General features: G+C 37.6%; 3 protein-coding genes across 3 annotated transcripts; 2 read left to right on the forward strand and 1 right to left on the reverse strand.

Moving 5' to 3' along the window:
• Positions 1–56,393: 56,393 nt before the first annotated feature.
• LOC125794052 (interferon-induced very large GTPase 1-like) lies at positions 56,394–93,980 on the forward strand. Its single transcript, XM_049473457.1, has 2 exons — positions 56,394–57,289; positions 90,072–93,980. Exons 1-2 carry the CDS (start codon positions 56,584–56,586, stop codon positions 93,947–93,949), a joined length of 4,584 nt encoding a protein of 1,527 aa, XP_049329414.1. The 5' UTR covers positions 56,394–56,583; the 3' UTR covers positions 93,950–93,980.
• Positions 93,981–99,515: 5,535 nt separating this feature from the next.
• Positions 99,516–117,573, forward strand: LOC111190409 (uncharacterized). Its single transcript, XM_049473489.1, has 4 exons — positions 99,516–99,726; positions 115,803–115,997; positions 116,117–116,196; positions 116,291–117,573. The coding sequence occupies exons 1-4, from the start codon at positions 99,721–99,723 to the stop codon at positions 116,688–116,690; spliced, it is 681 nt and encodes a 226-aa protein (XP_049329446.1). The 5' UTR covers positions 99,516–99,720; the 3' UTR covers positions 116,691–117,573.
• Positions 117,574–117,987: 414 nt separating this feature from the next.
• Positions 117,988–121,343, reverse strand: LOC125794043 (uncharacterized). Its single transcript, XM_049473446.1, has 4 exons — positions 121,271–121,343; positions 120,404–120,815; positions 119,982–120,111; positions 117,988–118,905 (listed from the first exon to the last, which is right to left on the reverse strand). The coding sequence occupies exons 1-4, from the start codon at positions 121,341–121,343 to the stop codon at positions 118,168–118,170; spliced, it is 1,353 nt and encodes a 450-aa protein (XP_049329403.1). The 3' UTR covers positions 117,988–118,167.
• Between the last annotated feature and the right edge of the window lie 553 nt (positions 121,344–121,896).

Below are 121,896 nucleotides of genomic sequence, written 5' to 3' on the forward strand. Positions count from 1 at the left end.
CCAGCATTTAAAAGATAAAGATTCTTCAGCTCAGACATCTTCAAGCAAGAGGTGTCAACTGCCTTTTGGTCAGGCTTCAGACTTAGTTAGATTAACAATGGTACTTTTAACACGATGCTCAAGGTGAAGAGCGGAGGTGTGCAAAGGCAATTAGGGTACCCCATGGAATAGCCTTACACATCTGTCATCTTATGAGAAAGAATGGCTTCAACACAATAGGATGAGGAATTACAAGAGAGCACCAGCTCTTTAAAGAATAACGTACTAGTAACTCTTTAGAATTCTGGAAAGCTTCTTCTTGTTCTTGGCTCCATGTCAATTTGACATTCGTCTCCAGGTGGTGAAGAGGGACTAGTAAGGTTGCTCAGCTTAGTACTAAACTTCCTTCTGTAAGAATGAACACTTGATTCTTTTTAGTCTCAGCCCTGCTTAGTAGAGCACTTCCTGAAGGTTGTTTAAATGTTCATCCTCATTTTTTCCTGTCAGCAATATATCATCCAGGTAAACTGACACGTTCGGCAAGCCTTGAAGCTTGCCCCCCCAACCCCAACTCCCCCCCCCAACCACAATCCCCCCCCCCATCATACTCTGGAAAATCGTTGGCCCTGAGGCACACTAAACGGAAGTTGGTGTATGTGAACATAACTTTTATGTGTATTCACCATCAGATATTTCTTTGATTCATCATGCACTACAATCTGTTGGGAAGCATTACTTAAATTAAACATGGAAAACTGTTTTCCTCCATCCAAAGTGGTAAAAAGATCTTCTACCCTACATACTGAGTTCTGTTCAAGGGTTGAGACAGCATTTACTGGGAGCTTATAGTCTCCACAGATTCTTACTGAGCCATCTGGCTTTAAATTTAAATTCTGAATATTTGACCGGGATATGATGTCATCCTTTAAGTTCACCTAGATGTTTGTTTAGCCTTAACATTGATAATTGGGGAGCAGAATATTTATATTGCAGTAAGTTCCATTGCTCAGGTTCCATAAAAAATATATATAAACATTTAACCATTATTCTGGAATGGCTGTAAGTGAGAGCTTTTCCATAAAAGAGAAAAAATGCTGCCATAATCTTTCAAATTTTGAAAGAAACCCATTCAGACTGCATCAAATTTGTTCCAGCGTGCTGTATTGAAGGACAGGACTTGAAGGACAAGTGCTTCTATATGCTTAGTGGCACTGAAAAATGGATAACGGATGCAGAAAAAAGCAGGTGGTCATAATGTTATGCTTGATCAGTGTACAATGATATACAGTACAGTATGATAAAAAAGCCAAAAATCTGTAGGGGATTGCTAATGACTGAGCCTGAACGCAAGCCCGAACTCCAGCCCGAATCCCAGCCTTAACCCGAGCCTGAACCTGAAACTGAACCCGAGCATGAACGCGAGCCCAAACTCCAGCCCGAACCCCAGCCTTAACTCAAGCCTGAACCTGAGCATGAACGCAAGCCTGAACTCCAGCCCAAACCCGAGCCTGAACGCGAGCCCGAACCTGAAACTGAACCCGAGCCTCAACGCAAGCCCAAACTCCAGCCCGAACGCGAGCCTGAACGCGAGCCCGAACTCCAGCCTGAATCGAAACTGAACCCGAGCCTCAACGCAAGCCCAAACTCCAGCCCGAACCCGAGCCTGAACGCGAGCCCGAACTCCAGCCTTAACTCAAGCCTGAACCAGAAACTGAACCCGAGCATGAATGCAAGCCCGAACTCCAGCCCGAACCCGAAACTGAACCCGAGCCTCAACGCAAGCCCAAACTCCAGCCCGAACGCGAGCCCAAACTCCAGCCCAAACCCGAAACTGAACCCGAGCCTCAACGCAAGCCCGAAATCCAACCCGAACCCGAGCCTGAACGCGAGCCCGAACTCCAGCCCGAACCCGAAACTGAACCCGAGCCTCAACGCAAGCCCAAACTCCAGCCCGAACCCAAGCCTGAACGCGAGCCCAAACTCCAGCCCAAACCCGAAACTGAACCCGAGCCTCAACGCAAGCCCGAAATCCAACCCGAACCCGAGCCTGAACGCGAGCCCGAACTCCAGCCCGAACCCAAGCCTGAACGCGAGCCCGAACTCCAGCCTGAACCCGAAACTGAACGCGAGCCCGAACCCAAGCCTGAACGCGAGCCCGAACTCCAGCCCGAACCCGAAACTGAACCCGAGCCTCAACGCAAGCCCGAACTCCAGCCCGAACCCGAGCCTGAACGCGAGCCCGAACTCCAGCCCGAACCCAATCCTGAACGCGAGCCCGAACTCCCGAATTGGAAAATAACCAACTAATCTAAGCTAAAATGCTAAAAGAAATTACATCTAAGGAATTCCAAAATATAAAATTGAAAGCAGTATTAAAACTAAAAACTAATATCACTAAACTAAATATCCACAAGTAAACTGCGTCTGGGCGACTAAACCAAACAAACAAAGAAAGAAAAAAAAAAAGAATTGAACAAAAACAACAGCCAAAAGTGGTACTAAAGTGGTACTAATCTCAAAGCAGCAGTTTAAAAGCCAGAATATGCAGCAAAGACGACCAGCGCTATGGGAGCACCACCTATAGAAAAGAAGGAGCAGCAGCAGCGTGACGGTTCTAGTGAAATTATTAAAATGTACATAACACCACAGAGCATGTGTACCACATAAAATCAGTCCATGGAAGCTATTCCCACATTTCAGAGTTTCCTCAGTATTCATATGCCAAAAACAAAAACACCAGTCCAAGTTGAGTCAGAAGCCTTTTGGACACGAGTCCTAGTCAAGTCTGAAGTCTCTGTGTGTGTGACTTAAGTGCGAGTCCCTATCTCTGCTGTAAAGACCAAGCTGTATGACCAGCATGACCATAAAGACCCAGCTGGTCGACCAGCATGACCATAAAGACCAAGCTGGTCGACCAGCATGACCATAAAGACCCAGCTGGTCGACCAGCATGACCATAAAGACCAAGCTGGTCGACCAGCATGACCATAAAGACCAAGCTGGTCGACCAGCATGACCATAAAGACCCAGCTGGTTGACCAGCATGACCATAAAGACCAAGCTGGTTGACTAGCATGACCATAAAGACCCAGCTGGTCGACCAGCATGACCATAAAGACCCAGCTGGTTGACTAGCATGACCATAAAGACCAAGCTGGTTGACTAGCATGACCATAAAGACCCAGCTGGTCAACCAGCATGACCATAAAGACCCAGCTGGTCGACCAGCATGACCATAAAGACCAAGCTGGTTGACTAGCATGACCATAAAGACCCAGCTGGTCGACCAGCATGACCATAAAGACCCAGCTGGTTGACTAGCATGACCATAAAGACCCAGCTGGTCGACCAGCATGACCATAAAGACCCAGCTGGTTGACTAGCATGACCATAAAGACCCAGCTGTTTGACTAGCATGACCATAATGACCATGCTAGATGAGTGGTGTGACTAAACTAGTTGAAAAGCACTGATCAATTGAGCTATAGTGTTCAGCAGGTTTTATGTGGTGTCTTGCTGCACTCTGGTGGTCATTTGGTAAAACAACTCTAGTTCTTAAATTGAAATTGAATACAAACCACATTAATCCTGCTGAGAGCCTAGCAGTGAGGCATAAAAAGGCCACATATAAATAGCCCACATATAGTGAATAAGTTTTGACCTGATTAACATTCAGCCTGTCAAAAGCTTGCTGGAAAGCGATTGGCTAATAGTGACCACAAAAATGTACATATCAAATTTTCCTTTGATATACCATTAGTACATGGGCAATAGATGATAATTGCCATGTCTGAGCTTGATAGCTGTATGGTTCGAGAGAAACAGCTATCTAGCATGTGGTGTATGTCTACATACTGACAGGGTATCTGAGAATCATGTTATAATCAAAAGACTGAAGCGGTATTAATGTCAGGTTAAGCATTCAAAAGTTATAAGTGTTAGAAGAAATTTTGCTGCATGGTTTGCATATGGCGGCCATGTTGTTTACAAATAATTATTGAGGAGTAAGCTATGCTGAGCTGTTTGACATCAAACATGTCATGTTTGGTCAACGAGCCAAGTTCTTGCAATATATCTAAGTGGGTGGAGCATGAACAAGAATGACCAAGATGTTCAAGCCGCAAGACCGGCAAGATCAAATGAGCTATAGAGTTCAGCAGGGCTTTAATTTAAAATTAATAACCTATAGTTGTTTCACCAAATGACCATTAGAATGCAGCAAGAGACCACATAAAACCTGCTGAGAATCTATCAGTCTATCAGTGAAGCAAACATATGTCTATCAGTAGATATCCAATGATTGCAGAGGTAAGAAAAGTCCTATTTGTCTCAGAATTGGTAATCAAGATCAGGTGTCTGTCTATATATGTTTGAAGGTTTGTGTGTTGATAGGATCAAAGGTTCTTGTCTTCTGTCCATTTAGGTTTAAAAAAAGCGTTAATATAGGCTTCAGGCCTGCAATATCACTATAGCTTTTGGGCCATATTAGAGATCATAGAATCATAGAGATCATAGAGAATCATATTATCAGGCTATATATGTACCTAATTTGGGTGTTAATATGGTCAAAGGTTCGGGTCTTCTGTCCATTTAGGTTTGAAAATAGCGATAAATGGTTTAAATGCACAATAGTTAATTTGTCACTGTTGAGCCTCCTGAAGGCCGATCTGGCTCAAACTTTTTAGTCAGGGTCAGGTTCTCAGTATTTATATGTGTGCAAATTTTGAAAAAATGTTCAAAAAATTTGAACAAAGGTTCTTGACTTTTAGCCATGTAATTCATAAAAACCTACCTGATCTGACCAATGTACTGATGCCACAAATTTTCAAAAAGTCAACTTTTTAAATATAATTATTTACCTACAGGGTCTTCAGATTAAAACAAGACCAAAATTCCTAGAACAAGTTCATAAACTGTGATTTTTAAACAACAGGCCACTGAAGAAAAATAAAGCATTTTTGGTAAAGACATGTAATTGCAACGTTGTTAAGGTTACAGCAGTGCATAAAATAAAAAAATTACATGTCCAGAAGACATGTACTGTGAGATATTCTTGAATTTTAGCTGTTTTTTTTGATTATTAGGAACAAATAAGTATTATTTCGAATTACACCGAAAACACTGAAGTTCACCAAAACGTACCTGACAGGAGTCAAAGCCCAATCACTACCCCACTCTTTACACACAGATTGCCAAGTGTAAAACATACTCCTTAAGATTCAGATCACAAAGTGTCAAGCTAAATTTTTTAAAACCAATTTCAACTGTTTTTCTTTTATTATTATTAGGAACAAACAAGAATTATTTTGAAACACATTACATTGAAAACAAAACCAATCAATGCAAGTCCAATCACTACCTCACTGCCTCACTCTACATACAGTGCTTTCTTGGTGTAAAACATGCTACTTTAAAGGTTCTGTCAGCACTGCCTTATGCTGGTTCATCCACAGCACCAGAGCCCCTCATAAAGTGACACTACATCTATTTTATACATATAAATAAATAATGCAAGAAGGCGTCTGTGTTTTTCATTGTACAAAGCACTTATGGAAACATTATTACCATATGCAGTTATGCAGTATATACATTTCTTAGGAAAAGCTCATTTAATTAAAAGCTACAATTTAAAACACTTAATTAAAACTCTTAATTTTTTGGCTCCTACATTCACTACATCTAAGAAATAACTGAAAGTTCTGATTGTATGGCTGACAGGAGGCAGCAGGTTTAACTAGCAAATCCTGTCCCAGCTCATGGGACCTGAGAGAGCAATGCAAAGGATTTTCTTCCTGATGCCACTGAAGAAATTTAATCTGCCACAGAGCCTCGTGATCCAATTCTACACAGGGATTATTAACTAAAAAGTGCTGCATAAATACATTTAATTTGATCATGTCCATGTGGTTTGGATTGTCCATCTCACAAGAACAAGCTAAACTCCTGCACAAAGCAGAACCATAGAAAAGGACAAGAGTGTGTTCTCTGCCAACACTTCATGACATTCACAACTGTCATGTAGCATGTTGGAAACATCTCTATTCAATCTGGCATCAACCAACCACTTCCCTCTGGTAAAAGACTCAGGGCTATCAAAGCCGTGCTCAAGAACTGCCATTTCATAAAATTCAGTAACATTATTAACAAAATTGTAATTAAAATAGCTGTTCAAATATTGTATTTTAGGTACTCTGCCTTATACTCAGTTAGCTTTTCTAAAACTCACTTTTAGCCAAACTCTAAACACAGTTCCCTACATTACATGCAGTAATACAAACACCCACACTGCCCTGCAAACACCAAAACTCACATACCAGTTACTAGGGGTGTGATGAGATCCCATGGCTCGCGAGATTAAAACGTGACGATATTTCTCATCAAGCTTAAACCTGTCTTGCAGAAAAATAAAACAGTTTAATGTGGTCTTTTTAAGAGGGATCTGGCAACCCAGTAGCGATAGCAGTGGGTGCGGTAGCTGAGCAGTGAGAACAGCTTTTAGCATAAAAGGAAAATTCGGGCATTTGCATAGAAGATGCTTCTGCTACTTTTAAGTTGTATATCTGGCTGCATTTTGGCTCCAGTGGAAACAATATACGGTAACAGAGTGACCAACAAGACACAAACCATATATAAATACTGTAAGTAAATCCTACACGTGACTGTTTCATAGGCAGGTGTACTAATCCCTTAGCTCTGTACTGTATTTAAAAAAATGTTCTGTCTCTGTTTGCACTTCAAAACATAGGCTTAATATGACTGGTCATGGTTATGCATAGTTAAATTACAAAAAACACAAACCATAGTCTTAATATGACTGGTTGTGGTTTGCACTTATTGTTTGCACTATATAGGACCTAGAAAAGTTTTATTTAATTTTTTTATTCTTATTCTTATTTCTATTTCTTATAGAATCAATGTGTGAGAGAAACCAGTCTGTTAAGTTTGCGTAATATGATTGTGTCAAAAAAAACTCTAGTTTTCAAGCCATTTTTTATTTTTGATGTTTTCTTAAAAAAATATATATTTTAAAATCTCATCTCTTCTCGTTCTCGTGAACCCAGTATCGTGTCTCTTCTCGTCTCGTGATATTAGTGTCTCGTCACACCCCTACCAGTTACCAAACCTAGCAGTACCAGGTGAACACAAGTCAGGATAATCTTTACAAATCTTTAGAAACAGAGAGGAAGGGTGAGGAAAAGAAAACAATTAGAAAAAGAAAGATGATGAGGTAAGGAAAAGAACAAACAACCAACATGGATGAGATCTGGGACCTTTTCTTCAGTTTTCAGGATGTTGTGCAGAGTACCAGTCTATTCTGAGCTGCTAGACTGCAGCAAACATCTGACATTGTGAAACAACTGCACTATGAATATGTACAGATATGCTGGGCTATGCTGGGCTGTAATCCACTGGACTGTACTGAGCACAGTACTGAGTACTGTACTGTGCTGTCTATTTCATACTGTCCTACAATTCTGTACTGATTTTTACAGAGTGAGGGAGGTTAAGATATAGCTGCTGTGGAACACAACTTCCTAAAGCACTAACCCTCCTAAATAAGTGCAGGAAATATCATGCCACCGTCAGTATCCCTGTTCAGTACAAGTAGCAACATCACAGTGTATGCAGCTATTATACCACTCTTGATCCCTACAATACTGACCACATCATCACCAGGGGGCAAGACCATGGCTGTCTTGGTTTGTTGTCATCTAGGACAGCGTAGATTGTGTTAACTGTGCTTTACCTACTGCCATACACTCCATCCTGCTGAGATATTTTTTTTATCACATGGTGAAAAGTCTATTATCCCCAACCCCACCAACATGTACCCCTTCTCTTATTTGAGTTAGTAATTTCCAAAACTGTGCTACATTATATAATATAGTTTGTGGTGTAGTAATAGCTGCTAATCTAATTATCTCATCATTTATTAGATTGGTGTTTGGCAAAAATATAATTCTGGCACGAGTTTACAGAGCTTTGGGTGAAGTATTCACTTAGTCCAGAAGGGTAAAACAATCAGCATGGTGTGTGGTTTGGGCTGCTGTGTGTTCCGTTTGGACAAAAGATGAGATAATTCCAGAAATTGGAATTTGGCGAAATTTTAATATGTTATACTTGCCATTGATAGCATGTAAAATTGTGTTGTCAATGAGTCTTCTATTTGAAAACTTGTCAACACTGTTTGTGTTGAGTGATTATACTGCACGCCTACATGTTTGCACATTTAACATTAAATGATTGGCATTCTCATTCTTATTCAGGTTGATGGTTGTTGTTTGCAAATCAGTTTTATCCTTTTTTATCACTGGCCCACTGTTTTTAGTCATAAATTAAGCAGTAAGCATAACAGATATTGCTACATAAACTTGTACTTGGTTTACTAGACTGTATTGTTGTATGTAGCCACACAATAAAATCAGGGAGCTCTTTGGACCTGGTCCAAAGTCCTAAGAAAATAACATTTCTATTATTCTAAATTTCTGTTGACATTTCTAAATGTGCGCAGAGCTATAAATCATGTAGTCAAGAAAGAAACCATTATATTTTACTCATTTTTACTTTCATTGTTCACAGTCTACAGTCTATGGACAGACAAAATAAGAGCTATGATTTTTTCACAATTCAGGCTTTAATCTACGAAAGCCAATTCTTGCCACTTAAAAAAAAAAAAATATATATATATATATATATATTTCATGAAAACCTGTTGTCGATAGAAGGCGGAGTCACTAACCCCAATATATCTTTGCTTTGGTAAGACAGGTTCACTGTTCTGCCCAGTACTGCTGCTACAGTCACACATTTAGATCAGGTGGTGGTAGGAGTGCAGATGTGTTTCTCTGCTCGAAGATGGGGAACTTTCTATGGGGAAAAAAAGAGGAAAAGATGGACTGGAGTGATTCTAAACAGACGTCTGTCTACCCAAGGGTAATGTACTGTATAACCTTTATATATTTTATTATAAACACATACAGACGATCTGACTGAAGTGATCCAGGTTAAACTGAACAAGATTACTTAAGATTCATTCTAATGAAACACTAGTTAATACAGAATATAATAAACACTACTTATTATAAAAGTTTTTAAATATCAACTTAAATGCTTGCTTAAGTTGTATTTTTTTGTAATATTTGTCATTTTGGCTGCTGCAAACAAAAAGTCTTTTCTGAGAGCAGACTTTGGGAGAAACTGAGCTGCAGTAAAGTTGGTTTCACTTCAATATATATGAAAATAAGATTGGACCGGAGCTCTACTTGTGTTTATCTTAACTTGAAGGTTGGATAGATGGCAGCTGGAACTCTGGCTTATTGTATCTTCATAACTAGGTGGTTAGTTTGGGTGTCACATTTACGCGTTAATTTGAATAAATTAATCACATTTTAAAAAAATATTGCTGATTAATCACCCAGATTATGTATTTCAGTCCATAGGTTGTACTGGACAAATGGACATAGACATAATATACTTAGACATCTCATTACAGGGTGGAGCGTAATCCAGCTTTACCAACATACTGGTTGGGTCTACTACCACCAGAGCTTTTAGAGGATTTAGCATTAAAGTTTAGTGGTATTTAATATTTCAGCATTAAAGCAGGTATTTGTAATGTGTGACATTGTCCCCTCTCATTACGTCTCATAATCTCTGCTGTTTGTAACAAACCAAATCGTGTACATTTTGGGTAAAATTTGTTTGTGATTTTATAGTATATAGTTGTATTTCTCAATACAAATAAATGCACTCGGGGCTCATGGAAGACCCATCCATTATGGCGACCGCACTGAACTTCAGCCCGTTGGTCTTTGAGGCATCTATGTATATTATGTCTTCTGTGTTGGACCACAAATCTGTCATAACTATGGTTACATTCACATTACCTTGCTAAAGTGACTCAAATCTGTTTTTGCTTAATGTGCCGCAGATTACATTTTTTTCATGGCTATATGAACGTGCCAAATCAGATTTTTTCAAATCAGATTTAAGTCTCTTTCAAATGTGGTCCTAAATCGGATTCATATCCGATCCATGGACATGCGACATGAATGTGAACAGTCAAATAGGAAATGATGCGTTTTTTCTTTTAAGCATGTGCTACGTGCTTCTCTTTAGTACCCACACATCTCTTGGAGCAACTGTGCAGCTATAGCTACAAAAACAAGCCGCCTGGCCTTTTTACCTCCTCGACCTGAGCATGAACTTCAGATGAGCTGTTTGATTCCAGTTCCACGGCATAAACCTGCAATAGTATATAGCTGCAACCCCAGAGACTGCAGGTTCAGGACCACAGTTCTAGGACCCTATGTTTTCGCGATGACTTACTCATCCTAATACTTTAAGAGCTTTAGCTGTTGGTTTGGACATGTTTTAGACCTTTTGTTGCATATTTCTAAGTAAAGTTGAAGCCAAGAAAACAATGCGTGCGCGCTCCCGAGAGGGGGCGACTGAGGAAAATTTTGTTTTATATTTGAAATCCGTGAGAGATTTGGAATTCTGGACTTTCTCGCCCTTAATCAAAACATAGATTTATCAATGTAATTGTGGTTTCTTGCTCTAATGATGGAACACAACAAACTACCACCACAGTTTTTTCCTGAAGATTGTATGTACTTGTATTGTATTACATCATATTTAACAAAAAATCAGCCACCAGACGGCAAAAAAACATTATGTTCTATAAACATATATTTCTTACATATTACAAGGCTTATTTTTTTAGTCAGTTAATTTATTTTATAATACGTTTTATAGTTAAATAAATGCATTGAACTAATAAATTATCATTAGATGTAATATTTTTAAACCAAATTTGTGTTAGTCAGTTTCTTTATTTAATAATACATTTTACAGTCAAATAATAATAAAACACAATTGTAAATTATTTTTTGCGTTTTCTATTTATTTAGTTTTATTTATTTGGATAGAGTGCTCGCTTGACCATCTAAGAATCATCTTGGTGCCAGGAATCTTTTAGGAAATCCACTCCTGGCTAGTATTTTAATTAGGGATGCACCGATGCCACTTTTTCCTTACTGATACTGATTCCGATACCAGCTTTTCTGGTATCTGCCGATACCAAGTACAGATACGATAGCATCTATCTTATCCTGAATAAGATATAATAACCTTATTTGCTGCTCCGCAGTTTCCACCTTTTTTGAAATATTTGTTAAGATGATTGGCTGCAGTAGATAATGATTGACAAGGAGCTCCTGTTGTCGACTTAAAATTATTCAATTGAACATGTAATGCAGATTTCTCTGCTCTCTCAGAGTCTGCGGTTACAGACCCCTCCCAACCTCTCTCTCAGCATAACGCGTCACCTGATTGACCGACAGATTTCATTCACATGCAGGTTATGATGCAATAATCTTAGGCAGATGTTTTTAATATGGCTTTAAAACAAATATAATATATATATATATATATATATATATATATATATATATAAATAGATATATTGGCTTAAATTTCATCAAGCACTCTTTGGAACTAAAATAAAGCAAAAATACAAAAATTATGATTAATATTTTGAATTAAAATATCATATTTCGCCCCTAAATATTTATTTTCTGAAAGGAAATACAGCTAAGTATTCTACATAAATGAAAAGCAGAGATTTTAAGCTTTAAAATCGCATATTGGGTGTCTTCATTATAATTATTTATAAACACAGCCAGGGCGCATTAAGAGGTATTAAGACTCAGGCTCAGGCAAGTAGGTAGCTGGCTCATGTATTCAGATCTGAATCGTGTAAACTGATATAGTAGTTGTAATGTTACTCACCAGGAGATGGTGGACAGCAGTAATCCTGCTCCATAGCGTTAGCGTTCTGCTCGGTTAGCGTTCGCTCGGTTAGCAGGTTTGGTTGTTTACCGTTTGCAGTTTGAGTAAAAAGGCACGCTGCTGCAGTAGCTCTTGCTATGCTGCTTCATTTTGTCTGTTCTACCCGCGCTGTTTACCCTGCTATTTTTTACTCCCGCATTCAAAACCCGTAAATGGTATCTTCCGATCGCCCGATACGGTCGGTGCAACCCTAATTTTAATTTAATCTCATCAGCACCTTTTAATTTTAAAATGTACCCCTTTAATGCTGTATTGTAAACTGTAAGTAATAGTAAAAGTAAAAAAAAATTGTTTTGTTATTGTTGGCAACATTCACATTTAAATAATTATTTTAAATAACACTTTGCATTCTGGAAAGTTTTTGTCATATTTTAATACAATTCTTTGATTTAGTAGTGTTTTTCTTTTAAACCAAGAGATGTTTAACTCTTTAAATACATACCTACATTTTATGTAAGTAATTGGGGTAACATTAATTTATTTGTTTACTGTATGTATTATTGTATGTTTCACAAGGCACATATAATACTTCAAAAATAGCAAACAATTTTGTTTGATCAAAAGGTACATTTCAGTAGCAGGCCCCAGCTTGCAGATGTACTACCCAAACTATTCACTGGTGGTCTGTGAAAGCATCCTTAGATTTGGGCCTCTCACCCCATCACGTTCCACCAATCACAGACCAGCAGCGTTTTTCCTATCTAGTAATATTTTCTGTCTAACTGACCTTTCAAAATATTTTATTTAAAAAAGTACTATTTGTCACATATAGCTTTGTAAAAAATTAAGAGACCACTTCAAAATGATCATCTCAGATTTTGCTATTTATAGGTATATGTTTGAGTAAAATGAATCTTGTTGTTTTAGTCTGTGAACTACTGACAACATTGTTCCTAAATTCCAAATAAAAATATTGTCATTTTGAGCATTTATTTGCAGACCTTTCAGACCTCAAATAATGCAAAAACTTTTTTTATTATTAATTTAAAAACAACAACATTCAAGTTTTAAGAGTTCAGAAATCAATATTTGCTGCAATAACCCTGATTTCTTTGCAATGTCCTCATGAGGAAGCTGGATGGACACAACCCATCAAAGACTTGTGGAGGAGAGTATGCCAAGAAAATTTCAAGCCATGAAAGCTGTGATTAAAAATCAGGCTTATTCCACTATATATTAATTTCTGAACTCTTAAAACTTTAATATTGTGGTTTCTAAATAGATACTAACTTGTTTTCTTTGCATTATTTGAGGTCTAGAAGCACTGCATCTTTTTTTTGTTATTTTGACCATTTCTCATTTTGTGCATTTAAATGCCCTAAATTAGAATATTTTTATTTGGATATTTGGGAAAATGTTGTCAGTAGTTCACAGAATAAAACAACAATGTTCATTTTACTCAAACATAAACCTATTATTAGTAAAAGTTGATAATGTTTCTCGGCCGTGAGAAGAGAGAGTGCCGCTGGGGCGGGCAGTCTGGCTCGGCTCGCGGCGTTGATAACGCTTCTCGGCCACAGGAAGAGAGAGAGCGCCGATGGGACGGTGCAGTCTGGGCTCGACTCGCGCCGTCAATAACGTTTCTCGACCGCGGGGCCGCTCGAGTCTGACGTTAAGTGAAGTTTAAAGGTTAACTTTACATAGCACTCAGTGCTATATCTTTTACTAAAGCGAAATATTTGCATGTATAAATTTTCATGAGTAAAACTTGTCTTTCTTCAGAGACCACTAATTCAGTGATCTAAACCAGGGCTCACATGGCATTTATTCATACTAGAGACCACAACTAGACTTTTAAAATTAATGAAAAAACGATGGAATAATACCTTTTGAAAAAAATATTTTTGAAAGGTCAGTTAGACAGAAAATATTACTAGATGGGAAAAACGCTGCTGGTCTGTGATTGGTGGAATGTGATGGGGTGAGAGGCCCAAATCTAAGGATAAATGCTTTCCAAGACCACCAGTGAAAAGAAAGCTTGACAAAGCTCACCAACGAGACGAGACGATCTTCTGGGGCTGTTTGCCCTGCGTCAGCGCTGTGAAACGAGCCGACCTCGGGGCTGTTTGCCTGGTGTCATCGCTGTGAAACGAGCCGACCTCGGGGCTGTTTGCCTGGCGTCAGCGCTGTGAAACGAGCCGACCTCGGGGCTGTTTGCCTGGTGTCATCGCTGTGAAACGAGCCGACCTCGGGGCTGTTTGCCTGGCGTCAGCGCTGTGAAACGAGCCGACCTCGGGGCTGTTTGCCTGGCGTCAGCGCTGTGAAACGAGCCGACCTCGGGGCTGTTTGCCTGGTGTCATCGCTGTGAAACGAGCCGACCTCGGGGCTGTTTGCCTGGCGTCAGCGCTGTGAAACGAGCCGACCTCGGGGCTGTTTGCCTGGCGTCAGCGCTGTGAAACGAGCCGACCTCGGGACTGTTTGCCTGGCGTCAGCACTGTGTAACAAGCCGATCTCCGGGGCTGTTTGCCTGGCGTCAGCTCTGTGAAACGAGCCGATCTCCGGGGCTGTTTGCCTGGCGTCAGCTCTGTGAAACGAGCCGATCTCCGGGGCTGTTTGCCCGGCGTCAGCGCTGTGAAACTAGCCGATCTCCGGGGCTGTTGGACCGGTGTCAGCGCTGTGAAACGAGCCGATCTCCGGGGCTGTTTGACCAGTGTCAGCGCTGTGAAACGAGCCGATCTCCGGGGCTGTTTGCCCGGCGTCAGCACTGTGAAACGAGCCGACCTCGGGGCTGTTTGCCTGGCGTCAGCACTGTGTAACAAGCCGATCTCCGGGGCTGTTTGACCGGTGTCAGCACTGTGAAACGAGCCGATCTCCGGGGCTGTTTGACCGGTGTCAGCGCTGTGAAACGAGCCGATCTCTGGGGCTGTTTGACCGGTGTCAGCGCTGTGAAACGAGCCGATCTCCGGGGCTGTTTGACCGGTGTCAGCGCTGTGAAACGAGCCGATCTCCGGGGCTGTTTGACCGGTGTCAGCGCTGTGAAACGAGCCGATCTCCGGGGCTGTTTGCCCGGCGTCAGCACTGTGTAACAAGCCGTGGTGTATGAACCCTGATTATTGCATTTTGCCATACAAAAGAATCCATTTGATCAGGGCCCCCGGAAAAAACATTGCTTAGGGCCCCAGAACTTCCAAATCCGCCCCTGAATACATACAATCTTCAGTAAAAAACTGTGGTTGTAGTTTATTGTGTTCCCTGATTAGAGCAAGAAACCACAATTACAGTGATGAATCTCTGTCCGATAGGGCGAGGAAGTTCGAAATTCCGAATCTCTTATGAATGTAAAACATAAAAATAAATTTACCCCAGCGGGCGCCGAAGACGATAAGAGATTGTGTATTCATTCAAAGCACTAAGAAGTTTTTTGTTGTTAGGTATAAAGACTTGACACCCAATAAAAAAGAACAGGTAAGGTAAAACTTATTGATTTTTCAAATTTAGCACATTTAGACATTTTCTCCTTGCATGTAGTACATTTTCTTGACCAATAATTTGTTCCTGCATCAAAATCATAAGACATACAGACATACAATAACTTATATAGAGACAGTATACAGAGACACACCTGATGACCATACCACATACCACAGCTTTTATTATATACTTGTTTATTATTATATATTATAAATGTTTAGTTTTTAGTGCATTAAATTGTTATTATAACATAGGAAAAACGGATATAGAATCACTTGTAGTCTATAGAGACACATCTGACACTACTACTGCTACAATTTATAATTTAGAAATATGCCTCAGTTTATTTCTAATTATGTTTTTAAGGTATTAAATTGCTACTGGCTATGCACATGCATGCTTAAAATGTGGTAAACAAAATGCCCATCCATTAACTTTTAGCAAGTTTATAAACTCAATGAGTTTGACCTCATTTCATTTTTTTTTACTGGGTGTCAAGTCTTTATATCTAACAACAAAAGTTCCTTAGTGCTGTGGATGTTTTAATCTGGATATGTACTTATAAGACCAGGCATGCGCAGAAGGGGGTTAAGGCGGAGGCCCCTAGAGCAGCTGCCTGTTTGGCCCTTACTGCCCAATATGCACTTTTTTTGTATGTGAATGTGTGAAAGTCATACCTGACAAGTCTCCAGTTTTAGTATCTGTCTGCGTCCAGCAAGACTCCAAGAAACGTCCACTACTAAGAAAGCCAATCTGACTTATTTTCATGCTGCCACCTAGTGTGTCTGCAGTAGATTGCATTATAAATGTGCCTTTCTGATTTTTTCTTGCATAAAATATATTTTTTAACCAGTATACAATAGCTTATGCTGTACTATAGTTTACACTACTAGTATTTTTAGTATTACTTAACATTAATGTGCTGCATGCCTACCATATTTAGGTTCTACAGTATTAAACTCATTCTGATGGCCATTAACCAATACTTTAATATATGCCCTGTTGCAAAATAAATAGATTATATGACTTTATTTTTATTTGTTGTTTTATTTACCTCTGGTGACACACATTTGTTTCAACACACTTTCCCCAGTAACCGAAAATTTATAAATTCCATTAAATACAAAAAGTAATTTTCAAGTTAATAAACTATACATTTTTATCAGCTGGGACAAAACAAAACAAAAGTTCTCATTTTATTGGATGTTGTATATTAACAAGAAAATGAAAATCCTGATCTAAAGAAATGATAATTAAAGTTAGGTTGTACAAAAAAAAACCCACAAAAAATATATAATTATTATATTTAATTATATAAAATGATGCAACTTTAAGTTGACAACCAAAAGTTGACCAACACAAACTGTGCAGCAACAGATTCAGAGCTTGTCTCTGACTTTACTTTATCTTCAGGGTGGAGCAGCTGTAGGTAGGAGTGTCTAATAGAGTGGACACAGTGTCTAAAATTATTCTGTATATTATACAACAATAAACTATTATAGAACTATAAAGTGTCCTGTGTCCTCATTGGGGCTGAAAATGGATAGAAAGAAGCAGTTGGTCATAATGTTATTCTTGATAAGTGTATAACTTCTGAGACCTGGCATATTCATTTGTGTCCTCTGCAGTGGACATTATGTTTCTGCATCTCACATTTTACTTGTTTGAGTTACACTAATAATTCCTGCTGTATCTTAAAGAGGACATCCTGAGCTTTCCAGTGAGACCACATGTTTGGGGGGTGGGGTACTGATAAATTCTACTTCCTGTTTCTACATAATGGCTTTATAACAACAAGCACATTTTATGGAAGGAGAAAGGATGAGTAAAATATTATTTATTTATTGCATTTCTACTATGAAATTCATGTATTTTATTTATTCTGAGGTTGTTAGGAATTATTTAATGAAGTTTGAGAGCAGTTTAATTACTTTTGGGATTGAATAATAGCCATTTTATAAATGTCCTCTACAGTGGACACCAGGATTGTCACGTCTGGTGCTGTTAGCTCCTCTGTCCCTTCCACACCAAGCTCTAACGGAGGTTCTCAGGTCAACAACTACACTACCCAGAATGCACCACCCGCTGACATCACGCACTAACCTGATCACGTGACACCTCACCTGCTTCCTCCAGAAAGTCCCGAATACTGATTACTGGCACTATAAAAGAGCACTCCACACAAACACCCACGCCGCGTATTGTAGGTTCTCCTCTTTACAAAGCGTTCTTTATCTCTTGTCTTCAGTTTATCTTGTGTATGACCTTGCTTTTGTTTTCTCGACGCCGATTATTGCCTTTGCCTCTGATATTGGATTGCTTGTGTATTACCTGGACTGTGTTTTCACTACTGCCTCTTGGATTACCTCTGATATTGGATCTCTCGTGTATGAACTCTGGACTGTCTCTTGTTTATGGTATGGTTTTGTCTTCATTGCTCTGTTTACTGGTGATTACCCATTTTTCTGTATCGACTACGTTTACATCTGTTTATTTTATAATAAACATATTATTTTTATCAGTATCTGCACGTGTCTGCAATTCTGTGCTTAACATGACAGAATACACGGCCGTACAAGATCAGATAGCGGATACTGAGGCTATTAAATCTGGTTTAGCCAACCAGGGGAGGCTACTCGGTCAGCACCAGCAAGAGCTCGCTGGTGTGACCCAAGCTGTTTCAGAGCTAGCCCGCCAGCAAACCACGCAGCAGCTACAACTTACTGAGCTGCTAGCTCACCTCAGAGGCCTAACTGAGCCTAGCCCTAGCCCTTTAGCTAACACCAGTATGCCCAACGTTAAATCCTCTGTGCCTGGTTTTTCCGTGTCTAAACCGGAGATTTTTGATGGGAATCCGGAAAAATGCAGCGGTTTTCTTTTACAATGCTCTGTGTTTTTCAGTAATTCACCGCCTACAACCGATAATGCTAAGATCGGTTTTATTATCTCCCGGCTTTCTGGTAAGGCACTAGAGTGGGCAACAGCTGTTTGGGAGGAAGATTCTGGGGCTAGTTATACTGACTTTTTGGCTACTTTTCGCTCAGTTTTTGATCATTCGCGTTATGGACAGTCTAATGGGGAACTTTTGCCGGTGGCTTCCTACGCTTTGGAGTTCCGCACTCTCGCAGCTGGTAGTGGTTGGAATAACGCAGCTTTGATAAACGTATTCAGATGCGGACTCAACCCAGATATACAGAGGGAGTTAGCCTGCAGAGATGATTCGCTAACCTTGGACCAGCTCATCTCACTATCTATCCGGTTGGATCAACTTCTCTCGCGCCGCCCCAAGACCAGCCCTCGCGCTCAACACACTCCTGTGACTCTGCCCCGCGCCCCCACACCAGAGAATGCTGCGCTGTCTGCCCCAGAGCCCATGGACATCCAGAAAACCCGGCTAACTCCAGAGGAGCGACAGCGTCGGATCTTGCTTCGTTTATGCCTTTATTGTGGGGAGGCCGGTCATTTCAAGGCTGAGTGTGGTCTCCTGACCCGACCTGTGAAAGCTCCAGCCCTGGGAAAGCGCGCAAAACACAATTCTTCGTTCAAAATGTTTCTCATTGCCAGTAAATATTGTATTGCCTGATGGTATGCTCTCTGTCTCAGCGCTTGTAGATTCCGGGTCGGAAGGGAACTTCATCAGTCTGGACCTGGTTAAGGAGCATAACGTACCCACCCGAGAACTTCTGCGTCCCTTATCCATCCATACTGTGGACGGGAAGACGGTTCGCTCCAAACCTGTTACTCTACAGACACTACCCATCACCCTGCAAGCCAGCGCTCTTCATTTTGAGGAACTGCCACTTTTCGTGCTTCCCTGCACCGAGCATCCTGTTATCCTGGGCATGCCATGGCTGAAAAGTCTTATCATTCAGTCCACTTCTGTGGAAAGTCCTGACGTTTCTGATCCTGTTGTTATTCCCGCTGAATATTCAGAATTTTTAGAGGTGTTTAGCAAGGATAATGCTACAAAATTACCTCCTCATCGCTCTTATGATTGTGCTATCGACCTAGTGGAGGGTGCCACCCTACCCAAAGCTAGAGTCTACCCCCTCACTCTCGATGAGGAAAAGGCTATGAACGATTATGTTACCGAAGCGTTAGCTCAGGGTTTCATTCGGCCGTCAAAGTCCCCTGTCGTTTCGGGTTTTTTCTTTGTAAAGAAAAAGGACAGGGGACTGAGACCCTGTATTGATTATAGAGGTTTGAATGCCATAACTAAAAAGTTTGCTTACCCTTTGCCCCTCATTCCTTGTGCTCTCGAGCAGCTACGTAAGGCCTCTTATTTTACCAAGCTTGATCTGCGTAGTGCGTATAATTTGATCCGCATTAGGGAGGGGGACGAGTGGAAAACAGCGTTCACTACCACCAATGGCCACTACGAGTATTTGGTTATGAGCTATGGTCTCGCTAACGCCCCCGCAGTATTTCAGTCATTTATGAATGACGTATTTATGGACATGATTGGGAAACACGTCACTCTTTTTATAGATGACATTTTGATTTATTCCCCCGATCTTGAATCTCATGTTCAGCATGTTCGTTCGGTTCTTCAAAGGCTATTGGAGAACAATCTCTATGCTAAAGCCGAGAAATGCGAGTTCCACCTTCAGAGAGTCGCATTTCTGTCATCAGCTCCCAGGGAGTTCTCATGGATGACTCGAAGGTAGACGCCGTAACTAGTTGGCCAGTTCCCCAATCCATCAAAGACCTCCAACATTTCTTAGGGTTCGCAAATTTTTACAGGCGTTTCATACGAAACTTTAGCAGTATAGCTGCCCCACTTACAGCGCTCACTAAGAATGCCACCAAAATTCTTAAGTGGTCCCCTGAAGCTGACCAAGCTTTCCAGAAGCCGCCTTCGTCTCTGCCCCCATTCTCAAACATCCGAATCCTGACCTACCCTTTGTAGTTCAAGTCGATGCTTCTAATACTGGCATAGGAGCAGTTCTCTCCTAAAGCAGCGGTTCACCGCCTAAACTACATCCCATAGCCTTTTTCTCACAGAAAATGTCATCAGCGGAGCGTAATTATGGGATAGGGGATAGAGAGCTGCTGGCTGTCAAACTGGCTCTAGAGGAGTGGCGTCATTGGCTGGAAGGGGCTGCACATCCATTCACCGTTCTAACTGATCACAAGAACCTAGAATATCTCCGTAAGCTAAACGCCTAAACCCCTGTCAAGCTCGTTGGTCATTGTTTTTCTCTCGCTTCGATTTTTCTATCTCGTTTCGTCCAGGTAACCGTAATACTAAGGCTTTATCCCGTGTTTTTAGTTCTCCAGACGACACATGCCACGCTTCCGAGCCTGAACACATTCTGCCACCCACTGTTAGAGTAGCAGCTATTAGATGGGAACTTGATGATCTCATTCAGCAGAGTCTACCTAACACACAACCTCCGGAGGGCTGTCCTCCTCACAAGATTTATGTACCCGAACAATTTCGCGATCAACTCATTGGCTGGGCACATGCTGCCCTTACTTCTGATCACCCTGGTGTTACACGTACGCTACAACTAATCTCAAAAAAATAATTGGTGGGAAACCATGCGAGCTGACATTCAAGCTTTCGTAGTTTCATGTTCAGTCTGCGCACAATGCAAAACACCCAAAACCCTTCCAGCTGGTAAACTATGTCCTCTGCCTGTTCCTGAACGACCATGGTCACACATTGCCATAGATTTTGTTACAGATTTACCCGAATCTGAAGGTCACACTACTATCCTTACAGTTGTAGACAGATTTTCTAGGGGGGTTAAATTTATCCCTTTTCCTGCACTACCTAATGCTCTTCAGACAGCTCAAGCTATATACACACATTCTCAGACATTTTGGGGTCCCGGAGGACATTTTGTCAGATAGAGGTCCTCAATTTACTTCCCGGGTATGGAAATCGTTTTTTGAACACTTAGGTGCACACGTGAGTCTCACTTCTGGGTTTCACCCCACTAGCAACGGTCAATGTGAGAGAGTAAACCAGGAGTTAGGAAAGTTTTTAAGACTATACTGCTTTAAACATGCTACTGAATGGTCACAGTTTCTGATTTGGGCTGAGATTTAGCCTTGGATACCATGGTACCACCCCCCAATACCAACCCGGAGACAGGGTGTGGTTGTCGACCCGGGACTTGAGGTTTGAGAGGGCCTGTAGGAAACTGCTGCCAAAGTATATTGGCCCATTTAAGGTTTTGTCTCAGGTTAACGAGGTAACTTATAAGATTGACTTGCCTGCTCAGTACAGAGTGCATAACTCGTTCCATGTCTCTCTGCTCAAGCCTCTTGTCCCAGGTCCGCTTGCTGAGGGTATTCCTGATGACGTGCCGCCCGCGGCAGTGGAGGGGGAGGATTCGTCTACTTATGCGGTTCGAGTGGTGCTGGATTCACGCAGGCGTGGCGGTGTGCTCCAGTAGATTGGGAGGGTTACGGCCCTGAGGAGCGTTGCTGGGTTGCCGCCGGTGACGTGCTGGATCCTGCTCTACTGGCCGAATTTCATGCCCGTCACCCTGGTAAGCCTGCTCCTAGACCCCGTGGGCGTCCCAAGCGCTCACTATCTTCTTCGGCTCCGGTGCGTCGGGGTTCCCAGTCTCGCAACCCCCGCCTGTGCGGCACCTCTGAGGCTACGCCTGGTCCTCCCGCCAGTACTCCCTGCCCGTCGGGTGGACGTCGTCGTGGTCGTCCCCGTTCCGGCTCCGTTCCGACTCCCTTGGGGGGAGGTACTGTCACGTCTGGTGCTGTTAGCTCCTCTGTCCCTTCCACACCAAGCTCTAACGGAGGTTCTCAGGTCAACAACTACACTACCCAGAATGCACCACCCGCTGACATCACGCACTCACCTGATCACGTGACACCTCACCTGCTTCCTCCAGGAAGTCCCGAATACTAATTACTGGCACTATAAAAGAATATTGTAGGTTCTCCTCTTTACAAAGCGTTACTATATCTCTTGTCTCAGTTTATCTCGTGTATGACCTTGCCTTTGTTTTCTCTACGCCGATTATTGCCTTTGCCTCTGATTTTGGATTGCCTGTGTATTACCTGGACTGTGTTTTCTCTACTGCCTCTTGGATTGCCTCTGACATTGGATATCTCGTGTATGAACTCTGGACTGTCTCTCGTTTATGGTATGGTTTTGTCTACATTGCTCTGGTTTCTGGTGATTACCTATTTTCTGTATCAACCACGTCTTACATCTGTTTATTTTATAATAAACGTATTTTTTATCAGTATCTGCACGTGTCTGCAATTCTGTGCTCACCATGACAAGGATCTTCATGTCTTTCACAGCCAGTAATTTTTAATGCATTGTTTTAGGAGACAGAACAGAAGCAAAGAAGATTTTGTACAAAATAATTGAGGGAGATTAAGACTTAGATTTATCAGATGAGGAACATGATGAGGAAGAGTTTAAACCTGACGAAGAAGAGATAGGGAGTTCTGATGAGGCAGGAAGCTCATCAGATGAGAACACAAACCAGCAAGAAAGCTGTCGTTCTCTGTGGTCCAGGACTATTTATTTATTTATTTATTTAGTTCTAGGATTACTATAAGTGTTTTTATCCAGTAAAAAAGATAAATAAACCATTTATTGTTAAACTAATGCCTGCACTTGGCAACAGATAGTACAGTAAATAAAATAATTAACATCATACCATTTTGATTAGATTGGTTATGCCATTCATTATTATTACACATGAGTAAGTCACTACGAATGCAAAAGAGAATAAATAAGCTTTCAGAAAAACAGAAATTGTTTCTTTTAAATCCCTTAAATTCAACAAACTAAAATAAATACAGAATGAAAGTCCAATATATCCTGGTATTATTGTTATTGTTTAACTTGTTAAGTTTCATTGTTCCGTGGATTAAAATAATCCTGATGTCTGTGATTTCAGAAACAAACATAATTATAGTGTATGTATACATTATATATTAAAAAAAAAAAATATTGTATATTCTGCAATGTAACAAGGAACTGGAATGAAGCAAAACAATGATGATTTATTTTGTCTTTCTTGTTCGTAATCGATGACTAAAGAACTTTTTATTCTGGTGACTGTGACATGTTCACTGATTTTAACAGCAAAAACTTTGGGGCAAAATCTAAGGATTGTGAGTGATTTGTGAAATGCATTAGATGTATTTTTGGTTTAGTTTAGTTTTTGGGTTAGGTAGTTTAGCACACTTTTATTATTTTCTTTTCTTTGGCACCGTCCACAGTCCACCTTAGGCATTTTAGTTTAAAGAAACAGCTTATTAGAATTTTTGTTATACGCTTGTATTTTTGTATCTTTCATTTGCTATTTGTTTAAATGTACACTTTTGTAATTTTGGAATTACAATTTGCAATTTACAAGCAGTAAAATCCCTGGTTTCATTTTTCATCTAAATCTCTGCTTCCAGTCCCTTCATTCCATCAATTTTTATTTTTGTTTACTTCCTAATTTACCCTAGACCACAACAACTTTTAATTGGGAATGTAAAAATTGGGGGCTTGTCCGGGATAACTTAATTGATCAATTAATTCATTTTTAATTGGTTGATTAATATTGATTAATTTATTTTTATACCTATTACATCTCTTGTATTGAATATCGTGCTAAATGTGGCTGGACGTAGGGTGATTTTGTGTTTTTGTTATTTTTGGACATTTGTTGATTTTTGGTACCTTTTTCTGTACTGTCTCCAGAGCAATGTTTAAGAAAGACATTCGGAATTTAGTGACACAACATTTAATTGATGTGTGTTTGGTCTCTGTACAGCCCGTGGCAGACACTACTGGTGAGGCGTCCTCTTCTGTGGAGTTTAGCGCAGGGGTTGACAAGGGCCTCCTGCACACGGGAGTTCAGAACAACTCGGACAGGCCAGATGAACCGGTAACTCCGTCAGCAGCGGCAAAAAGTGAGGTAAGGGCTCTTCCGGTTCCTGTCCCCAGTGTTTTTTCTGTTCCCATCCCTGTCACTGTGTTTGTGACTGTCACTGTCGAGGTTCTCGTCCCTGTTCCCATGTCCGGTCCTTTCCAGTCTCCGTCTCCTGTCCAGACTCCTGTCCAGTCTCCATCTCCTGTCCAGTTCCCAGTTCAGCCTCCGTCTCCTGTCCAGAACCCCGTCCATTCTCTGTTCTGTCCAGTCCTTGTTCCCTGTCCAATCTTCCATCCAGTCTCCGAGCCCTGTCCAGTCTCTCGTCCAGTCTCTTTTCACGCCCCATGTCTCATCCCTTGTTTTCCTGGCCCCTCCCCGCTGCCAGCCAGCCCTCCCAGCTGGAGCTGCGCGTTTAGGGAGCTTGTTCTATTCTGTTTTGTTTATCTAGTTTTAATTATTAGTTTGTTTACTTTCATTGCCAACTTGTTTATGTTCCTAGCCGGGTGATTCTCACGAAGACCTTCACATTAACATAAAAAAGTTTTTCACCTCATTGCAGCATTTTTTCAAGTTGAGAAGCTAAAATAGAATGTGTATTTTACTATATTGATTTTTTTTCATATATTTTTTTTTAAATAGAATTTTATTATCATTTGAATCTGATATGATCCAGAATAATTCTCATTACCGTTACAGTAAATGACGAAGCTAGATCAACGGTTCAAAACATTTTTTGATGATTAATTTCATATTTCCACAACAAATTCCATCAACTTAACAGCACAGTCCTTGACAATTACTTTGATCTTTTTTATTTATTTATTTATAGTTAAGCAACTCTCATTACCGATACAACATTTGTAAAATATCTTTTAATTTTTTAATTAATGGAAATTATTTTAGAATATGTTTGATCAAAAACTCATGTGGACAACAGGGATATACTATAATAAAATGAAGAAAAGTTATGATAAGATGTGAAACATTTAAAAAAAATTAACATTTTAGATCCATAACGGTAATGAGAACACAATTAAACGGTAATGAGAATAAATGTAACGGTAATGAAACTTAGTTAACCCTTGTGTGGTTTTCATTTTTCATCAAACAAAACTGAAAAAATAATTTTTCTAACTCAAACTCATTGGCATTGGCTCATTTTTTGTGAAAAACATACATAAAAACACATTTTTGATAAACACACACTGTACACACATTTACATTTGTAAATTTGAAACAAAACAAATTTTCTTCTCATATCTTGAGTTTAATTCATTTTCTTTTACATTTAATTAAAAAACTAATAAAAAAGAGTAGCACTTTTTGAAAGAAATGTAACATAAGAAAGGTAAAGGGCAAATATTAACCATGTAAGCTGATTATATTGCTTGCAATTTAGGTGAAGCAAGCATGTGTAAAGCATTTTAATGTAAAATTGCTTAATTTTGCTGAATTAAATACAAGTAACAAAGTAAATGAGTAGCAAAAATATGAACACCAAACAAGGGTTAAGGAAATTGTGTAACAAACCATGGAACCAGAAAAACAAGCAAATCTCAAGAAACTCTAGCCTTGGCTGCTGCCTTCTTGCGTTCAATCTCTGTCAGTCTTCAAAAAATGAATATAATCATTAGACTAATCAAAAGAGTATAAACATCAATGACATAGTTATATATATATATATATATATATATATATATATATATATATATATATATATATATATATATATATATATATATATATATATTATTATTTTTATATATAGTAAATAGTAGACTGTTATGTACTACATAAATAGTGGAAAATCCACCTGCATGTAAGCTACTTTTTCCATCAGAAAGTAAAAAGCACACGAAAATAATTATAATTACAACCATCATTTATATATATATATATATATATATATATATATATATATATATATTTATAATTACCAAAAATGATATATATATACAGTGAGTCCAAGAAGTATTTGATCCCTTGCTGATTTTCTTTGTTTGCCCACTAATAAAGACACTATCCTTCTGCACTTTTAATGGTAGATATATTCTAACATGGAGAGACAGAATATCAAGACAAAAATCCAGAATATAATTTTAAAGAATATATTTTAATTAATTTGTATTTCAATGAGGAAAATAAGTATTTGATCCCTCTTGCCAAACACACTCAATACTTAGTGGCAAAGCCTTTGTTTGCAAGCACAGCGGTGAGACGTTTGTTGTAGTTAACCACAAGTTTAGCACACACACCAGGGGGAATTTTGGCCCACTCTTCTTTGCAGATCCTCTCTAAATCATGAAGGTTGGTGGGCTGTCGCTTGGCAACTCTGACCTTCAGCTCCCTCCATAGATTTTCGATCGGATTGAGGTCTGGCAACTGGCTGGGCCACTCCATGACCTTAATGTGATTTTTCTTGAGCCAATCCTTTGTTGCCTTTGCTGTATGTTTAGGGTCGTTATCATGTTGGAAGACCCAACCACGGCCCATTTTCAGATCCCTGGCAGAGGGGAGGAGGTTGTCCCTCAGGATTGTGCGGTACATGGCTCCATCCATCTTCCCAGTGATGCGGTGAAGTAGCCCTGTACCCTTGGCAGAGAAACACCCCCAAAACATTATGCTTCCACCTCCATGCTTGACGGTGGGCACAGTGTTCTTGGGGTCATAGGCAGCATTTTTCTTCCTCCACACATGGCGGGTGGAGTTGAGGCCAAAAAGTTCAATTTTGGTCTCGTCTGACCACAAAACCTTCTCCCAATAACTTGGTTCATCTTTCAAATGATCATTGGCATACTTGAGGCGCGCCTCCACATGTGCTCTCTTCAGCAGGGGTACCTTTCGGGCACTGCAGGATGTGAATCCATTGTTGCGCAAAGTGTTGCCAATTGTTTCCTTGCAAACTGTGGTCCCAGCTGCCTTCAGGTCATTTGCTAACTCCTGCCGAGTGGTTGCAGGACGATTTCTGACCGTTCTCAGCATCATTGCCACCCCACGAGGCGAAATTTTCTTTGGAGCACCGGGCCGAGGTCTGTTGATTGTCATGTTATACTCTTTAAACTTTCTGATAATTGCACCAATAGTTGTTACTTTCACATCCAACACCTTACTAATCTTTTTGTAGCCCATTCCAGCTTTGTGAAGGTCAACAATTCTGACTCTGAGGTCCTGTGACAGCTCTTTGGTTTTACCCATGTTGGAGACTTGAAATCTGTGTGATCTGTCTGATTCTGTGGACAGGTGTTTTTCACACAAGTGATTAGTGAGAACAGGTGGCTTCAGGTCAGGTAACAAGTTGATTGGGAGTGTCTAACTGGTCTGTAAAAGCCAGAACTGCTAATGAATACTAAGGGATCAAATACTTATTTCACTCCATGAAATACAAATCAATTAATATATATTCCTCAGATTTATTTTCTGGATTTTCTTTTTAATATTCTGTCTCTCCATGTAAGAATACATCTACTATTAAAAGTATAGAATGATCATGTCTTTATTAGTGGGCCAACGAAGAAAATCAGCAAGGGATCAAATACTTCTTGGACTCACTGTACATATATATATATATATATATATATATATATATATATATATATATATATATATATATATATATATATATATATATATATAATGAATTACCATAAATGATCAAATAAACTCTGTTAAATGACTCTTTTAGCAGTCTTACATAAGAATCTCATTACCAGCTCAATGGTTCTTATTACAGTTATGGCCCTCACAATGCATGGTAATGAGAATATTGAGTAACGGTAATGAGATGCTCTTGGCTAATTTCACAAATAACTTAAAATGCTAATATTCTAACAACCTATAACTTTGCCAGATGTCAAAGCCTTATATTGTGATAATATTCATGAAATAATTTTTTTTATATTTTTTAAAGTAATGAATATTAAACCATAACGGTAATGATAATAGACAGTGTAACTGAGGACAGTTTTAGCAATATTAACACAGATTTCTCAAAGGGAGAGAAGAGTGACCAACTGAACTTATCTCCATTTTGAAGCTTGTCTCTGAAGTGATGCATCATGGGATAGCTGATCAGTTTAAAGGCACAGTGTAATTTTTATAGGGGGTAAAATCATGAAACGGTAATGAGAAAAAAATTGTTTGGACACAGATATTTTGTTTAAAAACAAAGTACATTTTTTTGTTCAACACAAAAAATGTTTATATTATGTATAAATATAGATATTCTAAATGACTTTACCCTATTTTATTGATTCGATATGCTTAATATTTTTAATATGGTTTAACTTAAAATTAGAAAAAAGGGATACGGACACATAACGGTAATGAGAATTTCCATATATTTTTGATTTAATTTATATAAAAATAATTTTATATGATGATGAAAACAATTGATCCATAGAGTACTCCCTATTCGCTTTACACACAATATCAGAGTTTTTATGAATTAAGTATTGATTTAAAAAAAATTGTCATGGACATGTTCCCTGCAGCTTCATGAGAATCACCTAGCCCTGTTTGGTTCATGGTCTTGTTTTATTTATTCATTTGTTAGAATCCCCTTTTTGTTTATTATTATTATCTCATGTTTGTTTAGATTTTTCCTCATTTGTTTTCCTTCCTTAGCCTCCCTGTTTGTTTATCTTTATTATAAAAGGGCTGGCCTAAAACACATTTATAAATTATAAATCTGTCTAAATTTCAAAAGATTTATTTTTATGAACCAATAAGCTAAACTTTATAATTTAATTGTGTTTCAGATTGTATTATCCTTCCAGTAGAAAGAGATGAAGATGAATAGATGTAAGAAAAAAAGGACAATAAATAATAAAATAAACAGATTAAATTAAATAAAACCACTTCAAATACTCGTCCTTATTAATATTTTGTGGTGAGGGAAGTGAGGGAAATGTTCTTTAAAATAAGATTTTAGATTTTTTTTTTAAGTATTTACTTTTAGTTGTAAAATCACACTCTCAGTATGCAAATTTTGTTTAGAATATACATTTTATACATCAATAATGCACATATTCTGGCTTTTATGTTTAACATTGTCAGTAAAAATATAACAATAAGGATAATGTGATACATAATATTTATGATAAAAGGGGATTCACCTCCTGCTGGAAATCACTAAGGTAATGAAGGGATTACTGAGGTGAAATAATAAAGCAGGAACTATTGGAAAAAAAATGGTATTTATCTCTGAAAAATTTTTGCATGCATATTTTTTTTATTCATCACAATTCATGTTTTTGTAATACTAAATAAACTCTATTTATATGTATTATTTAATATTTATCTTATATTTGAGTAAAATATACTTAATTTTGAATGTTATTTACAGTCAATCCTTATTGAATACGGTTGGTTACATTAAACTTACTGTCTCCAGAGCAATGTTTAAGAAGGACATTCGGAATTTATTGACACAACATTTAATTGATTGTGGGTTTGGTCTCTGTACAGCCCGTGGCAGACCCTACTGGTGAGGCGTCCTCTTCTGTGGAGTTTAGCGCAGGGGTTGACAAGGGCCTCCTGCACACGGGAGTTCAGGACAACTCGGACAGGCCAGATGAACCGGTAACTCCGTCAGCAGCGGCAAAAAGTGAGGTAAGGGCTCTTCCGGTTCCTGTCCCCAGTGTTTTTTCTGTTCCCATCCCTGTCACTGTGTTTGTGACTGTCACTGTCGAGGTTCTCGTCCCTGTTCCCATGTCCGGTCCTTTCCAGTCTCCGTCTCCTGTCCAGACTCCTGTCCAGTCTCCATCTCCTGTCCAGTTCCCAGTTCAGCCTCCGTCTCCTGTCCAGAACCCCGTCCATTCTCTGTTCTGTCCAGTCCTTGTTCCCTGTCCAATCTTCCATCCAGTCTCCGAGCCCTGTCCAGTCTCTCGTCCAGTCTCTTTTCACGCCCCATGTCTCATCCCTTGTTTTCCTGGCCCCTCCCCGCTGCCAGCCAGCCCTCCCAGCTGGAGCTGCGCGTTTAGGGAGCTTGTTCTATTCTGTTTTGTTTATCTAGTTTTAATTATTAGTTTGTTTACTTTCATTGCCAACTTGTTTATGTTCCTAGCCGGGTGATTCTCACGAAGACCTTCACATTAACATAAAAAAGTTTTTCACCTCATTGCAGCATTTTTTCAAGTTGAGAAGCTAAAATAGAATGTGTATTTTACTATATTGATTTTTTTTCATATATTTTTTTTTAAATAGAATTTTATTATCATTTGAATCTGATATGATCCAGAATAATTCTCATTACCGTTACAGTAAATGACGAAGCTAGATCAACGGTTCAAAACATTTTTTGATGATTAATTTCATATTTCCACAACAAATTCCATCAACTTAACAGCACAGTCCTTGACAATTACTTTGATCTTTTTTATTTATTTATTTATAGTTAAGCAACTCTCATTACCGATACAACATTTGTAAAATATCTTTTAATTTTTTAATTAATGGAAATTATTTTAGAATATGTTTGATCAAAAACTCATGTGGACAACAGGGATATACTATAATAAAATGAAGAAAAGTTATGATAAGATGTGAAACATTTAAAAAAAATTAACATTTTAGATCCATAACGGTAATGAGAACACAATTAAACGGTAATGAGAATAAATGTAACGGTAATGAAACTTAGTTAACCCTTGTGTGGTTTTCATTTTTCATCAAACAAAACTGAAAAAATATTTTTTCTAACTCAAACTCATTGGCATTGGCTCATTTTTTGTGAAAAACATACATAAAAACACATTTTTGATAAACACACACTGTACACACATTTACATTTGTAAATTTGAAACAAAACAAATTTTCTTCTCATATCTTGAGTTTAATTCATTTTCTTTTACATTTTATTAAAAAACTAATAAAAAAGAGTAGCACTTTTTGAAAGAAATGTAACATAAGAAAGGTAAAGGGCAAATATTAACCATGTAAGCTGTTTATATTGCTTGCAATTTAGGTGAAGCAAGCATGTGTAAAGCATTTTAATGTAAAATTGCTTAATTTTGCTGAATTAAATACAAGTAACAAAGTAAATGAGTAGCAAAAATATGAACACCAAACAAGGGTTAAGGAAATTGTGTAACAAACCATGGAACCAGAAAAACAAGCAAATCTCAAGAAACTCTAGCCTTGGCTGCTGCCTTCTTGCGTTCAATCTCTGTCAGTCTTCAAAAAATGAATATAATCATTAGACTAATCAAAAGAGTATAAACATCAATGACATAGTTATATATATATATATATATATATATATATATATATATATATATATATATATATATATATATATATATATATATATTATTTTTATATATAGTAAATAGTAGACTGTTATGTACTACATAAATAGTGGAAAATCCACCTGCATGTAAGCTACTTTTTCCATCAGAAAGTAAAAAGCACACGAAAATAATTATAATTACAACCATCATTTATATATATATATTTATAATTACCAAAAATGATATATATATATATATATATATATATATATATATATATATATATATATATATATATATATATATATATATATAATGAATTACCATAAATGATCAAATAAACTCTGTTAAATGACTCTTTTAGCAGTCTTACATAATAATCTCATTACCAGCTCAATGGTTCTTATTACAGTTATGGCCCTCACAATGCATGGTAATGAGAATATTGAGTAACGGTAATGAGATGCTCTTGGCTAATTTCACAAATAACTTAAAATGCTAATATTCTAACAACCTATAACTTTGCCAGATGTCAAAGCCTTATATTGTGATAATATTCATGAAATAATTTTTTTTATATTTTTTAAAGTAATGAATATTAAACCATAACGGTAATGATAATAGACAGTGTAACTGAGGACAGTTTTAGCAATATTAACACAGATTTCTCAAAGGGAGAGAAGAGTGACCAACTGAACTTATCTCCATTTTGAAGCTTGTCTCTGAAGTGATGCATCATGGGATAGCTGATCAGTTTAAAGGCACAGTGTAATTTTTATAGGGGGTAAAATCATGAAACGGTAATGAGAAAAAAATTGTTTGGACACAGATATTTTGTTTAAAATCAAGTACATTTTTTTGTTTAACACAAAAAATGTTTATATTATGTATAAATATAGATATTCTAAATGACTTTACCCTATTTTATTGATTCGATATGCTTAATATTTTTAATATGGTTTAACTTAAAATTAGAAAAAAGGGATACGGACACATAACGGTAATGAGAATTTCCATATATTTTTGATTTAATTTATATAAAAATAATTTTATATGATGATGAAAACAATTGATCCATAGAGTACTCCCTATTCGCTTTACACACAATATCAGAGTTTTTATGAATTAAGTATTGATTTAAAAAAAATTGTCATGGACATGTTCCCTGCAGCTTCATGAGAATCACCTAGCCCTGTTTGGTTCATGGTCTTGTTTTATTTATTCATTTGTTAGAATCCCCCTTTTTGTTTATTATTATTATCTCATGTTTGTTTAGATTTTTCCTCATTTGTTTTCCTTCCTTAGCCTCCCTGTTTGTTTATCTTTATTATAAAAGGGCTGGCCTAAAACACATTTATAAATTATAAATCTGTCTAAATTTCAAAAGATTTATTTTTATGAACCAATAAGCTAAACTTTATAATTTAATTGTGTTTCAGATTGTATTATCCTTCCAGTAGAAAGAGATGAAGATGAATAGATGAAAAAAAGGACAATAAATGATAAAATAAACAGATTATATTAAATAAAACCACTTCAAATACTCGTCCTTATTAATATTTTGTGGTGAGGGAAGTGAGGGAAATGTTCTTTAAAATAAGATTTTAGATTTTTTTTTTAAGTATTTACTTTTAATTGTAAAATCACACTCTCAGTATCCAAATTTTGTTTAGAATATACATTTTATACATCAATAATGCACATATTCTGGCTTTTATGTTTAACATTGTCAGTAAAAATATAACAATAAGGATAATGTGATACATAATATTTATGATAAAAGGGGATTCACCTCCTGCTGGAAATCACTAAGGTAATGAAGGGATTACTGAGGTGAAATAATAAAGCAGGAACTATTGGAAAAAAAATGGTATTTATCTCTGAAATATTTTTGCATGCATATTTTTTTTATTCATCACAATTCATGTTTTTGTAATACTAAATAAGCTCTATTTATATGTATTATTTAATATTTATCTTATATTTGAGTAAAATATACTTAATTTTGAATGTTATTTGCAGTCAATCCTTATTGAATACGGTTGGTTACATTAAACTTACTGTCTCCAGAGCAATGTTTAAGAAGGACATTCGGAATTTATTGACACAACATTTAATTGATGTGGGTTTGGTCTCTGTACAGCACGTGGCAGACCCTACTGGTGAGGCGTCCTCTTCTGTGGAGTTTAGCGCAGGGGTTGACAAGGGCCTCCAGCACACGGGAGTTCAGGACAACTCGGACAGGCCAGATGAACCGGTAACTCCGTCAGCAGCGGCAAAAAGTGAGGTAAGGGCTCTTCCGGTTCCTGTCCCCAGTGTTTTTTCTGTTCCCATCCCTGTCACTGTGTTTGTGACTGTCACTGTCGAGGTTCTCGTCCCTGTTCCCATGTCCGGTCCTTTCCAGTCTCCGTCTCCTGTCCAGACTCCTGTCCAGTCTCCATCTCCTGTCCAGTTCCCAGTTCAGCCTCCGTCTCCTGTCCAGAACCCCGTCCATTCTCTGTTCTGTCCAGTCCTTGTTCCCTGTCCAATCTTCCATCCAGTCTCCGAGCCCTGTCCAGTCTCTCGTCCAGTCTCTTTTCACGCCCCATGTCTCATCCCTTGTTTTCCTGGCCCCTCCCCGCTGCCAGCCAGCCCTCCCAGCTGGAGCTGCGCGTTTAGGGAGCTTGTTCTGTTCTGTTTTGTTTATCTAGTTTTAATTATTAGTTTGTTTACTTTCATTGCCAACTTGTTTATGTTCCTAGCCGGGTGATTCTCACGAAGACCTTCACATTAACATAAAAAAGTTTTTCACCTCATTGCAGCATTTTTTCAAGTTGAGAAGCTAAAATAGAATGTGTATTTTACTATATTGATTTTTTTTCATATATTTTTTTTTAAATAGATTTTTATTATCATTTGAATCTGATATGATCCAGAATAATTCTCATTACCGTTACAGTAAATGACGAAGCTAGATCAACGGTTCAAAACATTTTTTGATGATTAATTTCATATTTCCACAACAAATTCCATCAACTTAACAGCACAGTCCTTGACAATTACTTTGATCTTTTTATTTATTTATTTATAGTTAAGCAACTCTCATTACCGATACAACATTTGTAAAATATCTTTTAATTTTTTAATTAATGGAAATTATTTTAGAATATGTTTGATCAAAAACTCATGTGGACAACAGGGATATACTATAATAAAATGAAGAAAAGTTATGATAAGATGTGAAACATTTAAAAAAAATTAACATTTTAGATCCATAACGGTAATGAGAACACAATTAAACGGTAATGAGAATAAATGTAACGGTAATGAAACTCAGTTAACCCTTGTGTGGTTTTCATTTTTCATCAAACAAAACTGAAAAAATATTTTTTCTAACTCAAACTCATTGGCATTGGCTCATTTTTTGTGAAAAACATACATAAAAACACATTTTTGATAAACACACACTGTACACACATTTACATTTGTAAATTTGAAACAAAACAAATTTTCTTCTCATATCTTGAGTTTAATTCATTTTCTTTTACATTTTATTAAAAAACTAATAAAAAAGAGTAGCACTTTTTGAAAGAAATGTAACATAAGAAAGGTAAAGGGCAAATATTAACCATGTAAGCTGTTTATATTGCTTGCAATTTAGGTGAAGCAAGCATATGTAAAGCATTTTAATGTAAAATTGCTTAATTTTGCTGAATTAAATACAAGTAACAAAGTAAACGAGTAACAAAAATATGAACACCAAACAAGGGTTAAGGAAATTGTGTAACAAACCATGGAACCAGAAAAACAAGCAAATCTCAAGAAACTCTAGCCTTGGCTGCTGCCTTCTTGCATTCAATCTCTGTCAGTCTTCAAAAAATGAATATAATCATTAGACTTATCAAAAGAGTATAAACATCAATGACATAGTTATATATATATATATATATATTATTTTTATATATAGTAAATAGTAGACTGTTATGTACTACATAAATAGTGGAAAATCCACCTGCATGTAAGCTACTTTTTCCATCAGAAAGTAAAAAGCACACGAAAATAATTATAATTACAACCATCATTTATATATATATATATATATATATTTATAATTACCAAAAATGATATATATATATATATATATATATATATATATATATATATATATATATATATATATATATATAATGAATTACCATAAATGATCAAATAAACTCTGTTAAATGACTCTTTTAGCAGTCTTACATAAGAATCTCATTACCAGCTCAATGGTTCTTATTACAATTATGGCCCTCACAATGCATGGTAATGAGAATATTGAGTAACGGTAATGAGATGCTCTTGGCTAATTTCACAAATAACTTAAAATGCTAGTATTCTAACAACCTATAACTTTGCCAGATGTCAAAGCCTTATATTGTGATAATATTCATGAAATAATTTTTTTTATATTTTTTAAAGTAATGAATATTAAACCATAACGGTAATGATAATAGACAGTGTAACTGAGGACAGTTTTAGCAATATTAACACAGATTTCTCAAAGGGAGAGAAGAGTGACCAACTGAACTTATCTCCATTTTGAAGCTTGTCTCTGAAGTGATGCATCATGGGATAGCTGATCAATTTAAAGGCACAGTGTAATTTTTATAGGGGGTAAAATCATGAAACGGTAATGAGAAAAAAATTGTTTGGACACAGATATTTTGTTTAAAATCAAGTACATTTTTTTGTTCAACACAAAAAATGTTTATATTATGTATAAATATAGATATTCTAAATGACTTTACCCTATTTTATTGATTCGATATGCTTAATATTTTTAATATGGTTTAACTTAAAATTAGAAAAAAGGGATACGGACACATAACGGTAATGAGAATTTCCATATATTTTTGATTTAATTTATATAAAAATAATTTTATATGATGATGAAAACAATTGATCCATAGAGTACTCCCTATTCGCTTTACACACAATATCAGAGTTTTTATGAATTAAGTATTGATTTTAAAAAAATTGTCATGGACATGCTCCCTGCAGCTTCATGAGAATCACCTAGCCCTGTTTGGTTCATGGTCTTGTTTTATTTATTCATTTGTTAGCCTCCCTCTTTGTTTATTATTATTATCTCATGTTTGTTTAGTTTTTTCCTCATTTGTTTTCCTTCCTTAGCCTCCCTGTTTGTTTATCTTTATTATAAAAGGGCTGGCCTAAAACACATTTATAAATTATAAATCTGTCTAAATTTCAAAAGATTTATTTTTATGAACCAATAAGCTAAACTTTATAATTTAATTGTGTTTCAGATTGTATTATCCTTCCAGTAGAAAGAGATGAAGATGAATAGATGAAAAAAAAGGACAATAAATGATAAAATAAACAGATTATATTAAATAAAACCACTTCAAATACTCGTCCTTATTAATATTTTGTGGTGAGGGAAGTGAGGGAAATGTTCTTTAAAATAAGATTTTAGATTTTTTTTTTAAGTATTTACTTTTAATTGTAAAATCACACTCTCAGTATGCAAATTTTGTTTAGAATATACATTTTATACATCAATAATGCACATATTCTGGCTTTTATGTTTAACATTGTCAGTAAAAATATAACAATAAGGATAATGTGATACATAATATTTATGATAAAAGGGGATTCACCTCCTGCTGGAAATCACTAAGGTAATGAAGGGATTACTGAGGTGAAATAATAAAGCAGGAACTATTGGAAAAAAAATGGTATTTATCTCTGAAATATTTTTGCATGCATATTTTTTTTATTCATCACAATGCATAACATGTCCAATCTTCCATCCAGTCTCCGAGCCCTGTCCAGTCTCTCGTCCAGTCTCTTTTCACGCCCCATGTCTCATCCCTTGTTTTCCTGGCCCCTCCCCGCTGCCAGCCAGCCCTCCCAGCTGGAGCTGCGCGTTTAGGGAGCTTGTTCTGTTCTGTTTTGTTTATCTAGTTTTAATTATTAGTTTGTTTACTTTCATTGCCAACTTGTTTATGTTCCTAGCCGGGTGATTCTCACGAAGACCTTCACATTAACATAAAAAAGTTTTTCACCTCATTGCAGCATTTTTTCAAGTTGAGAAGCTAAAATAGAATGTGTATTTTACTATATTGATTTTTTTTCATATATTTTTTTTTAAATAGATTTTTATTATCATTTGAATCTGATATGATCCAGAATAATTCTCATTACCGTTACAGTAAATGACGAAGCTAGATCAACGGTTCAAAACATTTTTTGATGATTAATTTCATATTTCCACAACAAATTCCATCAACTTAACAGCACAGTCCTTGACAATTACTTTGATCTTTTTATTTATTTATTTATAGTTAAGCAACTCTCATTACCGATACAACATTTGTAAAATATCTTTTAATTTTTTAATTAATGGAAATTATTTTAGAATATGTTTGATCAAAAACTCATGTGGACAACAGGGATATACTATAATAAAATGAAGAAAAGTTATGATAAGATGTGAAACATTTAAAAAAAATTAACATTTTAGATCCATAACGGTAATGAGAACACAATTAAACGGTAATGAGAATAAATGTAACGGTAATGAAACTTAGTTAACCCTTGTGTGGTTTTCATTTTTCATCAAACAAAACTGAAAAAATATTTTTTCTAACTCAAACTCATTGGCATTGGCTCATTTTTTGTGAAAAACATACATAAAAACACATTTTTGATAAACACACACTGTACACACATTTACATTTGTAAATTTGAAACAAAACAAATTTTCTTCTCATATCTTGAGTTTAATTCATTTTCTTTTACATTTTATTAAAAAACTAATAAAAAAGAGTAGCACTTTTTGAAAGAAATGTAACATAAGAAAGGTAAAGGGCAAATATTAACCATGTAAGCTGTTTATATTGCTTGCAATTTAGGTGAAGCAAGCATGTGTAAAGCATTTTAATGTAAAATTGCTTAATTTTGCTGAATTAAATACAAGTAACAAAGTAAATGAGTAGCAAAAATATGAACACCAAACAAGGGTTAAGGAAATTGTGTAACAAACCATGGAACCAGAAAAACAAGCAAATCTCAAGAAACTCTAGCCTTGGCTGCTGCCTTCTTGCATTCAATCTCTGTCAGTCTTCAAAAAATGAATATAATCATTAGACTAATCAAAAGAGTATAAACATCAATGACATAGTTATATATATATATATATATATATATATATATATATATATATATATATATATATATATATATATTTATATATATATATATATATATATATATATATATATATATATATATATATATATATATTATTTTTATATATAGTAAATAGTAGACTGTTATGTACTACATAAATAGTGGAAAATCCACCTGCATGTAAGCTACTTTTTCCATCAGAAAGTAAAAAGCACACGAAAATAATTATAATTACAACCATCATTTATATATATATATATATATATATATATATATATATATATATATATATATATATATATATATATATATATATATATATATATTTATAATTACCAAAAATGATATATATATATATATATATATATATATATATATATATATATATATATATATATATATATATATATATATAATGAATTACCATAAATGATCAAATAAACTCTGTTAAATGACTCTTTTAGCAGTCTTACATAAGAATCTCATTACCAGCTCAATGGTTCTTATTACAGTTATGGCCCTCACAATGCATGGTAATGAGAATATTGAGTAACGGTAATGAGATGCTCTTGGCTAATTTCACAAATAACTTAAAATGCTAATATTCTAACAACCTATAACTTTGCCAGATGTCAAAGCCTTATATTGTGATAATATTCATGAAATAATTTTTTTTATATTTTTTAAAGTAATGAATATTAAACCATAACGGTAATGATAATAGACAGTGTAACTGAGGACAGTTTTAGCAATATTAACACAGATTTCTCAAAGGGAGAGAAGAGTGACCAACTGAACTTATCTCCATTTTGAAGCTTGTCTCTGAAGTGATGCATCATGGGATAGCTGATCAATTTAAAGGCACAGTGTAATTTTTATAGGGGGTAAAATCATGAAACGGTAATGAGAAAAAAATTGTTTGGACACAGATATTTTGTTTAAAATCAAGTACATTTTTTTGTTCAACACAAAAAATGTTTATATTATGTATAAATATAGATATTCTAAATGACTTTACCCTATTTTATTGATTCGATATGCTTAATATTTTTAATATGGTTTAACTTAAAATTAGAAAAAAGGGATACGGACACATAACGGTAATGAGAATTTCCATATATTTTTGATTTAATTTATATAAAAATAATTTTTTATGATGATGAAAACAATTGATCCATAGAGTACTCCCTATTCGCTTTACACACAATATCAGAGTTTTTATGAATTAAGTATTGATTTAAAAAAAATGGTCATGGACATGCTCCCTGCAGCTTCATGAGAATCACCTAGCCCTGTTTGGTTCATGGTCTTGTTTTATTTATTCATTTGTTAGCCTCCCTCTTTGTTTATTATTATTATCTCATGTTTGTTTAGTTTTTTCCTCATTTGTTTTCCTTCCTTAGCCTCCCTGTTTGTTTATCTTTATTATAAAAGGGCTGGCCTAAAACACATTTATAAATTATAAATCTGTCTAAATTTCAAAAGATTTATTTTTATGAACCAATAAGCTAAACTTTATAATTTAATTGTGTTTCAGATTGTATTATCCTTCCAGTAGAAAGAGATGAAGATGAATAGATGTAAGAAAAAAAGGACAATAAATGATAAAATAAACAGATTAAATTAAATAAAACCACTTTAAATACTCGTCCTTATTAATATTTTGTGGTGAGGGAAGTGAGGGAAATGTTCTTTAAAATAAGATTTTAGATTTTTTTTTTTAAGTATTTACTTTTAATTGTAAAATCACACTCTCAGTATGCAAATTTTGTTTAGAATATACATTTTATACATCAATAATGCACATATTCTGGCTTTTATGTTTAACATTGTCAGTAAAAATATAACAATAAGGATAATGTGATACATAATATTTATGATAAAAGGGGATTCACCTCCTGCTGGAAATCACTAAGGTAATGAAGGGATTACTGAGGTGAAATAATAAAGCAGGAACTATTGGAAAAAAAATGGTATTTATCTCTGAAAAATTTTTGCATGCATATTTTTTTTATTCATCACAATTCATGTTTTTGTAATACTAAATAAGCTCTATTTATATGTATTATTTAATATTTATCTTATATTTGAGTAAAATATACTTAATTTTGAATGTTATTTACAGTCAATCCTTATTGAATACGGTTGGTTACATTAAACTTACTGTCTCCAGAGCAATGTTTAAGAAGGACATTCGGAATTTATTGACACAACATTTAATTGATTGTGGGTTTGGTCTCTGTACAGCACGTGGCAGACCCTACTGGTGAGGCGTCCTCTTCTGTGGAGTTTAGCGCAGGGGTTGACAAGGGCCTCCAGCACACGGGAGTTCAGGACAACTCGGACAGGCCAGATGAACCGGTAACTCCGTCAGCAGCGGCAAAAAGTGAGGTAAGGGCTCTTCCGGTTCCTGTCCCCAGTGTTTTTTCTGTTCCCATCCCTGTCACTGTGTTTGTGACTGTCACTGTCGAGGTTCTCGTCCCTGTTCCCATGTCCGGTCCTTTCCAGTCTCCGTCTCCTGTCCAGACTCCTGTCCAGTCTCCATCTCCTGTCCAGTTCCCAGTTCAGCCTCCGTCTCCTGTCCAGAACCCCGTCCATTCTCTGTTCTGTCCAGTCCTTGTTCCCTGTCCAATCTTCCATCCAGTCTCCGAGCCCTGTCCAGTCTCTCGTCCAGTCTCTTTTCACGCCCCATGTCTCATCCCTTGTTTTCCTGGCCCCTCCCCGCTGCCAGCCAGCCCTCCCAGCTGGAGCTGCGCGTTTAGGGAGCTTGTTCTATTCTGTTTTGTTTATCTAGTTTTAATTATTAGTTTGTTTACTTTCATTGCCAACTTGTTTATGTTCCTAGCCGGGTGATTCTCACGAAGACCTTCACATTAACATAAAAAAGTTTTTCACCTCATTGCAGCATTTTTTCAAGTTGAGAAGCTAAAATAGAATGTGTATTTTACTATATTGATTTTTTTTCATATATTTTTTTTTAAATAGAATTTTATTATCATTTGAATCTGATATGATCCAGAATAATTCTCATTACCGTTACAGTAAATGACGAAGCTAGATCAACGGTTCAAAACATTTTTTGATGATTAATTTCATATTTCCACAACAAATTCCATCAACTTAACAGCACAGTCCTTGACAATTACTTTGATCTTTTTTATTTATTTATTTATAGTTAAGCAACTCTCATTACCGATACAACATTTGTAAAATATCTTTTAATTTTTTAATTAATGGAAATTATTTTAGAATATGTTTGATCAAAAACTCATGTGGACAACAGGGATATACTATAATAAAATGAAGAAAAGTTATGATAAGATGTGAAACATTTAAAAAAAATTAACATTTTAGATCCATAACGGTAATGAGAACACAATTAAACGGTAATGAGAATAAATGTAACGGTAATGAAACTCAGTTAACCCTTGTGTGGTTTTCATTTTTCATCAAACAAAACTGAAAAAATATTTTTTCTAACTCAAACTCATTGGCATTGGCTCATTTTTTGTGAAAAACATACATAAAAACACATTTTTGATAAACACACACTGTACACACATTTACATTTGTAAATTTGAAACAAAACAAATTTTCTTCTCATATCTTGAGTTTAATTCATTTTCTTTTACATTTTATTAAAAAACTAATAAAAAAGAGTAGCACTTTTTGAAAGAAATGTAACATAAGAAAGGTAAAGGGCAAATATTAACCATGTAAGCTGTTTATATTGCTTGCAATTTAGGTGAAGCAAGCATGTGTAAAGCATTTTAATGTAAAATTGCTTAATTTTGCTGAATTAAATACAAGTAACAAAGTAAATGAGTAGCAAAAATATGAACACCAAACAAGGGTTAAGGAAATTGTGTAACAAACCATGGAACCAGAAAAACAAGCAAATCTCAAGAAACTCTAGCCTTGGCTGCTGCCTTCTTGCATTCAATCTCTGTCAGTCTTCAAAAAATGAATATAATCATTAGACTTATCAAAAGAGTATAAACATCAATGACATAGTTATATATATATATATATATATATATATATATATATATATATATATATATATATATATATATATATATAATTTTTATATATAGTAAATAGTAGACTGTTATGTACTACATAAATAGTGGAAAATCCACCTGCATGTAAGCTACTTTTTCCATCAGAAAGTAAAAAGCACACGAAAATAATTATAATTACAACCATCATTTATATATATATATATATATATTTATAATTACCAAAAATGATATATATATATATATATATATATATATATATATATATATAATGAATTACCATAAATGATCAAATAAACTCTGTTAAATGACTCTTTTAGCAGTCTTACATAAGAATCTCATTACCAGCTCAATGGTTCTTATTACAGTTATGGCCCTCACAATGCATGGTAATGAGAATATTGAGTAACGGTAATGAGATGCTCTTGGCTAATTTCACAAATAACTTAAAATGCTAATATTCTAACAACCTATAACTTTGCCAGATGTCAAAGCCTTATATTGTGATAATATTCATGAAATAATTTTTTTTATATTTTTTAAAGTAATGAATATTAAACCATAACGGTAATGATAATAGACAGTGTAACTGAGGACAGTTTTAGCAATATTAACACAGATTTCTCAAAGGGAGAGAAGAGTGACCAACTGAACTTATCTCCATTTTGAAGCTTGTCTCTGAAGTGATGCATCATGGGATAGCTGATCAATTTAAAGGCACAGTGTAATTTTTATAGGGGGTAAAATCATGAAACGGTAATGAGAAAAAAATTGTTTGGACACAGATATTTTGTTTAAAATCAAGTACATTTTTTTGTTCAACACAAAAAATGTTTATATTATGTATAAATATAGATATTCTAAATGACTTTACCCTATTTTATTGATTCGATATGCTTAATATTTTTAATATGGTTTAACTTAAAATTAGAAAAAAGGGATACGGACACATAACGGTAATGAGAATTTCCATATGTTTTTGATTTAATTTATATAAAAATAATTTTATATGATGATGAAAACAATTGATCCATAGAGTACTCCCTATTCGCTTTACACACAATATCAGAGTTTTTATGAATTAAGTATTGATTTTAAAAAAATGGTCATGGACATGTTCCCTGCAGCTACATGAGAATCACCTAGCCCTGTTTGGTTCATGGTCTTGTTTTATTTATTCATTTGTTAGCCTCCCTCTTTGTTTATTATTATTATCTCATGTTTGTTTAGTTTTTTCCTCATTTGTTTTCCTTCCTTAGCCTCCCTGTTTGTTTATCTTTATTATAAAAGGGCTGGCCTAAAACACATTTATAAATTATAAATCTGTCTAAATTTCAAAAGATTTATTTTTATGAACCAATAAGCTAAACTTTATAATTTAATTGTGTTTCAGATTGTATTATCCTTCCAGTAGAAAGAGATGAAGATGAATAGATGTAAGAAAAAAAGGACAATAAATAATAAAATAAACAGATTAAATTAAATAAAACCACTTCAAATACTCGTCCTTATTAATATTTTGTGGTGAGGGAAGTGAGGGAAATGTTCTTTAAAATAAGATTTTAGATTTTTTTTTTAAGTATTTACTTTTAATTGTAAAATCACACTCTCAGTATCCAAATTTTGTTTAGAATATACATTTTATACATCAATAATGCACATATTCTGGCTTTTATGTTTAACATTGTCAGTAAAAATATAACAATAAGGATAATGTGATACATAATATTTATGATAAAAGGGGATTCACCTCCTGCTGGAAATCACTAAGGTAATGAAGGGATTACTGAGGTGAAATAATAAAGCAGGAACTATTGGAAAAAAAATGGTATTTATCTCTGAAAAATTTTTGCATGCATATTTTTTTTATTCATCACAATTCATGTTTTTGTAATACTAAATAAGCTCTATTTATATGTATTATTTAATATTTATCTTATATTTGAGTAAAATATACTTAATTTTGAATGTTATTTACAGTCAATCCTTATTGAATACGGTTGGTTACATTAAACTTACTGTCTCCAGAGCAATGTTTAAGAAGGACATTCGGAATTTATTGACACAACATTTAATTGATTGTGGGTTTGGTCTCTGTACAGCACGTGGCAGACCCTACTGGTGAGGCGTCCTCTTCTGTGGAGTTTAGCGCAGGGGTTGACAAGGGCCTCCTGCACACGGGAGTTCAGGACAACTCGGACAGGCCAGATGAACCGGTAACTCAGTCAGCAGCGGCAAAAAGTCAGGTAAGGGCTCTTCCGGTTCCTGTCCCCAGTGTTTTTTCTGTTCCCATCCCTGTCACTGTGTTTGTGACTGTCACTGTCGAGGTTCTCGTCCCTGTTCCCATGTCCGGTCCTTTCCAGTCTCCGTCTCCTGTCCAGACTCCTGTCCAGTCTCCATCTCCTGTCCAGTTCCCAGTTCAGCCTCCGTCTCCTGTCCAGAACCCCGTCCATTCTCTGTTCTGTCCAGTCCTTGTTCCCTGTCCAATCTTCCATCCAGTCTCCGAGCCCTGTCCAGTCTCTCGTCCAGTCTCTTTTCACGCCCCATGTCTCATCCCTTGTTTTCCTGGCCCCTCCCCGCTGCCAGCCAGCCCTCCCAGCTGGAGCTGCGCGTTTAGGGAGCTTGTTCTATTCTGTTTTGTTTATCTAGTTTTAATTATTAGTTTGTTTACTTTCATTGCCAACTTGTTTATGTTCCTAGCCGGGTGATTCTCACGAAGACCTTCACATTAACATAAAAAAGTTTTTCACCTCATTGCAGCATTTTTTCAAGTTGAGAAGCTAAAATAGAATGTGTATTTTACTATATTGATTTTTTTTCATATATTTTTTTTTAAATAGAATTTTATTATCATTTGAATCTGATATGATCCAGAATAATTCTCATTACCGTTACAGTAAATGACGAAGCTAGATCAACGGTTCAAAACATTTTTTGATGATTAATTTCATATTTCCACAACAAATTCCATCAACTTAACAGCACAGTCCTTGACAATTACTTTGATCTTTTTTATTTATTTATTTATAGTTAAGCAACTCTCATTACCGATACAACATTTGTAAAATATCTTTTAATTTTTTAATTAATGGAAATTATTTTAGAATATGTTTGATCAAAAACTCATGTGGACAACAGGGATATACTATAATAAAATGAAGAAAAGTTATGATAAGATGTGAAACATTTAAAAAAAATTAACATTTTAGATCCATAACGGTAATGAGAACACAATTAAACGGTAATGAGAATAAATGTAACGGTAATGAAACTCAGTTAACCCTTGTGTGGTTTTCATTTTTCATCAAACAAAACTGAAAAAATATTTTTTCTAACTCAAACTCATTGGCATTGGCTCATTTTTTGTGAAAAACATACATAAAAACACATTTTTGATAAACACACACTGTACACACATTTACATTTGTAAATTTGAAACAAAACAAATTTTCTTCTCATATCTTGAGTTTAATTCATTTTCTTTTACATTTTATTAAAAAACTAATAAAAAAGAGTAGCACTTTTTGAAAGAAATGTAACATAAGAAAGGTAAAGGGCAAATATTAACCATGTAAGCTGTTTATATTGCTTGCAATTTAGGTGAAGCAAGCATGTGTAAAGCATTTTAATGTAAAATTGCTTAATTTTGCTGAATTAAATACAAGTAACAAAGTAAATGAGTAGCAAAAATATGAACACCAAACAAGGGTTAAGGAAATTGTGTAACAAACCATGGAACCAGAAAAACAAGCAAATCTCAAGAAACTCTAGCCTTGGCTGCTGCCTTCTTGCATTCAATCTCTGTCAGTCTTCAAAAAATGAATATAATCATTAGACTTATCAAAAGAGTATAAACATCAATGACATAGTTATATATATATATATATAATTTTTATATATAGTAAATAGTAGACTGTTATGTACTACATAAATAGTGGAAAATCCACCTGCATGTAAGCTACTTTTTCCATCAGAAAGTAAAAAGCACACGAAAATAATTATAATTACAACCATCATTTATATATATATATATATATATATATATTTATAATTACCAAAAATGATATATATATATATATATATATATATATATATATATATATATATATATATATATAATGAATTACCATAAATGATCAAATAAACTCTGTTAAATGACTCTTTTAGCAGTCTTACATAAGAATCTCATTACCAGCTCAATGGTTCTTATTACAGTTATGGCCCTCACAATGCATGGTAATGAGAATATTGAGTAACGGTAATGAGATGCTCTTGGCTAATTTCACAAATAACTTAAAATGCTAATATTCTAACAACCTATAACTTTGCCAGATGTCAAAGCCTTATATTGTGATAATATTCATGAAATATTTTTTTTTATATTTTTTAAAGTAATGAATATTAAACCATAACGGTAATGATAATAGACAGTGTAACTGAGGACAGTTTTAGCAATATTAACACAGATTTCTCAAAGGGAGAGAAGAGTGACCAACTGAACTTATCTCCATTTTGAAGCTTGTCTCTGAAGTGATGCATCATGGGATAGCTGATCAATTTAAAGGCACAGTGTAATTTTTATAGGGGGTAAAATCATGAAACGGTAATGAGAAAAAAATTGTTTGGACACAGATATTTTGTTTAAAATCAAGTACATTTTTTTGTTCAACACAAAAAATGTTTATATTATGTATAAATATAGATATTCTAAATGACTTTACCCTATTTTATTGATTCGATATGCTTAATATTTTTAATATGGTTTAACTTAAAATTAGAAAAAAGGGATACAGACACATAACGGTAATGAGAATTTCCATACATTTTTGATTTAATTTATATAAAAATAATTTTATATGATGATGAAAACAATTGATCCATAGAGTACTCCCTATTCGCTTTACACACAATATCAGAGTTTTTATGAATTAAGTATTGATTTTAAAAAAATGGTCATGGACATGTTCCCTGCAGCTACATGAGAATCACCTAGCCCTGTTTGGTTCATGGTCTTGTTTTATTTATTCATTTGTTAGCCTCCCTCTTTGTTTATTATTATTATCTCATGTTTGTTTAGTTTTTTCCTCATTTGTTTTCCTTCCTTAGCCTCCCTGTTTGTTTATCTTTATTATAAAAGGGCTGGCCTAAAACACATTTATAAATTATAAATCTGTCTAAATTTCAAAAGATTTATTTTTATGAACCAATAAGCTAAACTTTATAATTTAATTGTGTTTCAGATTGTATTATCCTTCCAGTAGAAAGAGATGAAGATGAATAGATGTAAGAAAAAAAGGACAATAAATGATAAAATAAACAGATTATATTAAATAAAACCACTTCAAATACTCGTCCTTATTAATATTTTGTGGTGAGGGAAGTGAGGGAAATGTTCTTTAAAATAAGATTTTAGATTTTTTTTTTAAGTATTTACTTTTAATTGTAAAATCACACTCTCAGTATCCAAATTTTGTTTAGAATATACATTTTATACATCAATAATGCACATATTCTGGCTTTTATGTTTAACATTGTCAGTAAAAATATAACAATAAGGATAATGTGATACATAATATTTATGATAAAAGGGGATTCACCTCCTGCTGGAAATCACTAAGGTAATGAAGGGATTACTGAGGTGAAATAATAAAGCAGGAACTATTGGAAAAAAAATGGTATTTATCTCTGAAAAATTTTTGCATGCATATTTTTTTTATTCATCACAATTCATGTTTTTGTAATACTAAATAAGCTCTATTTATATGTATTATTTAATATTTATCTTATATTTGAGTAAAATATACTTAATTTTGAATGTTATTTACAGTCAATCCTTATTGAATACGGTTGGTTACATTAAACTTACTGTCTCCAGAGCAATGTTTAAGAAGGACATTCAGAATTTATTGACACAACATTTAATTGATTGTGGGTTTGGTCTCTGTACAGCACGTGGCAGACCCTACTGGTGAGGCGTCCTCTTCTGTGGAGTTTAGCGCAGGGGTTGACAAGGGCCTCCAGCACACGGGAGTTCAGAACAACTCGGACAGGCCAGATGAACCGGTAACTCAGTCAGCAGCGGCAAAAAGTCAGGTAAGGGCTCTTCCGGTTCCTGTCCCCAGTGTTTTTTCTGTTCCCATCCCTGTCACTGTGTTTGTGACTGTCACTGTCGAGGTTCTCGTCCCTGTTCCCATGTCCGGTCCTTTCCAGTCTCCGTCTCCTGTCCAGACTCCTGTCCAGTCTCCATCTCCTGTCCAGTTCCCAGTTCAGCCTCCGTCTCCTGTCCAGAACCCCGTCCATTCTCTGTTCTGTCCAGTCCTTGTTCCCTGTCCAATCTTCCATCCAGTCTCCGAGCCCTGTCCAGTCTCTCGTCCAGTCTCTTTTCACGCCCCATGTCTCATCCCTTGTTTTCCTGGCCCCTCCCCGCTGCCAGCCAGCCCTCCCAGCTGGAGCTGCGCGTTTAGGGAGCTTGTTCTATTCTGTTTTGTTTATCTAGTTTTAATTATTAGTTTGTTTACTTTCATTGCCAACTTGTTTATGTTCCTAGCCGGGTGATTCTCACGAAGACCTTCACATTAACATAAAAAAGTTTTTCACCTCATTGCAGCATTTTTTCAAGTTGAGAAGCTAAAATAGAATGTGTATTTTACTATATTGATTTTTTTTCATATATTTTTTTTTAAATAGAATTTTATTATCATTTGAATCTGGTATGATCCAGAATAATTCTCATTACCGTTACAGTAAATGACGAAGCTAGATCAACGGTTCAAAACATTTTTTGATGATTAATTTCATATTTCCACAACAAATTCCATCAACTTAACAGCACAGTCCTTGACAATTACTTTGATCTTTTTAATTTATTTATTTATAGTTAAGCAACTCTCATTACCGATACAACATTTGTAAAATATCTTTTAATTTTTTAATTAATGGAAATTATTTTAGAATATGTTTGATCAAAAACTCATGTGGACAACAGGGATATACTATAATAAAATGAAGAAAAGTTATGATAAGATGTGAAACATTTAAAAAAAATTAACATTTTAGATCCATAACGGTAATGAGAACACAATTAAACGGTAATGAGAATAAATGTAACGGTAATGAAACTCAGTTAACCCTTGTGTGGTTTTCATTTTTCATCAAACAAAACTGAAAAAATATTTTTTCTAACTCAAACTCATTGGCATTGGCTCATTTTTTGTGAAAAACATACATAAAAACACATTTTTGATAAACACACACTGTACACACATTTACATTTGTAAATTTGAAACAAAACAAATTTTCTTCTCATATCTTGAGTTTAATTCATTTTCTTTTACATTTTATTAAAAAACTAATAAAAAAGAGTAGCACTTTTTGAAAGAAATGTAACATAAGAAAGGTAAAGGGCAAATATTAACCATGTAAGCTGTTTATATTGCTTGCAATTTAGGTGAAGCAAGCATGTGTAAAGCATTTTAATGTAAAATTGCTTAATTTTGCTGAATTAAATACAAGTAACAAAGTAAATGAGTAGCAAAAATATGAACACCAAACAAGGGTTAAGGAAATTGTGTAACAAACCATGGAACCAGAAAAACAAGCAAATCTCAAGAAACTCTAGCCTTGGCTGCTGCCTTCTTGCATTCAATCTCTGTCAGTCTTCAAAAAATGAATATAATCATTAGACTTATCAAAAGAGTATAAACATCAATGACATAGTTATATATATATATATATAATTTTTATATATAGTAAATAGTAGACTGTTATGTACTACATAAATAGTGGAAAATCCACCTGCATGTAAGCTACTTTTTCCATCAGAAAGTAAAAAGCACACGAAAATAATTATAATTACAACCATCATTTATATATATATATATATATTTATAATTACCAAAAATGATATATATATATATATATATATATATATATATATATATATATATATATATATATATATATATATAATGAATTACCATAAATGATCAAATAAACTCTGTTAAATGACTCTTTTAGCAGTCTTACATAAGAATCTCATTACCAGCTCAATGGTTCTTATTACAGTTATGGCCCTCACAATGCATGGTAATGAGAATATTGAGTAACGGTAATGAGATGCTCTTGGCTAATTTCACAAATAACTTAAAATGCTAATATTCTAACAACCTATAACTTTGCCAGATGTCAAAGCCTTATATTGTGATAATATTCATGAAATAATTTTTTTTATATTTTTTAAAGTAATGAATATTAAACCATAACGGTAATGATAATAGACAGTGTAACTGAGGACAGTTTTAGCAATATTAACACAGATTTCTCAAAGGGAGAGAAGAGTGACCAACTGAACTTATCTCCATTTTGAAGCTTGTCTCTGAAGTGATGCATCATGGGATAGCTGATCAATTTAAAGGCACAGTGTAATTTTTATAGGGGGTAAAATCATGAAACGGTAATGAGAAAAAAATTGTTTGGACACAGATATTTTGTTTAAAATCAAGTACATTTTTTTGTTCAACACAAAAAATGTTTATATTATGTATAAATATAGATATTCTAAATGACTTTACCCTATTTTATTGATTCGATATGCTTAATATTTTTAATATGGTTTAACTTAAAATTAGAAAAAAGGGATACGGACACATAACGGTAATGAGAATTTCCATATATTTTTGATTTAATTTATATAAAAATAATTTTATATGATGATGAAAACAATTGATCCATAGAGTACTCCCTATTCGCTTTACACACAATATCAGAGTTTTTATGAATTAAGTATTGATTTTAAAAAAATGGTCATGGACATGTTCCCTGCAGCTACATGAGAATCACCTAGCCCTGTTTGGTTCATGGTCTTGTTTTATTTATTCATTTGTTAGCCTCCCTCTTTGTTTATTATTATTATCTCATGTTTGTTTAGTTTTTTCCTCATTTGTTTTCCTTCCTTAGCCTCCCTGTTTGTTTATCTTTATTATAAAAGGGCTGGCCTAAAACACATTTATAAATTATAAATCTGTCTAAATTTCAAAAGATTTATTTTTATGAACCAATAAGCTAAACTTTATAATTTAATTGTGTTTCAGATTGTATTATCCTTCCAGTAGAAAGAGATGAAGATGAATAGATGTAAGAAAAAAAGGACAATAAATGATAAAATAAACAGATTATATTAAATAAAACCACTTCAAATACTCGTCCTTATTAATATTTTGTGGTGAGGGAAGTGAGGGAAATGTTCTTTAAAATAAGATTTTAGATTTTTTTTTTAAGTATTTACTTTTAATTGTAAAATCACACTCTCAGTATCCAAATTTTGTTTAGAATATACATTTTATACATCAATAATGCACATATTCTGGCTTTTATGTTTAACATTGTCAGTAAAAATATAACAATAAGGATAATGTGATACATAATATTTATGATAAAAGGGGATTCACCTCCTGCTGGAAATCACTAAGGTAATGAAGGGATTACTGAGGTGAAATAATAAAGCAGGAACTATTGGAAAAAAAATGGTATTTATCTCTGAAAAATTTTTGCATGCATATTTTTTTTATTCATCACAATTCATGTTTTTGTAATACTAAATAAGCTCTATTTATATGTATTATTTAATATTTATCTTATATTTGAGTAAAATATACTTAATTTTGAATGTTATTCACAGTCAATCCTTATTGAATACGGTTGGTTACATTAAACTTACTGTCTCCAGAGCAATGTTTAAGAAGGACATTCAGAATTTATTGACACAACATTTAATTGATTGTGGGTTTGGTCTCTGTACAGCACGTGGCAGACCCTACTGGTGAGGCGTCCTCTTCTGTGGAGTTTAGCGCAGGGGTTGACAAGGGCCTCCAGCACACGGGAGTTCAGGACAACTCGGACAGGCCAGATGAACCGGTAACTCAGTCAGCAGCGGCAAAAAGTCAGGTAAGGGCTCTTCCGGTTCCTGTCCCCAGTGTTTTTTCTGTTCCCATCCCTGTCACTGTGTTTGTGACTGTCACTGTCGAGGTTCTCGTCCCTGTTCCCATGTCCGGTCCTTTCCAGTCTCCGTCTCCTGTCCAGACTCCTGTCCAGTCTCCATCTCCTGTCCAGTTCCCAGTTCAGCCTCCGTCTCCTGTCCAGAACCCCGTCCATTCTCTGTTCTGTCCAGTCCTTGTTCCCTGTCCAATCTTCCATCCAGTCTCCGAGCCCTGTCCAGTCTCTCGTCCAGTCTCTTTTCACGCCCCATGTCTCATCCCTTGTTTTCCTGGCCCCTCCCCGCTGCCAGCCAGCCCTCCCAGCTGGAGCTGCGCGTTTAGGGAGCTTGTTCTATTCTGTTTTGTTTATCTAGTTTTAATTATTAGTTTGTTTACTTTCATTGCCAACTTGTTTATGTTCCTAGCCGGGTGATTCTCACGAAGACCTTCACATTAACATAAAAAAGTTTTTCACCTCATTGCAGCATTTTTTCAAGTTGAGAAGCTAAAATAGAATGTGTATTTTACTATATTGATTTTTTTTCATATATTTTTTTTTAAATAGAATTTTATTATCATTTGAATCTGATATGATCCAGAATAATTCTCATTACCGTTACAGTAAATGACGAAGCTAGATCAACGGTTCAAAACATTTTTTGATGATTAATTTCATATTTCCACAACAAATTCCATCAACTTAACAGCACAGTCCTTGACAATTACTTTGATCTTTTTATTTATTTATTTATAGTTAAGCAACTCTCATTACCGATACAACATTTGTAAAATATCTTTTAATTTTTTAATTAATGGAAATTATTTTAGAATATGTTTGATCAAAAACTCATGTGGACAACAGGGATATACTATAATAAAATGAAGAAAAGTTATGATAAGATGTGAAACATTTAAAAAAAATTAACATTTTAGATCCATAACGGTAATGAGAACACAATTAAACGGTAATGAGAATAAATGTAACGGTAATGAAACTCAGTTAACCCTTGTGTGGTTTTCATTTTTCATCAAACAAAACTGAAAAAATATTTTTTCTAACTCAAACTCATTGGCATTGGCTCATTTTTTGTGAAAAACATACATAAAAACACATTTTTGATAAACACACACTGTACACACATTTACATTTGTAAATTTGAAACAAAACAAATTTTCTTCTCATATCTTGAGTTTAATTCATTTTCTTTTACATTTTATTAAAAAACTAATAAAAAAGAGTAGCACTTTTTGAAAGAAATGTAACATAATAAAGGTAAAGGGCAAATATTAACCATGTAAGCTGTTTATATTGCTTGCAATTTAGGTGAAGCAAGCATGTGTAAAGCATTTTAATGTAAAATTGCTTAATTTTGCTGAATTAAATACAAGTAACAAAGTAAATGAGTAGCAAAAATATGAACACCAAACAAGGGTTAAGGAAATTGTGTAACAAACCATGGAACCAGAAAAACAAGCAAATCTCAAGAAACTCTAGCCTTGGCTGCTGCCTTCTTGCATTCAATCTCTGTCAGTCTTCAAAAAATGAATATAATCATTAGACTTATCAAAAGAGTATAAACATCAATGACATAGTTATATATATATATATATATATAATTTTTATATATAGTAAATAGTAGACTGTTATGTACTACATAAATAGTGGAAAATCCACCTGCATGTAAGCTACTTTTTCCATCAGAAAGTAAAAAGCACACGAAAATAATTATAATTACAACCATCATTTATATATATATATATATATATATATATATATATATTTATAATTACCAAAAATGATATATATATATATATATATATATATATATATATATATATATATATATATATATATACATATATATATATATATATAATGAATTACCATAAATGATCAAATAAACTCTGTTAAATGACTCTTTTAGCAGTCTTACATAAGAATCTCATTACCAGCTCAATGGTTCTTATTACAGTTATGGCCCTCACAATGCATGGTAATGAGAATATTGAGTAACGGTAATGAGATGCTCTTGGCTAATTTCACAAATAACTTAAAATGCTAATATTCTAACAACCTATAACTTTGCCAGATGTCAAAGCCTTATATTGTGATAATATTCATGAAATAATTTTTTTTATATTTTTTAAAGTAATGAATATTAAACCATAACGGTAATGATAATAGACAGTGTAACTGAGGACAGTTTTAGCAATATTAACACAGATTTCTCAAAGGGAGAGAAGAGTGACCAACTGAACTTATCTCCATTTTGAAGCTTGTCTCTGAAGTGATGCATCATGGGATAGCTGATCAATTTAAAGGCACAGTGTAATTTTTATAGGGGGTAAAATCATGAAACGGTAATGAGAAAAAAATTGTTTGGACACAGATATTTTGTTTAAAATCAAGTACATTTTTTTGTTCAACACAAAAAATTTTTATATTATGTATAAATATAGATATTCTAAATGACTTTACCCTATTTTATTGATTCGATATGCTTAATATTTTTAATATGGTTTAACTTAAAATTAGAAAAAAGGGATACGGACACATAACGGTAATGAGAATTTCCATATATTTTTGATTTAATTTATATAAAAATAATTTTATATGATGATGAAAACAATTGATCCATAGAGTACTCCCTATTCGCTTTACACACAATATCAGAGTTTTTATGAATTAAGTATTGATTTTAAAAAAATGGTCATGGACATGTTCCCTGCAGCTACATGAGAATCACCTAGCCCTGTTTGGTTCATGGTCTTGTTTTATTTATTCATTTGTTAGCCTCCCTCTTTGTTTATTATTATTATCTCATGTTTGTTTAGTTTTTTCCTCATTTGTTTTCCTTCCTTAGCCTCCCTGTTTGTTTATCTTTATTATAAAAGGGCTGGCCTAAAACACATTTATAAATTATAAATCTGTCTAAATTTCAAAAGATTTATTTTTATGAACCAATAAGCTAAACTTTATAATTTAATTGTGTTTCAGATTGTATTATCCTTCCAGTAGAAAGAGATGAAGATGAATAGATGTAAGAAAAAAAGGACAATAAATGATAAAATAAACAGATTATATTAAATAAAACCACTTCAAATACTCGTCCTTATTAATATTTTGTGGTGAGGGAAGTGAGGGAAATGTTCTTTAAAATAAGATTTTAGATTTTTTTTTTAAGTATTTACTTTTAATTGTAAAATCACACTCTCAGTATCCAAATTTTGTTTAGAATATACATTTTATACATCAATAATGCACATATTCTGGCTTTTATGTTTAACATTGTCAGTAAAAATATAACAATAAGGATAATGTGATACATAATATTTATGATAAAAGGGGATTCACCTCCTGCTGGAAATCACTAAGGTAATGAAGGGATTACTGAGGTGAAATAATAAAGCAGGAACTATTGGAAAAAAAATGGTATTTATCTCTGAAAAATTTTTGCATGCATATTTTTTTTATTCATCACAATTCATGTTTTTGTAATACTAAATAAACTCTATTTATATGTATTATTTAATATTTATCTTATATTTGAGTAAAATATACTTAATTTTGAATGTTATTCACAGTCAATCCTTATTAAATACGGTTGGTTGGGATTTTATTTATTAATAAAGGCTGATGAGTGAGGGTATTATAATGAAATTCATTTGGTAAAGCTCTGTAAACGTATTGCAGTACCGGGGCGAGCAGTGCATACTCACCCACAAAACACTATGCACTGCTTAAGTACGCGATTTTGGACGGAGCCCAAGTATAATATTTGCTTATCTGGGTTTTTATGCTGAAGTATAGAACATTCTAAGGGGTTCACAAACTTTAAAGCACCACTGTAAAGCTTGTAACTAAGTCACCAAAAGTATTTAGAAACAAGTCTCAGAAATTACATCTTAACACTTTATTTTACAGGGAGAAAACTCAGTGGTTGGAGCAGAAGAATATCCAGACAAATATGAAGCACAACAAAAAAAAGAACAATTATTAATTAAACTTAATCTTACGGGAAAGTTAAAACAAAAACTGAAAACTGCAGATGTTCTTAAAATAAGTAAACCATGCACAGAGAATGATATGGTTCAAACTTTCCTACAAAGGCTGCTGCTGATGAACTACAGAGCAAGATGTGGAGAATCTGATCAAATTATCCAAACTCAGATACTGTCAGTTACTGAGAATGATGATGAAGATTTTTATACTGCCCTTTTCAAAAGCTCTTCTGAAGAAGCAGTTCAGTCCAGTCTTGTTCACCCCATGGATGTTCAGATGGCCGTGTTCCACTGCTCAGATAATTTCCTAAAGCAGCTGATAGTGACGAAGCTTTCACAGTGTCAGTACGCTCTGCCTCTACTGGTGCCAGATCCCTTCACAGGAGAGATTGAGTTTCCACTGTGGACGTTCAGACAGATCAGGAAGAGCTGGAAAAGCACTGATAACTCAATGAAGAAAATCAGCGAAGAAAAAACTATTGCTACTCTTGATGCTCCAGTGATTTCATTTTTCAGGATTGGTGACACATCAACATCAAAGTCTCAGCTGATGAACAGACTGATCAATGAAAAACACGACACGTTCTTCCACAGGGACTGTCCAGGCAGCAGCAGAAATCGTCTACTGATGGACGGAGTGGTGGAGATTGCTTGGTACTGCCCGTCTGGGAAAAGCACTGATAATTTCACTGATTGTGTGGCATTCTGTAATCTACACGGTGATGCAGAAACTCATGAGAAACAGCTGGAGATTCTGACTGAAATGTCCTCAGTGAATGTGGTGGTTTTAGGTGATCAAGAAAAAATCAAAAGATCAACAAAGTTGCAGAATCTTTTTAAACTGTCAAAACCTATGATTTGTCTTCTGTCTGAGGAATCTTCATCTATCACTCAGTTGAAGTCTGGAAAATACAGAATTGGAATTAAAAACAGAAATCAGTCTGATGTGTCTGCAGAACTAAGAAAAACAATTGGAGAATTCATTTCTAAAACCTTCACACTTGAAAAGTTGGCAGAACTATCAGATATCAAAGTTGATGAAGAAAATGGAGAATGCAAGCAAGGCAAAAATTCAGCCAAAAGAATGACAAACTTCCTAGATAAAAAAGACATTTCCACAATGAAGGAAACACATTTACCCTGCCACGGGAGACTGTGGAAAAACTGGTGTCAGAAGAACAAGGAACTACATCGACCTCAAGGCAGCAACATAGAATCAACGAGAAGTAAACTACGAACTGAAATGGAGGAAATCCGTGCGCAGCAGAAAGCATGTGGCCTCACTGAATTCATGAAGTTATTTATAGAAAAACTGAATAAACAAAGTGCTGAAGACATGAGATATTTTCTTAAATGGATCACCATCTTTCTGGATAATCCCAACTCAGATCTGTCATCCCTCCAGAAGGATTATGATGACAAGTGGACGAATATCTTGAGTCTAAAGAAGAAGCATGATAAATCTGGACAACTAGAGAAGGAACAAACAGAACTTGAGAAGATTTCAGAAAATCTTAATGCTGCAACTTTTGGCTTAGAGCACATCTTTAGGGAGATTGGTCAGATATATGAATCACACATGTCTGTGAAGAAAAATAAAAAACAAGCAGAAGAAAAACTGAATAGATTTTGTCTACCAAAACTTGCAGCAGAACTGATTATATCAGGATATCCACTGGAGCTGATGGACGGAGATGCTGCTCATGTTCCTCTGATCTGGGTTTCTGCAGTTCTGGATGAACTTAGCAACAAACTGAGAGACCAGAGAGTCTTTGTGTTGTCAGTTCTGGGAATTCAGAGCTCAGGTAAATCCACTATGCTCAACGCCATGTTCGGACTCCAGTTTGCAGTCAGTGCTGGAAGATGTACCAAAGGAGCCTTCATGCAGCTGGTGAAAGTGTCTGATGAGATGAAGGGGGATCTGAAGTTTGACTACATTCTGGTTGTTGATACTGAAGGTCTTCGTGCTCCTGAACTGGCTGGAATGTCAACAAGACACCATGATAATGAACTGGCAACATTTGTAGTGGGGCTTGGAAACTTGACTTTGATCAACATCTTTGGAGAAAACCCATCAGAGATGCAGGACATCCTTCAGATTGTTGTTCAGGCCTTCATGAGGATGAAGAAGGTCAAACTGAAGCCCAGCTGTGTGTTTGTTCATCAGAATGTTACTGATGTTGCAGCTGGAGATAAAAACATGGAAGGAAGGAGACGTCTACAGGAGAAACTGGATGAAATGACAAAGCTTGCAGCTAAAGAAGAAGTTTGTGAGGCAGAAAGTTTCAGTGATGTCATTGCATTTGATGTACAGGAAGATGTGAGATACTTTGCACAGCTCTGGGAGGGCAGCCCACCAATGGCTCCACCAAACCCATCCTACAGTGAGTGTGTTCAGGAGCTGAAAAATACCATTCTCAAAAAAGCCTCTACAGCTCACACACTGACACTGTCAGAATTCAGCACACGTTTAAAGGACTTGTGGAGTGCACTCCTTCATGAAAATTTTGTGTTCAGCTTCAGAAACACACTGGAGATCGCAACTTACCGGAAACTGGAATCGGAATTTAGTAAATGGACCTGGAACCTGAGAAGTGAAATGTTGAGTATAGAAGATAAACTCCTGAACAGAATAGCAAATGGAGATCTTCATGTGGGTGAAAAAGACCTTATAGAAAATATGAAGAAGACAAGAGAAGAAGTGACAAAAGCAATGATGCAATTCTTTGAGGAGGACAAGGACAAAGACACTCTGATTCAGTGGAAAAGCAGATTCACTTCTAAAATTGGAGAACTTCATGATGAACTGGTCAAAGAAACAAAAAGAAAACTGGGTGAAGTCATTGAGCAGAAGACAACTAAAGAGACGCTGGAGAAAAGAAAGACATATTATGAAGAGAAGCTCTTTAATCTGAGCAAGGAGCTGGCTCTGAGGCAAAACAAGGAAAAGGCAGATGAACAAACACTCAAGAGAGAATTTGACAATGTATGGAGGAAATGGATCACTGACCTCACAAAAGACACACCAAAAATTAAGGAAATTGATTTTTGGGAGGATGTTAGAAGAATCTTGTCTGAAAGCTTTGACTCGTCCCTTGTGCATGATCGTCTTTCACAGGAAGCCTATAAAACAATTGACATCAATGTTTCCAACAAGAGTGAACAACCTCAAACTCAGACAAAGAGAGGATGGACTTTTAACGTGGTGCAGTTTGTGCGTAACCTGCTCCCAAAGAAAAAGGATGTTAATGCAGAAGATGAGATCTTAATAAGTGATCTAATTAATGACATTGTTGAGAAAACATTAAAGTCAGTTGAGGCAATATGGCATACACAGTCTGGCTACAACAGTGGTCAGGTTCAGAAAATAATAGACTTTGTCAAAAACACTTTGAAGGAATTTCAATCCAAAAAACAGAGCTACACGTTTAAGAAAGAGTTCACCGTGGATCTCTGCCTGTTTGCATGTCATTTTACAGAACCTACTTTTCTGGAGTGCCATGAACAATTCACCAAAGCAAACGATCCAGAACATTACCTGGAGAGTCAGAAAGAGCAGTACTATAATGTCTACAAGAACTTCTGCCAAGGTGCCACAACAACAGCAATATTTGGAGAACTTCTTTGCAGCAAACTTGAACCATCAATCCTGGAAGCTGTTTACAATCAAACTGCTATAAACGTGGCAGCAGAAATGAGGGCTTCAATTCCTGCATTTAGGAGTAACAGATCAAACTTGGAGAAGCATATTCTGATAACACTTGCAGAGAAGGAGAACTTTAAGGACTACAGAGAGTACATTCACAGTCCCAAACAGTACTTCACAAGATTCATCATCAATCAGGCTGACACATACCTCAAAAATGAGAAAAACAAGATTCAGACCATTTTCAGAGGAAATCTGGAAAACAAAAAGCTGAAAATTAACAATGCAGTGTTTGTTGCAACAGACGAGGTCTTAAATGAAAAGGGAAATGCCAACATGTGGATGGAATGCTTCTCCAAACCTCTGAAAGAAGATCTGAAATTCACTGAAATCTCAAATGTTGATTCCATGGAAATCACAGATTTTGAATTTCTTAGCAAAATTGTAACTGAAGGTCTTACAAAAATGGTGAAAAAACTACATGAAGCAGATATAAAACTGGAAATGCTCCAGAAGAGGTCAGAGGAGATTCTAACTGATCATTTCTGTCAGTGTTGCTGGGCCCAGTGTCCTTTCTGTAAAGCCATCTGCACCGGCACAATGAAAGACCATGATGGAGAACACAGTGTTCCTTTCCATCGGGCAGATGGAATCAAAGGGATGTATTACAGAGGAACAGAGGATCTCGGTTGTGATTTCTGTACAACTGTGGTGCAGAGTGATGGAGGATTTTTCCCCAGGGGAGAATCAAAGTCAGTTCCATACAAACAGTACAGAACAGCAGGAGGAGTGTTTGCTACCTGGAACATCACCCAAGACTGCTCTGAGCTGCCGTACTGGAAGTGGTTTGTGTGCAGATTCCAGAAGGACCTGGAAAACATTTACAGTAAAAAATTCCAGGGGTCAGGGGAAATTCCTAATGAATGGAAGAAGTACACCAAGGAGGATGCTTTAGAGAGTTTGAACAATTACATATAAAGACAAAGAGAGGTTAAATGAAATAATTCTCGTATATAATGGATTCTTGCATTTAACAAAACAACTTCTAAAATAATTTTTATTTTTAAGCAAATCGTTGTTTTTAGGACAAAACCTTGTGTCACACTTTTTGTCTATATGTCTACACAATAAAATGGTCTAAAAAATAAGATCTTGTTACATTGCCTTACACTGAATGATTTGCTTCTTTTGCATCAGTTTCTATTTTGCATATATAGTAAAATGTCTTTGATAATACAACAGCTAAAATCCTTTTTAGAATCAGTGTAACGAAAATGTTTTTTTTCTTTACCCTTATATGATTCACTCTTATCTATATCACTCTTATATTGATCACCTTTTATATACCCACATCTGCCTGTGTGTGTGTGTGTCTTACTCAACTGAAAATGTACTTCTTTATAACAATGCATCTATATTTAACTCATGCTGTGTAACTGTTTCCAGTAGAAAAGTAGATGAATTGTAATAAGTAACAGACAGTAATATTCGGAGTTTTATTTTCACTCCAAAATGTGATGGTGCACAGCTGCACTTGTGATCTTGATCTGTATAAGATTTCCTGTTTCACACTGGTGTTCAAAGTTCACTCTCATCTCTTCACCTGCATCTCTGTCCTTCTTTCTGCTTGTATTTCTCTTTTCTTAATAAATATATTTCTCATTACAATGGAGGCTCTGCTTTTCTTTACTGGCAGTCACTAAACTGACGTTACGAAAAAATTACATTAGACACACATACTGGTCGGATCCTGGTTAAATCAGTGAAATATTCTGCATTAAAACAGTACATATACTGGATACAAGAGTGTAATTAAACTGGCTAGATCATATGAGCTTCATAGTGTCCTGAAAGAAATTCTTACTGACTTACAGACAGAAGGTACAACACTGTCACACTTTTCTCACCTGATTAGGGTTTCCACCCCGTCTTGTAAAATACAGAAACATCCTTTCTGGTAATTAAATGTCACGTCCGGGATTGAACCAACACAATTTTTTTTTCATATTTCCATAAATGTCCAAAACACACGTCTGTCACACACACAATTTTTTAAAGACTAATGAGTGATCATTGAATTAATATACAGCAGTATTAGACATTATCCATTCCCATTTAAAAAACAAATATAACATAAATAAAACATACCACCGCTGGTGGAGGTGGGTGTCTCTTATTTTCATTTCTGAAACGTGGCAACCTTACACCTGAATGAAATGGGATGCTATGATATGGGACACCAGGATGTCCTCACTGTAGACACTGATACATAAAAATGTATCTGTGGAATCTACAATAGTTCAGGAATAAAAACATTCTGTGAACAGATCAGATCAAAAAGGAGCTTTTTCATTAAAGCACATCACTGTACAAATTACAGTAAACAAAATGAGGATTCCAAAGGAAAGAACAGTCCCCTTGGTTAAACATGGTGGATGTTTAAAGATGTTTTGTGGTTCTTTTGCTGCTTCAGACACTTGATGCCTTGAATGTCTGCATGACGTTATAAAATCTGAAGACTATCAAAAAAAGTGCAGTGCAGGATCCAGTGTCAGAAAGTTGGGTCAGTGTCAGAGGTCATGGATCTTCCAGCAGCGATTAGTAAAGCATTCTTCAAAAATCATTATTCTAGATCTACATTCTATAGAACAAGTGAAGAAATCACAAAACAACAGCTTAAAATATAGTGTTCAGAATTCCAATAGAAATATGATAAATAAAACTCATTACCAGGTACAGGAAGTGACTGATTTAATTTTAGTTTTCAGTTCTGGCGCTGTCAGTCTGCCTGCTCTGGTGTTCTACCAAATATTATGTTTGGGAAATATTTATTTAAAGATAACTTTCATAAATCTTTTTTTACACTCATATAATATATTTCTAGGCTGAAAGTTAGGGGGTAAAGTTATCCAGTGTCTCAGTCATGAGGAGAAGTGAAGACTAGCTTTATTAGGGTTCAAGCACTGAAGGTGCGTAGAACCCTATTGTTTTTGCTAAGATTTTTCTTCTTCTTCTTATTAGGGGTTCGAGCACGTAGTGCTAGAAACCCTATTGTAATTGTTCCGATTATTATTCTTATTCTTTTTCTGCCATAGATGTGATCGGGCAGAAGAAACCGTAAGGCCTACAGGGCTGAGACTTGGTCATATGGTAGTACTTCTCACCGCTACTCAGATTCAAAAGATGAGCCCGATCGGCCTCAAGGGGGCGCTATGGCGAAGGTCAACGCGTTTGGCCTCGTAACTCCCACGCCCTGATAGCTTAAGCAAAAATTCTTGCATTATATGATTCCTTGGTTAATGGCAAATCAAAAAGGTCAATAGAACCACTAAGCTCCGCCCACTTAGATTTTTTGCTATTTAGCATAATATGCAAAACCTACTTTTGAGAACTTGTCCTAGGGTCATTGACCAATCCTGTCATATTTGGTGTCAAACAACTCAGCAGAGTCCCAACCTCAATAATTATCGAAAAAATTGTGAAATTTGTAAACAATATGGCCACCATATGCAAATTAATCTTACCGTGGCACACCCAAATTTACTCTAACAGCTGTAACTTTTGAATGCTTAAACCTACACTAATGCCACTTTACAACTTTGATGCCAACATAATTCTGAGGTAACACCTTAATCTGTGTAGACATACGCCCCCAGGGGGCGGAGCCAAAGCTAAAAATCTGTTTCTCAGGAACCGTACAAGCTATGAAGCTCTCCTTTGGCATGTATCATCTATGGCCTATGTCCTAATGTTTTACAGAAGGAAAATTTGATATGCAAATTTTTGCAATCGTTATTAGCCAATCAGATTCCAGCAAGCTTTTGACAGGCTAAATAATGACCAATCAGGACGATACTTATACCCTACATGTATCTCAGGGCCTTCTATCATCCATTAAAATATGGCGTTGATTGGCCTCAAGGGGGCGCTATAGCAGAAAATCAGTTATATCTAAAGGTACAAGTGGCCTAGGCTTGTTATTCTTTTTTAGTTGTATACTTTGCTGTAGCCTTTACAACTTTGTAATTACATGTGTTTACCAAAAATGCAAAGATTTTCATCAGTGGCCAAAAGAGTAAAAATTGCTTTTTTCGAACTTGTCTTTAAGTCCTTAATCAATCAAAACAAATTTGGTCTTGATGCAATCTTGAGACCCTGTAGGTAAATAATTATCAAAAAAATCTTGACATTTTAACTATTTGAGGCCCATAAACCTTGATCAAACATGTACGTGAAAGCCTTTTCAGAGTTATTTGGCCAAAACTCTGTCAAAGTTTAAAACATGCCAAAACTGTTGAAGCTACTACTTAACAATGACATTTGAAGTACATGTGCCAAGTATGAGCCAAATAAGTCTTCAGTAGGCTCTACATTGAAAAAATAACTATTTTCAATTTATTCTATTTATCGCTATTTTCCAACCTAAATGGACAGAAGACAGGAACCTTTCACCCTATCAACACACACATTTATACACATATATAGACTGATAATCTGATCTTGATTGCAAATTGTCAGCCAAATCGGACATGTTTTGCCTCTACAACGGCTGGAAAACTACAGCGATTTTGTAGGCCTCAAGCCTGTATTATCGCTTTTTTCAAATCTAAATGGACAGAAGTCAGGAACCTTTGACTCTATTGACACAGAAATTGACATACACATATAGACTGATATTGTGATCCTGATTGCAAATTTTGAGCCAAATCAGATATTTTTTGCCTCTAATATGGCCAAAGAGCAACAGCCATTTTGTAGGCCATAAGCCTGTATTATCGCTTTTTTCAAGCCTAAATGGACAGAAGTCAGGAACCTTTGACCCTATCAACACACAATTTTACATACATGTATATACAGACCACTTGATCATGAGAACCAATTTGGAGCCCAATCGGACTTTTCTTCTCTTTTTAATAAATAGAAACACACTGATAGGGAATGTTCTGTCTTTCTGATAGAGTGATAGATTTCCAGCAGGTTATATGTGATCTCTTGCTGCGCTCTGGTGGTCATTTGGTGAAACAGCTACAGGTGAATTATTCTAAATTAAAGCTCTGCTGAACTTATTCAATCTTGCTTGTCTTGCTTAATTGAACATATTTATCCTTCTTGTTCATGCTGGTCAGCCGCCTGGGTCATTCTTGTTTACGCTCCACCCACTTAATTTTTTTTTAAATTTGCATAATATGCAAAACCTACTTTTGAGATCTTGTCCTTGGATCCTTGACCGATCATGACATGTTTGGTGTCAAATAGTTCAGCAGAGCTGACTCCTCAATAATTATTAAAAAAATCTTAACATTTATAAACAATATGGCCGCCATATGCAAATGAGTTCTACCATGGTGCAGTAAAATGTCTTTAACACTTATAACTTTTGAATGCTTAACCTGACACTAACACCACTTCAGTCCTTTGATCATTACATGATTCTCAGATACCCTGTCAGTTTAAGTAGACATACACCCCCCCAGGGGGCGGGGCCAATGCTCGATAGCTGTTTCTCTAGAACCATACAAGCTATCAAGGTCATCCTAGCCAATTATCATCTATGGCCCATGCACTAATGGTACACCAAATGAAAATTTGATATGGACACTTTTGTGGTCACTATTAGCCAATCACATTCCCGCAAGCTTTTAACAGGCGGAATGTTAATCAGGTCAAAACTTATATACTATATACGGGTTATTTATATGCCCTTTTTATGCCTTGTGTTTTTTCAATTTAAGAACTGAATTTGTTTCACCAAATGCGCACTAGAGTGCAGTAAGACACCACATAAAACCTGATGAACACTACAGCTCAATTTATCAATGCTTTTCAACTAGTTTACTCACACCACTCATCTAGCATTGCCATTATGGTCTTTATGGTCATGCTGGTCACCCAGCTTGGTTATGCTGGCCATCCAGCTTGGTCATGATGGCCATTCACATTGGTCATTATGGTCCTGCTGGTCATTCAGCTTTGTCCTCATAGTAATGGTGGTCTTCCAGCTTGGTCATACTGGCCAACCACCTTTGCCATGCTGGTCATCCAGTTTGGTCATTATGGTCTTCCAGCTTGGTCAATATGGTCAACAAGTTTGTCATCCAGATTAGTCATGCTGGTAATCTAGCTTGGTCTTCACGGTCATGCTGGTCATCCTCATCCAGTTTGGCGATGCCGGTCAACCGGCAACATGTTTTAAGCCTAACTGGCCTCCAGGGGTCTCTTTGCCTGTAACGCTCGAACCCCGTAAATCGCCGCTTGCGGCTATATTTAGGGTTCAAGCACCGAAGGTGCGTAGAACCCTATTGTTTTTGCTAAGATTTTTCTTATTATTATTATTATTATTATTATTATTATTATTATTCTTTTTCTCCTGTAAAAACAGTTGTGCAGCCTAAACCGTAAGTCATAGAGAAATGAAACTTGGTAGGTAGATGTAGGATCAGTGCATCTCGGTGGACAACAAAAATGGCACCGATTGGTCAAGTGGTGGCGCTATAAACAAGGAAATTCATTTTTCACAATTTTCTCAATAACTCAAAAACCATAAGACCTACATTCAAAATTCTTTTTTTGCTGGATTCCTTGGGTCAATACCAACAACTTTCCAATTTGGACCATGCACTTCCGTCTATATAGATTTTGTGCTAATTTGCATAATATGCAAAACCTACTTTTGCAAACTAGTCCTAGGATTTTTGACCAATCCTGGCATGTTTGGTATCAAAACACTCGTGAGAGCATGCGCTTCAATATTCATTAAGAAAAAGTTGAAATATGTAAACAATATGGCCGCCATATGCAAATTAGTCCTTCCGGATATATGCCCCATTCACTTCAAGAGGTAAATTTGGAGCACTGTTTCTCAGCAACCGTGCAACCTAGCAAGTTGAAACTTTGCATGCAGAATCTAACATACAGCCTCTAAAGGATGTTCAAAGGGCAACTTAATCAATCAACATGGCTGAACACCATCAGCCAATCAGCATTCAGCAGACATTTTGGCAGGCTGAACGTTGCCCAATCTGGATGATATTTGGCAGTTATGTTCAGGTGGAGACACTGTAGTGACCTGCAAAGTGCTGAAACAATCCGCCCACTGGGGGGCGCTGTTCCAAAAAAACGAGTATATGTCAATCATGCTGTACTATTTTGACATCTAATTGTTTTTGCCATATTTAGTACAGTGGCTCTGACAAATTTCTCAATACAACTATGTTTAAAAAGTGCTTTGTTCATTCATAATTGCTAATTGTTTGAAAATAGCTATATTGAAACTACTCTCTGGATATTTGGCCTATCACCTCCATTTCAGTCTTGCTGCACACTGTAGAGTCTCTAGGTAAATGTTCATTAAAAACATTTGTGAAAATTTCACATACAATACTCTCCAGGCATCAAGCAATCTGTGCGTCCTTGGAATTTCTAACCTAAATTGCTGTAACTCTGCAGTATTTGCTGTAATCTCACAATGTTAAAGACCTCTGTACAATATCACTCTGATGAAGCACCATTTAATACAGAACTAGATTAAGAATAACTTGACATTACATGTCATATCAGAACATTCACTCCTTTGTGCCTCTTCTCAACATTAATAACAGGTGAAAGACTTTTGATCATTTTAAATGTGACAGAATGTCTCCAATTGTGTTAGACCTTCTTACACATCACCATCCTATGCTCTAGTAGGCACCATTGTGCTAGTTGGTGCTTGATGAAACGCCATTTAATTCAGAACTAGATTTATAATAACTTCGTAATTACATGTCATATCAGAACATTCACTCCTTTGTGTTAATTTAAACTTGTTTGGTCAAACATTTCAGCTTGTTCTGCAAAGGTTCAAAGGTCAATCTGAATACCACTTTGTGAACATTCTGGTTGAAGCCACCTGATCAATACCAATAACATGTAGACACCTTTTGACTAGTTCTAACTCACTTAATGAATATCCTACAAAGTTCACTAGATTTACATGTGAATTTAAGCACTGATCAGGTTGAAAGGCCTCTGCTCAACATTAATAACAGGTGAAAAACTTGATAATTTCTAAATGTGACAGGGCATCTCCAATCATATTAGACCTTCTTACACATCACCATTCAATGCTCCAGTAGGCACCATTGTGCAAGTTGGTGCTTGAACCCGATGATTGCCGCTTGCGGCTATATTTAGGGGTTCGAGCACGTAGTGCTAGAAACCCTATTGTAATTGTTCTGATTATTATTATTATTATTATTATTAGGGGTTCGAGCACGTAGTGCTAGAAACCCTATTGTAATTGTTCTGATTATTATTATTATTATTATAGTTCTTATTCTTTTTCTGCCATAAAAGTGATTGGGCAGAAGAAACCGTAAGGCCTACAGGGCTGAGACTTGGTCATATGGTAGTACTTCTCACCGCTACTCAGATTCAAAAGATGAGCCCGATCGGCCTCAAGGGGGCGCTATGGCGAAGGTCAACGCGTTTGGCCTCGTAACTCCTACGCCCTGATAGCTAGAGCAAAAATTCTTGCATTATATGATTCCTTGGTTAATGGCAAATCAAAAAGGTCAATAGAACCACTAAGCTCCGCCCACTTAGATTTTTTGCTATTTAGCATAATATGCAAAACCTACTTTTGAGAACTTGTCCTAGGGTCATTGACCAATCCTGTCATATTTGGTGTCAAACAACTCAGCAGAGTCCCATCCTCAATAATTATCGAAAAAATTGAGAAATTTTTAAACAATATGGCCGCCATATGCAAATTAATCTTACCGTGGCACACCCAAATTTACTCTAACAGCTGTAACTTTTGAATGCTTAAACCGAAACTAATGCCACTTTAGACCTTTGATGCCAACATGATTCTGAGGTAGCGTGTCAATCTGTGTAGACATACGCCCCCAGGGGGCGGAGCCAAAGCTAAAAATCTGTTTCTCAGGAACCGTACAAGCGACGAAGCTCTCCTTTGGCATGTATCATCTATGGCCTATGTTCTAATGTTTCACAGAAGGAAAATTTGATATGCAAATTTTTGCGATCGCTATTAGCCAATCAGCTTCCAGCAAGCTTTTGACAGGCTAAACAATGACCAATCAGGACAATACATATACCCTACATGTATCTCAGGGCCTTCTATCATCCATTAAAATATGGCGTTGATTGGCCTCAAGGGGGCGCTATAGCAGAAAATCAGTTATATCTAAAGGTACAAGTGGCCTAGGCTTGTTATTCTTTTTTAGTTGTATACGTTGCTGTAGCCTTTACAACTTTGTAATTACATATGTTTACCAAAAATGCAAAGATTTTCATCAGTGGCCAAAAGAGTAAAAATTCCTCTTTTCGAACTTGTCTTTAAGTCCTTAATCAATCAAAACAAATTTGGTCTTGGTGCAATCTTGAGACACTGTAGGTAAATAATTATCAAAAAAATCTTGACATTTTTACTATTCGAGGCCCATAAACCTTGATCAAACATGTACGTGAAAGCCTTTTCAGAGTTATTTGGCCAAAACTCTGTCAAAGTTTAAAACATGCCAAAACTGTTGAAGCTACTAATTAACCATGACATTTGAAGTACATGTGCCAAGTATGAGCCAAATAAGTCTTCAGTAGGCTCTACAGTGAAAAAATAACTATTTTCAATTTATTCTATTTATCGCTATTTTCCAACCTAAATGGACAGAAGACAGGAACCTTTCACCCTATCAACACACAAATTTATAGACATATATAGACTGATAATCTGATCTTGATTGCAAATTTTCAGCCAAATCGGACATGTTTTGCCTCTACAACGGCTGGAAAACTACAGCGATTTTGTAGGCCTCAAGCCTGTATTATCGCTTTTTTCAAATCTAAATGGACAGAAGTCAGGAACCTTTGACCCTATTGACACAGAAATTGACATACATATATAGACTGATATTGTGATCTTGATTGCAAATTTTGAGCCAAATCAGATATTTTTTGCCTCTAATATGGCCAAAGAGCAACAGCCATTTTGTAGGCCATAAGCCTGTATTATCGCTTTTTTCAAGCCTGAATGGACAGAAGTCAGGAACCTTTGACCCTATCAACACACAAATTTACACACATAAATATACAGACCACTTGATCATGAGTACCAATTTGGAGCCCAATCGGACTTTTCTTCTCTTTTTAATAAATAGAAACACACTGATAGGGAATGTTCTGTCTTTCTGATAGAATGATAGATTTCCAGCAGGTTATATGTGGTCTCTTGCTGCGCTCTGGTGGTCATTTGGTGAAACAGCTACAGGTGAATTATTCTAAATTAAAGCTCTGCTGAACTTATTTAATCTTGCTTGTCTGGCTTAATTGAACATCTTTATCCTTCTTGGTCATGCTACTCAGCCACCTGGGTCATTCTTGTTTATGTTCCACCCACTTAATTTTTTTTTTATTTGCATAATATGCAAAACTTACTTTTGAGATCTTGTCCTTGGCTCCTTGACCAATCATGACATGTTTGGTATCAAACAGTTCAGCAGAGCTTACTCCTCAATAATTATTTAAAAAATCTTTACATTTATAAACAATATGGCCGCCATATGCAAATGAGTTCTACCATGGTGCAGTAAAATGTCTTTAACACTTATAACTTTTGAATGCTTAACCTGACACTAATACTACTTCAGTCCCTAGATCATTACATGATTCTCAGATACCCTGTCAGTTTAAGTAGACATACACCCCCCCCAGGGGGCAGAGCCAATGCTCGATAGCTGTTTCTCTAGAACCATACAAGCTATCAAGGTCATCCTAGCCAATTATCATCTATGGCCCATGCACTAATGGTACACCAAATGAAAATTTGATATGGACACTTTTGTGGTCACTATTAGCCAATCACATTCCAGCAAGCTTTTAACAGGCGGAATGTTAATCAGGTCAAAACTTATATACTTTATACGGGTTATTTATATGCCCTTTTTATGCCTTGTGTTTTTTCAATTTAAGAACTGAATTTGTTTCACCAAATGCCCACTAGAGTGCAGTAAGACACCACATAAAACCTGATGAACACTACAGCTCAATTTATCAATGCTTTTCAACTAGTTTACTCACACCACTCATCTAGCATTGCCATTATGGTCTTTATGGTCACGCTGGTCACCCAGCTTGGTTATGCTGGCCATCCAGCTTGGTCATGCTGGCCATTCACATTGGTCATTATGGTCCTGCTGGTCATTCAGCTTTGTCCTCATAGTAATAGTGGTCTTCCAGCTTGGTCATACTGGCCAACCACCTTTGCCATGCTGGTCATCCAGTTTGGTCATTATGGTCTTCCAGCTTGGTCAATATGGTCAACAAGTTTGTCATCCAGATTAGTCATGCTGGGAATCTAGCTTGGTCTTCACGGTCATGCTGGTCATCCTCATCCAGTTTGGCGATGCCAGTCAACCGGCAACATGTTTTAAGCCTAACTGGCCTCCAGGGGCCTCTTTGCCTGTAACGCTCGAACCCCGTAAATCGCCGCTTGCGGCTATATTTATTATAGTTCTTATTCTTTTTCTGCCATAGAAGTGATTGGGCAGAAGAAACCGTAAGGCCTACAGGGCTGAGACTTGGTCATATGGTAGTACTTCTCACCGCTACTCAGATTCAAAAGATGAGCCCGATCGGCCTCAAGGGGGCGCTATGGCGAAGGTCAACGCGTTTGGCCTCGTAACTCCTACGCCCTGATAGCTAGAGCAAAAATTCTTGCATTATATGATTCCTTGGTTAATGGCAAATCAAAAAGGTCAATAGAACCACTAAGCTCCGCCCACTTAGATTTTTTGCTATTTAGCATAATATGCAAAACCTACTTTTGAGAACGTGTCCTAGGGTCATTGACCAATCCTGTCATATTTGGTGTCAAACAACTCAGCAGAGTCCCATCCTCAATAATTATCGAAAAAATTGAGAAATTTTTAAACAATATGGCCGCCATATGCAAATTAATCTTACCGTGGCACACCCAAATTTACTCTAACAGCTGTAACTTTTGAATGCTTAAACCTACACTAATGCCACTTTACATCTTTGATGCCAACATGATTCTGAGGTAGCCCGTCAATCTGTGTAGACATACGCCCCCAGGGGGCGGAGCCAAAGCTAAAAATCTGTTTCTTAGGAACCGTACAAGCTATGAAGCTCTCCTTTGGCATGTATCATCTATGGCCTATGTCCTAATGTTTTACAGAAGGAAAAGTTGATATGCAAATTTTTGCGATCGTTATTAGCCAATCAGATTCCAGCAAGCTTTTGACAGGCTAAACAATGACCAATCAGGACAATACATATACCCTACATGTATCTCAGGGCCTTCTATCATCCATTAAAATATGGCGTTGATTGGCCTCAAGGGGGCGCTATAGCAGAAAATCAGTTATATCTAAAGGTACAAGTGGCCTAGGCTTGTTATTCTTTTTTAGTTGTATACGTTGCTGTAGCCTTTACAACTTTGTAATTACATATGTTTACCAAAAATGCAAAGATTTTCATCAGTGGCCAAAAGAGTAAAAATTCCTCTTTTCGAACTTGTCTTTAAGTCCTTAATCAATCAAAACAAATTTGGTCTTGGTGCAATCTTGAGACACTGTAGGTAAATAATTATCAAAAAAATCTTGACATTTTTACTATTCGAGGCCCATAAACCTTGATCAAACATGTACGTGAAAGCCTTTTCAGAGTTATTTGGCCAAAACTCTGTCAAAGTTTAAAACATGCCAAAACTGTTGAAGCTACTAATTAACCATGACATTTGAAGTACATGTGCCAAGTATGAGCCAAATAAGTCTTCAGTAGGCTCTACAGTGAAAAAATAACTATTTTCAATTTATTCTATTTATCGCTATTTTCCAACCTAAATGGACAGAAGACAGGAACCTTTCACCCTATCAACACACAAATTTATACACATATATAGACTGATAATCTGATCTTGATTGCAAATTTTCAGCCAAATCGGACATGTTTTGCCTCTACAACGGCTGGAAAACTACAGCGATTTTGTAGGCCTCAAGCCTGTATTATCGCTTTTTTCAAATCTAAATGGACAGAAGTCAGGAACCTTTGACCCTATTGACACAGAAATTGACATACATATATAGACTGATATTGTGATCTTGATTGCAAATTTTGAGCCAAATCAGATATTTTTTGCCTCTAATATGGCCAAAGAGCAACAGCCATTTTGTAGGCCATAAGCCTGTATTATCGCTTTTTTCAAGCCTGAATGGACAGAAGTCAGGAACCTTTGACCCTATCAACACACAAATTTACACACATAAATATACAGACCACTTGATCATGAGTACCAATTTGGAGCCCAATCGGACTTTTCTTCTCTTTTTAATAAATAGAAACACACTGATAGGGAATGTTCTGTCTTTCTGATAGAATGATAGATTTCCAGCAGGTTATATGTGGTCTCTTGCTGTGCTCTGGTGGTCATTTGGTGAAACAGCTACAGGTGAATTATTCTAAATTAAAGCTCTGCTGAACTTATTTAATCTTGCTTGTCTGGCTTAATTGAACATCTTTATCCTTCTTGGTCATGCTGCTCAGCCACCTGGGTCATTCTTGTTTATGCTCCACCCAATAATTTTTTTTTTAATTTGCATAATATGCAAAACCTACTTTTGAGATCTTGTCTTTGCCTCCTTGACCAATCATGACATGTTTGGTGTCAAACAGTTCAGCAGAGCTTACTCCTCAACAATTATAAAAAAAATCTTTACATTTATAAACAATATGGCCACCATATGCAAATTAGTTTTACCATGGTGCAGTAAAATGTCTTTAACACTTAGAACTTTTGAATGCTTAACCTGACACTAATACCACTTCAGTCCTTTGATCATTACATGATTCTCAGATACCCTGTCAGTTTAAGTAGACATACACCGCCAGGGGGCGGAGCCAATGCTCGATAGCTGTTTCTCTAGAACCATACAAGCTATCAAGGTCATCCTAGCCAATTATCATCTATGGCCCATGCACTAATGGTACACCAAATGAAAATTTGATATGGACACTTTTGTGGTCACTATTAGCCAATCACATTCCAGCAAGCTTTTAACAGGCGGAATGTTAATCAGGTCAAAACTTATATACTATATACGGGTTATTTATATGCCCTTTTTATGCCTTGTGTTTTTTCAATTTAAGAACTGAATTTGTTTCACCAAATGCGCAATAGAGTGCAGTAAGACACCACATAAAACCTGATGAACACTACAGCTCAATTTATCAATGCTTTTCAACTAGTTTACTCACACCACTCATCTAGCATTGCCATTATGGTCTTTATGGTCACGCTGGTCACCCAGCTTGGTTATGCTGGCCATCCAGCTTGGTCATGCTGGCCATTCACATTGGTCATTATGGTCCTGCTGGTCATTCAGCTTTGTCCTCATAGTAATGGGGGTCTTCCAGCTTGGTCATACTGGCCAACCACCTTTGCCATGCTGGTCATCCAGTTTGGTGATGCCGGTCAACCAGCAACATGTTTTAAGCCTAACTGGCCTCCAGGGGCGTCTTTGCCTGTAACGCTCGAACCCCGTAAATCGCCGCTTGCGGCTATATTTATTATTATTATTCTTTTTCTCCTGTAAAAACAGTTGTGCAGCCTAAACCGTAAGTCATAGAGAAATGAAACTTGGTAGGTAGATGTAGGATCAGTGCATCTCGGTGGACAACAAAAATGGCACCGATTGGTCAAGTGGTGGCGCTATAAACAAGGAAATTCATTTTTCACAATTTTCTCAATAACTCAAAAACCATAAGACCTACATTCAAAATTCTTTTTTTGATGGATTCCTTGGGTCAATACCAACAACTTTCCAATTTGGACCATGCACTTCCGTCTATATAGATTTTTTGCTAATTTGCATAATATGCAAAACCTACTTTTGCAAACTAGTCCTAGGAATTTTGACCAATCCTGGCATGTTTGGTATCAAAACACTCGTGAGAGCATGCGCTTCAATATTCATTAAGAAAAAGTTGAAATATGTAAACAATATGGCCGCCATATGCAAATTAGTCCTTCCGGATATATGCCCCATTCACTTCAAGAGGTAAATTTGGAGCACTGTTTCTCAGCAACTGTGCAACCTAGCAAGTTGAAACTTTGCATGCAGAATCTATCATACAGCCTCTAAAGGATGTTCAAAGGGCAACTTAATCAATCAACATGGCTGAACACCATCAGCCAATCAGCATTCAGCAGACATTTTGGCAGGCTGAATGTTGCCCAATCTGGATGATATTTGGCAGTTATGTTCAGGTGGAGACACTGTAGTGACCTGCAAAGTGCTGAAACAATCCGCCCACTGGGGGGCGCTGTTCCAAAAAAACGAGTATATGTCAATCATGCTGTACTATTTTGACATCTAATTGTTTTTGCCATATTTAGTACAGTGGCTCTGACAAATTTCTCAATACAACTATGTTTAAAAAGTGCTTTGTTCATTCATAATTGCTAATTGTTTGAAAATAGCTATACTACTCTCTGGATATTTGGCCTATCACCTCCATTTCAGTCTTGCTGCACACTGTAGAGTCTCTAGGTAAATGTTCATTAAAAACATTTGTGAAAATTTCACATACAATACTCTCCAGGCATCAAGCAATCTGTGCGTCCTTGGAATTTCTAACCTAAATTGCTGTAACTCTGCAGTATTTGCTGTAATCTCACAATGTTAAAGACCTCTGTACAATATCACTCTGATGAAGCGCCATTTAATACAGAACTAGATTAAGAATAACTTGACATTACATGTCATATCAGAACATTCACTCCTTTGTGCCTCTTCTCAACATTAATAACAGGTGAAAGACTTTTGATCATTTCTAAATGTGACAGAATGTCTCCAATTGTGTTAGACCTTCTTACACATCACCATCCTATGCTCTAGTAGGCACCATTGTGCTAGTTGGTGCTTGATGAAGCGCCATTTAATTCAGAACTAGATTTATAATAACTTCGTAATTACATGTCATATCAGAACATTCACTCCTTTGTGTTAATTTAAACTTGTTTGGTCAAACATTTCAGCTTGTTCTGCAAAGGTTCAAAGGTCAATCTGAATACCACTTTGTGAACATTCTGGTTGAAGCCACCTGATCAATACCAATAACATGTAGACACCTTTTGACTAGTTCTAACTCACTTAATGAATATCCTACAAAGTTCACTAGATTTACATGTGAATTTAAGCACTGATCAGGTTGAAAGGCCTCTGCTCAACATTAATAACAGGTGAAAAACTTGATAATGTCTAAATGTGACAGGGCATCTCCAATCATATTAGACCTTCTTACACATCACCATTCAATGCTCCAGTAGGCACCATTGTGCAAGTTGGTGCTTGAACCCGATGATTGCCGCTTGCGGCTATATTTGTATTTATTTTTGTTTGTTTCAGTGATAGTTCAGTGCTGTTCTGTTGAAACTTAGATTACTACACCTGCATATCAGATCGACTAAATGTTGCCATTTAAGTCCATCTATTATAAATCTACAACTCTCAGTATATGCACTGTTACATATGTATGAGCCTTTTATAATGACCAGTAGGTGGCATTGCTCTACTGTTCAGTGATTATATATATAATGTATAATTATATATAATCGTTTTCTGAAAATATGATGAAAGAAAAATAATAAATGTTACAATTTACATCCACTCTGAACTGGGTCTAAACTAATCTCTAAGCAGGGAGTGTGGACACAGAGCAGAATAAAGAAGAGCTGATTTTTGTTTTACTATCAAACAGTCATTACACTAAACTATTCCAAGAATGCTAACAATTTGTGTCAAAATGTTACAAGATATTAATGTCAAATTATCTTTTTGGATCAAAACAGATCAAACAGTGCACCTATTGACATATAATATATGTAAAAAGTAATGCAATATCTATTCATTTATTGTTTTCTTTCTGAATTAAAGGGTGTTTATGCTGCTTTTGTTGGGTTTTCCTGAAATCAAGGGTATTAAAATAGAGTTTATCCTGTTTTTGTTGGAGCAACTGTTTCTACTGTCCAAAAAGGGATTTTTACTAGATGATGAAGCATTGCTGTGACCATTTATAGTAAGTGACAACACCATCACAACTCCCTTCATTTTGTTACCTCATCTGAAAAATACTGGATTGAGCTCCATAATTCCAGAGAACACTGTTCCACTGCTCCCAAAGGAGCGTCCACAGACATTCGGACATATATTGTAGTGTCATTTTGCCACCATGTACAGTGGGTATGGAAAGTATTCGGTCCGTGTACATTTTGTCAGTTTGATTCTTGAACTGAATAGAGAGCTGAAGAAATGAAAAAATCGTTTTTTCGTTTTTTGGTTTGAGTACACAAAAACAGAAACGGGAATTCAGTCCGAATATTGGTTTTCTCCTTTGGGTCTACAAAACGAACTTACGGCTCATTATTTTGATTGCGAAATATGGGCGGGCTTTAATCGCGCCTCCTACCACATTGGTTAGTCTGAGAGATCACGTGTTCGCAGCTGCTACGTTACGATATAATAAAAGTCCCGAATTGTCAGACGTCAGTAATTATGACTCTTTACCTGACAATAAATATTTTACATTGAGACTAGTGCTGGACGATATGGCCAAAATTTATATCACGATATATTCCTTAAATTTCGGTCGATACGATATAATTTCGATATTGATATAAATACTTTGAAGGCCTCAGAAAACTGCTAAGAATCCCTGCAATCCCTGCAGCACTGCGAATTTAAATTATTATATAACTGTGTATTTGCACTTTTTGTATTGCTGGCATCAGATACCCTCATTATATGCACATCTATCTATCTATCTATCTATCTATCTATCTAATGGAAATCTTTACCTACTACTGTCTGAAAATTTAATTTAAGACTTTGAAACCTCCTTTCACAAAAACTTTAATACTTTAGAAATAAAAGTAGTCAAAATAAATGCTCAATATTATTTGCATATAGCAAAATAATAACATGACATCCCTGTCAAACATAAGCCTATATAACTATTACCAATAAAAATAACTTTAAATTACAACAGAGGCAGAGCTTCTTATTCTTTGTGAACAAATTTAACAGATTAAAACAAGAGTGTTTCAACTAGGATATAGAATACAATAAGCCTTTATATACGTAAAAGCCACAAGATTTTCCCGTCAAATAAACAAACCTACAGGCTTTATCAACTATGAATAACTTAGTTACAACATAAGCTATAAAAGTGCTTCAGTCAGTATAAGAAAAATATTGTATGTAGTGGAGTTGCTTGAAGTGGTGGAACAGATTAGATGTATTAACATTACCGCTGCTGGTCGGCTGCACTCTCCGGCACAATTTGCAGCAAAGCGGCAAGGGAGCGGACCCGCGGCCGGCCTCGAGGACCCGCGGCCGAGCGAGCGGACCCGCGGCCGGCCTCGAGGATCCGGGGCCGACCGAATCGAGTCTACCTTAGCCTTGGATCCGCTCGTCCCGGCTCCGTTTGGCTCCAGCGCGAGACATATGTGCTGAGTAGCGAAGCGGACCCGAGCCTAGCCATTTTAACCTAGCCTTGCCTAGCCTAGCCTATTTGGCTACGTGCCTGTGTGGTTACGTCATCACGCACTGACGTAGCCCAGCTACGGGGGCTGAATGTGTTGAGCTCTGGGGCGAGCTGACGCCAGTAAAAAACGCCTGTCCGTGATTCTAATACATATCAATATACCACAAAACTGATATCACCGTTATTGAAACATTTCTTATCGCGATAAATACCGATATCGAATTATTGTCCAGGCATAATTGAGACGTTATAGTTTTTTTTATCTATAGTTATTGTTTTTTTTCCATAAACAATTGTTTATAATTTATAATATTATTATTTATTATGTTGCAGCTATATCAATCGGACGATAAAAAAAACATGGAATTTAGGTTAAAAAGGTGACATATGCTATTATTTGCTGTCTGTCCTTCAAGAGAAAAGTGCAGTGTCATTTCCTCCTTTGCCTCAATGATGATATCATAAAAGCCAATTTTTAATTTTATAGGGGGTAAATTGAATGGTGTGACCGCACAGCCGGCCCAATGCATACTCAAATTATGCGGATGCTTAGGGGCCCTAACGCCACCAGGGGCACACCAAAAACACCAAGACACCATGATAAAAAATACATGTTTTAAACTAACGTTAAGTAATACTAATGAAATGGTACGAAGGCGTTTTAGGGCAATACAAAAATAAAAAATAAAACAGTTCACTTCGAGAATAAAGTAGAGTAATATAATAAAGTCGTAATGATACAAGTATAAAGACATAATGTTATGAGAATAAAAACGTAATATTACGAGAATAAAGTCGTAGTATTTTAAGGGAAATGTAGTTCTAACTGCGTGGGTTGCAGTCTAAGAGCGGAGCACTGAAAGGCGCATTTTCCACTAATTATCTGTTACAGGGCTAATCGACATTTATCTATAATGTGTTATTAACATTTATAACCTGCAGATTTTTAATGTAGTGTTACAATTTGATAAAACATTGTCCAGATTTTTCCATGATGGCATAGCCGAGCCTTCAGCACCCCTGCCGGGAGAAGCCTTTTAGCTGGGTTTTTGTGACCAAAGAGACAGAAATACAGTAAATTCCAGTCATGAATAAAGGAAATAAACATTTTACTGATGCAGGATGAAACATGATATGCATTTCAAAGTTATGATCTCTACAATGTGGAAATGTGTTTATTAATTTCTCAATAATTATTTAATAATATAGGCTAACATGTATTAATTAAATAAACATAATTCATATTAAAAATATCCCTAATATTTCCCAGCAGATAGTATACCTTACAAAGAACTTGCTATAACTTTACACCCAACCATGAAATACTTTTAGACACTAAGTCAGCCTCCAAGGAAATGCGCCCCGTTTTAAACCTGGTTACATAATTAAATGAACACATAATTCAGAAAATTTATGTCTTTTATATGAGGCCTGTGACATGTTTCTTAAGCAGGACACTGTGATGTGACAATATGCAGATCTTCAGTCTATTTTATCAGATATAGAAACAGCTTTATGTTATACATGAAATGCAATTTTGTGTTTCCGTCATTATATACCTGTGAAAGGTGACCAAATGGAAAGCTTAAAGACCTTGGTCCGACCGTATCACTAAAATATGCACAAGAAACAGTATCTGTGATTACACTGTTTATGTACAGTTTTTTTCTGAGCTCATTAATCTGCATTATAGTTTTGATTTGTAATGAAGTATCAGAAAATAATATATTTAAATGGTTTAATTTACATTTAATTTGCATTTAAGTGTAATTTATATTAGACATACAAATTAGTTGTATGAACCGGATAACTGTCTTTAGTGTCATTTCTTGATATTAATTTCTATATCTAAATCTTACAATTACATTTTTAATTACAATTACACTTCTAAAGCACAATTTTAGTTATTGAAATAAATTATCAAATCGATCCAAATTTTATTATAAACTGCCCATTCAAATAAACATCTTAAAACATTATAATATTATTATTTTAAGCCAGCTATTTTAATTTTACAGTGTTACAGATTTAAAGCAGCTCTATATGACCAATTCATAAGTGTCACATACTGCATTGTATAATTTTTTATATTATCTTTATTTCCTATTTTTTACAGGACAGTTGGACCTAAGTCATAAAAATATAATTCTTTATATTATATTTTTGTTGAAAATAAGAAATTAATAAACAAAATTGTTGAGATAATTGACGTGCATATCACGTACACTTCACAGTATATTTGATCTTGATATAGTTTATAACACACAGTCATCCTGCATTAGTAAACGGCAGGGGTGCTGAAGGCTCGGCTATGCCACCATGGGAAAATTTGGACACTGTATTATCCAACTGTAACACTACATTAATAATCTGCAGGTTATAAATGTTAATAACAAATAATAGATAAATGGCGATTAGCCCTGTAACAGATAATTATCGGAAAATATGACTTTCAGTGCTCCGCTCTTAAACTGCAACCCAAGCAGGCCCGGAGTGACTAATCGGGAGATTCAGGAGGATTCCCGATGGGCAGGCTCGAGTTTGGGCCGGTTGGATGGAAAAAAAAATAATTTACCCGTCACTTATCTAATCTTATTCTTGCATTCATTTCCATTCAACTACGCATTCAGCCCCTACTTCGCAGTAGATAAGATGGGTTTAACCATCTGAGGGAATTCTCCTCTCCTAAATGTTTGTCTTGGTTGCGCCCAAGCGTGGTCTTTTCTGAAGCAATAAAATTAAATATAGCAACAGAATAGCACGAAGCGTCAGTCGGCTGTAATGGAGGGTAAAAAGAGGCAAGGTGGAGCCGACAAGGCCAGATTAAAAAAAGAAAGAAGATGGAAGAAGAAGCTGCCAAATGTTTAAAATTAACAAACTTGTTTTCCAGAGGACAGACTCCAGCTGCAGCCAGTAAACAGAGATATGGAAATAATCTTGAATTGTCAGCTATTGCGCACCGTTTTCAATGTTAAATTAGCATAGTTTCTTTTGTAAAGCCCAATACACATCATTAACCTCTTAATACGCGGGCCAGAAATATGTCATAGTTAATATCTTGTTGTTTTTATGAATAATTATGGACACCCAATATGCCATTTTAAAGCCTAGAATCTCTGCTTTTCAGTATCTAGCCTATTTAGATGTATGTTCCTTCAGGAAATAAACATTTAGGCCGAAATATGCCTTGTTTATTAGAATTAAGATTCATAATTTTGAATCTGGTAAAGCTTTATATTCTGTCTTTAAGTTACTGCTTTGAGGATTCACTATTTCGTTTTGATCTTTTAGAATTCGTTAGATTATAATTCTTTTAGCATTTGAGCTTAGTTTAGTTGGTTATTTTCCTATTTTATATATATTTGTCTGTTTTTATTAAATGTTGTTATTAGCTTATGAGCTTCTAGCTTGTTAGGATACATAACGTCTTCCTGGTCTTTTAAATGAATGTTGATTTATTCATTTAATAGCTGTATCTAACTATTTTAAGCCAGACAGTCACTGTGTGATTTTTTAAATTATCGGGTGCTGAGAGCTCATCCGCATTTTTGAATGGTTTGTCCTGTAGGAAAACGCACCTGATTTATATGCTGACACTGTAGTCTGACTTGCAGGCTGATAGACTGAACGTCATGTAGCCCCAAAGCAGTAGAATTAGCGCCAGATCCCTGCAAGCCGCACACTCATTAATCCACCTGCAGAGCTTTAAACGCGCGGATGAGCGCATCACTTGCCTCGGGTCGAGTCCAGGCTCCAGGAAATAGTGTGTGATGTATTCATCTGTTTTTTAATACTATTTTAATTTTATATAAAGCTATGGCATCACAATATAGCTAAATAACCAAGTCTTATTGTTAGCGAAACTTCTCCTTAACTGAAACTAATTAAAACGGTAAATAAAAAAAACTAAAACGAACTGAAAATACAGATTAAATACCTTCATTTTTGTATTTTTTAATTTATTTATAATTGATTTATATAAATGTGGTATATCATCATATATATCGTTATCGTGATATATCGTGATTTTCCCATATCGCCAGCACTACTTCTTATATATTTAAATACACCTCATGGATGCACTGGGACGCATCATCAGTGATGTATCCTGAGGTCATCGGGTGTTTCGGGTCTTGCAATATCATACACCCTCACCCAGGCGACCCAGCCGGGGGTGATCAGGCCCCAACTTGCGTCCCAGTAGCAACCCACGGATCTGCCCTCTTCATCCAAAGCCACCTAGTAGCCTTTTCAGCGGCTTCGCTTGCGGACTTGATGGCCCTCTTCTTTGCTGCTCCCACGATGCCCAGGCGGCTGAGGACCTTGCACAGAGACCTCCCTGCAAATCCCCTGCAGCCTACTTCTATGGGCTCGTAGAACGTCTTCCAGCCTCCTCCCCTGCACTCCTCCACAAGCTCCTGGTATTTAGCCCTCTTCCTCCCATTTGCTTCCTCGATGTTTTCTTCCCAGGGCACTGTCAACTCCAGTATGATCAGCTGTTTTGAAGACTGAGAGGTCATGATCATATCTGGACGGAGGGTTGTTGTTGCGATCTGCTGGGGGAACCTCATTTGCTTACCCAGGTCGACCTGCAGCTGCCAGTCAGTTGCTGTATGGAGTAGGCCTGCTGTCGCATGTTTGTTTGTTCTGGGTTTTTCTCCAGCTTTCACAAAGTAGATAGCCTTCTTCGGAGCATGATGGTTCTTGCTGGAGCTGATGGCTGAAGCTACACTCTCAGCGACTGCCTTAAGCACCTGGTCATGGCGCCAGCGATAGCGACCATCTGCTAGAGCCTTCGGGCAGCCGCTGAGGAGGTGTTCCAAAGAGCCTCTACCAGAGCACAGCGGGCAGGAAGGTGTCTCACTTTTCCCCCACACATGGAGGTTCGCCGGGCTTGGCAGGACGTCGTAGACAGCTTGGACCAGGAAACGGACCCGCTGGAAGTCCGGCTGCAAGATGCTTGTCCAGGTGATCCTTCGCTTCAGAGCGCTCTCCCACCTTGTCCATGCTCCCTGTTGCCGTAATCCTACTACCCTGCTCAGCCGCTCTTCCTCCACACCTGCTCTGACTTCCTCCTGGATCAGGTGGTGCCTTTCTTTCCCACGTGTCTGGCTAATGAGGATCTTTGGGAAGTACCCCAAGCCTGCTCTACCTGTTGCCTCAGTGCCAACCAATTCCTTCTGTCTTAGGCGTGACTCTGCCAGCTTCACTGCTTCCCTAGCCTTCCACTTTCTTCCTGTCCTCACCTCGATACCGGCTGCTGACACTTTGCCGTCCTTTGAGTCCCTGTACTGTAGAGCTTCTCTGGTGCGTGCCACCATAAACTCTTCTGTCAAACCCCTGAGAGGAAGCTGCAAGATGTTGCTCGTACCATACAGTGCAGCGCTGGTGAGGCTGCGAGGAAGCCCCAGCCATTTTCGAAGAAAACTGCTGATCCTCCTCTCCTGCGGGGCAGGATTGAATGCTGGTAGATCCAGGCTTTAAACCTACCAGGCAGGCCAGACTTGTCTACCTTGGTGAGCCAGGTACCGAGTTCTAGAGTGGCCTTCTGGATGGCTGCTGAGTCCTTCAGGGTGGAGTCAAAGAGTTTCCCCAAGCTCTTCACTGGTTGCTCTGTGATGGTAGGGATGACCGTTCCTGAGATGGAAAAACGGAACTTGTCAATCACCTTCCCCTTTTTCAGGACCATCGATCGTGATTTGGAGGGCTTAAAACTCATCCTTGCCCAGGTAATGAGCTTCTCAAGCCCTTGCAGGATCCACCTGCACCCTGGGACTGACGTGGTTGTTACAGTGAGGTCATCCATAAAGGCTCTGATGGGAGGCTGTCGTACACCTGACTTAGTCAGGGGCCCTCTGCATTCCACCTCAGCTGACTTGACTAACATGTTCATGGCCAGGGAAAAGAGGACAACAGAGATGGTGCAGCCTGTAATTATCCCTTTCTCAATGCTGTGCCAGTCTGATGTCTCTGACCCAGAAGTAACTCTCATCCTAAACTTATTGTAGTAATCCAGGATGAGGTTCTTGATCTTACTGGGAACATGGTGGAGGTGGAGAGCGAGTTCTACCAACTTGTGTGGTATGGACCCATAGGCATTGGCAAGGTCCAACCACAACACAGCTAGGTCGCCTTTGTTCTCATGGGCCTCCCGGATGAGTTGCGTAACGACTCCAGTGTGTTCCAGGCAGCCAGGAGCAGAGATCCCTCCCTTCTGTACTGATGGGTCTATATAGCTGTTCTTGAGAAGAAACTCTGTCAGTCTTCGAGAGACGATGCTAAAAAACACCTTCCCTTCCACACTCAGCAGTGAGATGGTTCGAAACTGACTGATGTCTCGCGAGTTCTCCTCTTTGGGGATCCAAACTCCTTCAGCATGCCTCCACTGGTCGGCCACTTTCCCCCTTCTCCAAATCACTTTCAGGATCTTCCACAGATACCGTAGAAGCCCTGGGCAGCGCTTGTAGACCAGATAAGGGGTTCCACTGGGGCCTGGGGCTGACGCTGAACGGGCCGCCTTGACGACCTCCTCCACCTCCTTCAGGCTTGGCTCCTTCAGGTTGAACTCCATTGTAGGGAGATCTGGCCTGATGAGAGCTTTATTGGGCTCCAGTTCCAAGTCTCTCTGAGGATCGCTCACAGTGTCCTGGAGAAAGTGATTTACTTGCTCTATAGAGCACTCAAGCTGGCCGCTGCGCTTGTCCCCGAGAAGTTGTTTGGTAAAGCCAAAGGGATTTGCGATGAAAGCTGCTCGCTTCCTTGCCCTCTCTTTCGCCCGTCTCCGGTGCCACTCTGCTCTACGAAGAGTCATCAGCTTCTTGCGCAGGATGTTTTTCAATTCCAGCAAGGGTTTCCTCTCCTCCTCCACTGCAGCCTTGTACCGTCTCTTGAGGGTGCGAAGCTCCTGGCGCAACTGATGTATCCGGGTGGCTCTACGGCTCATTGTGTAGGAAGTGGATTTTGATTTTCTTTTATCCACCTGTCCAAATCTTTCTGAGGCATAGCTGATGATGATTGTAGTCATTGATGTGAGTCGGCTGTCCACGTCTCCCTTGGCTGTGGCCTGGATGATCTTGGACACATCCTCGTCAAACTGCTGCCACTCGCTCCTCTTGCGGGCTGGGGGCCACTTAATCCGCTGCTGTGGAATTACTCTGCTAGGGTTAAGAGTCTGAGGTACATGGAGGGACTGGGCTCTGTGGGTTGCCTCCTGGCCGGGCTCCTCCTGCGTCTCACCAGGTACAAGACCTGAGCGTTGTACCTCATTTTCCTTGTCTAAGCATTTCATTCTAGCTTTGTGGATCTTCAGGCCACGATGGTTCTTGCACAGCTTTCCACAAATGCATATAACGTTCGTCGTTTGTCCGTTTGCCTGGGTCATCACCGTGTAGTCCATCCGATTGAAGATCTCATCCTCCCCCCCTCTCGGGATCTCCTGGGGGTATCTCTCTCTAGGGCTTTCCGTAGCTTGATTGGGTCCTCTCTCACGAAAGGTGCAGGTTGGGATGCTACCCCAACCTGCCCCAGTTGCCGTCTTTCCGTGCTGCCAACTGTCTCTCCAGTGGTCGACCAAACTGTTCTTGGTTGTCACCTAGCCTATTCCTAGGGGTCACTGGCTGTGCCAGATGTTGAATATTTAAATACACCTCATGGATGCACTGGGACGCATCATCAGTGATGTATCCTGAGGTCATCGGGTGTTTCGGGTCTTGCAACATCATACACCCTCACCCAGGCGACCCAGCCGGGGGTGATCAGGCCCCAACTTGCGTCCCAGTAGCAACCCACGGATCTGCCCTCTTCATCCAAAGCCACCTAGTAGCCTTTTCAGCGGCTTCGCTTGCGGACTTGATGGCCCTCTTCTTTGCTGCTCCCACGATGCCCAGGCGGCTGAGGACCTTGCACAGAGACCTCCCTGCAAATCCCCTGCAGCCTACTTCTATGGGCTCGTAGAACGTCTTCCAGCCTCCTCCCCTGCACTCCTCCACAAGCTCCTGGTATTTAGCCCTCTTCCTCTCATTTGCTTCCTCGATGTTTTCTTCCCAGGGCACTGTCAACTCCAGTATGATCAGCTGTTTTGAAGACTGAGAGGTCATGATCATATCTGGACGGAGGGTTGTTGTTGCGATCTGCTGGGGGAACCTCATTTGCTTACCCAGGTCGACCTGCAGCTGCCAGTCAGTAATATTAATTCATAAAATTATTTTTTTTTACCTTTTAAATCTTTATCTGATTTAAATTTGAATGAAACATGTTTAAGTGAAGGGTGTTCTGTTAACTTACCAACATATACTTGTAATTATATGCAATAAAAAGGCATTGTAAGATCTAGCTGCTGTTTTATTTATTCAAATTCCTGCTCCATGGAATATATGGCTTGATTTGGGCATGAAACTCCCAGGCTGAAAAAGGGGCCCACTCCGGCCCTGAACCCACGCAGTTAGAACTACATTTCCCTTAAATTTCCCAACTTTATTCTCGTAATATTACGTCTTTATTCTCGTAATATTACGTCTTTATTCTCATAACATTATGCATTTATACACAACTTTATTCTCGTAATATTACTCTTTACTATATGTCTTTATTCTCGAAGTTAACTGTTTTTTTTTGTATGGCTCTAAAACACCGTCGTACCCTTTCATTTGTATTATTCAACGTTATTTTAAAACATGTATTTTTTATCAGGGTGTCTTGGTGCTCTTGGCGTGCCCCCTGGTGGCGTTAGGGACCCTAAGCCTACGCATGCGGTCACACCGTTCAATTTACCCCCTATAAAATTAAAAATTGGCTTTTATGATATCATCATTGAGGCAAAGGAGGAAATGACACTGCACTTTTCTCTTGAAGGACAGACAGCAAATAATAGCATATGTCACCTTTTTAACCTAAATTCCATGTTTTTTATCATCTGATTGATATAGCCGCAACATAATAAATAATAATATTATAAATTATAAACAATTGTTTATGAGAAAAAAACAATAACTATAATTATAAACTTTAACCTCTCAATGTAATTTATTTATTTTCAGGTTAAGAGCTGGATTTTTTAGCAGACTTACTTCCACCATAAATTTCATCCAAAGGTTTTTTTTTTTTTTGTCATGCATGGTGGGACTGGTACCTAGTTCATGAGTGTGTAGTACAAAAGATGAACAATGGTTTGACCATATTACATTTAAATGTATGAATGTAATAATATAATGAATTTAAACAAAATATCCAGGTACAGAGAAAAATCAGTAGTATTCTACACGTGTATCATTTTGGGCTCTATTACTTTTACAGCGTACATTCCTGTTACATATAATTTTTTCCTCAGATGAGTAGCGTGTACAAATACTTTAGTCAGATTCTGTAATCGGAATTAATTCAGTCAGACTGGAGAAAGTCTTTGCACGCAAATCTAGACACTGATAATATTCCTGCGGTCATAATTACTGACGTCTGACAATTCGGGACTTTTATTATATCGGAACGTAGCGGCTGCGAACACGTGATCTCTCAGACTAACCAATGTGGTAGGAGGCGTGATTAAAGCCCGCCCATATTTCGCAATCCAAATAATGAGCCGTAAATTCGTTTTGTAGACCCAAAGGAGAAAACCAATATTCGGACTGAATTTCCGTTTCTGTTTTTGTGTACTCAAACCAAAAAACGAAAAAACGAACCGTTTTTTTATTTTTGCAGCTCTCTATTCAGTTTAAGAATCAAACTGACAAAATGTACACGGACCATACCTCAATATGCTTTTTCAAATTAGATGGTGAATGTTTGAACGCCATTAGCTCGTGCTGCTGAGCTGCATCGCATCCAAAAACAGTTGTTTTTGCATCCAACCATTACGAAGCCCCTCGCCGCAGCTGGAGACGCATAATTGGGGTCTTCCTACCAACTTTCTCACTGCCGCACTTCTGGAGTTTGATGTGACGTGCAGGTCATGCATCAAATACAAACCAATAGAAGGTCTGAATGGTATATGTTTATACTTGATATCCAACCACAAGCTTTCCGGATGGAGCGATTTATCTTTTCGTTTTTTTTTTATGTTGCCGGAATCAAATATGAGTAACGAGGCTTTTTTATTCGAGCGCCGTATTTTTTATTTTTTTTTTAGTTCAGACAGTTTTTTTTCCCAGCATTTTATTTTTAACTCAGTAACGGGGAGTTTTCTAGTGTAGCGAAGTAAATTACTTGTGTCAAAATGTACTTGAGTAAAAGTAAAATTACCTATTTTAAAAACTACTTAAAAAATGACAAATTACTCATAAAATCTACTCAATTACAGTAATGTGAGTAAATGTAATTTGTTACTGTACACCTCTGCATTTGTTTAAATGGGTTCTTTTTATCTACTTTTAGGACTTTTTTATGCAGAAATATTGAAAATGAAAGGGGTTCACAAACTTTAAAGCACCACTGTATGATTTTTAGATACAAGTCTCAGAAATCACAAACATTTAAATCTTAGGACTTTATTTTACAGGAAGAAAACTCAGTGGTTGGAGCAACAGAAGAAAATTCAGACCAATATGAACCACAACAAAAAATTAAACAATTATTAATTAAACTTAATCTTACAGAAAAGTTTAAACAAAAACTGAAAATTGCAGATGTTCTTAAAATAAGTAAACCATGCACAGAGAATGATGTGGTTCAAACTTTCCTACAAAGGCTGCTGCTGATGAACTACAGAGCAAGATGTGGAGAATCTGGTCAAATTAGCCAAACTCAGATAATGTCAGTTCCTGATAATGATGATGAAGATGATTTTTATACTGACCTTTTCAAAAGTTCTTCTGAAGAAGCAGTTCAGTCCAGTCTTGTTCACCCCATGGATGTTCAGATGGCCGTGTTCCACTGCTCAGATAGTTTCCTAAAGCAGCTGATAGTGACGAAGCTTTCACAGTGTCAGTACGCTCTGCCTCTACTGGTGCCAGATCCCTTCACAGGAGAGATTGAGTTTCCACTGTGGACGTTCCGACAGATCAGGAAGAGCTGGAAAAGCACTGATATCTCAATGAAGACAATCAGCGAAGAAAAAAGTATTTATACTCTAGAAACTCCAATGGTTTCGTTTTTCAGGATTGGTGCCACATCAACATCAAAGTCTCAGCTGATGAACAGACTGATCAACGAAAAACACGACACGTTCTTCCACAGGGACTGTCCAGACAGCAGCAGAAATCGTCTACTGATGGACGGAGTGGTGGAGATTGCCTGGTACTGCCCGTCTGGGAAAAGTACTGATCATTTCACTGACTGTGTGGCATTCTGTAATCTACAAGGTGATGCAGAAACTCATGAGAAACAGCTGGAGATTCTGACTGAATTGTCCTCAGTGAATGTGGTGGTTTTAGGTGATCAAGAAAAAAACAAAAGATCAACAAAGTTGCAGAATCTTTATAAACTGTCAAAACCTATGATTTGTCTTCTGTCTGAGGAATCTTCATCTGTCACTCAGTTGAAGTCTGGAAAATACAGAATTGGAATTAAAAACAGAAATCAGTCTGATGTGTCTGAGGAACTAAGAAAAACAATTGGAGAATTAATTTCTAAAACTTTCACACTTGAAAAGTTGGCAGAACACCAGGATATCAAAGTTGATGAAGAAAATGGAGAATGCAAGCACAGCAAAGATTCAGCCAAAACAATGACAAACTTCCTAGATGAAAAAGGCATTTCCACAATAAAGGAAAAACATTTACCCTGCCAAGGGAGACTGTGGAAAAATTGGTGTCAGAAGAACAAGGAACTACATCGACCTCAAGGTTGCAACATAGAACTAACGAGAAGCAGAATACGAATAGAAATGGAGGAAATCCGTGAGCAGCAGAAAGCATGTGGCCTCACTGAATTCATGGAGTCATTTATAGAAAAACTGAATACACAAACTGCTGAAGAGAGGGGATATCTTCTTAAATGGATCAACATCTTTCTGGACAAGCACAACTCAGATCTGTCATCCCTCCAGAAGGACTATGATGACAAGTGGACGAAGATCTTAAATCTAAAGAAAAAACATGATAAATCTGGACAACTAGAGAAGATACAAACAGAACTTGAGAAGTTTTCAGAAAATCTTAATGCTGCAACTTTTGGCTTAGAGCACATCTTTAGGGAGATTGGTCAGATATATGAATCACACATGACTGTAAAGAAAAATAAAAAACAAGCAGAAGAAAAACTGAATAGACTTTGTCTACCAAAACTTGCAGCAGATCTGATTATATCAGGATATCCACTGGAGCTGATGGACGGTGATGCTGCTCATGTTCCTCTGATCTGGGTTTCTGCAATTCTGGATGAACTAAGCAGGAAACTGGGAGACCAGAGAGTCTTTGTGTTGTCTGTTCTGGGAATTCAGAGCTCGGGGAAATCAACCATGCTCAACGCCATGTTCGGACTCCAGTTTGCAGTCAGTGCTGGAAGATGCACCAGAGGAGCCTTCATGCAGCTGGTGAAAGTGTCTGAAGAGATGAAGGAGGAACTGAAGTTTGACTACATTCTGGTTGTTGATACTGAAGGTCTTTGTGCTCCTGAACTGGCTGGAATGTCAATAAGGCATCATGATAATGAACTGGCAACATTTGTAGTGGGGCTTGGAAACTTGACTTTGATCAACATCTTTGGAGAAAACCCATCAGAGATGCAGGACATCCTTCAGATTGTTGTTCAGGCCTTCATGAGGATGAAGAAGGTCAGACTTAATCCCAGCTGTGTGTTTGTTCATCAGAATGTTACTGATGTTGCAGCTGGAGATAAAAACATGGAAGGAAGGAGACGTCTACAGGAGAAACTGGATGAAATGACAAAGCTTGCAGCTAAAGAAGAAGTTTGTGAGGCAGAAAGTTTCAGTGATGTCATTGCATTTGATGTACAGGAAGATGTGAGATACTTTGCACAGCTCTGGGAGGGCAGCCCACCCATGGCTCCACCAAACCCATCATACAGTGAGTGTGTTCAGGAGCTGAAAAACACCATTCTCAAAAAAGCATCTACATCTCACACACTGACACTGTCAGAATTCAGCACACGTTTAAAGGATTTGTGGAGTGCACTCCTTCATGAAAATTTTGTCTTTAGCTTCAGAAACACACTGGAGATCGCAACTTACAGAAAACTGGAATCTGAATTTAGTAAATGGACCTGGACCCTGAGAAGTGCCATGTTGAGTATAGAAGACAAACTCCTGAACAGAATAGCAAATGGAGATCTTCATGTGGGTGAAAAAGATCTTATAGAAAATATGAAGAAGACACGAGAGGAAGTGACAAAGTCAATGATGCAATTCTTTGAGGAGGACAGAGACAAAGACACTCTGATTCAGTGGAAAGGCAGATTCACTTCTAAAATTGAAGAACTTCATGATGAACTGGTCAAAGAATCAAAAACAAAACTGATTGAAGTCATTGAGCAGAAGAAGACTAAAGAGATGCTGGAGAAAAGAAAGACAGAATATGAAAAGAAGCTCTTTAATCTGAGCAAGGAGCTGGCTCTGAGGCAAAACAAGGAAAAGGCAGATGAACAAACACTCAAGAGAGAATTTGACAATGTATGGAGGAAATGGATCAGTGACCTCACAAAAGACACATCAAAAATTAAGGACTTTGATTTTTGGGAGGATGTTAGAAGAATCTTGGCTGAAAGCAGTGAAATTTCCTTTGTGCATGAACGTCTTTCACAGAAAGCCTATAAAACTATCAACAGTCTGGGACATTTCAGTGATTACATTGTTTTGAAAAAGAATGACAATCTTTCTAACAAGAGTGAAAAACCTCAGACTCAGACAAAGAGAGGATGGACTTTTAAAACTGTGCAGCGTGTGTGTAACTGGATCATGAAGAAAAAAGATGCTAACGCAGAAGAGCACATCTTAATAAGAGACCTAATCAATGACATTGTTGAGAAAACATCTCAAAAAATAAAGGCAATATGGCGAACACAGTCTGGCTACAACAGTGGTCAGGTTCAGCAAATAATAGACTTTGTAAAAAACAATGTAATGGAATTTAAAATAAAAAAACAGAGCTACACGTTTAAGAAAGAGTTCACCGTGGATCTGTGCCTGTATGTATGTGACCTGACAAAACCCAAATTTCTGGAGTGCCATGAACAATTCAACAAAGCAAATGATCCAAAACATTACCTGGAGAGTCAGAAAGAGCAGTACTATAATGTCTACAAGAACTTCTGCCAAGGTGCCACAACAACAGCAATATTTGGAGAACTTCTCTGCAGCAAACTTGAACAATCAATCCTGGAAGCAGTTTACAATCAAACTGCTATAAATGTGGCGGCAGAAATGAAGGCTTCAATTCCTGCATTAAGGAGTAACAGATCAAACTTGGAGAAGCATATCCTGAAAACCCTTGCAGAGAAGGAGAAGTTTGAGGACTACAGAGAGTACGTTCACAGTCCCAAACAGTACTTCACAAGATTCATCATGAATCAGGCTGTTAAATACCTCAATAATGAGAAAAACAAGATTCAGACCATTTTCAGAGAAAATTTGGAGAACAAAAAGCTCAAAATTATCAATGCAGTCTATGTTGCAACAGACAAGGTCATAAAAAAACATGGAAATGCCAACATGTGGATGAGATGCTTTTCCAAAACTCTAATAGAAGATCTGAAATTCACTGAAATCTCAAATGTTGATTCCTTGGAAATTACAGATTTTGATTTTCTAAACAAAATTGTAACTGAAGGCCTTACAAAAATGGTGAAAAATCAGAAAGGAGCAGACATAAAACTAGAAATGCTCCAGAAGAGATCAGAGGAGATTCTAACTGATCATTTCTGTCAGTGTTGCTGGGCCCAGTGTCCTTTCTGTAAAGCCATCTGCATCGGCACAATGAAAGACCATGATGGAGAACACAGTGTTCCTTTCCATCGGGCAAAGGGAATCAGAGGGATGTCTTACAGAGGAACAGAGGATCTTTGTTCTGATTTCTGTACAACTGCGGTCCAGACTGATAAAAGATTTTTCCCCAGTGAAGAGTCAGAGGAATCAGTTCCTTACAAACAGTACAGAACAGCAGGAGGAGAGTACGCTACCTGGAACATCACCCCCGACTGCTCTGAGCTGCCATACTGGAAATGGTTTGTGTGCAGATTCCAGGAGGACCTGGAAAACCATTACAGTAAAAAATTTCAGGGGTCAGGGAAAATTCCTGATGAATGGAAGAAGTACACCAAGGAGGATGCTTCAGAGAGTTTGAACAATTACATATAAAGACAAAGAGAGGTTAAATTAAATCATTCTCATATATATAATGGCTTCTTGCACTTAACAAAACAACTTCTAAATAAATTCTCAAGCAAATCATTAATTTTAGGACAAAACATTAGTCTTAATTTTAGTTTATATGTCTACACAATAAAATGGTCTAAAAATAAGATCTTGTTACATTGCTTTACACTGAATGATTTGCTTCTTTTGCATCAGTTTCTTTTTTGCATAAATAGTAAAATGTCTTTGATAATTCTACAACTCAAAATCCTTTTTAGAATCAGTGTAACAAAAATGTATTTTTCTTTGCCTTTCTAATAATGCTATCCATGTAAACTGATGTGAGCTCAAGTGGAAATCAAGTGGTAACTTTTCAATTTCTATTAGCAAAACTGCATTTGTATAGCATTACAGTTGATGAGGGATAAAGTAAACTGTTTAACCTCATATGATTCACTCTAATCAATATCACTCTTGTATTGATTACCTTTTCTTCACTCACAACTGCATGTGTGTGTGTGTGTGTGTGTGTGTGTGTGTGTGTCTTACTCAGCTGAAAATGTACTTCATAACAATGCATCTATATTCAACTCATGCTGTGTAACTGTTGTTCAGAAGAAAAGTAGATGAAGCAAACTGTCCATTGTAGTAAGTAACAGACATGAATATTCTGGGATTTTTTAAATTCAAAATGTGATTGTGCACAGCTGCATTTTTTACTTTGAGCTGTATAAGATTTCCTGTTTCACACTGGTGTTTAAAGTTCACGCTCATCCCTTTACCTGCATCTCTGTGCTTCTTTCTGCTTGAATTGCTCTTTTCTTAATAAACATATTTCTTACTGCAATGACTGGTGTCTCGGCTCGTGGAATTTCCTGCACACAGTACAGTATATTACAATACATTAATAAAACTAAATACATATGACTTTGAATGCAGATATCACACAATCCCAGCCCAAACTGTTCTACACTTCTTTTAAACATGTTTCTTTTCTGGCAGTCACTAAACTGACATTAGGACAAACTAATATTAAACACACACTGGTTGGATCCTGGTTAAATAAGTGGCTTATTTTACATTAAAACAGTACATATACTGGATATACAGGCGTAATAAACCTGGCTAGTAGCCTTGACTGATAACAATATTATGGAATGTTGCGATAATTTAAGCTAGTGATGATATTAAGCACATTATCGTTTATGCCATAACTGTGTGACTTCTACCACCATTCTGTTGTTCAACCATTGACATTGTACAAGTAATCTAATCTGTGGTATATTCTTAGCCTTTACAGAAAAGACAATATTTTAATATAGAACACAAATAATATAGCTTATTAACTACAAATATACTTCAACTTAAAACACCACTTAAATTATATAATGTAGAGTTTTACTCTGCAAAGAATGCTGGGTTAATGCAAATTAAATCTTAAAGAGCTTAAATCAGGCCCAAAAAATCCAGCCCAACCTGGTCCGAGCCCGCCCCATAAACTGTCTTTATAAGCCGGAGCCCAATTTAAACCACACATTTTTTTAGTAAGTAGAGCATTAAAATTAGAGCTTTTTAAAAACATTTTCAGGCTGTTTAAATCAACAAAACCTTTTCAGAATGATGTTAATTAACATTGAACCACTGAAATAGCATATACCTTTTATTTACGAAAAATGTTTTTTAAGAACACCTACATACGTAAAGTAATAGATAACATACAGACAAGTGGAGGAGCTCACGTGTGCGCCCCAGAGCTGCGTGATTATAACAATTTAACTTGTGCAACTTTTATTTAAAATACAGTTTGATTTGTTAATTAGCTGTATAGTGATTATAACGCCATAGCTTTTATACTAAATAAAAAAAGCATTAAAAACAGACGCCTACGTCACAGAACATTTTCTTGAGCCCGACCGGCCCGAGGAAAGTGGTGTGAAATCTCGCCCCGACCTGCCCAGAGTTTGAGAGGTTTCTGCTGCATTTTAGTTTGGGTTTTGCGACCAAAACAACATACAGTAAATTCCAGTCATGAATAAAGAAAGCAAATCTTTTACTGATGAAGGATGACTGTGTGTTACTGCAGTAAGCATTTAGGGTTGAACTGTAATCCAAAACTAAATCAAGTTTGGCTTCTGGTTCATTTTTTTGTTCCCCATTTTTGTTTGCATCATCAAATATAAAAAACTGAAAATTCATTATTTGTTTTTTTGTATTATATTCAAAAACAAAATAATGAATTGTTGTTTTTTTTTGCGATTTTGATTCTCAATTGAATATCAAATACACAAATGATGATAATTGAGACAGATTCAAATATTACCACATAATTCACAGCACTGCCCATTGTGTTGTAAAATAACTAACATCTCCTCTTTAGAAACAAAAAAATAAAGCTGTGTGATACGTATAAGAAATACTAGTTAGTCAGGATTATTAGAGGACCGTACTTCTCTTCATACATAAATAATTTATTATAAACAAATAAATAAAACAAATGTGGTTAATTGGCTAAAATAATGGAATTATAACAAAACATCTCTTTTTCCTTCACCTCAAACAGCCATTAAAACTAAAGATCATTCCACTCAAGCATAAAACCACCATAATTTAAAGGAGCTCATTTGAAAAAAACAGATAAAGATATGTTTAAATAATAGCACCTGTCTGTTTTAGCAAAGGAAGTCTAAATATTTCCCATTATTTATCATTTTATTCTTAATTTACACATCACCCTTGTGCATTTTTGTTAGTTTTTTTTTAAAGCCCTGCATAATCCACTCGAAGAATCTTAACTGTGAATATATAATTAAACAAAGAAAGAAATAAAGATTTTATTATTATAATTTATTATTATTATTATTATTATTATTAATCATTGTTTTTTTTCTGTATTAGGATCCACTGTTATCTTTTGCTGTTCAGCTGCAGCTAGATCGCTTTAAACCGCCCCATAAGGAAACATGGGGTTGTTTGTTTTCAACTTTTTAACAATAATATTGGTTATCGCATTAATTTTTGGCGATAAATGTGTGGCTAGTTTATATTAGCTTTATAGTCTCGTAAAAGAAATTTTCCCTGCCTCGTAAAATACTGGAACGTCCTTTATTTGGTAATTAAATGTCACGTTTGGTATTGAACCAATATAAGACATGATTTGTTACCATAGTTCCACAAATATCCTAAACATGTCTGTCACACACACAGTCTTGTAAAGTATAATGAAAAATCATTTATTTAATATACATTATTATGAGCTAATAAAAATTTTATATATTGCAATTTAAATAACAAATTCTACAGTCAGTCACAACCTACAACAGTGCTGACTGTGTCCTAAAAGACTATAAAATCAAAATTATACAAAACAAAGCATAATAAAGAACAAATTAAGCATAAGCACATTATTTTAATTTCTGAAAGGTGGCAACCTTACACCTGAATGAAATGGGGTGCTATGATATGGGACGCCAGGATGTCCCCACACTAGACACAGAGACATAGAAAATGTCAGAATGTATCTGTGGAATTCACAATACTTCAGGAATAAAAACATTCTGTGAGGTGATGAGACCAAAAAGGAGCTTTTTCATTAAAGAACATCACTGTGTCATTTACAGAAAACTAAATGAGGATACCAAAGGAAAGAAAAAGTCCCCATTGGTCAAACATGGTGAATGTTTAAAGATGTTTTGTGGTTATTTTGTTGCTTCAGGCACTTGATTTGAATATCTGCATGATTTAATGAAATCTGAAGACTATCAAAAAAGTTCTTCAAAAATAATTATTTTACATTTACATTCTGTAGAACGTGTGGAGAAATCACAAAACAACATCTTGGAGAAGAAAATCTGTGAGACCTGAATAATGAAAGTGTTATTTGATTTTTTTTTATTATTATAACCAATAACATTACTGTCTCTACACTTCTACAGGTTTATTTCTACACACATCACTTCTATGGTCTCAATCAGCAGAATGCATTTTACTGTATAAACAAGTATTATTATGAACTCTGATTCCAGTTTTATAGAGCTTTTAACAACCATTTTAATCAGTACTTAAAATCAGTACCCTTTTAAATTCAGTAATGAATTGTATTTTAAAATAAATCCATTTAAAGTTAATATCTTTTTAGAAAAGATGGACCAATCAGTGTTTTAGGGGCAGATTTCGATTGCTGACCGCCTTTCATCTCGATTGGCCAATACCGATCTTGGGCAGGGCCAAATGCCACATTAATGCCACACAGGTGCCAGGCAAACCTGGTCCAGATTCCCCTAATTAAGGCCACGCCTTATTAAACACTGGGAATGTAAACTGAGAGTAAATAAACAGAAGAGTTTTACTGACAAAAATAAACGATTTTCAGGAGAGATATATGTGTAAATAATAATAAGACGCCAGAATTTTTATGACACTGTTGTAGAAAAGAAAATGAAAGGTGGGCCACCCCCACCTCTCGTCCGGGGTACAACTCCCCTACGTGTTCGTTTGATAGAGAGTCGCAGACAGGTGGAGTGAAGTTGAAAGCAAACCAAGTATTTATTACTGAATTCAGGAGAACCAATACATACAAGACAGTTAACAGCTGTCTCAGTAAAAAGCTCCGACCCCCCTCTCATCTGACTCCATGTTTATACCCCAAATGACGTGAAACCTGTTGATGAGGCGTTGCTAAAATCATCTCATGTTAGCATGCGTAATTTCACGTGTTAGCACTCAAGTTTCACAGGTCTGATCAGAGCACTAGTGTTTGGCCTTGACTGTATCCAGCCGGACAGTGTGGCATTGTTTCAGGACTTGACTGGGTCCAGTCAGACAGTGTGATATTGTTTTAATAATTACACAGTGCCGTCCTCCCTATGTGCGCGTGTTGTTAACTTCGCACACACAGAGTGAAAGGCTGCACTGTTCGTCCTGAAGTCTCTTTTGTATCAATTCAGTTCGTACAGAGTGCACTTAGCTGATGATTGATTGTTAGTCAGAAACATGCAGTAAACTAAATGCTTCAAGCATAAGCTGTATGCGTCTCACAATGGGTTCTATATGTTATATGTTACTGTGTTAATAGCGCGTGGTTAGTCCGCCATATAATAGGTCCTATGTGTTAGTATACGCCTTGTGTATCATGTGGGTTAATTTGTCATAATAAGGGTGATGTTAGACACATGCTCGATCAAACAGTGTTTTACTATATATGTAAAGAATATATCGTGATTATTGGTTAATCTTTTATATAAATGCGTGTAAAATACACTGAGTAATAAGATGATCAAATATAATGTGAGTATTGGTTATGCATATAGAATACAAGGTTTCACACAATGATTAGGTAATTATAGATACTAAGATAAGTAATCATAACTGAAAGATATTTGTCAATCAACCCAAAGTATAATAAACAGTTACTCTTCACACCAATAGCCTTTTATAAGACAGTCTGTTTTTTGGAGTCTAAAAATAGCTCATATTTTGCTAGTATTGACCCACGCACTTGACTGGGCAGAGAAGAAGAAAGGAGGGGGAGCGAACTCAGAGTATTCGCTAGTTGCACGGGATGACGTTTTTTGAGGGTGCGTGTGTATAGTTCCGCTCCGGTACACAGGATAGACGCGCAGAAGTGAAGATGGCTGTGTTTTACACGAGGTGCCTCCAAGACCTTCCGAAAATTACCATCACGGATGTACACCGGATAGTCCAAGCGGCCAGCTCAACCCCGAGGAGCAAAAGGGAGAAAGGATATAAGATGTATATATCCAGTTACATCGACAACTATGAAGGTATGTTACACTATTACTCAGCTAGCTAGCCAGCCTAGTTAGCCTAGCTAGCTACACACCCTGTAATTTAGCTTAACTTATTGTCTAACTTGGACGTTAACGACAGTTTTATCCAATGTCAGATGTTTTAATGACATTTAGTGTAACTGTTATGTTTAACATAAATAATGTCAAGTTTCAATGCCAAACAGTTTCAAACAGAGATTCGTCAGGGAGAGTGAGTGTCAGGGCTACCTGTTACAGGTCGATGAGGAAGAGTGAAAAACCTCACGACCTCAGAGTAGGGAGGAAAAACAGTGTTTTAGTTCACAGCCTCAGTCAGATTCATGTTCTGGGGTTTTAATGTGGCTGGGTTAGCTATTTAGTGATTTAGGACTGAAATAACAATGTAAAATCCTTAGTTATTTTTATATATTACAGCTAGCTAGTTAGTATAGAATGTAAGCCCATTCAATTTTATAATCAAATATTGTCATAATGAAAATCTCTATTCATTAATTAGCTAGTTTCCCTATTGTTTACTTTCACATGATTCCACATTTTACTCCATTTAGTCTCCAAATAAGCTTAGCCAGCTAATACAGGTTATACAGGTTGCAAAGTGAAAATAGCTCAGGTCAGCTGGTAACCGTGTGTGAAATGACCTATAAATTAAGTAATACTTAGCTTTCATGGAAACCCCAAAACTGCTTGTGATGGCTGTTGTTCTTTACTGTATATTTAGTATAATACATGCAGGGTCCAAATATCTTAATGGTTCACTTGGCAGCGGTAAGTATTTTGTACCCTGCACCTGTTCCTTTGTTTTACTAACACTGTTTTACTAACACCGTTCAGTGTTTCACTAACTAACTAACAAAATATTTTCAGAAAATTGAGTGAAGTGAAGTGATAAAGGCTAGATGAGCTTATCGTTCTTAGATTGCAGCATTCCAAACAGGGAGCAGACCTACAGGGCCATCTAAAAAAATTAGAATATTTTTAATAAGTTACTTTATTTCAGTAATTTAGTTAAAAATGTGAAACTCATATTACATAGATGTATTAGACACAGAGTGATCTATTTTTAGCGTTTATTTATTTTATTATTGATGATTATGGCTTGCAGCCAATGAAACCCAAAATCAGTGTATCAGAAAATAAGAATATCATATAAGACTAATATGTACTTTCTGCAGTGTGCCAAGTCCTGCTGGAAAATGAAATCTGCATCTCTATAAAAGTCAGTAGATGGAAGCATGAAGTGCTGTAAGATTTTGTGAGAAAACAAAACTGCACTGACTTTAGACTTGATAATAAAACACAGTGGATCAACACCAGCAGATGGATCACACTGCCAAAAGTATCAATTGGTCTTATATGATATTCTAATTTTCTGAGACACTGATTTTTGGGTTTTCATTGGCTGTAAATGTGACACGTCACAAGAAGTAATAATATGTATTTCTTCCTATTTTTCTATGTATTTATTTGCTTTAAAAATATATATCAGTAGGGTAGTAAAATTTGTTAACACTTTTAAAGTGATATTTCCTAGTTTGTCACTAGGGGGTGATGAAGTCAAGCAGGAGTGAGAGTTGAGCATAGTAGAGGATCATGGTAGTTTTTTTCTTTAGAAGGAAAACAGCCAGCCTGCAGTAAAGACTTACATTGTCTCCTGTCTGCATATTTCCCTTTTTATTAAGGTTAGTAGATTAAATAGCTACAAAATAATGCTAAGAATGTACAGTATACATGTTTAACTTTGGTAATCTGGTGATAGTTGAGAGTATTTCCCTGATTTAAATGTAGAAAATACTTATCAAAGTCATGCTAAGCGGTTGAGCTAACTAAGGAGAAACAGCCTGTTTGGCACTGTTTTGTTGTAATTTGAGCTCCCTAGTACACTGTTTAATTTATTTTCTTTTGTTAGTTATTGTTTATGGGACTGAACAAGATGGGATTTATAAGTTCAATCACAGTGGGTTATATAAACAACAAAGGTTGTTATATAATTAATCTAAATTAATGTATAAATGTGCTGTTAAATGTGTTTTTGGCTATTTTGTGATAATACTGTTATATATAGAAATCGGCTGTGCTACATGTGTATGTATACTGATTATACTGAGAGTGGAGAAATAACCTCAGCTGAACTAAAGCAAGTACAGATGTATTTATGTTTTGTAAAATTCTTATGTTAAGTGCTACAGTTGTTAAATGCTGTTAATTGTAATCAGATGATATTCTGAGAAATCTTTGAGAAAATGTTGTTTCTTAATTAATTTGTTGAAACTGAACGTAAAGTAATTGAAGAAAAGGATAAAATTCAGATTCTAATAAAGAAGGAAAACAGCCAGCCTGCAGTAAAGACTTACATTGTCTCCTGTCTGCATATTTCCCTTTTTATTAAGGACCCTTACCCTATGAGGGACCTGTAACAATATTTGGAGGCACCGCTGGGATCAACCGATGAGTGTTGGGGTTGATCTCTAAATCTACGAATCCAAGAAGAACCACAGTTCCAGAGCAGAGGGGTATGCTGTGTCCAGCCAAGGTGGTGGCAGTGACCAGAGGCCGAGAGGTGGAGCAGAGCAGATCCATAGCTGTTGGAGGACTGTGAAAGATGGCTGACGACGAAAGACAAAGCACTGATGACGGCGAATGAAAGAGACTGTCTTGGAAAATTAAGAAGAGTCTCTACAAGTTGACTGCAGATGAACTCTACGAATTCGCAGAGAACATTACACCGGTACCAGAACTTGATTTTTCCCGTGTAATAAAGGGTGATGAAGAAAGCTGTTATGATTACATAGCTACTTACCTACATTGTGAAACCATTCTTGAATTAGAGGATGAGGGTTTTTCTCAGCTATGTCATTTAAATGACATCATTGAAGATCTAATAGTCAGACAAACTGTTCCTCTAGGAAGTCAAGCTAGAGATTTGGGAATTGAAACAAATGTGTTGGTGTCACGCCGCCTCAGTCTCCTTCTACACTGTTGGACTCCATTTCCCAGAATCCCACTGATTATGACGTCAACAGCACCCGTTCGTCTTCACCCAATCGCACTACGCTCCGACGCTCTGATTCTCCCGTGTACTGAGTTAGTTCCGGTTCATCTCTATCTGGCTCCGGTATTTAAGGCAGCAATTTGTAAACAAACACCGCGAGGTATTGCTAACTTATGTTACATACTAAGCGTTTCCCTGTATCTTGTTTTTGCTTTCTCGTTACGACCCTGTTTTCGGATTATCGGTTTCTGTCTTTTGTTTTGCCCTTTTCGGATTTGATGTATGGTTGGACTGTTTCTTGGTTACGAACTCGGACAGTATTTTTGACTACGTTTTCTGTCATCTGTGAGATCACTGTTTGCTTGGCTATTCTGTTAGCAGTGTCTGTTAGCCTTCCTGCTAATAAACCTGTCTGTATTTTTAACTCGGCTCGTGTCACTCCTCACTACCTGGCGTCACAGAATACCTCGCCAGGAGTGATGGCCGAGTTTAATGACCTCCAGCAGGCAGTCGGGAACCAGGGGAGAGTTCTCGAACAGCATAGTCAGCTTTTTGAGAGCCTTGCTAACACCGTTACGGCTCTTACTACCCAGCAGTCGGATCAACACTCTCAGCTAGCTCAGATCACTGCTAGTCTTCAGGATATAGCTGCTCAGCTCACCCAGCTGAGAGTAGCCACTCCAGCTAGCCTAGCCTCTGCTAACCAGGCCCCGGTTAGCTCTACTGCTATCGCTCCCTCTTCGGCCTGTTTTCCGGTAAGCAAACCTGATAAATATGACGGCTCTCCGGATTTGTGCAGAGGTTTTCTCTTGCAAATGTCGTTATTTTTTGTTAATTCACCGGTTAGTGTTGATGCAGCACGTATTTCGTTTTTTATATCACGTCTTACTGGTAAAGCTTTGGATTGGGCTACGGCTATTTGGTCAAGCATAGAAAATAGCACTTATGAGCACTTTCTCAGGGAATTCAGGCTGGTTTTTGATCATCCTCATCACGGACAATCACAGGGGGAATTATTAGTTCAGTTACGTCAAGGGAATCGACCTGTTTCTGATTTTGCATTGGAATTCCGTACTTTGGCTGCTGGCAGTGGCTGGAATGAGCCGGCGTTAAGAGTTATGTTTCGTAATGGACTCAGAGCTGATATTTTAGCCGAATTAGCTTGCAAGGACGATGGATTATCCTTAGACGAACTGATATCTCTAGCCATCAGACTTGATCAGCTAAAACTAAGCTCTGTACCTGGCCGTGGAGCTGGTGCCTCTACTCTTCGTTTTTTTCCTCCTCGCGCATCTGGATTTAATCCTCGGGTCACTCTCAGAGATGAAGAACCTATGCAAGTAGACGCTACCCGTCTGTCCAGAGAAGAGAGAATACGACGACGGCAGGCTGGACTTTGCTTCTACTGTGGCAGATCGGGTCATATGTTACGCGATTGTCGGAGCTGCCCTTCCCGAGATCAGCGAAAAGATACGACAGGCTCGTCCAACGGTGGGCTCTCCCATGGTTTCCATGGCAACCCGGACCGTCCATATGAGCCACCTGCTTCTGACTCGGGAAAAGGGTAAGCCGACTCAGCTCTGATATGTTCTCTAAATCATTTATTCTCTCGGTTATACTGTTCTGCCAGTCCTCTTCTTTTGTGTTTCCAGCTCTGATAGATTCCGGTGCTGAGGGGAACTTTATTAATGAGCAGCTGGCTAGACAACTTCTGATCCCGTTGGAGTGCCTGGAAAACCCTATGAAGCTGTCTGCGGTGGATGGGACCCCAGTTGGACAAGGAGCCGTATCCCATATCACCACACCAGTGCAGCTGAACGTCAGTGCTCTACATTCCGAGGAGATCAGGTTTTTTGTAATGAAGGACACTAACTATCAGATTATTTTGGGACTTCCTTGGTTAAAAAGACACAATCCTCTGATTTCTTGGTTAAATTGTGAAATTATCTCTTGGTCTTCTTACTGTCATGATCACTGTATTTCTGGTCCTAAATTGCTGATTCAGTCTACTACAGTGGAAAGTCCTGGTCAGGAATCTCTTGCACATATCCCTTCTGATTATGCAGATTTGTCTGAAGTTTTTAGTAAGTCTCGTGCTACTCAGCTTCCCCCACATCGCCCTTATGACTGCGCCATTGAGCTTATTGATAATCAGATACCTCCCAAATCACGAATTTACCCGTTAACTCAGATTGAGGAACGTGCCATGGAGGAATATGTGCAGGAGGCTCTAGCTCAAGGATTTATTCGTCATTCTACCTCTCCAGTAGCCGCATCCTTCTTCTTTGTTAAAAAGAAGGATGGAGGGCTTCGTCCATGTATCGATTATCGCCAACTTAATGCTGTTACAAAAACGTATCCCTACCCACTGCCTCTAGTACCGGTAGCTTTAGAACAATTACGTGGGGCTTCCGTATTCACTAAGTTAGATCTTCGTAGTGCCTATAACTTGGTGAGAATCAGAGAGGGTGATGAGTGGAAGACTGCCTTTTTTACCACAAGGGGGCACTATGAATATTTAGTTATGCCTTTTGGTCTCAAGAATGCGCCTTCAGTTTTTCAGTCTTTCATAAACGAGGTACTTCGTGATATGTTGGGAAAGTTCGTCATAGCATACATCGATGACATTCTTATTTACTCTCCCGACCTTCCTACTCACGTATCCCACGTTCGTGCTGTACTAACCAGACTCCTCCAAAACCAGCTTTTTGTCAAAGCGGAAAAATGTGAGTTTAATCTATCTACTATTTCCTTTCTGGGTTATGTGATTAGTGATAAAGGTATTACGATGGATATTAGGAAGATTCAGGCTGTTGTTAATTGGCCTCCTCCCAAATCCATTAAGGAACTACAGAGATTTCTAGGCTTTGCGAATTTCTACCGAAGATTTATTCGTAACTATAGTTCTCTAGCCGCCCCACTCACTAATTTGTTAAAGCGAAACGCTAGAAAATTGGTTTGGCCAGAGGAAGCGGCAGATGCTTTCTCTTCTCTCAAGGAGGTGTTCACCTCTGCTCCTCTATTAAAACATCCCGACCCCAAGGAACCCTTCATAGTTGAGGTAGATGCATCCAGTGTTGGGGTAGGTGCTGTGCTTTCCCAACATTTGGGTTCTTCCAGTGAAATGCACCCCGTGGCCTACTTCTCCCATAAACTCTCCCCGGCTGAACGTAATTATGGCATTGGTGATCGAGAACTTTTAGCTATTAAGTTAGCTTTAGATAAATGGAGGCACTGGTTGGAGGGAGCATTACACCCTTTTGTAGTGATAACTGACCACAAGAATTTGGAATATTTAAAATCAATGAAAAGTATGAATTCTCGTCAGGCGCGTTGGTCAATTTTCTTTGCTCGCTTTGATTTTGTAATTACTTACCGACCAGGTTCCAGAAATACCAAGGCAGATGCCCTTTCTCGAATTTATGAAGAAGAAATTGTAGGAAGCCCTGAACCCTCCACCATTTTGAAACCAGGTATTGTTCTAGCTCCTATCCGATGGGAAATCTCTGATGAGATTGATAGAATTAATTCCACTTCGCCTCCCCCTGTTGAGTGCCCTGCAAACAAATCTTATGTACCTGACCAGTGCAGAAATAGACTCATTACATGGGCTCATACTTCCCCTACTTCAGGACATCCAGGCGAGACCCGCACATATCAATTGTTAGAGAATCGTTTTTGGTGGGAAAATATGCGAGCCGACATTCATGACTTTGTTTCCTCTTGTACCATTTGTGCTCAGAGTAAAACTCCCCGTACTCTGCCCGCCGGTAAATTAGTACCCCTGCCAGTGCCCGCTCGACCCTGGTCTCACCTGGCTGTAGACTTTGTTACTGATCTTCCTGAATCTATGGGTCAGACAGTTATCATGACAGTTGTAGACCGATTCTCTCGCGGTGTTAGATTCATCTCTTTTAGTAAGATGCCAACTGCCTTTGAAACTGCTGAAACTCTGTTTAACCATGTTTTTCGTGTTTTTGGTATACCTGAAGATATTGTTTCTGATCGTGGTCCACAATTTATTTCTCAAGTGTGGTCGGCCTTCATGAATAGACTAGGTATTTCTGTTAGTTTATCTTCGGGCTACCATCCTCAAAGCAATGGACAATGTGAGAGAATGAATCAGGAGCTAGGTAAATTCTTGAGGATTTATTGTTCTAATAACATTCATGATTGGGCCAAATTCCTCCCTTGGGCCGAACTAGCTCAGAACTCTCTAATCAGTTCTACTACTAAAATGACTCCATTTCAGTGTTTCTTAGGATTTCAACCCCCCATCATGCCCTGGTCAGCTGAACCCTCAGATATTCCTTCTGTGGATGAGTGGATGCGTCGGAGTGAGGAAGTGTGGGAGGAGACTCACAGGCGTATTGAGGCAGTATTACAACGTCAAAAACAACAGGCGGATCGCCTACGCCGCGAGACCCCCCTATATTCCCCTGGGGATCGGGTTTGGCTATCAACCAGGGATTTCCGGCAACCGGATATGCATAGGAAACTCACAGCTAAGTACATTGGACCTTTTAAAGTTACTAAGAGAATTAATGAAGTTACTTACCGTCTTGATCTACCCCCTCATTACCGTGTATGCCCTTCCTTTCATGTATCCCTGTTAAAGCCGGTTATCCCTGGCCCGTTGGATGAGACTTCGCTTGGGTCGCCGCCTCCCCCTCCGGTGGCTGTAGATGGAGGTCCAGTTTATGCGGTGGAACGACTGCTGGACTCCAGGTGGAGAAGGGGAGCTCTGGAATATCTCGTGGACTGGCGGGGTTACGGACCGGAGGAGAGGAGCTGGGTGCCGGCAACTGATGTGCTGGACCCATTGATGGTGGATGAATTCCACCAGGCTCATCCGTCCCGTCCTGCACCATGTCCTAGAGGTCGCCCCAGGAGAAGGTCTCCAGCCCCACGAAGGGGTAGACGTCATGGTTCAGTCCCGGTTCGTTCCCTCAGTTCCGTCCGCGGCTCCAGGAGGGGGCGTCCAAGGTCCAGGGCTTCCGTCCATTCCGTTCCCGCTTCTGGACTGCCTGTTCAGGATGCCGCTGGGGGTGAGGGGGCGGTTCCCTTGTGTCGTCCTCGTTCTTCGGTCCCTTCGGACTCTTTGGAGGGGGGAACTGTCACGCCGCCTCAGTCTCCTTCTACACTGTTGGACTCCATTTCCCAGAATCCCACTGATTATGACGTCAACAGCACCCGTTCGTCTTCACCCAATCGCATTACGCTCCGACGCTCTGATTCTCCCGTGTACTGAGTTAGTTCCGGTTCATCTCTATCTGGCTCCGGTATTTAAGGCAGCAATTTGTAAACAAACACCGCGAGGTATTGCTAACTTATGTTACATACTAAGCGTTTCCCTGTATCTTGTTTTTGCTTTCTCGTTACGACCCTGTTTTCGGATTATCGGTTTCTGTCTTTTGTTTTGCCCTTTTCGGATTTGATGTATGGTTGGACTGTTTCTTGGTTACGAACTCGGACAGTATTTTTGACTACGTTTTCTGTCATCTGTGAGATCACTGTTTGCTTGGCTATTCTGTTAGCAGTGTCTGTTAGCCTTCCTGCTAATAAACCTGTCTGTATTTTTAACTCGGCTCGTGTCACTCCTCACTACCTGGCGTCACAGTTGGCTCCTTCCCATATTAGCATGCCAACCGAGTCTGAGATGACAAAACACTCTGTAGTTAACTACCCTCAGAGTGAAATAGTAGACCCACAGTTACAGATGTATCAGAAGTTAATGGCAGAATATGATGCTTTGGGTAAAAAACTATCTGAGTTTAAAACATTGTCAGACACACCATCCTTGAAATCTAGACCTTTTTCGGCAATTTCACCACCTGCAGGTGTTACTATGCTCAGTCAGCCCATACACACAGCACAACATGACTCTGCTCAAAGTCCTCATTCAAACCGCTCAAGTTTGCCTCTGCCTGATGGTTTTGTCTCTGTAAGGGACCTTCCCTTTTTACATCACAGAGACTTCAGAATTCATGGGGGGCAGGTTGGTGATAGTGCTTCTGATATCAGTTACCACAGTCTTAGTAAGCAAATTGATGAAGGACTCCGGTCCAAACACACGGAGAGTGAGGTGATTCAGGGGGTCCTCCGTATTGTCAAGCCAGGGCAATTTAAGGATATGCTCATTAACAAGGTAGACCTCTCAGTCCTAGAGCTTAAAAGCTTTTTGCGCTCACACTTAAGCGAGAGAAGTGGCAGTGAATTGTTTCAAGAGTTAATGAGCACTAAACAGAATGAGCATGAAAGTCCACAGCAATTTCTGTACAGGATGATAGGATTAAAGCAAAGAGTGCTGCTGGCATTAAAACACAATTGCACTGACATTGCATATGAGCCACGCACTGTACAGAACGTGTTCCTGAGGACAATTTCCCAGGGCCTTCTCCCTAAGTACAGTGATATCCGAAAGGAAATCAAGCCATTCCTGTCTGATTATACCGTGTCTGATGATACACTTTTGAGGCTCATTAACCAGATATCTAGTGAAGAGAGTGAGCGACAACGAAGACTAGGCAGTTGCTCCCGTCAAAGAATAACACATGCACACAGTGCTCACCTTGAGTCAGACAATGACGCTGATAAATCTACAGGAACAAAAGCAAAGACAAAGAGTAAAACAGAACAAGAGTTGAGTGCAAAAATAGATGCATTGACCAAAGTAGTTGAGTCTCTCCTACACGAAAAGTCCATTGAATCAGCATCGCAAAGCATGCCAAATAAATCCAACTTCAGTTGCCCAGTGAGACCCCGTAGCTGTCTAAAGTGTGTCGATCAGGGAGTTAGTCCATGTCTCCACTGTTTTGTGTGTGGTGATGAAGGCCATCGAGCAGTTGGATGTCTCAAAAAAAAGGGGCTGATGAAGACTAGCAGCCCAGCTCAAGCTAATGCCAATTTGGAGGAACAACCCTTAGAGCCTGATGTTAAACAAGTAGAGCTTAATCATCTAAATGCTCGTTGTCCAGCTTCCCCCTTCCCCAGAGAAGATATGCAGTCTCATGATAGGGCAGCTCAGCTTGTTGGAAAGAAGTGTACAATTAAGTGTTACATCCATAGTTATGTGGTAGAAGCATTATTAGACACTGGAGCCCAAGTTAGTATACTTGACCACCAGTGGGTGAGGAACTTCCTACCGGATCACAGAGTGCTGCCACTAACTGAGCTAATAGGGAAGAAATCCCTCAGTGTTCTTGGTGTCAACAGTGAACCATTACCATATGCTGGTTGGATTGGTGTGTTGGTGAGCCTCCCTGGTACAAGTGATCCAAGCTTGTCAGTACATGTACCCTTTCTAGTCAGCAGTGTACCTATTGACCGTCCCCTACTTGGGTTCAATGTGATTGAGCAGCTGATTCTTGGTCCCAAAAGCGGTGTGGGAATTGAACCTACTTTGGTGAGCCTGCTTCAGGGTGCAATGGAAATCCAAGATGATAAAGCTAAGGCACTTGTGAACTTCATCCAAACACAACAGACCGATGACCTGGATTTTGTGGGGAGCCGGCTGAAGATAGGATTGAGTGACACGATTATTCCATCTGGTCATGTTAGGCATATCGAGTGTAGGGTTCCCAATGACTTCAACACACGTAGTTCACTTGTACTCTTCGAACCCAATGAAGAAAATATTGAGGTGCAGAAATTGGATGTTGGTGACAGTTTACTGCAAATTTGCTAGGCAGACATTCCTTACTTGAGAGTCCCCATAGGCAACCACACAAAACAGGACATAGTACTGCCTCCCAAGACCATAATAGGAAGGATTCACAAAATATCTAAGATTCTGCTAACAAATGATCTGTGTCAAGCAGAGCCTCCAGTTCACGTGAGAATGGACAGTGTAGATGCAACAGAGATTCAACAGGGCAGTGGGAGTGACAGCGACTTCTGGGATCCACCAGTAGATGTTTCTCATTTAAGTGATGAGCAGCAAAAAGTGGTTCGCAAAATGCTGCGTGAGGAGTCCAAAGCCTTTGCACGGGATGAAAATGACATGGGATGTATACCTAGTCTCCAGATGTCTATCACTCTCAAAGATACAACACCTGTTCAAAAGACCTACACATCCATTCCAAAACCACTCTACAGGGAGGTGAAAGAGTACATTGAGGATCTCCTGGCTAAGGGGTGGATTGTGAGATCAAAGTCCCCCTATTCAGCACCTGTCGTCTGTGTGCGAAAAAAAGACGGTACTCTTCGACTCTGCATCGACTACAGGCTTCTGAACCAGCGCACAGTACCTGATAGGCACCCATTACCAAGAATCCAAGATTTAATAGACACCCTTGGTGGATACAACTGGTTCTCAATATTGGATCAAGGGAAGGCATACCACCAAGGGTTTATAGCTGAAGGGTCACGCCACCTCACTGCATTTGTCACTCCATGGGGGCTCTATCACTGGGTGAGAATTCCCTTTGGTCTCACTAACGCTCCGGCTGCCTTTCAGCGTAGTATGGAAAGTATGCTTGCCACCCTCAGAGATGAGTGCTGCATCCCATACCTGGATGACATCTTGTGCTTTGCTACAACATTTGAAGACCATGTTGAGGGACTCCGGAAAGTCTTTAGAGCTCTCCAGAATCATGGAGTCAAGCTTAGACCAACAAAGTGTGAGTTGTTTAAACAAGAGGTGAGATATGTGGGCCGTTTAGTGTCAGCTAATGGTGTACGTATAGATCCAGCAGATCTAGAGGCAGTATATGCTCTGAAGGATAAGACACCTGTTACTGTAGGGGATGTAAGGAGGATTGCTGGGTTCCTGAGCTACTATCGCTCATATATCCAAGATTTTTCCAGAATTGCGAAGCCTATATATGAGTTGCTTCAGTGGAATACACACTCACCAGGGCAACTGCCACCACAAAGGCAAAAAGGCAAGGGAGTGCAGCTACCTTCTCGAGCACCTGTACAGTGGACAGCAGAGCATCAAGGAATTCTCTGTAAGTTGATTGATGTACTGACATCCCCACCTGTTCTAGCTTACCCTGACTTTGAGCTCCCATTCGTGCTTCATACGGATGCTTCCGACAAAGGTCTGGGAGCTGTTCTGTACCAGCGACAAAACAGCAAGCTCCGTGTGATTGGATATGGATCGAGAACTTTGACACCTGCTGAAAGAAATTACAGGCTTCACTCTGGAAAGCTAGAATTTCTCGCCCTCAAGTGGGCAGTATGTGAGAAATTCAGGGACTACCTGTTCTATGCTCCACATTTTACCATTTACACCGACAACAATCCTTTAACCTATGTAATGAGCACAGCTAAATTGAATGCCACAAGTCATCGTTGGATAGGAGAGTTGTCTGATTTCCGCTTTGACATTCGTTACCGTCCAGGCAAGGTTAATGCAGATGCCGACACTTTGTCCCGGTGTCCATTGGATATTGATCGCTATGTTGCTGAACGTACAGAGGAGCTCCCCAGAGAATTTGTCTGTGCTACATGGGAAGGCAGCCGGGCAGGGGAAACTCAGGATGTAGCATGGGTTGCTGCTATGACACTAAACCAAGCTGAACACCTTGAGCCAAACATCAAGTGGTTTACACCTGCAAATGACGTATCTAAACTTCGAGAAGCTCAGAGAAAAGACCCAGCAATAAGCAAGATAATAGAGTTGAAAGAGTCTAATGCCGTACTCACAGATGAACTGAGAAGATGTGCTGTTGGGACCGTCAGGAAGTTGATGTATGAGTGGGGAAAGCTTCAGATTGAGGATGGACTTCTGTACCGTAAAACAGTTGGAAGGCGACAACTGGTTTTACCCGCAAGTTACAAGTCTCTGGTTTTCCAACACTTACACAACAATATGGGACATGTCGGTACTGAAAGAGTTCTGAACCTGGCTAGGGAACGCTTCTACTGGCCCCATATGAAGCGAGAGATTGAGGCTTATGTAACCAGACAATGCCGGTGCATAAAGCAGAAAAAACCTGTGACACATGTGCGGGCCCCCATGTCAAGCATAACCACAAGCTCACCCTTGGAACTTGTTTCCATTGATTACTTACACTTAGAGCCTAGCAAAGGTGGTTATGAGTATATACTGGTTATAATTGACCACTTTACCAGATATGCCCAGGCTTATCAGACTTGTAACAAATCTGGGAAGACCGCAGCAGAAAAGATTTTTAACGACTACATACCAAGATTTGGTTTTCCAGGCAAGCTGCATCGTGACCAAGGTCGTGAATTCGAGAATGACCTTTTTCGAACACTACAGCAGCTAAGTGGAGTAGGACATTCAAGGACCACTCCATACCACCCGCAGGGTAACCCAGCAGAACGGTTTAACCGCACTCTCCTACAAATGCTGCGGACTCTGGAGGAGAAAGAGAAAGGGCGGTGGGGTGAGTACCTTCCCCAAATTGTGCATGCATACAATTGCACACGTCATGAAGCCACAGGGTTTTCGCCGTTCTTTTTGCTCTTTGGCCAACACCCGCGCTTACCTATTGATTTGTTACTTGGGCTGACAACTGAAGAGGGTCTTGAGACACCAAAAGGCTATGCTGAAAAATGGGCAAAAAGAATGGAAGAAGCCTACCAGATTGCCTCAGAGCACAGTAAAAAGTCAGGGGCTCATGGAAAAAAATATTATGACCAACATGCAAGAGGGGTAACGCTACAGCAAGGAGATTGTGTTCTTGTGCGGAATTTAAGTGAAAGAGGTGGCCCAGGCAAGTTGAGGTCATACTGGGAGCAGACAATCTATGTGGTGAAAGAACAGATCAGTGACAGTCCTGTGTACAGAGTGGTCTCAGAGTTTGACAGGTCTAAGTCACGTGTTCTGCATAGAAACCTGTTACATCTTGTTAACGACTTACCTGCAGGCATAACACCCTCAAAAAGCAAGACCACGATGTAAGAAAGGTCATAAGCAGTCCAGAGTCAAAAACTGTGCAGATCGGATAAACCCCAGTGACTCTGACTCTGAAAACAGCGAGCATTCCACATACTACTGGCTAAGATACCCAGTGAGAGAGAAGCTCAATGCAAATATCAGACTGACCAATGAAATGGCTGGTAAACCTAAAACAAATTGTGTTCCTGTGAAGCACCAGACCAAGAAGGTGTACAGAGTACCATTGACTGAGAGAGAACCAGTTGGAGAGAGAGAGCCTGTGAGAGAGAGAACGACCAAGTTAACAAGGGATGTCCAAACTCCTGAGCCGCAAAGTGGAGGAGAAAGTTCAGGGCTTGAAAATGACTATGAAGAGACATTTGACCGAAGAGAAGATATTGATGTGTCAATGAGACACCCAAGTGACAGTGAAGCTGAAGGACTGGATCCAGAAAATTCTGTGGGTCATGGGCATGGGACCACCATAATCCCCAGTACTGATAGTCCAGCAAATTCAGTTAGAAGATCTGCTCGTATGAGGCAGCCGACCAGACACTTAACTTATGACACTTTAGGTCAACCTTCATTTCAGACACACACCTCTGTAAACATGGCAGGACTTTCCTACCCACCATACATTCCACCACCCAAGTATGAATTCATCATACCATATCATGTTCTCCCACCACATGTGCTACCACCTTATACATGTTTTCCACCGTACATGTCACAATTTATCTAAATGAAAGAGAATTGGAAGCAAGGGTTATTTACAAAGTTTAGATGTCAGGAGCCAATTTCTTTTTGTTGGGGAGTGTGTGACACGTCACAAGAAGTAATAATATGTATTTCTTCCTATTTTTCTATGTATTTATTTGCTTTAAAAAATATATCAGTAGGGTAGTAAAATTTGTTAACACTTTTAAAGTGATATTTCCTAGTTTGTCACTAGGGGGTGCTGAAGTCAAGCAGGAGTGAGAGTTGAGCATAGTAGAGGATCATGGTAGTTTTTTTCTTTAGAAGGAAAACAGCCAGCCTGCAGTAAAGACTTACATTGTCTCCTGTCTGCATATTTCCCTTTTTATTAAGGTTAGTAGATTAAATAGCTACAAAATAATGCTAAGAATGTACAGTATACATGTTTAACTTTGGTAATCTGGTGATAGTTGAGAGTATTTCCCTGATTTAAATGTAGAAAATACTTATCAAAGTCATGCTAAGCGGTTGAGCTAACCAAGGAGAAACAGCCTGTTTGGCACTGTTTTGTTGTAATTTGAGCTCCCTAGTACACTGTTTAATTTATTTTCTTTTGTTAGTTATTGTTTATGGGACTGAACAAGATGGGATTTATAAGTTCAATCACAGTGGGTTATATAAATAACAAAGGTTGTTATATAATTAATCTAAATTAATGTATAAATGTGCTGTTAAATGTGTTTTTGGTTATTTTGTGATAGTGGAGAAATAACCTCAGCTGAACTAAAGCAAGTACAGATGTATTTATGTTTTGTAAAATTCTTATGTTAAGTGCTACAGCTGTTAAATGCTGTTAATTGTAATCAGGTGATATTCTGAGAAATCTTTGAGAAAATGTTGTTTCTTAATTAATTTGTTGAAACTGAACGTAAAGTAATTGAAGAAAAGGATAAAATTCAGATTCTAATAAAGAAGGAAAACAGCCAGCCTGCAGTAAAGACTTACATTGTCTCCTGTCTGCATATTTCCCTTTTTATTAAGGACCCTTACCCTATGAGGGACCTGTAACATAAGCCAAAATCATCAACAAATAAACCAATCAATAAAAAAACAATAAAATAAATAAACACTTAAAGTAGACCACTCTGTGTGTAATACATTCATAGAATGAGTTTCACATTTTGAACTGAATTACTGAAATAAAGGAACTTTTCATAGATATTCAATTTTTTTTAAATGGCCCTGTATATTGCTTATTCTCTCATTGTGATACAGTTGATAACCTGTCAACATTAAGCCCAGGGGTGTCCAGTTTATATGTACAGTTCTGGTATGGTGGCAGGTTTTTGCTAAACAATGAGCAGCAAAAACTGACCAAATAATTCAACAAGTGTAATCAGATTTTAAACAGCAGATGACTAGCATCTACTTGGTTTGAATAAAAACCTGCAGCCACACCAGCCCTTTGCATATAAAATTGGACACCCCTCATTTAGCCTGATGTTTTGACTGATTTATTTTTTTAATGTGTAGATTGTCTTTGAAGACCGTGTACCAGTGGACATTGCAGTGGCAGAGTGCTCCTGTGTGGCTGGGACAGCCCTCTGCAACCACAATGTTGCACTACTGTTCCAGACTGCGCACTACTCCACACTGAACCTGGCTGCTGTACCCCCAGTCCTAAGCTGCACAGAAACAGAACAACGCTGGCACAAGCCAAGAACCATGGTGAGTCTGTTCCCAACAACACCAAAATGATTTCTTCAACAAGCTACATCATGAGCTGATGTACTATGTCACATTAACAATGATTTAAAGTTGTGATCATTTGTTTATGTAATTTATAGGGTGTAAAACCAGGCCGCGTGAGTGACATGGTGTTCTTATCCTCCAAGCCAAAGCAGTTTACAGTTGCTGATGGTGTAAGGTAATATGAATTGTCCTATATATGCTTTGCTTACTGTATAACCTTTGTTGTTTGAGTGTACAAACTCCTTACTGTGGAATTTAATTCTTCAAAGGAGTAAACGTTACAAGGCAGTGCGAGGGGAGCTGCCAGATCCAGATGTCCTTAAAGTTGATGAGCAGTACCAGGACTTCACTGCAGACATCGCTCCACTCATCACCACCATGGCCATAAGTGCAGACGTCCCGCTGGTTGATTCAGCTTTTGGGAAAGTCCAGGCGGGTAGCCCCATCTCCTACCAGCATCCAGTACCAGTGAGCCGGGTTGTTGTACGCCATCCAGATGCCCCTCTGCCACCACCTTTACCTTTAGACAGTTATAGGCTGGAGCCTACTAACTGCCAGTTTGTGTGCACTCACCAACAACACCTCCATCTGCAGTCACTTGCCACTACATTTGACATGGCAAAAGATTTCAGTGCAGTCGAGCACCACCTGCGTGTCTGGGAAAGCTGAAATCTCAGGTGGAAGGTGAGCTCTGACAACTTCAGGGGGGATCCACAGACGTTGGCTTCCTAGCAGGATGTACAGGAAGTGTGTACAGGTGGAAATAATCCTGCTGGCTGTGGTGCGGTGAATGCCAAACCGTTCTGCAAGATCTACTACATTTGACATGGCAAGGAAAATGGAGGTTGCCACCAGGGAGCAGAGCAAACTCTGTGGAGTGGCACCGAGTCAGGAGGCCCAGAATAACTTCCTCCCGATTCAGGGAAATATGCCATGTCAGAGGTCAGAGTTCTGCAGAAATCCTGTCACAAAGGATTCGAAAGGGAGTGGATCAAACTGCTGCAATAAAGAGGGGCAACTGGAACCGGTTGCCATCCAGGAGTACTGCCGGATAAAAAACACAAATTACTGGCCTTGTGGTTTTGTCATCCACCCAGATGCCCCCTGGTTAGGGTCATCTCCTGATGGTCTGGTGTTTGACCCGACTTAGAGCCCACCCTTTGGATTGGTGGAAATTAAATGCCCCAATGCAAAAAGCTACGTGGACTGTAGTTACCTGAAAATGAAGAGTGGCACAATGAAATTAAAGCAGACTCACAGCTACTACTGGCAGGTACAAGGCCAGCTCCTACTTACAGGTATGGAGTGGTGTGATTTTGTTGTATTTGCAGAGGAGGATATTCTTATTCAGCGCATATATAGAGACTGTGAAGTGGCTAAAACCATTAGAGAGAAGGGAGATTATTTCTTTTTTTATTTTTACATGACCGTGTAATGACTTCTCACCACTTTTTGCAGTTTGATATCTCACTAAAACAGTAAATTTTTCTACGAACTAATTATACTTCAATGAGTTTTGATTAATTGTTAATAAATCTTAAATGTGTTTTGACTGAGTCCTTTTCTTTATGCTACCATGCTTTTAATTATGTGTAAAACAATGCAGAAATCGTTCTTAATTAAATGTGTAACTGCAAATCTCATTAGCAGTGGATTAAATGTCTATTTTTATCAGTTCTACGCATATAGGACAACTTTGTAGTTATATCATTACATCTTGCAGTCCTTCTGTCTCTCTGTATACTTTTAGATTTCTTTGTCTGTTCTTTCTGCTCCTGGCTACAACAGAGCAGAAAAAAACTGACTGAGCAGAATCTAAAAGTATACAGAGAGACAGAAAGGCAACAAGATGTAATTTTAGAACTGCCCTATATGTGTAGAACGGATAAAATAAATCAAAGTGGGATTAAAGATGTACCCATTTAGTGTATGCCTATATAATTAAAAAAAGATGTAATACAGAAACTGTGAATAACAGCTGTTTAATCAATTATGGTCAAGGAGTTATATTATTCATATAAAAAAATATTTACAAGCACCAAATCAGCAAACATGTAACTACAATATATAATAACTATAATAAAACTATTTACAAGCACCAAGTAAGCCAAAATTTCAATGAGTCCAGACTTCATTCCTAAGTTGCTCATGCCTTTACCAGTGGTCCGTTCTGGTAGTTGACCAGGAAGCAGGCTACATTAAATAGCTCTTCAATGCTTCCACGAACAGAGAGTGGTATTGCCTTGTCAAAAAGTTTATTCTCTTTCACCCTCCTAATGCATCTCTCCACATGAACCCTCAGACGTGCAATGGATTGGGTCTTCCTGACATCCTCCCTGCCCATTTGGGTGTTTCTTGAGAGAAAGGCAGGTCTATAAACCTTGCATGGAGCCAGGTTGTCCACAAGAAACCCTTTGTCAACCATAATTGCCATGTCTGGTGTGAGCAGGTTTATGATGCCAGATAGCTTGAAGATCTCTCGATCACTCATGGATCCTGCATACAAGCCAAACACAAATGTAATGGCACCATGGGGTGCCATGCCAATCATGGCCTTAAACGTAGAGTGCGATTTGTACGCTGAAAACACCTCACTCTGTAGCAGGAGAGAGGATGGTGTCTGGCAAAAGATTTCAGTGCAGTCGAGCACCACCTGCGTGTCTGGGAAAGCTGAAAACTCAGGTGGAAGGTGAGCTCTGACAACTTCAGGGGGGATCCACAGACGTTGGCTTCCTAGCAGGATGTACAGGAAGTGTGTACAGGTGGAAATAATCCTGCTGGCTGTGGTGCGGTGAATGCCAAACCGTTCTGCAAGATCCCTGAGAGGCAGGCCCACTGACAGGTGCATGAGGAACAGCAGCAGCTCATCTATTGGTGGAAGTTTCTGTAAAAAGACAAAAGCCATATTCTTAGAAGTGACAGTGAATGAATATAACTAGGTATACTTACTTAGTTCTATCCATGTGCTATTCTGTAAAATGAGTATTTTACCTGCTTTTGTACCTTTACTTAAAAAAGAAATGGACTTGGGGTGTAGTAGTAAAACATAAGTCGGAACTTTTGTCAAATAGGCCACCTCCATTAATCTCCAGCTTTCCTAGATACAGTGCTTTTAGCCAATGCACCCTTACGTAAAGGCTTACACAATACTAGCGTTAAGGGCATACCATTACCCATGCAAAGAAATCACTATTTTTACATCATTAACAAACTCCAAGTAGCTCAAAACTTAATTGGTAAAATTCTGAGGTCCTGACATTTAAAACAAGGCACTGAGAACTTTTAAAGTACACAGGTACCTTCTTAAACATACCCTTGGGTACAATAGTGTTTTTAAACAAACTATCTGTGCACTTTTAAAGCTCTCAGTGCTTCATTTAAGTGTTAGGGCCTCCGATTTCTACAAATGAAGTGTGAAGCTACTTTGAGTTTGTTAATGGTGTAAAAATAGCCATTTCTTTGGAAGGGAAACACTATATTCCTATAGCTAGCATTATGAGCCTTTTTGGAAAATCACCTAAAAGTGTTGTATATCGGAATGCTGGGGGTGAATCAGGGTGGGCTATTAGATAAAAGTTTGTACTCGTTATAATGTTTTATTACACCCGAGGCATTTCACACCATATCCATTCCCCTTTAAATAAGCATAATTTTAGCAGAGAAACACCACCATACAATTTGTCACCAACCCTGGCCTTAAAGATCCATGTTCCTGTTAAATCTGGTTCTAACAGTGGTCTGCCAAACCTGGTCTGGCTAATTAGCTAACTTTACGTTAACTTAACGTTAGATGCAGGTTAGGACTAAACTGTGCAGGAACATAGATCTCCAGGACCAGGGTTAGTTACCACTGTTCAACACTGTACTATCAATACTTTTATCAGTAAATGGTCTGTGTACTGCTTATACAACAATTATTGTAAATGTACATCCACTCAAAACCCCTTGTATGCTACATACCGTTGCTGGTTGAGAGACTTCAGAGCTGCTCGCAGATGCAGCCTGGGCACTGGTGATCCGCACCATCTTGGTGTTGACTGCAGGCTCCACCAATTTCCAGAAGGCCTGGAAGTGCTTGTATGTAGCAAACCTAAGAAAGTAACAATGTTCATGTTAGACTTCGTTTGTTTTCAATTTTTAAAAAATTAGCTTCCTCAGATAAACATGTTTTTCAAACTCTTCTTAGCTATATAAACTTGCTGAAAAAAATTCTGCTCTAGATCAACTTGTGCTGATAGTTGTTTTAAGTCTAATCAGACCTCTTATAGCTAGTTAAGGAGTACAAAAATACACTCTACATTGATCAAGCTGAGTTGGTAAACCAGCTTACTAATGAACAGTAAATACACATCAGCATAATGATAAAAGCTTAATTAACCAACCTGGTGTAAAAGCGAATGTCCTCGTCTGGCCCCGCCAGGCGCTGAATACCAAAATGCGTCCTCAGCTGTAGCACTTCCAGCTGGTGTTGGAGTTCCCCAATTTTCTGGCGCAGAGCTTCATTTTCATTGGCCATCTCAGCTGCCATCACCGCTGTCGCTGGAGTTAAACAGTAATCATGATCAGGTGCTGCTGTGTCCATATCGTCCTCCGACTCCAAGTCTGCAGGCAGATCCGGAAGAGGCTCCTCTGCTCTCGGGCGGCGCTCCCATACATTCTGCCTCGGTGTAGGCAGAGTGTACTCATTCCAGGAAAACAGAAGGGGTACAGCTCCACTCTGTAACCTCCTCAGTCCCCCTGCAGTCACTGTGAAGTCTCCCAGTAGAAAATGCCGGCCACACACACGGGTGTTCACTGTTGGAGTGAACTTATCCCTACGGATCTTAGTTAGCCACTTATATTCCTCTAGCTCTATGACTCCTGCTGCTGTTAGCTTGTTAGCTAACTAGCTCTGTCACTCACTGACTGGACTGAAAGATGAACTGTACAGAGCTGTATTATCCGGTTAGTGGGGTTAAAACCTTTGTTTTTCTTTTCACTACGAGGTGCATTGGTCTTACACATATAAACTGCAGAAGCTGAAAATTCTCCAGACGGACAGAGCTGAGCCTGTAGCTGGGCTGTAGCACGAGGTGGGTTAAGAGAGCAGGGTTCCTCTAGTGAGTTTTTGAAGCTGTGCTCCAGCTCTGGTGTCCATCTAGCTATGAGGAACTGCAGCTTCCTCAATGACGACGTGCCATTTTCACAACACAAGATTAGTCATTAATACTGTTAACTCTCACTTATATATAATTTACTACCCAGCTTACCTGCAAACACACAAATGAGCAGGTTACAGAAAATTCTCTTTGTGTGATCTGCTAACTGACTTCTTCTCCCCATTCGCGTGCACTCGCGTCAAGTAAACATGTGGCCGCTAGAGGTTACACTCACGCTGTCGGTTCTTTGTGTGTAGCTCTTTATCTTTATATTTCACTCAGAACACAGGAAGATATAAACTCAAAGACTCTTGCAGTGCTAGTTTAGTTGTATAGCAATCGATATTAGTAGAACACTTTTAAACACAGCTTTAATCATCATGTCTGGGAAGTTTTGCCATCCCTTTCAAATAAAAAATCCCTTCCTTCGCAAATGTTTTGTGTTCCTTTGCTAATAAAAATTGCATTCCTTCGCAAATGTAAATTGCATTCCCTTACAAATAAAATTTGCATTCCCTTGCAAAGAAAAATTGCATTCCCTCACAAATGGTCTGTGTTCCCTGGCACAAAATACGTGTTCGACAGAGTGCAAGCATGTAGGGCAAGAGGTGCCCAATTACATTGCCTACATTAGGGCTTTTATAATTTTTTGCATGGACAAAATAGAGCATGGTTAGGGTATGTCCATGTTTAGGCAGGGTTTTATGTTAGTTCCTTAATTATATATATTTATTAAT

This window comes from Astyanax mexicanus, unplaced genomic scaffold (genome assembly GCF_023375975.1).
Source record: "Astyanax mexicanus isolate ESR-SI-001 unplaced genomic scaffold, AstMex3_surface scaffold_38, whole genome shotgun sequence".
NCBI lineage: Eukaryota > Metazoa > Chordata > Actinopteri > Characiformes > Acestrorhamphidae > Astyanax > Astyanax mexicanus.

Coding starts and splice junctions, on each gene's coding strand:
- LOC125794052 (XM_049473457.1), top strand. CDS start 56,584: ATGGTTCAAACTTTCCTACAAAGGCTGCTGCTGATGAACTACAGAGCA. Junction 57,290..90,071: donor AGTGAATGTGGTGGTTTTAG/GTGATCAAGAAA, acceptor TGGTGGTTTTAG/GTGATCAAGAAAAAAACAAA.
- LOC111190409 (XM_049473489.1), top strand. Junction 115,998..116,116: donor GGCACAAGCCAAGAACCATG/GTGAGTCTGTTC, acceptor TGTAATTTATAG/GGTGTAAAACCAGGCCGCGT. Junction 116,197..116,290: donor ACAGTTGCTGATGGTGTAAG/GTAATATGAATT, acceptor AATTCTTCAAAG/GAGTAAACGTTACAAGGCAG.
- LOC125794043 (XM_049473446.1), bottom strand. CDS start 121,343: ATGGGGAGAAGAAGTCAGTTAGCAGATCACACAAAGAGAATTTTCTGT. Junction 120,816..121,270: donor GCTCATTTGTGTGTTTGCAG/GTAAGCTGGGTA, acceptor TCACTCCAACAG/TGAACACCCGTGTGTGTGGC. Junction 120,112..120,403: donor GACATTCGCTTTTACACCAG/GTTGGTTAATTA, acceptor TTACTTTCTTAG/GTTTGCTACATACAAGCACT.